This window comes from Cupressus sempervirens, chromosome 9, assembly GCF_028749045.1.
Source record: "Cupressus sempervirens isolate cs-2001-9-10 chromosome 9, ASM2874904v1, whole genome shotgun sequence".
In the NCBI taxonomy this organism is placed as follows: Eukaryota; Viridiplantae; Streptophyta; class Pinopsida; order Cupressales; family Cupressaceae; genus Cupressus; species Cupressus sempervirens.
In genome coordinates, this window is record NC_143126.1 from 692,993,098 (window position 1) to 693,137,276 (window position 144,179).

General features: G+C 37.3%; 2 protein-coding genes and 1 long non-coding RNA gene across 4 annotated transcripts; 1 reads left to right on the forward strand and 2 right to left on the reverse strand.

Moving 5' to 3' along the window:
* The first annotated feature begins 4,196 nt into the window (after positions 1 to 4,196).
* On the forward strand, positions 4,197 to 4,790 carry LOC149540608 (uncharacterized). Of its 2 annotated transcripts, none has more exons than XR_016356025.1 (3): positions 4,197 to 4,277; positions 4,432 to 4,474; positions 4,563 to 4,790. It is a non-coding gene; the product is annotated as an uncharacterized LOC149540608 (long non-coding RNA). The 2 variants fall into 2 exon arrangements; XR_016356026.1 differs by having other exon boundaries at positions 4,207 to 4,282.
* Positions 4,791 to 24,145: 19,355 nt separating this feature from the next.
* On the reverse strand, positions 24,146 to 108,737 carry LOC149540609 (N-terminal nucleophile aminohydrolases (Ntn hydrolases) superfamily protein). The gene is made up of 7 exons (XM_089801701.1): positions 108,577 to 108,737; positions 108,264 to 108,414; positions 33,223 to 33,287; positions 32,684 to 33,103; positions 32,522 to 32,580; positions 24,801 to 24,905; positions 24,146 to 24,662 (listed from the first exon to the last, which is right to left on the reverse strand). Exons 1-7 carry the CDS (start codon positions 108,673 to 108,675, stop codon positions 24,428 to 24,430), a joined length of 1,134 nt encoding a protein of 377 aa, XP_089657827.1. The 5' UTR covers positions 108,676 to 108,737; the 3' UTR covers positions 24,146 to 24,427.
* Positions 108,738 to 111,120: 2,383 nt separating this feature from the next.
* LOC149540610 (uncharacterized) lies at positions 111,121 to 111,669 on the reverse strand. Its single transcript, XM_089802719.1, has 2 exons — positions 111,455 to 111,669; positions 111,121 to 111,289 (listed from the first exon to the last, which is right to left on the reverse strand). Exons 1-2 carry the CDS (start codon positions 111,667 to 111,669, stop codon positions 111,121 to 111,123), a joined length of 384 nt encoding a protein of 127 aa, XP_089658845.1.
* Positions 111,670 to 144,179: the final 32,510 nt, after the last annotated feature.

Genomic DNA, 144,179 nt, shown 5'->3' on the forward strand with positions numbered 1-144,179 from the left:
CCATTTGCGGGCATCGCTAGTCAAAATTTTGACTTAAACCCTGCCCAATTTGGTGTCGAAATTGCGACCAACACTTTTTAATTTTCTATGCCAGTACCATACAATCGATGTCAAAGTACAGACATGTGCATCGAAATTGAGACCAATGATAGTTAGAAATTTCGACGAGCTATGCTAATTATTGTAAAAGCTTTGCTCTCATAGGAGCCTTCTAAACTGCACAAAATTTGATTCTAAAGTGTAATTGCTCGATGCATGAGAGTCAGGGTATCGTGCACATTTCTACCTCACACCATTGTTTCATTCATCACATGATTTATTTCATACAAAACAATGGGAAGGAGGAAGAAATGTGCACGATATCCTGAGTCTCCATCGAGCAATTATGCTTTACAACTCAAATTTTGTTCAGTTTAAAAGGCTCCTATGAGAGCAAAGGTTTTGCAATAATATTGGCACAACCCGTCTAAATTTTGGTTCCTACAGGAAAAATATAAAATTAAGAAAGAATTATTTATTAGGAATGAAAGCCAATAATTTCACTAACTAATCTCTATTTTTCAAATAGATAAACATGACAAAAAAATTTACAATCCCAATCACATCATCATAAGAGCGCATATATAACTATAACTATAACTATGTCTAAAACCAACATAATTTACAAATATCCACAATTCAAATATTATCCCTTGATGTTTTCTTTAATGCAAAGTTTTGAGTCAACTATGTTATCACCCTAGATCTAATACCAAACTGTCATTAGGCTAAAGACTACAATAAGATTTACAAATGCAAGGAGAACTACCCAACCAAAGTAGAAAATGACATAAAAAGTTAACAATCTATCAATTGATGCCTCTAGATGAAATATTTCTAGCAATTGAACTGTACGTTATAGAAACAAAAAATTGCCTTAAAATTGACACCTCACCAATTGTTCATTTGCATCCATAATGGCTTCACAAAAGTTGACAGCTTATGATTTGTCAAGAACACAAAAGGCACTCGTAGTTCACCTGCATCAATAAAAGTAAAGTAGTTCAGTTGCATGGTGAGGGCAAGAGACTGTCAATATTGATTGTGGAGTTGCAGATAGGTAAGTGATAAACATAAAAAGGTAGTACAAGGCACCATTTGCCATGTTCTAATATGATGAACTACCTTGGAGCTGGTTCTAAATCTTGATTGTTCAATGTTGGATTTGATCCAATGGTACCATTATCTGGAGGAGGTCCCACACCCCACTTTCCTATTGATTCTGAAGGCGCTAACAAAGCATCTTTGCTAGCTAATCTCCCTTGCGAGCTCTCAACTAAAAGAGAATTCTTGATTGAAGAATGCCGGAGATAGTCACGATGTGCCTGTTGCTAATAGGCACATCGTGACTATCTTTGACATTCTCCTATGGCTTTTGTGGTTCTAATATTATAACATGAGGCTTCATCTTCTTCTTTTGAGCATAATGTTGATGCGGCCCTATAATAAGAAATAAATGGGTTTAATTTTGATTATGTACAACACAAAGAAAACCAAAATGTAATAGCAATTTTTAACAGAAAATGAACTATATAAACTTATAAAGCTCATAATAATAAGAGGCCATAAACTTGGACAGATTTGTTGTAGATTTCTAGGATGACTAGGGTGTACTTATCATCACGATCTAAATTGTGTAAGAGATTAGCATGTGTTATTTCAGCAAAGTTAACCTCCTAAGAGAAATGAGCACATGTTGGTGATTGTTCACTTTATCTAATCTAGTGTTTTCTTGCTAGGTTTCAAATTATTAATTTATCTAATCTATTTCTTTTGCTGGCTTTGGGGCATTTGCGCATATTTCCAAACTTCACAATGCATAACTTTTTCCATTGGAATTTCAGTTACTTTCTTTAAGCTATGCCATTATTGTACATAGCTGGGACAACATTGTGGCATCTTTGGAGGAAATTGCGCATATGAATGCCTAATGAAAATTCCATTTGAACCCTTTTTGAAGCATTTAAAAGGTATTGATGAATCTCTTGAGAATACCTTTGAAAGTGTACCTATATTTTTTTTAGCATAAATATTTGTGTTGTTGGATGGGCAACATCTTGTGGTATCATTTGGGTGACATCTCATAAAAACCTTTGAAAGTGTATCTTTTGTAACATTGTCTCAATGACAAAATCTAGTGCATCCAATACTTGTTCCAGTGTTATGCTTGTATGATGAAATTAGAGATGTTTGGTCAGGGATTGTATAACTTATAATATTTTGATGCTTGCAGAACAGAATAACCATGATTAGGCTAAGCCTATGTAGATGGCTTTCATGATCAAACCACTTGTAGCAGATTTTGGTGAAGCCTAGTTTCCCGATGACTATGAGAAGCTTATTGACTATTGAACCATGTAGAATTGGCCTATTAAATCGTGGTCTTTATATTGACATTCATCTTCACCATTTTACTTCTGCTTTGATGAATCCTATCAAGCATAGAGGACTAATTTCATAATGGATATTTGCCTTCCAGAAAGGATAATGGTGTAGAGTCTGAGGTAAAGAATGAACATTTGAAGACAATCCAAGGCTTTTGGAGCACAATATTAGATATGAAGGGTGTTGTACTGATGCATTGGCCACTGATTTTAATGTTATGGTTATTTGGATTGATTTTGATGTTGTATTTATGCCTACCATTGCTAGCCATGTTCCAAATTTTGTTGATGCTACTTAGAACTGATGATAATGTTTTCCTATTGTTGAATATTCCTGACACTATTAATTGTACTTCTCATGGTAATGTCTACTATTATTGATGCATTGAGAAGGCATTTTTTTTAAATTGGTTTGGCCAATGGGTTGTACATGTGCATTACTAAGAATGTGGTAGGGTATTGTTTCCTCCCATAGAGGCCAACTTCAGGACAGCATGAAAATGGCTTGGTTAATGTGAAGTTAAACAGTCATGCCCAATATGTATATTTAAATTGATTTCTTTAGTGGTGAGCCACTACACAAGAAAAACATCTCTGAACTTGACAAACTTGTCTGGTCAATGTGGTTTTGTGAATGTGTTATTTTGAGTTGAGCAATAGTAATCCTATTGTCAATTTGGGTGATACATTTGATTTGATGCAAATGTATGTCAGTATGCATTGTGTGTGCACTGAGAAATTGAAACATGCTTATTTCATTTACTAGGGATGTGGTAGGGTATTGTCTCTTTCCATTAAGGCAAAATTTTCAGGCCAGCAAGAAAATGGCTTGATTACTGTGAGGTTGAATTGCTATATATATATATATTACTTCAATGGCAAGCCATGGCACAAGAAAAACATCTCTCAAAAACTTGACAAAATCGTATTTCATGTAGAGAAACCCTGAGATGACATTAATGGTAAAGGCCCAATAGCATCAACACTGCATTCCTATAATAGAGAACCTTTTGATGCTAATATAAAGAACTTTGATGATGCTACATGACAAAAGGAATGATTCGCACAATAATTTTTGAAGTTTTATATAGGATATACTTGACACCTCAGAATGGTGAATATTTAACAGTTGTTCAAAGTACTCAAGATGACATCACGAAAGTTAACTAAATTCAAACTAAAACTTGTTTCTGCTGATGCAAGTGTTGATGCAAGTGTTGCAAGTGTCCATTTCCAAAATGGATATATCTTACTCCCAAGATGGCTCCCTGTAACAACTATACACCGATGGAAGAGATTTCCTAAATATCACCTCCATTTGTCATAGGCATACACACGCCATCTGTAAATAGTAAAATCATTCATGTTTTTTCAATTTCCATGCTAGATATTTTAATTAGGTGTATACTGAACATGTTTTTAGAGCTAAGTTGTAAGCATTGGAGTACATCTAGCTAAAACAACGACAATTTTGGCCAAAATAAAAATAGTGCGAGCAGCGAAAGACATGGGTAGATAGGGTCTCATCAAGCACAACAAGATTGCTTCAGACGGATGTTTAATATAAGAAACACCACACAAAATTCTCTTCTCATGCTGTGTCCTACTGAAGTATCTTCTTTTGTAGCATCATGCTGGACACAATCTTAGTTTGTGCAAATTATTATTGTCTGCTTGTTACGAGGAATAGAATTGTAACCAATATACCTCGATATTTCTCTTTTGATGAAAAATGGTATTGTGATCTGTGCATCTGAAGCCATTTTTTATAATAACTCTACAGGTGCGGATCACAGTTTGCTCCAACATCACTGCCTCATCTTTTCTACGGCAGTAAAATTATACAGGCTGGAGGTAACGTACGTTTTATGTATCCTTTTCTCGTCTTGGTAAAATATGGGTGGGTTTATTAGCCACCTTGAGGAAATGTAAGGCGAGCTTAGTTTAGATTTTTAAGGTTTCTATTTCTTAGCTACACAATTATTAACTTACGACCTCACTGGTTCAGATGTTACAGCCTGCTTCCTTACGGTAGGTGTATTCGAACTGAGGTGAGAGTCTTCCATGTGCCCTACTTTACCATTACACCACCTCTCCTGGGAATTCTTCGCCTTTAACATAAGTTACTTTTGACCACAGGGGAGAGGACAATATTTTATTTCTCATACCAATGTTACAGATTTGATTCTGCTTGGTGCTCCTCTACATCTTAAATAAAGATAACTATTGGTTGAAGACTTGTATGTACATCAAATATATTCCCTTTTCCAGTCAATATACATAGGAAACGATTCAGGTTTTTTTTTAGCTTATGTATGGGTATATGTGATGATAGGATGTAACTGCAAATTAAACCATGATTGATGACATGGATATGATATATTTGATGTATATTATGGACTTCAATAACATGCTTTATGATATGTGATGTATGTAATATAGTATTTTTATTTACGCACTAGATGTTATGTGATTGATATATGAAACACTGATGAGATATAGTAACGTAATGAAACTGTGATGTAAATGAAAGATGTGCAATGAAAATGTAATGAATGCAATATATGGTTAATGCACTTAACAACTTAGTGATGTGTAAAAGGAACACGCAATTAGAAAATGTACCTATACATTTAGGGAATGTCTGTTATATTGAGTTCAGAAGTAGTACTTCTATCATCAATTTGGTTGATTCATTTGGTTTAATGCAAATTATGCATTGTGTGCAATGAGAGATTAGAACATGCTTATATTAGTGGATGTTGATTGTCATGGTGAGCTACTGCTTCCCCTGTTTTAATGGCATGCATTTAAGTAACCAACCTTTTCAACCAAACTAAGCTTTGAGAATAGGAGTTGTGACGTGCTCAGTGGAGGAAAGAGTTAATGTTTGTTGTTTCTTGTTACTCCATGAAACAATTCATACTCTGAGGCCAAAAGTAGCCACTACTATGGTTTTTACATTATCTATTGAATCTGACCAATTGGAATTGGTGAAAGTTTGAAACCAATGAACAAAAAACAATTACATAGATAATGGGCATATGCACCGAGTTGTGGTGCCAAAAAGATGACAAGTATTTTTTTTTTCTAATTTTCAATAGCGCGTACGTGCTATTCTACGACCAAAAAGTTATATGATAGGCTGCAGACCTGCGGCCCATCATTTTCATTTTGTTTTTTGGCTCTCCAATAGCGCGTATGCAGGTTTGACAGTGAAATTTCACCACCATTGGCCAAAATGCCTCCTCACCGACGAAATCCAAGACAACGAGCACACCCACGACAACGAGGTAAGTGATATAAACTTAACTTTGCATTATTTTATATGTTTTCCATATTGTTTTATTGGTTTTTGATATTCTTTTGTAGGGTTTTTACAAAATTTATTTAGATTTGTTTATTTAGTTGAATTTCAATTGATTTTTTATCAGGAAATGTCCATAATCAACCGAAAAATCCACAAAACCCTCAAGAACCTCAAAATCAAAACCCTCCTCAAGAAGAACAACAAATTTCACAACTCAAACCAATTGCAAGACCTCCGCCAAGCATACAAGAAAATATAATAAATGAAATAGAGATAGGCAAAACTGAATTAGAAAGACTCATTGCTCGGTTGAAAGAATTCAAACAAACCAATCCAATGAGGGCTCAATTGGCATCATCCCTCGAATCCATTAACACTCAGATAGCCTCAGTTAGTGGTCAGTTAGATATTTGGCAGGCTAAGAGGGATGAACAAAAAAGATTTTATGCAAATAAATTGTCATATGAAGATGTTAAAAAAAAAGAAATACCAAAAGGTAGTATATGTGCATTATTTAGAAAACCCGGTGAACAAAATATTGTTAGAGAGGGTACTAAACGATTCCTCATCCATTGGTGCATACACGATGCTATTAGAAATAATTTTTGGGATAGATGGTGGATGGTTTTTGATGGCCCTCCTTGCAACAACCACGAGATCCCCATGTATTTTTTGAAGAAATTATATTGTGAGTTTGTCCTTGGGGAGATCCCCAATTATTTTGATATGTTAGACTCCCAGGGTAGAGGTGGGGGGTCATCATTTGAGAGGCCAGGAGCACGTCATGACCCTAATGTAGTTAGGGCACCTGTGGTCCATCCACAACATGAGCATGTGATTATTCCTTCAGTTGTGGAGGAACATGTAGAGGCCAGCACTCTAGGGACCATTAATGCTTTGACACAGACCCTCATCCATTCCACGAGCCCATTAGTTGAGGGGGAGCCTTTTATGCGTCGTGGTCACATGTGCACTTCATGCGGATCCCTATGCACATTTGGCACTCATGTCGAAGATGGTGCGGATGATGGGCTTGTCACCGATCAGTTCCTGAATGAGACATTTGGCATTGACACATAGGTAAATTACTAATTTGATCACATTTCATATGTATAGTGAATGATTAATTAATTAGCATTTATTGACATTGTTCAAAATTTAGGGTCAAAGTGTTGCTGGGCCTAGTAGCAATCCTCCAGGCCCATTTTTTGTCCCTTCGATGAGTCTTGAGGTATGTATCAATTCAATCATTTTAATTAATACTTTTTTTTATTACGTAATCATATTAAGGATTGACAAAAAAAATTATGCATGTGCATCAGTTCTCAACAGGACCCTCAACCTTTACCACAGACACAAAGCAGAGACATCATACGAGCTTCACACAGGTACAGTTGTTTCATGTTAATTTAATTCATTTGATTATATTTATTCCATGTTTCATGTTAGATATAACGTGTATTGTATGACATGGAGCTCATGATGTCGGACACACCTTCTCATCTGCGACAGTCTGTTGATAGTGGAGTGGCCGCAGTTGTGGCTAGCTCACAGCCACTGACGGAGGTATGAAAGAATTTCTTCATTTTAGTTGTTGTTTATAATAGTTAATCTCAAAATTTCTAATGTTATTTATAAGTGATTATATTTATTGAATTGTTGTAGGGTCTTGTCACGCCTGATCGTCCACAAGCATTTGAGGTGGACTTATAGAGTGACTATTTGTTGGCAGTAAGAAAATAATTGATTTTGTGTATACATATATTTGATTTCAACGTATAATAAATATTAATTCATATCTACTTTCCTTGTATCAGTTGGACCTGGAGAAGAGCCTCAACAAGAGGTCAAGTGAGCGTGTCAGGAGGGCCCTGTCATCTCCACTGTCTCCCTCCACATGACGGCAGAGGACGTCGAGAGACTTGTTTCCTTCCCCTCGTGGGAAGGAAAAGATGTAGTTGAGATATTCGATATATATATATATACATATATACATATGTATATATACATATATACATATGTATATATACATAGAGAGAGAGAGAGAGAGAGAGAGAGAGAGACTTGTTTCCTTCCCCATGTATATATATAGGCATCAGAGAGACATATTCGACATACATTTGATGTACATATGACATTCTATATTTGATGTATGACATTATTGGTTAATATATGATATGTTTGTTCATATACGACATTATTGGTTATCATTTTATATTATATGTTTGTTCATGTATGACATTAAATTAGATATGTTTGTGTATGACATTAAATTAGATATGTGCATGTATGAAATTAAATTCAATAGCTAGAGAGTTTCCATTATGTCTACCAACTAGTAGATGTTCTTTTTTGCTTTATTAGTATTTCTCAAAAACTGCAAAGAAGTTGTTTCTGGTGAATAGTTGTAAACAATTGTGATCATTGACTTCATGTACTCATGGCTTTGGCTGTGAACACTCGTAACTTTGGCTATAAGCATCCATGGCTTTGGCTATGTGCACGAGTGGCTTTGGCTGTGAGCATTTATGGCTTTGGTTGTAGGCACAATATAGCCTTGGCTGTAGGTTGTCTTTCTTGCTGCATGTCAAAGTTACCTTCAAGAATATCATTAGTCTAAGATTATTACAATTAAAATACTATGACATAATACCTTGGAAATAATAGTCTTTAACCCATTACTTTATTTGTTAAAACATCATGTAGTATCTACTGTAGTGCTTCTACTCAAATATGTTTTCAAAAATACTTAGTATGGCAAAGAAATGTCTATGGAAAGCTTGTCAAATAGGATATTGAAGAACTAAATGTGGACAATCATTAGTACCCATCAATAAGAACACAGAAATCTTTCTCAAGCAAGCCATATGACATTAGCTTAATTTATAAATTTCCTTTGCAAATAACTAGAAGATGCTATGAATCTTAATACAGAGTTAATCATGAACTCATTATTCCATCCAAGAAGCATATATCACCCTAAGCCAATTAACCGACAGGATAAAAATTAATTCAATTTCAACAAAATTTTGAGTATAACAAGCATCTTAGGGGTTCTTACAAGAATTAACACGATGTTCACAAGAGCATTACAAGTTCTTGTAATGCTATTTCACATATTGTAATCATATTCAGTCTTGAATGGCCATTTGTGTTACAAGCATAAATGTTCTTTAAGGTCTTTTAATTCTAGACATGAATTTTATTCTGAATCTTTTTTATGACAACCCACTCAATGCATATATTGTTGTTCCACATTATGCTGATTTGACTTTCATTGGTTGATTTGGGTCTAGAAATGACGTTATTCACTACCTTTTTTATATATTATTTTTTTGTAGTGAGGTTCTAGTCTGAATGAATGTATTAATCATCAAAGTTGTGAACCTTGGTCGAGATCCTTACAAATATATTTTCAAATTGGACCTCAAATAGTTTTCTCAGTCACCCACTATACACAGAATATTGAAATTGTAGTTAATTACAAAATTAATACTGAATTAACACAAGTTTAATTGAGAAGTATTATGTACCTCAATAGGCTAGATTATTATTGACTGGGAAGCTTTATCTTAGAGCAGTTGGTTTCCTAAATTTTTAGCGCAATGACACTCTTATGGAATGTGGAATTAGGTATGCTAGCTAAGGAACGTTCTTTAAAAGGTAGAGGAAACTCAAGACTCACATGTTTCCAATCAATATAAATGTTTAAATCACTTCTCTAATTTTTTCTATTTATGATCTTCTTAAAACTTAACTTTCTAAATGCATTGATGGGGAAATAAAGATCTTCTAGGAACTAAAGGCTAATCATGTTTAATACTTACAATTCTCTGTTTTTATCTAATAATTTAAAAAAGATTGTACAAGTGTTTTCAAAGAGCAACACTTGTCACTAACATCATAAGAAGGAATATCCAAGGAGACTTACCACTGATCCCCCAACACCAAATTCAAGAGAAAACAAAAATCCACTACTAAAGAGATAGTAACAATGATCATCCCTAGTCTCTCCCTTATCACAAAATGATTACCATCAAAATTTGCATTTCCAATTGTGTCATGTGCGTTGAAGCGATAGTAACATTTTCACTCTCTTACCTGATGTCTCCCATTTCTGAAACTCTTGGGGAAGGGCAAGGCCATCTTCTCGGTACTTCAAAATACAACGAGTTCCATTTTTTCCCATATTGATAATCGTTGACTTAAAGCATAGTCAAAGTATTGACAGCCCATAGGAACTCAACCTTTGAACATCCCATCTATAAATGACCTCATAAAGAAAGTTCAATAAACCTGCATGAAATAGTAAAACAAAAGTTGCATACCTATGAAGATGATCAGACTGCAAGTGATCAATGTGTCTCAAATCTATATTCAGTTCTTTTACTATGCATATAAATGGTTTGTTATATAAAAGACTTATATCCACCAGATAAATAATCATTTTCTTACTATGCTATCCTTATCCTTGGCTGATCTCTGGTAGACCATTTCTTAACCATCCTCCTTCAATCTATAGGTCACTATATTAATCTGGTTCATCTTGTCTCTACTCAAATTAATAAGAATTAGCAATCTCAGGGATTGCCAAAAGAGGAATGGATCCAAGTGGAATTAAAACATAATAAATAGTGTATTACAAAAAGGAGAATGGTATGTTCTTCGCAATCTACTCCCTTATACATTCTATCAATGTTCCACATTGAACCTGATAGAGAACATCACAACACATAACTAGCAACATAGAACATACCTCCTAGCCACCTCAAGAACATAAAATTTCAAAAACCAAAGTGCAAAAGTTTAAATTCAAAGCCTCAAAGGTCAAGAGCACAACAAATAAAAATAAATAAATAAATACGAACAAAACCCACATTTGATGGAATCACAAAAAATCTGGTGGCTAGATAGTTACAAGCTGATTCAAGCTAATCCTTCATCACCATTAAGGTTGAAAATAACATACCCAATTGAAAACCAATTTACATATACAAAGTGACTAACATTACTCACAAAGAGGGAGTCAAAGCTACACACTACCTTGCATCCAAGGTGCGCTAAATAACATAACCAAACTCTTGGAGATCATATAATCCTAAATTTACATAATCTGGTAGTAACAAATTTCATTAACTTATGAAACATTTACCAAGTTCCATGATTTGTCTTTCCAAAAATGACATGCTAGATATGCTTTCCAACAATATAATTAAGATCCTTCCATCACACACTGCAAGTTTCAGCATCACCCGAGATGGTGTTGTAGAATGAAAACAGAATGTGATCTCCAAAAAGCAAGAGAGGTTATTGTAGGTCTCTGCAACACGGTCCTGTAGGAATTGGAATCTCGTCCATATCTTGCACGAGCTCCGAGATATGCCCCATCAAAGATTGCAGCCCTGTGGCATTTAGTGATCCTTAGGGACATTCCAGTTCAGCGTGCCTGAGAACGTTCGAGCACTAAAGGGGACAAGACGAGGTTGGGGATAGGGTTTACCCAACCACCCAGAGCTAATGAAGCAAACAGTTTGATCCCACGAGGAAAGATGAGAGAGATTTGGTAGGTGGCAACTTTGTACTGGCCAACACTGCAAGTTTCAACATCACCCGAGATGGCATTGTAGAATGAAAACGGAATGTGATCTCTAAAAAGTGAGAGAGGTTATTGTAGGTCTCTGCAACACGGTCCTGTAGGAATTGAAATCTCATCCATATCTTGCACGAGCTTCGAGATATGCCCTATCAAAGATTGCAGCCCTGTGGCATTTAGTGACCCTTAGGGACATTCTAGTTCAGCACGCTTGAGAACGTTCAAGCACTGAAGGAGACAAGATGAGGTTGGGGATAGGGTTTACTCGGTCACTCAGAGCTAATGGAGTAGATAGTTTGATCCCACGATGAAAGATGTGAGAGATTTGGCAGGTGGCAATTTTGTATTGGCCAACACTGCAAGTTTCAGCATCACCCGAGATGGCATTGTAGAATGAAAATAGAATGTGATCTCCAAAAAGTGAGAGAGGTTATTATAGGTCTTTGCAACACGATCCTATAGGAATTGGAATCTCATCCATATCTTGCATGAGCTCTGAGATATGCCCTGTCAAAGATTGCAGCCCTGTGGCATTTAGTGACCCTTAGGGACATTCTAGTTCAGCGTGCCTGAGAACGTTCGAGCACTGAAAGGGACAAGACGAGGTTGAGAATAGGGTTTACCCAACCACCCAAAGCTAATGGAGAAGACAATTTGATCCCACAAAAAAAGATGAGAGAGATTTGGCAGGTGGCAACTTTGTATTGGCCAATACTGCAAGTTTCAGCATCACCTGAGATGGCATTGTAGAATGAAAACGGAATGTGATCTCCAAAAAGCGAGAGAGGTTATTGTAGGTCTCTACAACACGGTCTTGTAGGAACTAGAATCTCATCCATATCTTGCACGAGCTCCGAGATATGCCCCGTCAAAGATTGCAGCCATGTGGCATTTAGTGACCCTTAGGGACATTCTGGTTCAGCATGCCTGAGAACGTTCGAGCACTGAAGGGGACAAGAAAAGGTTGAGGATAGGGTTTACCCGGCCACTCGGAGCTAATGGAGCAGACAGTTTGATCTCACGACGAAAGATGAGAGAGATTTGGCAGGTGGCAACTCTGTACTTGCCAACACTGCAAGTTTCAGCATCACCCGAGATGGCATTGTAGAATGAAAACGGAATGTGATCTCCAAAAAGTGAGAGAGGTTATTGTAGGTCTCTGCAACACGGTCTTGTAGGAACTAGAATCTCATCCATATCTTGCACAAGCTCTGAGATATGCCCCATCAAATATTGCAACCCTGTGGCATTTAGTGACCCTTAGGGACATTTCGATTCAACGTGCCTAAGAACGTTCAAGCACTGAAGGGGACAAGACAAGGTTGGGGATAGGGTTTACTCAGACACTCGAAGCTAATGGAGCAAATAGTTTGATCCCACGACGAAAGATGAGAGAGATTTGGCAGGTGGCAACTCTGTACTTGCCAACACTGCAAGTTTCAGCATCACCCAAGATGGCTTTGTAGAATGAAAATGAAATGTGATCTCCAAAAAGTGAGAGATTTTATTGTAGGTCTCTGCAACATAGTTTTGTAGGAACTAGAATCTCATCCATATCTCGCACGAGCTCTGAGATATGCCCTGTCAAAGATTGCAGCCCTGTGGCATTTAGTGACCCTTAGGGACATTTCAGTTTAGCGCGCCTAAGAATGTTTGAGCACTGAAGGGGACAAGACAAGGTTGGGGATAGGGTTTACCTAGCCACTCGAAGCTAATGGAGCAGACAGTTTGATCCCACGATGAAAGATGAGAGAGATTTGGTAGGTGGCAACTCTGTACTTGCCAACACTGCAAGTTTCAGCACCACTTGAGATGGCATTGTAGAATGAAAATGAAATGTGATCTCCAAAAAGAGAGAGAGGTTATTGTAGGTCTCTACAACATGGTCCTATAGGAACTAGAATCTCATCCATATCTAACACGAGCTTTGAGATATGCCCCGTCAAAGATTGCAGCCCTGTGGCATTTAGTGACCCTTAGGGACATTCCGGTTCAGCGCGCCTGAGAACGTTCGAGCACTGAAGGGGACAAGACAAGGTTGGGGATAGGGTTTACCTAGCCACCTAGAGCTAATGGAGTAGACAGTTTGATCCCACGATGAAAGATGAGAGAGATTTGGCAGGTGGCAACTCTGTACTTGCCAACACTGCAAGTTTTAGCATCACCCGAGATGGCGTTGTAGAATGAAAACGGAATGCAATCTCCAAAAAGAAAGAAAGGTTATTGTAGGTCTCTGCAACATGGTCTTGTAGGAACTAGAATCTCATCTATATCTTGCACGAGCTCTGAGATATGCCCCGTCAAAGATATTTGAATTCACAGTGTTTAATGAGAATATAGTTGAGGCTTGCTTTACTTTTCTATGTTAAGTTTGGCTTTCAATTTTGGTTTCCCTTCTTATCTATGTGAAAGTTCCACTTTCATAAGTAACACGGATGCAATAATACTAAATTAAGTATAGGTCCATGGTTCTAGAAGCTTCACATAGCTTCTCTTCAACCATGGATCTTGTAAGCATTAAACCATGACTATTGGTGTTGTGAGAATATACAAAGCATATATATTGTTTGACCAAATGTCTTCAATGAACATGAACTATATGGAAGAAGTGAAGACATGTTGCAAAGTCTTTGAAAATTTTCTTTAAGAAATGTAAGGAGCCATGGGTGATTCATCCAAATTATTTGGTAAAATAAGAGGAGGAATGAATCAACCTTGATGATAGAGGTAAATGCTGAATAATATTTATTTAATCACATTGTTTGAAAAAACTTTAATGACCTTTAAATACAATTGAAAGAAATGGAATTGATCTCCCTTACTCATGTAGATGAATAAAATTGGAATTTAAAAAAGAGAGGGACATCCACCATAAAACCATGCAATCATGCACTTCTTGATGGGAGTATCATAAGTTCATTTTTAGATGGATATGCCAAATGTGGAAGAATTAAAAGGAAAATATGTTGATTTATTGAATATAAAACCAAACATGTGGAATATTTAAAAATATATCATGGGGCCATTAATAAAATCAAACTAATAGAATCAAACTCCACAAACATGGGTATTCAAACTATGAACAAAAAAAACATCATTATTAAGGTTTTAGCATTTTGCGCAAGATAGGGTCTTATTGAAGCTAACAAGAAGCATCATTGTATATAGTGTTTTATAGGCATAAAATTAAAGTGGCATAAAACCATTCACATGCAAAAACATCTAGAACATGTGATAAAATCATACATTCAAACCATTCATCTAGCCATAGTCACAAATTTCAACAAAGAATTCAACCAACATAAAGGTGCTAAACTTTGTAAGCTATGGATAACTATTGATCTTTAAATATAAAAACATTTGTATGGGTCTAAGGTAATATGCATTATGAAATTTCTTGATTTTCCAAAATATTATATCTTAAAATTCACAATCATCAAATCTTAGCATCCAATCAACTAATCCAATAATACAAGCATCAAACCAATGTGATAACAAAAAATCAAAGTTGATTCCATAAGGTCTAACAATATCATTTAATTCATTTATCAATAATTTGAAACATCATAAGCATATGTCTAATAATGTCATACATGAAATATATGTAAAAAATGACATACATAGAAAAAATTATACAAAACATATGCCCAATAATGCCATATAGGTGTAAAATGTACATCATTAGATATATACTCTTTCCAACTAGGGGAACAAAATAAATCCCTAATTGTCTTTAATTGCCAACAAGTGGGAGATGGTGTATATAATGAGGTCTTCCTAACATGCTCACTAGTCCATTAGTCTAGAATCTTCTGTAACTCGACATGTTTCAATCAAAATTATATATGAATTTTATATTGAATTTTAGTACTAATGAAATTTTAATGTAAACTCTTTCATACCTTAGTCATTGGCTTAGAACTAGTGAATGCAATAAGGACTCGTTGATCAATACAATGATGAAGATGTAAAGGAATCTCTGATGTCAATAGCTGAAAATGATAATACATGAGACTCAAATGCAGTTATGAAGAATACACATTTTCTTTTCTCTCCATATCAAATAAAATATTTTGGTACCTCTGTGAATGTAGTATGACATCCTTCATTTTATAGTGTTGATCCCAAAGCTACAACACTTATTATTTATTACACATGTATGTAAATCTGTTAAGCATCAAATTCAACACCTTTGTGTGCAAAATAATGTACTATATGTTAGAGTAATAAATTCATTTTCTTAGTAATTAAATTATATTGATATAATTACTAAGTTACTTATTATATTGATATAGTTTACTTATAATTCCTTTCGATTTACAACTAATTGAAATGATTTCCCCAATTTTCCATCTAGTCACTAGAAAATTGGATTTGTTGTCTCTTTCTCTTAAAGAACCAGATCTACTACTTCCTTTGGTCTAGAAGCCTTCCATTGAGATTGGGGTTTTGAAAGGTTCAAATGGACATCTAGTCATGATCTGGGTTGGAATATTAGGGATAGGAGGCAACTGTCCTTTGAGATGGTGCAAGAATTTGATGATCTTGTTGCTCAGGATCGAGCTCCTTGTTGAGCTCTCCTTGTTGTATTCCTTTCTGTCTTAATAAATTTTTACCCCTCTTTTTGCAAAAAAAGAGAAATATTTAAAAAATGTAAAATTATCGTCTCTAACAAATATTTTATTGACTAAATAAATTATAGAAACTAGAAATAATATTGAAAGAAATACTCAACTAGTATAAAAATTAAATTAAAATAATTTAAAAACTAAAACCTAAATCAATTGTAAAAATCAAAAGTTAAATAAATAGAGATCACAACATGAGCTAACTAGAGATCATAAGTAATTATTTTTTAAATAAATAGGAAAAGAAAAATAATAGTTAAAAGTGGAGATTAAAATATAATCTTATGTAAACAAATTAGATTATTAATAATTTTCAATTTAAATAACATAATTTTTACTAAAAGATTTTAAATAGATTAATAAATAATAATTTGAGTTCAAATAAATTCAAATTATTAAATATTAAAAAAATCATTTTTAAAAATTCATCAAAAAATCTATTATGAAAAAATAATGAGGGAAATTTTTAAATAATATATATCTATGAAAAAAGAGCAACATCTCTAACAAATATTTTATTAACTAAATAGATTATAGAAACTAAAAAACAATATTTGATGAAAAAACTAAACTAATAGAAAAAATAAATTAAAATAATTTAAAAACTAAAATTTAAATCAATTTTAAGAATCAAAAGTTAAAGAAATAGAGATCACAACATGAGCTAATGTGGAGATCACAAGTAATTATTTTTTTAAACAAAGAGAAAAAGAAAAACAATAATTAAAAGTGGATATAACAACTAATAAATATCAGGGCGGGGGTCCTAGCTCGGTTGGCTAAATCTTCCCTATTGCAGGGGGTTGGTCACGGGTTCTAGTCTCCCCCGTCCTCGTGGTACCAGTGGGTGTGTCGCGCCAGCGCTACCGGTCACGTTAAAAAGTTTACCAGGCGCACTGCAGTTTATAGGGGGGCCATGTTGCACCGATTCCTGCAGTCTTTAAAAAAAAAAAAAAACAACTAATAAATATCAAAACAAGAGTTAAAAGTGGAGTGACATAAAAATTGGCTAGTAAATAATTAACAGTGAGAATTTACAATTTTCCAACCAAACTGACAACTTTTCCAACCAACTCACAACTTTTCCATAAAAAATTCAATTCTAGAAATAGAGTTCCCACAAATAGCCCATTGGCTAAAAAATACTAGAATATTAAGGGAATCTCAACAAGATGTAATACAGATGCCTAAAATATGTAAGTGATCCAAGATATGGTTAATATCTACCAAAACCAAGGTTGGTCTACATTTATATGGAAAGTGAAATAAATTATTATTGCACTGCTTTGTAACCCTAAATCTAAATGTATATTAGCAAATCCTATTACATATTGTGACTAAAAAGTGGTATTGTGTGCATGTTTCAATCCCTACTTGTAGGGCTAATGTTATAAATCATAATGTTGTTGCTTAATATTTACTATGGATACTCTCTTTTACCAAATTGTTTCTAAGTGAAAGCAAAAGAATAAGATACAAATGCATAAGAGCACCCTCTGGCTGCAAAATGATTATTTTTTATAGCAAAGGAGAGGGAGTTAAAGGCTTGTGAAAAAGCTAAAGATTTAACTTCCATAGAGACGAGATCCTCTTATACACAAAACAATCATCATATCCCTTGTTGAAACCCTTTCTCCCAAGGAATTAGTCTTAATGAAACAAAATGTTGTACCTTGTTTGAAGACTTCAAACATTTTGTAACCAAGTGACTAGAGTCCTAGAACAAATTTTATATTTAATGCCAGTCTCTTAGTAATCAAGTTGTACATTCAATTGCTCACGTTTTTTTTTTTAAATGGTATCTTTTGGACAATTCTAAGCCTACAAGAATTCTAGCTAAGGTAAAATGATCCACCATCTATCTCATATGGAATCAAAAGGTTATCCTTACTTAAATTGGAGAAAGGTGAAAGAATTCAATAAGTAGATTAAAATTAAGAAATTGTGCTTTTAGTGCTTAAACTTTTTTAATGCTAGAAATTACATGGCTCGTGCATAAATCTACGATGAAAAGTAAAGTCATAAAGAAAACAATTCCTACATGAATAAGACTAGCCTAAAACAATGGCATTGGGCTCAACTTACATTTTCAAGGGAAAACAGGGTTAATTTGTATGCAAGGAGTAAAAACAAATCAAGATGTCAAAAAACAATCCAATCACGTTAGATGGATTATATAATTAATCTTCACAAAATGGATAATAAAAGTTTACAAGAGAAACTCTAATAGGATATTATAAAAAACCTCAACAAATGATCCACAAAGTCATGTACATTATAAAAGAAAATACAATGAAACCATTTTCAATTTCATCTAAAAAAAATCCAACCATAATACAATTATGAAACATTATAAGAATGATTATCCTTAAACAAGAAAATTGGCATGTTATGTGATCTTTGGGAATCCGTAAGTGCAAGATAAAATAATGTAATATCTACTTTTATAATAATAAAAAGTAAAATATAAAAGTTATATATAATATAATATAGTTAAAATTAAAATTTAATTAAGTTCAATGGATTATTGAAAGATATGAAGTAAAGAATTGTGAATTCCTTAAATTTGAGCTATGACAAGAAGACAAACTCATTTGAAAAGGGATATACACAGACAAAGAAAGAATAGAGCATGCACAAATGAGTGAATGATTAATAGAAGAAGAAAAGAACGAGAAGAGAAAAAGATTGACTCTTTCAAAGGGCATAAATGCATCAGAAGGTGATTCATTTGAAAAATAATTTATAATTCTCAAAAGACAAATGAAATGCGGTGACTCAATTCTTATGAAAGGTGGTAACTCTTTCACAGGTAATGTATAAAGGATTATTCATTCAAAGATTCATTCTACTCTCGAAAGAGAGGTCACAAGTTCAAATCCCACTGGGGGGTAGGGTATGTATGCCTCGTTTGTAGTGCAGTTAGGTACCTCTCGCAAGGAGTATGAGGTAGTCCCATACACTATCACCATATGTTAACCCATATACCTATGGCTAGTTTCATGGACTCTAAAAGCCCCTTTCCTTTCCTTTTTTCATCAATCATCACTCGCCAATTCATCAAACCAACACTCAATTAATCATCACTCGTCAATCCATGAATTCAAATTTTCATTCATTTATCATTCACCAATTTATCAAACCATCAAATCAAAGGAAACCATTTATTCATCCACCAATCATCAATTGGCAACTAAGGAATCAAGGAAACCAATCATCCACCAACTACTCAATCAACCATTAGTTCAAATATCGATCATTCAAACATCAATCATCCATACATCAACAATTCTGGCATCAAATCATTCAATTATTAATCACTCAAGCATGCATGCATACATACAGACATATATATAATTGTTTATTTTTTCCTAAATGTCAAAGTACTCTCATTTTGTCATCTTTAAAGAGGGTGTATCTATAGCCTTCTTAGTGCGCATGCACGCACACACACGCACACGCACACACACACACACACACACACACACACACACACACACACACACACACGTATAGGTATAGATATACATATATATGTATAGGTATAGTTATACATATATATGTATATGTATATATACATATACATATATATGTATATGTATATATACATATACATATACATATGTATATATATACCTATACATATACATATGTATATATGTATATGTATATATACATATACATATACCTATACATATATATATATGTATATCTATATATATACATATATATGTATATGCATATGTATATATATACATGTGTGTGTGTGTGTGTGTAAACATAAAGGGGGCACACACACATATATATGCATATCAAAGTACCCCCATTTTGTCATCTTTAAAGGGGGCGTATATATAGCCTTCTTAATGTAGATTTCCTTATTATATCAAACATGTCAGATAGAATACACTAACACAATACAACTTGTTAGGGCCACACCAATCTCCTTTTGGAAGATTTCCTTGAATATAATGTTTTACATAGTTATCCTTATGATTGGTTGAGAACTAGAATAACACAACTTCTTTTCTTTTCTTTTTGCTTCTTGGAGGGTATCCCCGCAACCGAAGCCCAGCGGGTTCCCTTTACGGGCCCAGCTTGGGGCGAGACTAATCCCTTCGGCCACAGGATAACCAACAACTCCCCTAAGTGTCTATGACAGGGTAATGACGGACAATGAGCTAAACCCAAGACCATGGGGATCTACCCACATCCTCAAACCAACTCGCCTAACCCATGGGGACTAGAATAACACAACTTTCAAACCCATTTAAGTTGACTTATTTTTTCAAAGTTGACTTGTTTTTTCCAAACCTAATTTTCTCTTTAGTGTGTGATGTTTAAGGGTAGCTCCATTTATCAACTCCTTTCCATACATGTGTGTTCATGCATGCATGTGAGCTTGTGCATGTATGTAATTCTAATAATTTGGTCAAGAAACATTCAATAATCATAAGAAGTATTTATTGACATTTATTACATTAGATTTCCTATCATCAAATCTATTTTGAATAACAAAAAGTAGTAGAGAATTTTGTACTGCTCTTTCTCTATTAGGTAGTCTGCCCTCTTTTCTTTGTATCTCTCTGTAATTGAATAAATTTTTACTTTGTATTTCTTTCTAATTGAATAAATTTTTACTTCTCTTTTTAGTCTAGATATGAGATGCAACCTTAGTTCAAGTATGGGATGCAAACTTAGAGAATTACAAGCCCCAATTATTACTTGTACAATATTTAGGAGGGATAAGAGAGAAAATGATGTTAAACTTTAACAAAGAAATTGATGAAAAAAAAAGGAGAGACTAAACTATATATGATCACATTTATGAACTAGTCAAACCAATCTCCTGTATTCAATTTCACAACATTTCAATAAGGATATATTGGTAATACTTCTTGTATTCCATGCATTTTGATTTTTTTCAAATACTAGCACTTGCATCTTTGAGGGATGCAAGAGTTACGTCGATAGTCAAATATATATCAAATGATTAGATGGAGCTTATTATTGGATCACTCTCTATTTCTATATTGATATGTCTTTATTTGTCTCACAATTTTTCTATCTATCACCCTAACCATGTTTTTATATATTTATTAAATGCACAAATTAACATTCCTATCGCTTGACCTTCAACGCCTTTATCTATATTCAATGTTCTCTATTTCTCTTTGATCTATGTATCTATTTATCTATCTATCACCACATAATCTTTACCACTTGATCTCTCAACCCTTATCGTGTGGGAGCACCAATAGACGATTGACTAAATTATATAGAATAACATTTGAAAAAAATAAAACCTCCTTTCTATATTTTAGAATTTTACAGTGAAGATGAATCGTCATGATTTCAAAGGTTGATATTAAGAATTTCTACATAAATAGAAAAGATGAAAATTTTATTTTTTAAAAATCTTAAATTAATATAAGAAATCAAAATTAATATTTTTTAAAATTCAGTCAAATTAATTTATAAATTCTTGAGGCCTTTCTACAATAGCGACAAGTTTAATAGTTGTTATGAATTAGGAAAAATGAGATATTTTTTTCCAATCATCACAAAAATCTAAACATTGATTTGTTTAAAAAGATTTATCAATATGCTTGGCTCTTCTCTTTCATTTAGTCTATGAGATAGAATAGGATGTCATTTCTTGTTGTTTTGCTTGCTATTTGTCATTTCATATTGTTCTACCTATCATTTTTTAATTGTGCACAAGAGCACCTTCTAGGTACAAATATTTTGCATACGTCTATTAGTATTTGTCTCCATTTCTTAATCTTTCTTTATCTGTTTTTCTTTGATGGATTATTAGATTTTGTGTATAGTTGGACCATCATCAAATTACTATCCTGTTGGATATTTTGAAGAGGATTTACGCTGAAATTATATATCATCAAATAAAGTTTGACATTATTTTTGGAAATCTCTTTGCAGAATCATGAGGTGCATCATTTAGTACACTTCTATTGTAGAATGATGAAGTGTGTTGTGGAATTAGTAATTGGAAAGTATTTTACACAAAAATCCTTAGAATTTGTGTGGCATGGTGTGGGGAATTATCCTATAATATAGAATTTATTTATTTTAAGGTTGCAGTCATCACTTGTTGAAACCCACCAAAAATTATATAGCAACTCCTTTAATTAGTTACAATTATTGGAAATTTTTTCCTTGAAGAAAATATCGAATTTTTGCATCCGTATATAAAATCAAATTCCAAACTCTAACCTTAGTTTCAAAACATGTTCAAAATTTATAAAAATATTTTGAGTTTTGCACAAAATATATGGACAATAACTTTGATGAAAGATGGAAGACAACGAGACTTGGCAAACAACGAATAGGGAATGTGATACTCGTGCAAACAATGGAAGAATACAAGCATAGAGGCTCCTAAAGGTTTTCTCCCTGCCTACAATGTCCTGAAGGGCCGAATCAATGAAAGAATTGTCTTAAGATAGACCAATCTGGACACAAGGGCGTTACCGTCATGAAGAAGACTTTCTGCAAACTTTTGACATGCACGAGTGCCAAAATTCTAATTATAGCCGACTGACTATTTGCAAGTTGTGCAGTTCATCAATATTGGATAGGGATTTTGTTTGACAGGTCATAGAATAGGGAGAAGCCGATCATGGCAATAGTTGGGCGTTAACAATCAATCTCTTTAAAATGTAGTCTTCAACCGAAAATGAAGGATATAGTATTTTTCCTTTACATCTACGGTGTTTAGCTCGGTTCTTCCCGATGGCAGTGCATCTTTCAACAAAAGAATATATTTTGGTGTCTGGATAACGGCGCCTTGGACATATTTATGTTGGACTAAGGCGTTAAGAACGCATGCCTTCCTGAGGGAGCCCATAAAATTTTAGCCAATAGAGGAAAAGGCCAGGCGCGCAGAGCGCTGTAAAGCAAAATGACGACCTCCTTCCCCGTGCTCGTAAATGGTTATATCCCACTGCACCGCCCTAGGCGGATCATTGTGAATGAATAGTTAGTTAGCTCCTGTTCGGGATAGCTCCTATTATCAGAGTCAAGGGACATGATATGGTGGACGCATATTTTCTAGTACGACTTGCTCGTATATCAGCATGAAACAATCCAAATATTCCATTATGAATCCTGTGCATAACACCGTGCTTTGGCTCTGCACAGCATTTTCCTGACGTTTAATCAGCTTAACTTTTATGGCACCAATTTCTGTGTTTAACGACGTAAGACTGTTAGAAAATCCTAACAATCCGGTCAAGGATTCCCTAGGAGTGAAGCCTATCGACTTAAAAATGCCAGAACCTGACCTCGTTGAGATTTATAGAACCAATTTGCCAATATCAAACCCATATGGAAAATAGTAGTACGGTAGCGTAAATATTTCCTTCCAGACAAAATATTTTCAACTCTGTACAATTGTGGTTACAGAATGGGCGTTCCACACGTACACTTGCATAAAAAGCCTGCAGTATTCTTGTAGACTCGCAAAGAAGATGGTGTCCGAGCATAATGCCTAGCAATTGCAGAATTAACATCGGCGGAATCTAACCATGTGCGGACTCTAGCCATGTATTGGGATGTTGATCCCAAAGATGTCCCAGAGATTCATGGGGAGTAGTAGGAGGGATTGGTCATCGTACTGGATGAGCCAATAGTTCCTCTCAAGAGTCACTTATACTCGAGCTTTTATTGATATATAATTGCTCAAAGAAGATCGAACACATCAGTAAGATGTAGTTACTATGTTGTTTTTCTAAAGTATTGTCATTCTGTACTTGTAGCTTTTAATCCTTGTGTTGTTATATACGCACATTTACCATTAAACAACTAAATTTTGTTGATGTGTGTCGGTCACACATGAATTCTCAATTCAATTCTCATTTAATGAAACATAGTTACAATATGAATGCCTTACTACATGAACGATTTAGATTTCCTATTTTTAAAAAATTTTCCCTTCTGAAGTCTGGCGCAGTCCCCAAAAGTAGTACTCCCGAAACTAAGTTAATAACAGCGAAAAGTTCAAGCCAGGCCTGGTTTAATAAGTGTAGCACATTTTGTCAACAACCTCTGGTTTAATAAGAGTAGTTACCGTATTCACACAAAGAAAATGATTAATTAATAAATGGAATGCTGTTTCTAAATCCCCAATACTCTGATAACAAAATTCCCAAACAAAAAATAACACATATTTGATAAGCAAATATCCATTTATTCAGTCCTAATGAATTATCAGCACCACTATAGAAACGAGAAAATTGCCAGTCTGAAACTTCACGAGGGAAGTTGCTAAAAGATGTTGACATCTCTGGCTGCTAGGTCCAATCTGTTATTTCACCTCATTTGATATTAACTCCTCTTAACCTGGTAGAAGAAACTTTTTGGGAAAGAAGAATAAGAAGCCTATAGTTACATATGACTTGCAAACCATTTATTCTGGTTTGCACGTAAATGGAACCTCAGAGTATCCAATTCAATATTTGTTATCCTCGGGGTGAATGGTATAAACTTCAACATCTTCCATGCCTTCGCTTCTGACTGAATACTGGAAAGTCCATCCATGACAAGCTCCAGCATGAACCCCTTGAACATTCAAAGCGAACACTGCTCCAACAAAATCAGGATATTTCCTTTTGATTCGTGAAATGGCATCAACTGCCGCATCCCTTGGTGTCATGCCTTGCCTCATGCTCTCCACAACTTGATAGCTATAAACCAAAAACCAAAATTGTTGAGAAACCATCCCCCAATGAAATATTGAAAATACTCCGGCACTTGATTTATAAACTAAGAACCTCTATTTAATTATTTAAAAGTTTCTCTTCTTAGCGAGCTATACAATTTACCATGGTAGAAACCGCATCATCACGTCACCATCGCCTGTTGCACCACACGCACCTGCTTCCTGGTCAGCATATGCAGATGACCCTGCAATTGGGCCATCACCGACCCTAAAACAGAACTCAAATCAAAATCTTAACAGATGATAGCCTTGCTTAACAATGCCAAACTAAATCATGTGAGAATTATAGAATCTATATATATATATATATATACATACAATTTTGGGTGCAAAGTAATAGTTGCATCCAAATATATATATATATATATTTTTTTTGAATTTGTGTGCAAAGTAATAGTTGCAGCCATAAATATTAGGTAGTTATTATACTAATTCTGAATCTGTATAAAAATTATGATGAATAACAAATAATCAACCACCATAATTGGATGATAATGAGACATCCAGACAAAGAAATACCCTACAGCAATGAAATGACGTTAGTGAATTTGAGCATAGATTTTTAAAAAAATTGAAATCAAACTCCAAGATCTTCCAAAGTTAAAAACCAGTGTAGCTCCTGTGATGAACATCAAAGCATCGTGATGCTCTGCCAAATCACCTGAGTTAGATAATTACCTCAAAAGAATTGCTAAAACTACTGAAAAACAAAGCAGATTATATCAGATGCTCAAAACCTTTCCCCTCTTTCAAAAACAATTCAAACACAGATTGCACAGATTAGGTAGTAGAGTTATAAACCTCTCCTCTATTCAAACCCAGCTTGGAATATCTTGAAATTTCAAAATTATGCATTTGGAATATCTCCAAATTTCAGAATTTAGCAATTAGCAAACAAAACAGATCAAGTTTCTGGTAAACTAACTTCCCATTATACACAGCTCAGAATAATGCATGTCCTGTTGACCTTGACGTGAGTTGTGACATTTCAAAAGACAAGGCTAAAGGCATGTTGTCAATACGCTTGACACAATATTTGTGAAGGCTAAACCCATATAGACTTTACAGACATTTCATGTAATTTTGGTTGTTTTCACTGTTTTTCTAGTTCATTATCTTTCATTTTCAGAAAGAACAAAATATTCTATGAAATGATTACTAAAGACAATACAAGGCCAACAAAAAAGTATGCATTCTTTTATCACAATGCGCTTCAGGAAGATGATAGCTCTAAACTAATCCTCTTTTTGTGGCTGCCTACTTGCCCGGCTGGTAACCTCCACATTTCAAATCATTATAATTATTCACAACCAACATTACTGCCTGACACATCTCTGGTCCTCAATGGCATATACAAAACAGGATGTTAGAGAATGTCTCCTATCCATCCCTTATTTTTCCAAAGCCCAAAAATGTCCTTGGGAATCGTGACATCATAAAAACAGCAAAAGACGGTCATTCCTCAGATGTCCCTCGAGCAATAAAGGACATCCAAGCATCCTGGATGGGAGCAGAGGGACAAAGGGTAAATCTATTTTTATTTTATATGTGTGTGTGTGGAGAGAGATTTACAAGGGGAATAAGAAGCCAAGAAGCCCCATGAGCCTTAAAACATAAAAGGCAAGATTTTTTTGTCTTTTTCTGTCACCTAGTTAGAGTTCCGAGTGTTTTCTCCACAGCTGGAAGACAATCCAGCCACTGCAAGGTAGGGGCTACTGTCATCATGCTTCTGCACTAATCAGTTCTCAATTTTTTTAATTTTTTTGTGATTAAAGGACTTATTTGCTATTTTTTTCAGTTTACTCTTTGTTGGGAGTCGCAAGTCACAGTCCAACAACAGCCTGTCAAGCATTACTTTAATCTTCAATAAAAATGAACCGTAGTCATAAGTGTGAAATTGATGAAGTAAATATCAAACATAAACCCAACGACATAGTGATTTTGAAAGGAGTGTTAGGGTTTTTCCATGCTTATATAATTTTGAACACCAATCAAGCTGAAAAATCCATAAACCATTGAGACATTTAGGAGTTTGCACCTTAGTTAAGCACATGGTGTTGGAGAATTCCACTCTAGGTGGTGATAGCTGTCATCTCATTCCACTTCATTTGTGAGATCCACTTTTAGTACATATATCACATTATCATCCTCATAATTGCACATACTTCATTGCATAATGGAAGATGATCCACCTTTGGTGGACATGTGATTCCACCTTGTGCAGGTGTAAGCTTATCTTTGTCTCTTATCATCTTGCCTATATATGCAGGCCTATTCTGTACATTTCAATTATGTCCATCATGTCAAACAATGTCCACTATGAATAATATTATTCTTGCATCTTAATGCAACTGTCTTGCCATTCTCTAGTGCAAGTTATCTTGGTCTTTCAATTGTTCCTGAAGGTGTTGGAGAGTCACCTAAAACTCTGACAACAAAATCAAAATGACAATTATTAAGAAAATTAATTACCATATGTATTTATATATAATAATCAAATGATGCTATCATATTCATATGAAGAAGCTCAAAAATCAATCAAAGAAGACACCCATATTAAAAGCTACAATATATGCAGTTTACCATTTCTATACTTGAGATAATAGTTCAAAACGTTATCTACTGAAAATACCGGAGTCATATTGACAACATGAATAGAGATCATATATACTCGAATTGATAACTATCTATTATATAAACATTACGTACTTGATATATTAATATATATTATAATATAAATATAAATATTGTATATTATTAATACATTATGTACGTATTTGATATATATATATATATATAACCTAAACAATATTATAAATATATATACATCACATGAAGTATATCTAATATAATAGATATCCAATAATAAATATTAATAATATATTAATATATCAACGTAAGAGTAGATCAATTAATAAATATAAATGGCAAACACCTATCGCATGATAGGAATTACACTAAGCTACAGATCAAGGAATACGTGACTCAAGAAAACATAAGTCGTGACTAGCAAAGGTCATTTCCCTCACACCTAACAAAGGATAAAAACAGAAGGAAATAATACATATTCAATTGCTGGAGCGTTATTTTACAAGGAAATGGGGATGCGGTGACTTAAGGGGGGAATCCACACCAATTTACAAAATATTATATATATGAATAAATATTATTTGGAAGTTTGTATTTTCCTCTAGAGATGTCCCGGAAACATCTCGGATACTTGGGGACATCTAGGGGACTTTGACTTTGACTTCTTCAACAAATGAGACTTTGAAAGTAACACAAATTTGCCATATGAATTCTGCTGATTCTTACATTTTAAGATTCTATTATGTATAAGTACATGCTTTATCCATGTTTTCAGATAAATATTTTAAATTTCTCTATATATTTAGTTTTCCCTGTTGTTATATAGCCATTCCCATTTCCTCAAAATTGACAAAAAATTCACTGTTCCGAAAACCTGTCCCACTATCCCCTACCGTCCCCGTCCCAAAAACTTGGGGGAATGTAAATATAAACAAATTACAAAACATAAAGTTTCAAGAAACATTTAGACTTGAATGACAAAAAATGATACTACGACAACGTAAAATAAGTTAAAAATTAGAAACGTTTAAAATTAACAATTTAATAAAAAAAAAAAATTTTAATTTTTTACTTCTTGTGGACGACCAATTGTCATGAATGATCTATTGTATCAAACTTCTTCTTTCATCTATGTGTTTGTTTGCCCGCTTACACCACTCTAGATTTAGCCATCATATACAATACAGGCTCCTGCTCATTAAACATGCTCTCTAACAAAATAAAGTAACTAGCACATCTAGTAGCCCTATTGGATTAAAGAATTCCTTCTTTGAAAAATTCTTAAAGAAAGCAAATGAGATTTTAATAGTTGCAAATGAAGATCTGTCTCTAGCTTCTCCCACTACCATCTTCACCCAATCTATCGTTCAAATGTCTTTCAATCTGTTGCTTGTTACATGAACATAATATGGGGCCAAAAAATCTGTTTTACACCTTCCACCATCCAGCTAGCTAATTTACACGCAAAAGATGACTCAATTGCCAATTGTATAACATTAGAAGGATGAATCAATTGCCAATTGTATAACATTGGAAGGCCAACCTTTTTTATGGAATCTTTCAGAATATGTTATTTGGAAGTTTGCATCCATCCTCTTTCGTAAACATTGAATAGCTTTGAAGAACACAAGATAATGACATTGTTGAGTGTTGACGTCTAATATTGGTCCACAAATCTATGATAATAGAGTATCTGTTCCTTATTCAAGTCTATTGTATTTCCTCCATCAGTAGACTCAACTTAAAATACACTATCAAGGAGGATAGGCATGGCTCATGTTCTTCATGGAAAGCAAATAAGAGACCAACAACAATTGCATTTGTTTGAAAAAAGAATTAAAAAAATATGCATGGCATAGGCATCCAAAAAGTGACAGTAAAAAAGTTGACCATTTCTCATGATTGTATATTATCCTTGCAACAACTGTATCTTTTCTCTTTCCCTTAGAAGAACCTTCTCCACTTTGACTCTTTAACATCTAAAATTTGGATAGTCGTCGACATAATATGTTGTATAGTCCTTATTGGTATTCCCTGTTTTTTTGCCTCACCCCCCATCTACAACCTAACCACCTCAGCCTTATCAACTAAGGTTGTTATTTTACAACCTTATACCCCCATCCAATTATGCACCAGATATGAGAGTAAAACCTTTGTGTACTTGCCTCTATAATCTTTGTTACAAAAATGACAGAGACATACACTCTTCTCCCTCGGAATATTTTTCTTTTCTGTGTATTGTTGTTGCAAATTGTAAACATGGTTGTTCTCAATTCAATGGACCCTTTGCGTGAGTTCTAAGGATTTCAGAAGGGGATACAAATGGGTTATTAGTACTCATAATCCCTGCAAAACTCTCAATGCCAGAAGAACCCCCCAGTAGTACCACTATGGCCTCTTTGTTGCTGCTTGTTCTTGTTAAAAACTCATTATAGTTGCAAGCACAAACATGAAGCCAAAAAATAATGCAAAAGAATCTGTACAAACAAACAATGAATTGTTAACTTATTAGAAATAATGTTGTTTGATGTAATTTTTTCAAAGACTCCTCATGGTTGCAAGTGCAAATACAGCTCTCTTGCCTCCTTATTGCTGGTATATTCTCTTCTCATAACTGTTATCTTTCTGTCTTCTCCACGATAAGAAGAATGGGAAAATGTTTTTCTTTTGTTCATGATTGATACTGTGATTATTTTAGGTTAAGAGGTGTGGGGATCCTTATGGGGCCTCGATCACCCGTTTTTTTCCAAATTTTATGGTATTCTTTTATGTTGGCTGGGCTGAAGATGTCCCCTACTGTATTGAAAGAAAATTCTATGGTTCTGGAAACGTTTTCAATAAAAAATGAGAATCAGGTACAGCTAGCGAACGTTTCCAACCCATCCCAAAAATATCCAATAAAAAAACCCTGTCAAAATATACAAGAGACACCTTCCCAAGGTACATAGATATAATTCAAACTACAAAAATCACAGCCTAAAGGTCAAACTTAACAAAACACTCAGTCATGTACCATGAAGAGTCTGTGGGGCTGTCGTTTAGCATGGGCTGTAGTTTAGCAGGTGCTATAAAGTAGTGCACTTTTTGTGAAAGGGATCAAGTCTCAAAAACTAAGCAGGCATGCTCCTTGATGCCAATGTGGCTTGCGTAGCAGTGAAGTTGACACTACATGGTCTAGCAATCTGATGGAAGTGGAGGAGGCCTACACTGAGATAATTAATGAGCTCATTTAACCTTGTCAAATAAAAACCATACACCATAAAGGGAATTTAACAGCAAAGAAGCAGTGTGTCTATGTTACAGTTCATTAAAATAATACACAGCAGAGCAACATCACAATTCCCTCTCTGCTCCATAAAAACTTGTATATACACATCCTCAACTCTTCAAACAATGACATTCTCACAACACTTGAACCTACTTGAGCGTGTTTTGACAACTATAAGATAGAATGGCAAGAACATCACACGTGATATAAGTTAAAACCATGACATGATATGCTATAAGTTGGTACCCTCGCACAGGAATTGTTTGTGCCATCAAAATACTCAGCAAGATTTATGCATTGTTAGTGAAAGACAGTTTAAGTTTTGAATACAAAATATTTCGTAGTATAGCTACTGATATCCAAGTCTGTAATTATGTATTCCCAAACTTTATAAAATCCAAATCAAAATCTGTACATCAACAATTCAAGTTAATCTGAAAGTTAAGGTCTTAAAATATTGAATCTATGAATTTTCTCTATTAGGCATCACGAAAGATAAACATCTTCTACATGTGCTTACAGCTCTTGTATATACCAACTGCAATAATCTAGCAAAGGTCAGCATTCTGATCTGGACCTATTTGTCCAGTGCATGAAATGATATGTACTGGCCACATAAGTCTCTTTCTGGCTCATCCATGATGCAGCAGCAGACTCACTTCTAAACTCATTACAGGAGAGAAACTAGCAGATAGGAGAGTTGCTCAAGCTGCACCTGAAGCAGAAAATTTGTTATGAAAGGGCCTGACCTTTAGCTATAATGCCAGATTATTCTAATGAACATGGATAGATTATTTGATTTTACAATTTTATCTTGTCTTTCAAATCGAATTACAATTCTAGCTCTAAAAAGGAAATGTTTCGGAGCTTGTGTGTTCCTGCTATGCTTTAAAAAGGTATATGTTGTAGATCTTTTGTCCTCTTCAGCTGCCATTAAAGTTTATGACAATATTGTAACATTAAATGGAAAGATAGCCTTGGTGTTCTGCTCCAAGGTTTGGCCAGAAGGAAGTAGTTAAAATATTAATGGATAAGGATTGCATTAATCAGTTAAACAAGATGACACAAACAGCTTTGCCCAAAATAATAAACCTACCAAGCGCTGAAAACACAACACACATTGACAGAGGCAGGAATTGAGAGGAAAAAATATTATTATCTAATCCAAAGACATGAGAAGATCATTTTGAAAAAATCAAGTCACTAAATTTGCAAATGAATAACAAACAGTTTGCATGCCATTGAGACGGGATAACCAATGAGTCACTAAAGTTGCAAAAGAGAAGAAATAATGTTAAACCAAACAATTTACTCCAATGACAAATGCTGATACTTTATTGCTGCAACTGCTTTTGCAGCTTCAATTGCAGTACCTGTTTAAAATGTGGACTCAGGCCTAGATTACGAGGAGCCATCACAGCCAAAAAAAGGTAGCAATTCAGATAACAAGACAGACAGCAACCACTAAAAATGCACTTCTAACTTCTAAGTAATAGTGTGAATGATACTTCTGATATTGACCAATTGGTGAACATACAGTACTTTGTGAAGACTATATCAGATCAAGTGCAGCATTCATACTCATTGGATCAATAAGGTCTGAGTTGGCACCCAAACCTGCTCAGCAAAAGTTTATGACTTTGTCTAGTGTAAGGAAAAAACCTATGTCAACAATAGTAAGTTTGCTTTTAAAGGATTTCCACTACCTATTTTAAAATTTTCCAGTACCATTCTTATTATTCCAAATATATTCATTAAAACCTTTCAGGTTTTACTTTTAAAGGTCATTTTTGTTCAGATTTAAGCTGGATTTTGATCATTTTTTATACAAGTTCCAGAAGCAGTACATAAGATTTGAATAATTTCAGTTTTGCAATATATCTCTAACAAATATTTTTAATGTTCCCTTTCATAATGTAACTTGATTGAATCATAATACTAGTGATGGAAAAGTGAGTATATGTTACCTTCCAGGGATCTTGAAAGTGGCCCCGTTTGTAGAAGTTCCAACAGCGATGTGGCCCAACTATATAAAGGACAAGGAAATCAGAAATTCTTGCTTCAAATTATTCACACAATATGTACTGACAGCTAATAAAATGCAGCAGAGGTTGTTAAGGGTTGCTCACTTTATCAATTACTGCCATGGAAATAGTATCATGGTTATGACGGTTAATGTGCTCTGAGCCTGTTTTGGCATTGGCCAAGATACTGTCTCTAACAATGGTGTTTCTGTTATCACATGCATAATATTTTTTCTGCAAATCACATGCGCCTATTACAGGATTGTAAGGTCCACATCCATTGATAGGAATTACACTCTTCCGAAAATTTGGTTCACAGTTGTTTTGCTTCCATTTTGTCCACTTTTCTAATGATTCTGGTGAACTCAAATTTGTTGGTCCTGGAAGCCCCATTGAGAGAGCAAAAGTGGAAGCTCGATTGCCAACAAGCAGAGTATGCTGGGTGTATTCACTAACTAATTTTGCTGCCCTGATTGCCCCTTTGACAAACTGCATACTAGCTACAGCCCCAACCTCCATTGTCACCTGACACAACCCTTGGAATGATGAACTCCAATTTCAGTAGTTCATGTCAAAAAGAAAAATGCTAAATTTTTCATAAACTTAATTTTAAAAACCAACAGGAATTTGACCAGAAGTTTTACCCCATTCATGACCATGGCATCAAGAGTAGTTTCTCCATTTTCATCTGGACTCCCACCAGCACCAACTGTAGCCGTAACAAACAAGAAAACCAACCTTCAACAAAGTAAACATTCTAAAAGTGATACACATTGCATACAAGTTAGCAAAGGAAATTTGGATACAAATTATTTACTAAAAAATGCATTAAGGAAAAAGAAATTAAGAATGAAATGTACGAGTGGTAAATTATTAAATATGAATAAATAGTAAAATTGCGACAAGGCTAATTCTAAGAGAAAATAGAGCTGATATAATATATGGAAGATGGTCTCTACCACCATTTTCCACCTAAACATTCAATTATGCCCCTATGACCTCTAAGGAAAGACTCGCATAGTTGGAAAAATCGCCGAGTGCTTGGCGAGTTTCAAACACTCGCCGAGTTTTTATGCTCAGCGAGTTTTTTTCCATCTTACTCACGGTTTCAAAAACTCGGCTGGACCGGGCTTAAAAGGGCAAAGACTCTTTTTTTTCATTGTTTGTTGTATTTGTGTTCTCTAGAGCCTTGAGGTATGGAGAGAAGAAGGTTTGGAAGCATTCTTAGCTGATTGCAAGTGATTTAAGGCGGATTTGAGTGGATTTTGGAGGATTCTAACCGGTTTTAGAAGACAAATCTCTTTCCAAGTATGTTCATTTTATCATTGTTTGAAAACATTTTATAGTTTTAACAAATGTTCTATTGTTTTTGTTGTTGATTGTAAATGATTTAAAATCATTTAAAAGAATTTTAACTCTATGTTTGAATCATTTGAAAGCCATTCAGCTCTATGTTCCACAATTTTTTTTTAATAATATGTAAGATTTTCTAAAACCAAACCCTAATTGTTCTAACTTTGTTTATTCATTTTTCTATAAATTTATGTGTAGGGCAGCGGTCAAGCATTAAAAAAAATGACAAACCCACAAGAAGAGTGGCCGCAAACACCATGCCCATCTGGATATATAGGCACTCGACCTAAAAATGCAAGAGATAAGGCACGGCGGTATGCCTATGAAGCTCCAAATGATGTTGGGAAGGTGATATGCATTTCATGTGAGAGACTTATTTTTGGAAGCATAAACCGCTTCAAATACCACCTTGCAAGCATAAAGAAACATGATTCAAATCCTTGTCTCAAATTGAAGAAGAAAAAAGATTCATCAATGCCCTACTTGCAGCTGCTGAAGAGAAAAAATTGAATAGGGAGAGGGCGAAATTAGCTATAAGGGCAGCCATAGCTGAATCTCAAGGAGCTCCTTTTGATATGCAAGAAGAAGAAGAAGCACTTGAGAACATACCAGGATCTCTTCATAGCCCACAGATCCACAAACAAAATGCCTCTTTTGCTAGTTCCACTTCTTCTACATTTCCTAGTTCTTCATCACCATCCGCATCAAGGATAGGGAGTTATTTTGTGCCTAGGAACATAGCTGGATCACAACCATCATTAGAGAGCACTAGATGGTTCATGGAGGTGCATGAGCAAACTGATATTGCAACAGCTGATTTTTGGTTTTTCAACAATATCTCAATGTATGCGGCTAATAGTCCCTATTGGTTCAATTTGGCGAATGCAATTTCAATATTAGGCAAAGGGTACAAGCCGCCTAATCACAAGGATATGAGTGGAAGGTTACTATTTTACTATTTAGTAGTTTTAAATAATTGTGTTTCACTTCAGTTCATTGTTATATTTTAAATCTTAATTGTTATTTCCTATTTTTTACTAACACTTTATTACACCTAAATTTTGTAGGTTGCTTGACAATGCAATTGGTAGGGCAAGAGTATTGATAGAAGACCAAAAGAAAGAGTGGAAGAAGTATGGCTGCACCATTTTATCTGATGGGTGGACAGATGGAAGAAGTAAAACCATTATTAATTTATTGGTTGCTTGCAAAGATGATGTGGTGTTTTGGAAATCTATTGACGCCTCCAACAAAGTGAAAAATGCACACATTGTGAAATAACCCCAACAGGATTATTGCTTATTTTAACACCGAAATCTTAATACTTCAGGGGTTTGACGTTTCGTCAAACACTTTGCAAGCAAGGTCACTAAGAACCAGTGATAAACTGAGACAAATTCTATTCTTGTAGTCTGAGTTATACTAAGAAAGACAATGTACTATAAAATTCATGCAAAAGGGTAATATCTCAAATAATTCGCCAATATCGATATGACAATTGCAGTAGATAATAATACCAATGATGTTCAGGAAAGAATTCCTATTACAATCAAATGTTTCAATGCTTAACCATAATTCAATAATCAAACAATAGACCTGGACTGTAAGGAATAAAAACCTGAGATTGCCGCCAACTTACTACCACCCTCTGTCCAGTCTGAGCACAATTTCTCCAGATATAATTTGTAACAGGAATTCTGCCAGTCTAAACTTTCAATGAACTTAAACCTTTTTGAGTCCGCCACAGCAGAGCCCTTGCCAGTATTTTCTGTATGGATATTGGACAATGAACCGGATTTTACACTTTTACTTGATCCTGTGATGGCATAACCATCCTGAGAACCACGTACTATAATGGTACTGCGTTTAGTATGAGAAACTGATGCAGTTAACAGAGGACAATGTTGCATAGCAGTTGTAACTCTTGGATTATGAAGAGCACGCAAAACTCCACCAGGTCTCTGACTTGCACTCTTTCCTTGGTTTGGTGATTCCGACCTGAGCCGCTTGGAATGGCCAGAAAAAACGTGGATGGAATAGGAACAGTAAAAATTCACCAGCTGGTAGAGGAAAAACCGATGCCGCTAACTCACCCCCGAGTTTGATCACTTGGCGAAGGTATATTTCAGCTACGGAATTATACAATGTGATGAACCAGTATTTTTGAACTGGTACGACTTCATCCTTAGTTCGACAGCTTGCAAATTCGTTCCCTTATTTCATGCTCCACGGAAGCACTGCTATATAGGAGGCTGGCCTTAGGAAAATTGCTCGCCTAACTCCCGATTAAATTGCCCTGCAATTACTCTACGATTTTATGAATCGCAACCTATCACCTCTGCTTGCGTTGATACTGAGTCAAACCTTACATATATTCCGACCCGTGTCTATTCATTGTTTCCGCTACTCGTTGCATCCCGTCTTCAATAATTAATATGGATCGACCATAATATACACTTCAAGTGCGGCAGTCTCCGTCTAGTGATCCGACCTTAGGCCCATATCTATGCGCCGATGTGATGACTGGAGTTCGTCTTCAATACAAATGCCCACAAACTCTCCAATCCTGCGATGCCATGCTGCTCTTCAAAAGATAACGGAATTATTATGGATAACAAGTTCTTACCTGCTTGGTAGAGTAGATTGTTGTTTATAATTTCCTTAAACCCTCAGACTGATCAATGAGTTACAAGTCTTCAATTCTGCAATGCTTGTGTAGGCGGCAATTAATTCCGCACTAGCTGATCCTTCCACGACTAGTGATGCAAAAACCACAAAAATTGGCCTTAGACCCAAATTAATGCCCTGATGAAATGACTGAATGTCACCTCCAATCTGCAATAATTCAGATGATATTTCACACCCTCAAAATTGCGTACCTATTGAGAGTTATCGTTCTCAATGGCCAATTATGACAATTGTAGAAACCCTAGGTTCCACAATGCACCTATGATTGAATCACAATCTGAAATCAAAAGAGAGATAAACAACTGCCTGATTCGAATGGAGCCCCGGGGTGCCTATTTATTCTTTTTTCTCCATCTTCTCCAGAGACTTCTACAACATTTTTGATCTTATCTCTTAAGTGACTTTATTAAATATTTTTATAATCCAAGTCACTTTATTAAATTAATTAAATATAAAGTTATCTTTTAATATTCATTTATTTGATAACTTTATAAATAATTAACTTAATATCACTTATTTATTTAATTAAAATAATTAATTAGTCGTCCTTATAAAATATTCATTATTTTGGACAACCAGATTAATTAAATTAATTAAATCGAACTGTCACCAAAAATGGGGACATGACAGTCCGCCCTTCCTGAAATTGCTTGTCCCCAAGCAATGGCTGAACCATAAACCAATCAGTATGCCTGGGTCCCAAATGTAAATCTGTGTATCATCCCAATCCGCACCATACTCTCGTGGAGAAAACATTATTACCAATAACTGAAAAACTGTACTCAATTCCCAAACAACTGACAATTCTGGTGAAATCATCTGGAAACCAACTGTAGATGTCGGTAGAAGAAACCATTCTGCGGAACTCAAGCCAACTGAAACATCAACTCTATCAAGACTCAAACCCCTGTCAAAATGACACCTACACCCAACTGCACTGTAGATATGACAACAGCCATAGGTACCTGCATCACTGCCATCAAATCCAATCTCTGAAAAACTGCTCCGGGTGTGTCGATGCTACAGGCTGAGTAACTTGCTACTACCAATTTTATTTTCAAAAGATGGTGCCAATCTATCCCCTAATGGATGGTAAGAAACTGGAGCCAATCTACATCTGCGTGAAATAAAATCTTCTATCTCTGTGTCAAAAGAAAAATGATGAGCGTACCCTACCGTATAATGCCGGTAAGAACCTCCAAATTTTGTTGCTAGCTCATCATCATTGAACTGGAAATCAACATATGGCTCCAATCTCTGACTCCGAGTGACTGTAGGTCGGATAGGTCCCTGTGCACTCTGCTCAACAAACCCCTCCTCGAGATCCCTGTGAGGTAGCATAGTAGAAAGGACCCCTATAATCTTCTCAACCAATCTGCAAATAACACTAGTATCTTGGATGAGAACACCTTCTGTCACTTTATGCGAGTCCAAATGAACACATGCACTATCCAGCAAATACTCCATGAACGGTTCAGTGCAGTAAAAATTATATGAGGAAACTTTAACATACTCCCCTTTACACCACAACTGGTCCTCCTGTAAGGGTGGCATACTCAACTGTACCACACTATCAACTATCTGAGAAGAATCAATCTGGAAACTTGACTCTACCGGTATCCCGAACTCATTAGAACCAGCGACTTCCAAATCCTGAATATATGTGTCAGCCTCAACAATATGCTCCTTAGTAGCAACTGCGGAAGTGTACTTACCATCATCCACCTCAATAGTCAAATGAACTGGGTCTGGGGCTGGTTTTGACCGCAAATACTCCAACTCCACGGTCACCTCTTTTAACTGAAGTTGTGACTTTTGTAGATCTTGCTGTGTGTCCTCTAAAACCTCAGTAGTCGCTATGAGCTCCTGGGAAAGCTCGCTCACCTCTTCTTCACAATCCAAGAGTGCCTCATAAGCTGTACTTCCCCACTCAACGAAGTGATCACGGTCGGCTACCAATCGTAAATAATCCTGCTTCAAAATCCAAACAGCTTCACGCAAGGCATGAATCTCTGCCAAAGAAAAGTAACCACCGCTGGACTCATCTGTCATAGCAGTACCCCAGCCAGTAACGGCCAACAATTGACGAGCAATATCAAAATGCTCACAAGCGATAGCAATGTCTTGCTCACTAACTTTCAACTGGCTAGTCACATGATGGCTCTAGCTGAACTGTCTCCTACAAGCCTCTTCTGGTGCGTTGTCTATAGGGGTATCCTCTAGTTTATTGATTTCTAGAATATTATCATCCATATCTTGCGAATCATCTCCAAGGTCCACATCAACATCCAAGTTGTCAAAAGTTGTAGTACTGCTGTCAAGCTCTTCTATACCCAAAGAAACTGTCAAGGAAGCTGAATCTTCAAAACTGTCCACTTCATCCTCCTGGATGTCATCAAGGCCAAAACGATCCTGGAACTCATCTGTACACACTGCCAAATATGAAAAATCTTCAACACCTTTCAGCAAGAATGGTCGTCTACATATATGAACCAAGCCCAATACCGGTGTATAAAAACCAATACCAACATCGGACAAGCTACTGGCACAAGGAAAGACAACACCGTGTATTCTGCTAATCAAATCCATGATAGCACTCAAACAAACATTGCTACTATTAAGTGTTAAAGATCTCCAGTTAACTGAATCCCAAATGCTGCTGAAACATTCTCGAGTCCATATCTGTGAACAAGGGACAGCCGGTAACTCAAGCAAACTCCTTACTTGAGTAATGTGACCAACTGGCTCTACAAACCTGTCTGACCTTGTCCTTGTATCCTGGATGTGAATGCTAGATGAATGCGCAACATTATCAGCAACCACATATGACCCATCAAATGTAGAAAGCTGAGTGTTAGACGTGCCAAATGAAACTAAGCTTAGCTCCATGCCATGCTCATTCTCATGTCTCTCCCAGTCCTGTAAAGCCAAAGTTGCTCGAGTGTCCTCAAGCTCGCGAGAAACCTTGTCAATTTCCTCCTTCCTTCTCAAGGCATCTGAGTAGTCTCTGACAAGTCTAAGAAGATGGTCCCGATCTGATAGAAGATGTAGATAACTCAACTTCATTGTTCCCATTCCTTCACTAATTGCCTGTAAGTCAAAGCAAGAAGATTTTGCCTGAACTCCCTTATGCCTTCCTTGTGACTGAATCATTCGGATATGCTCTTCTATCATCTCCCACATCCTGTCATGATGAGATAAAGAAGTCACAACACTATCTTTGCTTACCTTTAGCCGACTAGTCAACTTATGTGAAGTACTACCAGTCTCAACCTCATGTGACAAAGCATCTAACTGAGCCTGGTACTCTCTGTCAGCAAAATCATGAATGCTCAATGGCTGCTCAACTCTACCAGGTATCTCACCATCAACATTCTTATCATCATCTGAACTCACTCCACTGTAATCATTGCTTGTCGGAACCAAACTACCCTGAGTACCTGAGACATAACCCTTGGGAAACCCGTATACAACTGTCTCAACTTGAGTATCGAGTTGACAGTTACTATCCATCAGCGTAATATCCTTCACCACTTCTTCCTGTGACCGAACTGAAACCTCTGACCGGTTGCACACTTGTTTCTCGAACTCCTCATTAAGGTTCCTAGTAACATCGCCCACTGTATCAGCTAGTGCTTTGCGAGAAGGTTTTCCGAATCGAAATCCAGTTGACTTATTCACCTTAGTTGGGTCGGACAGCCTGTCATTCATACAGTGGTGCTTAACCAACAGTTCAGACATGTTATGCCTTATTTTCCTGAGCTCATCCTGAATGTCTGAATAGTCCTCCTTTCCACAATTTCGACTCTGCATACTGTGTCTATTAATGGTCCAAGATTGTGTCCTTGGAGACTTTGTGTTGTACTTGTCCATCTTGGTTGAAGTAGAGTGCGGATCACTCATGTAAGTCAGTTCTCACCCCACAGGATGGCAAGAAAACCGCTCTAATACCACTGAAATAACCCCAACAGGATTATTGCTTATTTTAACACCGAAATCTTAATACTTCAGGGGTTTGACGTTTCGTCAAACACTTTGCAAGCAAGGTCGCTAAGAACCAGTGATAAACTGAGACAAATTCTATTCTTGTAGTCTGAGTTATACTAAGAAAGACAATGTACTATAAAATTTGTCATGCAAAAGGGTAATATCTCAAATAATTCGCCAATATCGATATGACAATTGCAGTAGATAACAATACCAATGATGTTCAGGAAAGAATTCCTATTACAATCAAATGTTTCAATGCTTAACCATAATTCAATAATCAAACAATAGACCTGGACTGTAAGGAATAAAAACCTGAGATTGCCGCCAACTTACTACCACCCTCTGTCCAGTCTGAGCACAATTTCTCCAGATATAATTTGTAACAGGAATTCTGCCAGTCTAAACTTTCAATGAACTTAAACCTTTTTGAGTCCGCCACAGCAAAGCCCTTGCCAGTATTTTCTGTATGGATATTGGACAATGAACCGGATTTTACACTTTTACTTGATCCTGTGATGGCATAACCATCCAAAGAACCACGTACTATAATGGTACTGCGTTTAGTATGAGAAACTGATGCAGTTAACAGAGGACAATGTTGCATAGCAGTTGTAACTCTTGGATTATGAAGAGCACGCAAAACTCCACCAGGTCTCTGACTTGCACTCTTTCCTTGGTTTGGTGATTCCGACCTGAGCCGCTTGGAATGGCCAGAAAAAACGTGGATGGAATAGGAACAGTAAAAATTCACCGGCTGGTAGAGGAAAAACCGATGCCGCTGACTCACCCCCGAGTTTGATCACTTGGCGAAGGTATATTTCAGCTACGGAATTATACAATGCGATGAACCAGTATTTTTGAACTGGTACGACTTCATCCTTAGTTCGGCGGCTTGCAAATTCGTTCCCTTATTTCATGCTCCACGGAAGCACTGCTATATAGGAGGTTGGCCTTAGGAAAATTGCTCGCCTAACTCCCGGTTAAATTGCCCTGCAATTACTCTACGATTTTATGAATCGCAACCTATCACCTCTGCTTGCGTTGATACTGAGTCAGACCTTACATATATTCCGACCCGTGTCTATTCATTGTTTCCGCTACTCGTTGCGTCGCGTCTTCAATAATTAATATGGATCGACCATAATATACACTTCAAGTGCAGCAGTCTTTGTCTAGTGATCCGACCTTAGGCCCATATCTATGCGCCGATGTGATGACTGGAGTTCGTCTTCAATACAAATGCCCACAAACTCTCCAATCCTGCGATGCCATGCTGCTCTTCAAAAGATAACGGAATTATTATGGATAACAAGTTCTTACCTGCTTGGTAGAGTAGATTGTTGTTTATAATTTCCTTAAACCCTCAGACTGATCAATGAGTTACAAGTCTTCAATTTTGCAATGCTTGTGTAGGCGGCAATTAATTCCGCACTAGCTGATCCTTTCACGACTAGTGATGCAAAAACCACAAAAATTGGCCTTAGACCCAAATTAATGGCCTGATGAAATGACTGAATGTCACCTCCAATCTGCAATAATTCAGATGATATTTCACACCCTCAAAATTGCGTACCTATTGAGAGTTATCGTTCTCAATGGCCAGTTATGACAATTGTAGAAACCCTAGGTTCCACAATGCACCCGTGATTGAATCACAATCTGAAATCAAAAGAGAGATAAACAACTGCCTGATTCGAATGGAGCCCCGGGGTGCCTATTTATTCTTTTTTCTCCATCTTCTCCAGAGACTTCTACAACATTTTTGATCTTATCTCTTAAGTGACTTTATTAAATATTTTTATAATCCAAGTCACTTTATTAAATTAATTAAATATAAAGTTATCTTTTAATATTCATTTATTTGATAACTTTATAAATAATTAACTTAATATCACTTATTTATTTAATTAAAATAATTAATTAGTCGTCCTTATAAAATATTCATTATTTTGGACAACCAGATTAATTAAATTAATTAAATCGAACTGTCACCAAAAATGGGGACATGACACATTGGCTTTAATGTTGGAGTATGTTGTCATGGAGGTGGGAGTAGAGAATGTGGTGCAAATAATCACAAATAATGCAGCAACATATGTGGCAGCAGGTAAATTTAATTTTTTATGTTCAATATGAATCATGAATGTAATGATATGGTATTATTCAATTTAGATTTGATATAAATACTAAATATGGAAAGTTTGTAACTAATTATTGATTTTTTACTAATCTTTTAGGTAGAATCCTCCAAGAGAGGCATCCCACACTTTTTTTGTCACCTTGTGCAGCACATGTCCTTCACCTTCTTTTGGAGGAAATAGGAAAACTTGATTGGGTGAGTCCAATTGTGGAAGATGCTAGGCGAGTCACCAATTATATCTATAATCACCCATGGGTTCTCAATTTGATGAGAAAGACCACTAAAGGCAAAGATTTGGTGAGACCCGCTATGACAAGGTTTGCGACGGTGTTCTTGACATTGCAAAGTATTCTCAACCACATATTGGCTCTAAAACAAATGTTTGTGTGTGCTGATTGGGTTGCTTCATCTTACTCAAAGAAGCCCAAAGGAGAAGCTGTGGCACAAATAGTCTTTGGTGATAGTCTTTTTGCAAAGGCTAAGGAGATTGTAGAGGTAACTTCAAGTATCAAAACATTATATTTTTAGTTTATTCAAGTTTCATTAATAATTCATAACTTACCCTATTATTAACTAATTTGTATTTTTCAAATTTCAAATGTAGATGTCCATGCCCCTGGTTAGAGTCTTGCACATATGTGATGGGCAACAATCCCCAATGGGAGGTCTTTATGAGGCCATGGATAGGTCCAAAGAGGCTGTTAGAAATTACTATCAGGGGACAGACTCAGATTTGACCCCATTTGGAAAATAATTGATAGGTGGAACAATATGCTCCACCAACCCATTCATGCAGCAGGCTACTTTCTCAACCACATATTCAGGTACTATGATTGTCCTTGAAGTTGAGATTTTACTAAGACTTTATTTTACTTTAGTTTTTAAGGTTGTGTGGTAAGACTTAATATCATTTTCTATTTGTTTTAGGGTTGATGATTCCTACTCAGATCCTAACGGAGAGGTCATGGAAGGTCTCTCTAAATGCATTGAGAGAATGATATCCAATGAAGAGGAGAGAGACCTTGTTGTGACCGAACAACAAGTCTATGTGGAATTGAGCAGTAATTTGTTCTCTTCTATGCTAGCAAAGAGAGCAAGATCTACTCAAGCACCAAGTAAAGCGTCAAACTTTAAAACTTTTGCAAATTGATAAATTGTGTTTCTGATTATCTTTTTTCATTGCTTTATAACTTTTTATATTTTGTTTTGCAGATTCTTGGTGGGCAAGTTGGAGTGGCAATACCCCCAATTTAAAGAATTTTGCTCTCAAAGTCCCATGCCAACCTTGTAGCTCATCCCATTGTGAGTGCAATTGGGGCATATTTGAGTCCGTCCACACAAAGAAAAGAAACAGAATGACTCAAAAGCAGCTTAATGACCTTGTTTATGTGCACTATAATCTTAAGTTGCACATAAAAAAGGCACAAAGTTCAGCACTACCTGGTCCACTTGATCTAGATGAGATAGATCTTTATTCTGATTGGATAGCACAAAAGCCAGGTCCATTGTTTACACCAGATGAGATCGCTGATTTGGAGAGGCAAGCCATGGAGGGGGATGCTAGAACTGAATTTCATTTCACAATGGATGGCATTGAGGACGAGGATGATGATGATTCAAGCTCAGAGGACGAGGCATTACCAGTGCCACATATAGGAGGAGATACATCCTCTTCCAGGACGCCGAGCCAGACAGTAGGGATTTCGAGCGAGGAGGCACAACCACAGAGTTCACAGTTACACAACGCACACCCTATCCCAGTGCAGGGCACTTCTTCGAGGACTAGACCCCTTCGCTTTCCTGCTAGTACAGCTAGAAAGAGGAAGATGTGATTGTATTGATGTATTTAGACTTTTAGTATTTACTTTTGGTTTGACAGATTGAAACCATAGTTTAAAATTTCGCAGACTTATCGCCGATAAGTCAACTTATCGTGAGAACTTTTCGACGGCGAGAAATAACAAGTTTTTATCGCCAAGTATGGACGCTAAGAAGTTGAACTTCTCGCGGCAAGAAAATGGTGAGATACTAGTGATAAATCACCAACTTCTTGTGATAATTTAATGTCTTCTCGTGAGCAGCGTCGGTATATACCTGCATTTGGAAAAAACGGCATTTCATTGTTTGTTTGTTGCATTTGGCATCTTGGGTGGGGAGGAGAAGGGTTTTGGAGCAGCACTTAGGTGTTTGGCAGCAATTTGTAACGAGTGGATTTGAAGCTCTTTCCAAGAAAATCCGGATCCACAAGTAAGTTTCTCAATTTATTTTTCTGTTGAGTTAAACTTTTTTTGTCTTCCCATACTTGCATATCTTACATCATACTTGCATCATACTCGCATATCTTGCATTTGTAATGTTCTCTAATACATTTTACGGTTTTAAAGTGAATGAGTCATGACAAAGAGTCAAAGACCTAACACCATTTTTTTGCAATTTTCCCAAAAACAATCAAATTTTTCTCAATAATTTCAAAACTTTAAAGCTAATACATTTTTTGTTTTATTCTCTGATTTTCCAGCAAATATGGCTTCCTCTGCATCTAGGGCAGCAGCATCTTCTAGTGGTCCCATAGCATATCCATCTGTATTCATAGGCACGCGCCCTAAAGGGGCTAGAGACTTTGCATGGAAATATGTCTTTGAAGGAACAGAGTATAATAGTGTCATATGCATAAAATGTGAAAGACAAATCCGTGGAGTCATAACTTGTTTGAAGTACCACCTTGCTGGTATAGAAAAGCGTGACACAAGGATTTGTGCTGTGACTACGGAAGAAATAAAAAGAGAGAAGATTGCTTTGCTTAGTGCCCAAGAAGAGAAGAAGTTGAAAAGGGAAAGGGCAAAATTGGCCATGAGGGCAGCCATTTACGAATTGCAAGGTATGTTTCTTTTTAAGTTTTAACAATCATTTATTATTTTCTAATCACGACTAATGCTTGTGCTAAAGCCTAAAACAATTATCAATTTATCATGATTCATAATGAGATGATGTGGGTTGTGTTATGTGACTAGGTATCCCAGCCACCCTTGATGAAGAAGAAGAAGCAGTTGAGGGGATAGTGGGCTCTTTTCGTGGCCCAAAGATCCGCCTACGGAACACACCTACTCATGGCAAGTCCTTGGGCTCAGCTTCCACATCTGTTGGATCTAGTAGACCGCAAAGCTCTTCTATTGATGGTTATTTTGTGCATAGAAACACACCTAGAGCACAACCATCATTGGAGGGTACTAGATGGAACTGTTATGTGCATGGGCAACTTGACATTCAATGTGCTGATTTTTGATATTTTAACAAGCTCTCCTTCAATGTTGCAACAAGTCCATATTTTTTGAATTTTGTGACTGGTTGTATGGTAGCAGTAAAGGGCTACAAACCACCTACTCCTGCAGCCTTGAGTGGGAGGTAATTCACTTGTTTCAAACTTTAATACTTTTACAGTTTTCCAATTTACATGTTTTTGTTGAAAGTAATTTTTCTTAATCAAACTTGTGTACTTAAAGTGAATTTATTTTTTATTTTGTGCTTGTAGATTGTTGAAAGATGTTTGCAGGGGTAAAGAAGTGGTTGAAGAGAAAAGGTTAGAATGGAAAGGACCATACTTTCAGATGGATGGATGGATGGAAGAAACCGTACCATCATCAACTTTTTAATTTCTTGCAAGGATCAAGTGATCTTTCTTAAGTCCTTGGATGCCTATACAAGATAAAGACGGTTGAGACTTTGGCTCGAATGCTAGAGCATATTGTGATAGAGGTTGGTGCTGAAAATGTAGTGCAAATCATAACCGACAATGCAGCGGCATATGTGGCAGCGGGTAGGATCTTACAAGAAAAGCATAACACACTCTTTTGGTCTCCTTGTGCAACGCATGTTATTGAACTTCTTTTGGAGGATATAGAGAAATTGGATTGGGTGAAACCGGTTGTAGAGAAAGCAAGGACGATAACAAAATATAGCTATAATCACCCTTGGGTCCTTCGCTTGATGAGAGACTACACCAAAGACGAGGAGTTAGTTAGACCCGCGGTCACAAGATTTGCAACGATTTTTTTAACATTGCAAAGTGTTCTTAAACATAAGAATCCTTTGAGGCAGATGTTTGTGTGTCCAAAATGGCTACAGTCAACTTATTCAAAGAAGGTCGATGGGCAAAGTGTTGCACGCATTGTGTTTGACATCCAATTTTTTGAGCGCGCTTCCGAAATTGTGGATGTGAGTTGGAAACTTCAAAATTTGATTTTTTTTGTACTTATTAATCAAGTCTTTCATTATTATTTTATAACCCTACTCTCTGATTAAGAATTGTTTTCCACTTTTCAATTGTAGGTGGTGAAGCCCTTGGTTATAGTTCTCCGCTTGGTAGATGGGGAACAAACCCCAATGGGGTCCCTTTATGAGGCCATGGATAGGGCAAAAAAGGCTGTAAGAAATAAGTACAAGGGAGAGAGCCTAAAATTTCAGCCCTTATGGGATATTATTGATAGAAGGTGGAGCAATCAGCTCCACCAACCCATTCATGCATCAGGGTATTTCCTCAACCCTTGTTACCGCTTCTCTCCATCATATGCGGATCCCAATGGAGAGGTCATGGAGCGCTTTAGTAAATGCATGCAGAGGATGGTACCCGACATTGCAGTGAGAGACCTCATTGTGGCCGAGATGGAAGTGTATCAAAATGCAACAAGCAAACCATTCTCCTCAACCTTGGCAAAGAGAGGCAGACAGACTCAGACACCAAGTACAATATTTGGAATTTCGAGTCTCTCACATGCATGTGAAGTAGATAAATAAGCTACAAAAACTTGTCCTCATCTTGCTTTCTAACTCTTTAATATTTATCTTGCAGATGCTTGGTGGCGAAATTGGGGTGGTAATGTCCCAAATCTGCAAAAGCTTACTCTTCGCATCTTATGTCAGCCTTGTAGCTCATCTAGTTGTGAGCGTAATTGGAGCTTGTTTGAATCTATTCACACAAAGAAGAGGAACAAATTGGCACAAAAATGCCTAAATGACCTTGTCTTTGTGCATTATAACCTCAAGTTGCGCATAAGAAAGGTAATGGCAGCAGCAACTAAGCCACTTGATCTGGATGACATAGATCCTTTTGGCGATTGGACAGCAGAGGAGTAGCCTTCACTGTTCACTGAGGATGAGATATATGAGTTGGAGAGGGAGGCTATGGAGGAGGGTGGTTTTGCAATGGGACTAGATGACATTCAGGAGGAGGGCAGTGAGAATGAGGAGTTTGAGGACAGTGACAGTGAGCACAGTGATAGTGAGGATGAGGATGATGAGGAGTCCTTGCCAGGGCCAACATCAGCACCACCACAAACGACTGCTATGACTAGAGCTGCTAGACCCCCTCCCTCTCCCATAGTTTTTACTAGAGCTACTAGGATGGGGAAGAGGAAGAAGTAGAAGAGTTTCATATTGAACTTGACATTTGTATTTGCTTATATTATGAGTCTTTGACAAAGACAATTCAGTATTTACTATTTGTAGCCTGTTTCAGAGTTCAAAGTCTGTAGATTGTGACTACATCGGCATTCCACATGATGCGATTTTGTTACTTATTGCATTTATATATATCTAGATCAGCTTGTTTGGTTTGTTTACTCATTTACTGACTCAATACATGCATCTACTTATTGAATTTTGTGAAAAAAATGCATTTTTAATTAAATTAAAGTCATTTTTTAAATTCCCGATATTTTCCCAAGAAGTTGCCGATTTCTCTCTGATATTTGCCGAGAAATTTTTTTTTGGCCTCACCAAGAAGTGGCCGAGAACGAGAAGTTGAACTATGGTTGAAACTATTTACTATTTTGCTTCCTGCCATGAGCACACCACATGAGAATGCAATTTTGTATGCACTATGCATTAATATATATCTAAACTCTACTTGTTTCTTTTGTGTTCTCTTTAATTAACTTATTAGATACATCTTCTCATTAAATTTTGCAAAATAAATGTATTTTTAATTAAATTTCAGCGGTTTTTTTTTAGGTTTCCAAGTTTTCCCAAGTTTTTTTTTAAAATTGCCAAGTTTTTCCCAATTAAACTTTTGGGGGGCTTGGCGAGTTTTCCAACTATGGGAAAGATTACTTGAAGGTAGTAATTTGAAAATACTACTCTGATTAAAAAATTTAACTATTAAGTTTGCTATTGCCCCTACATATTCTATCTGACACTAAGTACACAAAGCACAAATACAAAAAGGGTCTCAAATTTAGGATTTCGAGCTAGATGGTTCAAATATTTTTAAAAGTCTACTATGTTCCCCCGAGTTTCTGAGACAGGGACGTCGGGATGAGTTTCCGAGACAACAAATTTTTTTGGTGATTTTGGGGGCGGGAGGGGACGGCTATATATATAGGTAAATTTTAAAATATACATGTCATTCATATGAAACTAAGCACAAAGCATGTCATTTAAACATTATAAAACCTTAGAATACACCATTTGAATGCAACCTAGGAAATAATAACGGGTTTCAGTACTTAATTGTCAATATGCATCTCAATATATGAACAAAAATATTTAAATATAAATTTAGCAGTGAACAATATCATAAAAATCTGGACACCTAAATATGCCCAAAGGCTAGAGGGCTGTCATAAAATTTCATCATCATGTTCAAGTTTAACATCGAAAACAAAATATAGAAAAATGAAGTAGACTGCTGCTCAAGCTCTTGGAAGCAAAAAAATCACCTCTTCTTGCAAAATGAAAACCCCAATCAGCTGCAAGACACTCCAGCTTCACTAGCAAAACCAAACAAATGACAAAACGACCACAATGTGGTCTTTTTTGACCTTTTAGGGCATTTGGAGAGGCGGAGCCCATTGGATGACCAAGTAAGGACAAACACAATAAAGCTTTTTGTTTTTAAAAAACACATTAAGCTTCACATAAAATAGGGACGGCTGGTTGTCCCCAGTACGGTTAGGGGACTTCAAGATGTCCCCTTTCCGTACCACAGACGGCAAGTCGTCCTCCTTTTCTTTCTCGGAAGTCCCCGAGTTTCGAAGACATCCCCTAGTGATTTGCAAATTTTGGGGATAGCTGGGGGACGCCCCCTACCCATCCCCCTATCCCTAGGACGTCCCCATCTCAAAAACATGGGTTTTTTGGCCAAGGATGCAATACATAGAAAATTTGTGCTTAGATAATATGTGAAATATAATACAAAAGCGAGGTAAAGTTGGAGGCAGATGCAGCTGAAGGCAATGCAAAGAAGCCAAGGATGTAGTAGTAGTAAGTACACAAGATTTTTCAATACATTTATTTTAAAATATAAATACAAAATCTAAAGACAAAGAAAAATACAAGCTTTAGAGATAAACTACATGACTATTTATAGTTTCACAACCAAAAAATGCTTCTTGTTGTTCCATAAGCCATTCATGTCATAGTGGCAGTTAAATCGTGGCAGTCTTGTTGTAGCCATCAAGATTAAAAATCCTGCTAAGCTATTAGGATCGAGGCATTGTACCCTTGTTGATCAATTGTGCTAACAGGGTTGAACCTTAATGTTGAAGCTATTGGCATTCATGCTAGTGACTTCATACTCCAAAGTCTAAACCCTTACTAGGCTAGTGTGCTCATTGACTTTGCGCTCCAGTTAGGCTCTATGAGGTCATGAGTTTGGACTGCTCATGTTAACGTTTACCATACTGGTAAGGAAATCAACACATACAGACAATGGAACACGAACACGAATAGCAGAATTATATTCGCATATGCCAGAACATTCATTATGCTTCACAATATTAGTAATAGTAGATGATAGATGATTTACAATGATCCCAGGCGGGATATAAATACTACCGCCGAACCTTCCCGAAGGAGTCCGTCGGCCACAACATTACATTCGCTACAAACTATTTACCCGTCGGCTGCAAAATATAAAACATCAACGACAGCCAATCCGTCGGCTACAGAAACACCGCCGGAACCATCCAGTTGGCTGACACCATCCCCCCCAAAAAAAAGTCGTCTCCTGACGACTAACAAAATTAGAAGACAACTTACAGACAACAGAAGAAATACTAGAGAGAAGGGGGCATCCCAGAAGTGTGTTGTTGGCGACGTAACTCATACACCTGCTCTGTCCTGATGCGGAGATCTGTCTGAATCTGAGAATTAACTTCGACGGCCTCTTTTAGAAGAAGCGCCGCATCCATAGCCTGCGTCCTAGCTAACTGCATCTCGTGCTCAACCGCATCCTTATCTCGGACCGCCGCCTCTGTACCTTGCCTAGCCACGTCCCTCTCCTGCACCACTGCTGCCATATCTGCTAGTAGTGTTGCCCGCTCGGCAGCCCATGTTGCCTGCTGGTTGGCCAAGTCAGCGGCTAGCTTCTGTCTAGCCTCACTCTCAGCTGTCAATGATCTCTCTACTGCAACCCTGTCCGCCTCCGCATGCCGACGACCATAGTAAACATCCTTGTAAAATTGCACAATCTCATGTGCCAGCTACATCATAGGGGTGTCACTGGGTCCCAACTCCGGCTCAGTAGCCCAATCTGCCAACATCTCAGCTATCTCCACAGCCCCTGTCTACAAAACAAGTCTGAAATCGGCGAGGACAAATCCCACAGATATATGCTCTGATCAAATGCTACTCCCTCCGCCGAGTCAGGGCCTGAATTGCCACATTGTGTCCCTTCTTCAACGCAGACTTCATAGTCCTGAGGTAATCCCGGCACCTATCCTCATCCGACCTGTAATCCTCCTTGGTGAAGTCCTCCAATGACCATTCCACATCACTGTTCTCCTCCTCATCAGCGATAGCCATGCCCACATCCGGTGCCGCCTTCTCTATTGTTGGCGCAACCACAGCATGTGGCATTCCCTCCTCCTGAAGCTGAGGCTCTGGTACTGCCGGTGATGTTCCTAAATGCCTAGGAGACTGAATGGACGGACCCCGCTTGGCCGGAGTGAGTCGGAACTGCTGCCTCAAAAACACACTAGCTTTATCCATCACCTCCAGTTGGTCTGACTGCGTGAGCTCCTTGTTCTCCTCCGGTACTGCCTGGGCTGACTCGGCCTCTGCTAAAAAAGATGATGAAACAGTGACAACTGCATCACAATCAATGACCTCCAACCGAACCTGCGGCTCAGGCTCCGGCGGTGGCAACTATGCCCTCTGTGAGACTGCGACGGTGACATCTGCTGGTACAACTGGAATAACCTCCGATACAGCCGTCAACAATATCTCGACAACTATCCGTGGGACAACATCTGTCGCTACCTGTAGGACCACCTCCATCATTGTCCGTGGGACATCAGCCTCCACTAGAGGAGTCATAAGGACCGGGGTATGGCGCTAACCAAACGGCAGAATGATTGTCGGAAAGGTAGTCAAGTGCGCCGAAGTTGACAGTTGAGGAGGGGTAAAGAATGTGGGCCCACTACCCGCTGCCTCATCGCCAACATCCGCCGATGTGCTCTCCCCTTCTTCCACGGAATCAGCCCCGTCACTCACCGAAGTGCCCTCCCATCTGCTCTCTCTCTGGAAGCATCCAGTTTGTGGAGTACTTTCTTGTGGCCTGCTGCTGATCCTCCTGTATCCAAGTGTCGCCAATAAAATATGGGAGGCTCCCCGTCTGCCAACTTGCCCCTTGGAGGAGCCTCAAAACCATCCAGTGGAATCTGGCTAGCTGCAGCCTCCAGAAACAGCCCGATGGCATGGTGCGGCATAAAAAATGTTCGGTGCTAAAGCGTCATGAATTCTTCCATCCTATCGGCAAGCACTAAGGCCCAATCATATACCACTCCTTGCATGATACCATTCATAAACACAATCTGCGGCAACGCTATATCCGAAGCTCGAGTGGCGCTTGTCAACCTGCTCTCGATGACGTCCATGATACACCGCCAATGACCCTCCCGAATAAAGTCCCTGCGAAGCCCTCTGCACTTTGTCCCCTGAACCGCTGCCTCCCTTTCCATGAGTGTAAGATCCCGGCACACTAGATCTATCCAATGCTCCTTCCATTCTCGTGAGAGTTTATGGTTTTTGATTTCCACTTTCCTCCCGTCGGGGCTAGGGATGCCGAAAACCCTAGTGAAATCTCTAGGTTTAAAGGACACCGTCATCTGCTGCTTTTTGTACAGGAATGTACTTGTTCTGCTCCGGGCACTATATGTTTTTATCATGGTGTGCAATACTGATTCAAACAATCGAAAGGAGAAGATGGGAAGCTGAATGGCCCAATGCACCTGTGCCCGCATCAAAATCTATTTAATCTGGTCTGCCTCCGGGGTCTCCTGCCACCACCTCCGGCACTCGCTCCCACTAAGACTCTCGAACTAGGCGGTGAGATAAGTGAGTTCCTCCTTGGTCTTTTGTTTCTTGCTACTGGATCCGGAGGGGCCTGCAAATCAAATCCCTGATGCCAAAACTCTTGAATTTTGTTCCATATTTGCTGCCAACTGACTCTTCCACGGCTTCCGCTTGCCTGCCGACTCCATGCAAAATGGCTTGTTCCTCCGTATATATATATTTCCTCCGTCCATTGCAAAAAAATCTCACCCCGCGGAAGGAATCCTGCAATTTTTCAGTCCTCACAAAATTCTAAGCTCCTGCTGCTTACACGTAGGTAGATCACCCTTTGCTTCTTTTAGCAATGCGATTCAAGTTTCCATTCTGATCAAACTCTAGTTATGCTTTTGCATCCTCGAGAGAGACGCTGTAGAGCAGCCGCTGTCGCAAATCTCAGAGGCAAACCGCCTCTATATGAACAAGGTCTGCTGCATCCTTAACAATGGCAGCCCTTCCTGAATCCCTGCCAATTGGAGTTCCTAAGAAGGCCTTCCGAACTGAGGAATGGTAACTGGATTACTCTTTCTTGTCTTCCACATCCCCGCCTAATGTAAAATGCGAGTCTGTAAGATGCCAATAACACAATCATAAAGCAGGGGGATTATGGAATTGCTAGATTATGTACAGGGCGAGGTGAGATTCGAACGCCTACTTTGTCTCTTCCAATTTCCTCCGCAATGGCAGCTATCACGCACAAGAGAATTGCACATCCCTTTGGAACTGACCGCAGACTCTTACCGGCGGAGAAGTTAAGAAGGTTTGAAGTCTAGCGAAAATTGCTTGTTTGTATACCTGCGAGCCTTTCTAGCGGAGGAACTTTATAAGTTTAAAGCCCACAGACAGGCTGCCTGCGGGGCTTTTATTAACCCGCCTGTCGGGGCCTTTCCCTTTCTCGCCCACGGACAGGCTGTTGCCCGCGGGGCTTTTCTGCCCGCAGGGCCCCGTCTTTTTTTTTTTTCTTTTTTTTTCTTTTCTTTTTTCAAAATTAGATACCAAAGGTACCTTCAGTTGCCAGTGTCACTTCACAGTCCTTTACTAATGACAACGGAGGATTCATGTGAGTACTGGGCGACGACAACATCCTTCTTACGTGGTATATTTTCAATTTAGATCCGTTAACTGACTGAGCCATCTCCTGTCTGTCCAAGGTTGTCAGTTTAATTGCTCCATTGTCACCAACCTCCCGGATCTGGTATGGTCCAACCCACCGCACCTTGAAATTTTCCAGTTTGATTTCATTGCGGCCATCATACTTCAATACTAACTGTCCCGGCTGGAATCTGCTACGTTTCAGATGCTTATCATGCCAAACCTTGCATCTGTTCTATGCCACTTCCGTTGCCCACTGTGCCAACAACCGTTTCTCCTTCAGCTTATTCAAATTATTTAACCTTTCTTGTAAGCTTTGGTCGTCATCCAACTTGTTTTCCAACGCTTTTCGGAGACTCAGGATCATGAATTCTGCTGGGACTACTACTTCCTGTCTAAACATTAACTAGAATGGTGTGTGTCCTGTCGTTACTTTGTAAGCCGTGCGGTAAGCCCACAGGGCAGCAGGTAAGTTTTCCTCCCAATCAGCACCTTCAACCGCGCAGGATTTGTAGATGATGGATACTAGGATTTTATTGGTGGCTTCCGCCTGTCTGTTTGCTCTTGGATAGTACGGACTCGACAGTGAATGATAAATCTTAAACTGAGTGGTGAGCAGTCGAATAACATGATTAACAAAATGACCTCCCCTATCACTTGTTAATTGTAACGGGATTCCATACCTGGTAATGATTTGTTCATAAATAAATTTTGCAATGCTGACGGTCGAGTTATCTGGTAACGCACGTGCCTCCACCCACTTGGTCAAGTACTCCGTTGCAACAATGATGTACCGGCACCGTCAAGTCTTGCTTACCCTCAGTGATCCAATGAAATCTGATCCCCATCTCTCAAAAAGTTCTTGCGCGTGTGAGGGGTGCAGTGGCATGAAATCTCTCTTCAACGGCTTCCCGGCCCGTTGGCAAGTGTCACATCCGACGACCCATTCTCGCGCATCATTGTACACCGTTGGCCACCAGAGACCTGCGAGCAATATCTTCCGTGCAGTGGTGTCGGGCCCCATGTGTCCTCCCGCGAGACCCTCATGTGCTTCTTTTAACACCTGCGGTATCTCTTCTTCCAACACACACTGCCGAAGAATATGATCCGGCCCCATTTTATAGAGTAATCCATTGATCAATTGAAATGTGCGACTCCTGATTATCAACTTGCGCCTATCATTTGGTGACATCTCAGTGGGAAACTGTCCTGTTGACAGGTACTCGCCAATACTCCTGTACCATTCCGGCAGTACCCCAATCTGAAACAGCTGCGCGTCAGGGAAGTCGTCATTCACACCCTCCACTGGTTCCCCTGTTTTGATCCATGACAGGTGGTCGGCACTGACATGTTTCTTTCCTAGCCGGACAATGATTTTGAAAGTGAATTCCTGCAACAAGAGTAGCCATCTGTTGATCCTCCCTTGGATGACAGTTTTATTAATCATGTACAACAGGGCCTGGTGATCAACATAGAACACAAACGATGTAGCAAGCAAATAATGACGGAATTTTTGCACAGCATAGACCATTCCCAACGCTTCTCTTTCAGTCGTGATGTAGTTCTGCTCGGCCTTGGATAGCAACCGGCTGGCAAAGTATATTGGATGATCCAGTCCGTGATTACCTGTTTGTGCTAGGGTCGCGCCGATCGCATAGTTGGAGGCATCCACATGAACATGAAGCTCTTTATTCCAATCCGGATATGCCAGGATGGGTGCCGTAGCTAGTCGTACCTTTAGCCTTTCAAATGCATCATCCTGCTCTTTATCCCATCTAAATGATTCTTCCTTGCAGGTTAGCTTATCTAACGGTTGGGACACCTTGGCAAAATTTTTAATAAATCTCCTCTAATAACCTATATGCTCGAGAAAAGACTTTACCTCCGTCACATTAGTAGATGGCTACATTTCAAGAATGACTCTCACCTTGTCGGGATCCGTCTTTAACCCTTCCTTACAGACAATGTGTCCGAGCAGTCTTCCGTGCGGAACCATGAATCTGCACTTCTTGGGATTTAATGCTAGCCGGGCTCTGCGACATCTCTCCATACATTCACCAAGTGCTGCCAGGTGTCCGTCCTCTGTGCTAAATATTGACCAATCATCCAAGAAGGCTTTGAAGTTTCCCACAGACATCCTGTCGAAGATATGCAGTATAATCCGCTGGAATGTGGTCGACGCGTTACACAACCCAAATGGCATTCGATTGTACGCGTAGACCCCATCTTCGATGATAAACATTGTCTTCAACTTATCCTCCTCCGCTATAGAAATCTAATTGTATCCGAAGAACCCATCCATAAAGGAGTAAATTTCATGTCCCACAACCTCCTCCAAAATGTTGTCTGTGAATGGAATTGGAAAAGGATCCTTGATCGTCACTGCATTCAAGCATCTGCAATCGACGCATATCTGGATCTGAGTAGTATCCTTCTTCAATGAAATGACTATTGGCGACACCCATTCGCTGGTCTGCACCTTGAAGATAATGCTAGCTTCCAGCATCCGGTTGATTTCCTCTGTAACTTGTGCTGCATAGTTCTTGTTCATCCTGTAGGGTCGCTTTCGTACAGGTACAGCTCCCTCCACCAGCGGGATGCGGTGCACACAATTCCGGCGGTACTCCCTTGAGGTCCTTGTATGTCCATGCAAACACATCCTTGTAGTCCATAAATATCTTGAATGCCGCAGCCTTGAGTACTGGATCCCAATTATCTCCGACTAGTATGTTCTTCGGCTCTGCCTCGTCCCCCAAATTCATCGTTTGCAGCGTAGCTTCATTATACTTGATTGTCTCCCCTTCACTGAATGCATGGGCGGGTGTAACATCCAACGGTGCCTCCCCCTCCTTTACTTCACTAAACTCCTTCGGATATTCGTTCTCAATCGATAGAACATTGCAGCTGTGAAATAATTCATTGTCCTCCATTTGCCAGTGGTAGAGACCGTTGACGGAATCCAAGTCGTCATCCGTTGATCCCCCGTCCAATTGAAGGACGCCTTCTTGATCCGGTTCCATCCGTTGTCTACCTTCATCCTCTCCCTCAGAATCTGACGACAGGGCCTATTCCCTACCATTTGCGTATGCAGATCAATGACGAATCGGCGGCCTTTACTTTCCAGTGATAAGGTGTTCTTCCAGTCGTGGCGAGCTCTTGCTTCGATAAGCCACCCGCGGCCCAGGATGGCGTCATAGCCTTTCCTCTTCAACGGAATGACCATGAAATCCATCAGGAACGGCTGAGTGTCAATGGTTACCGGCTGTGCCATGAGAATACCCAATGGTTTAATGCCATGTTGATCGGCGGTCAGCAGCTGAAATCTCGAAGACCACAATGTCGGCTGTCCCAGTTTCCTCCAGTTTTCTTCTGGCAATACATTTACGTCGGATCCTCCGTCAACTATGGTGTCTGTGAGAACATGTCCAAGTATTCCCATCTCAACAACTGCAGGGTGCCGTCCGGATGTCTGCGCCAGCAACATCTGATCTTCTCCTCCAACAGCAATTTCCTTTTCCTTCTGTCGACTTGGTTCTCCCGGTGACTTTTCCTTCCCGAGACTTGATTCTCCTGCCATATTTGAAAGAGCAGATCGAAGTTGAGGCATGGTGAGAAGCAAATCACTTACCTTTACTTGCACCTCCGTTTGCACAATTTGTCGTACTATGTTTTGTTCTGCGGAATTCTTCGCTGAAGTGCCGACGGTGTCCGGAGGTGTTACTGCTTGGGATACTTTTCCAACCTCCGCCCATGCTTCTGCAAATTTCCTCTTTTCTTCGACGAGGTCCGAGTACTCTTTTGCTTGTTGCCGTGTAATTGCCAGGACTTCTTCCTCATCCGTCCCAACAGTGATAAGTTCACTCTGGATTTTGGACACTTTGAGTCCTCGTGATTGCCGGGTCCGCACCATCGGCACAATAGTTGAGGTGTATTCGCTATTGGACACTCCCTCGCAAAATGCCCCCACAAGTTACATGCGCGGCACTGAATAATCAGCCGTTCATTTGCATCATACTGGATCCGGCTTCTACTCGTATTGGTATTGTTATTGTTGTTATTATTCTGTCCATGCCGATTATTCCTGTATCCTCCGGATGTAGCGTCAGCCGTATTTGTGTTTCCGCTACTACTCGATGGGGAAGCCTCCTGTGTGAGAAGCACCTGTGGAAATCCTCTTGTCTTCATGTTAAAGGGGCAGTCTTTTGTCAAATGGCCCATGATCTAATAGATGTCACAAAATTGGTTCTTCGGACAGGATCCTTTAGTATGACCGTCGGTCTTACACTCCGTGCACCACAATTCACTGCCTTTTGGCTCCTTCTGCATGTTTTTAAACTCCATCATGCGAACCATATCCTTTTGTAGGGCACGAACCTTCTTGTTGCTACCTTCGTTGTCACTGCTATTATCTTCGGTAGGCTCGTCATCAGAATCAGAGGAGCTAGTTTTCTTCTTCTTTGTTTTTTGCTCACTTTCAAGGTCCAGTGCTCTGTTATACACGTCCACATATGATGATGGTGGCACAATTTTCATTTTCCTCCGCAATTTCGATCGTAGGCCGTCCACGAACTATCTTTTCTGCAATCCGTCCACCGGCTTGCTTTCCATTTTGTTTATTAAGTCTTTTAATCTCCTGGCATAGACCCGGACAATTTCGTGCTTCCCCTGTTTGGTATTGAAAATCTCTGCTACGATTTCATTATCATCCCGCAAGAGTTTAAATTCCACCAGGAACTCCTTTTTAATGTTATCCCAGGTATTCAGCTTTTGTGGATCTGTATCCGAAAACCAATCAATCGCCACACCCCGTAGGGTTGCCGAAAATTGCCTGACCCATTCGTTGGCATCTATGATTTCGTTTGCCCACCAAATCGTCTCACATGTCTTACAATGTCGGATGGGGTCGGTGGTACCATCGCCTTCAAACTTCAGCAGCTTTTCTTTGGGTCCCGCCATCACAACACTGGAGGTCTGTACTGTCACACCAGAGGTCTGCACTCCCACACCGGAGGTCTGCACTCCCACACCGGCGGTCTGCACTCCCACACCGGCGGTCTGCACTCCCACACCGGAGGTGTCGACAGCTGCGAACTTTGGTGAAGATGGATCTTCTGAAGTTGTTTCCCGCAGAAGTCTATCCCGAACGAAGAGGTCACTCCGCGCTCGTGCTCCCTTGGCACTGCGAGCCGTGCGAGTTGATGCTCTTCCGTCTGAATTTTCTTCCCTCGGCGAACACAAAGTCAAGAACTCCTCCCGTGCTTCTTCCATCAATTCCACCCGCTGCCGAGTCTCCTCCAACAATTCCTCCGCACTCCTGTTTCCGTTGGCAAGCTTCTGGAATCTCCTTTGGCGGTCTGCCTGCTGTGCCAAAATTAAATGTTGTTGTGCAGTACGGATTTCATCTTTTCCCTTCGGCTTATTTTGATCCTTGTTAAGTTGATTTGGCATTAATCTTCATTCCTCCCACCTTCCAAAACTGGTAAGGAAATCAACAAATACAGAAAATGGAACACGAACACGAACAGCAGAATTATATTCGCATATGCCAGAACATTCATTATGCTTCACAATATCAGGAATAGTAGATGATAGATGATTTACAATGATCCCAGGCGGGATATAAATACTACCGCCGAACCTTCCCGAAGGAGTCCGTCGGCCACAACATTACATCCGCTACAAACTATTTACCCGTCGGCTACAAAATACAAAACACCGACAACAGCCAATCCGTCGGCTACAAAAACACTGCCAGAACCATCCAGTCGGTTGATAGTTAATACAGTGTATCAATGCCAGTGATGAATGTAATATTCCCCTCTAATGATAAAATCTTATATTTAATATATATAATCGATTCAGATGACTAAATGATCATAGATAAAATAATGTCTTAATTAAATGGTATTAACTAACAATAAAAGTAATTGAAGATGTACATATAATGAAAATTATCTATATATAAACTCCTAATATTCTAAACCAAAATAACTAATATTAATTAATATACTAATACAAGTAATCAACAATAACATAGTAATCAGATAGATATTACTAGTAACTATAATATCAATATCCAGCCTTAATCTATTTCCATACTCTATATAAATAATCAATAGGCCTAATACATAATCTCCATGTGCCAGAATGTTCTAATGATGTCAACATATGCATATGTGATTCGCCTTGGATAGAAGATGTCCCGTCTGAGAGGAATCTTAAGGGGTGCGCTCCCAAGAAGACAATGAGGTGGCTATGAGCTAGGAGGCCTGATCTGGAGACGTCCTTAAGATTGGGGTTAAATTAGAAGGTAGAATAATATAGTTACTTTGTTATTGTTATGATTCTAACAATTATTTTGCAGGTATTACTTGTCCCAAGAGAACCCTAACAGTGGGGATATTACAATGAGGTCCCCCCATTTCTGGCCTCACCTAGCTTAGGCTAGGTAGAAAAAATCCATGTTGCTAATTGTAAAAGAAAACTCATCCCAGAGCTTGAAACTGACAAAGGATAGTGAAAATTCCTCAAAGTACACATTTTAATACTTTTTACTATTACTAGTAGAATGAAAGAAATACAACTATTATATAATCAATAACTGTTAATGTCAACCTTGGGGTGCTATCAATTCTGATTTGGTTGGTGTGTCCTCTCCATGAGAACCACATGTGAGAAAAGTCAGTTGCTATGTATCCAATTAAACTTTCAGCCCAATCCCTACCTAGGATCAATCCATAGGCACCGGCCACATCTACTACTAAAATATCTACCATGTGTTCCATCCTCGGATTAGATGCCAACTGAATGTGTATGTTGTGTAGCTCAGCTACCACCAGCACTTTTGTCTTATCAATTGGGTAACCCTTCTGTTTGATCCCAAAGGTGCAATTTCCAAATTTTTGCAAATAGTCAAAGGCATGACATTACTTGATGCTCCTAAATCTATCAAACAATTATGAAGAAACTTCCCAAATATCCTTACTGAGAGCAGGAATGGAGCTGGCTCATCTTTCCCTTGATAATATACCACTGGTATCTTATGTACTTGCTTCAGCTTCACTTCAAAATCAGTCGGTTGAACTACACTTCACGATTTCCTTATTGCTTGTCGGGTCTTGACTCCTTTGAGTCTATTGTTCCACCAGCATTGATCCTTGAGCCACATAAATTGGTTGAGGTCCTGGCTGTCTGTTGAAACTACTAATGTCACCATATGCAATCTCTTGTGTAGAGTTCTCCATCTCACCATATGAAATCTCTTGAAATGAATTCATCATATTCCCTCCTGGAATGTCTTGGATCACATGCATTGAGTTAGGAGGAGGCCTCCCTTGAGTATGCATTATTGCACTTTGAGTGTGAGATCCTTGTGATTTATTATCCTTCAAACTGTTAAGGAATGTATCTCTAATCTCCATTACCTTCAATAATTCAAACAGAGGGAGACTGAGTTTGATCTTCTTCATCTCTTCTATTACATTTTGTCCTATTCTTTTCAACTCATCATTATTCGCGGCATTGTTCACTGTTCTGCCTCTATTTGCTTCTTGTGTTGACTAGACACTCTGTGATCCTTGAACATCTTAATTGTTTTGTTGCGTACTTTGTTGAAAACTCTATTGTCCACTTCCATTGTTATGGTTGCCTTGTTTGCATTCGGGTGCATCCCTTGAAGAATTTGGTACGTTACTTGCATTGGGATGTGGAGGCGTATTGAAATTGTTCAGGAGTATGGAGGTCGTGAAAGGTCCATCATTCCTCTTATTGTTTCTCTGATAAAACCTTGCACTACTAGCCAGTTGTTGAAATGTTTGGTTCCCACCTGTTCCTTGAACTAGAACAGCGTCACCCAAAGGTGGGAAAACAAAATCGGACCCATTGCTATATACATTTTGATCTATTATCTCGCTAACTGGCCCATTGGCTGACTCGGGAGGAAATCTCCCTTAGTGTTCTTCATATGCTTCAAATTCTAGTGGAAATGAAATCTCCTCAAAAGTCAAGCATTGATCATATCCTAAGGATAGGACAATTTTATACCCCATGACCTTAATATCTTCCTAATTGATCGACTCGTCTACTATGTTCTCAAATCGGTAAGATACCTTCTTGAACTCAGCAAATCCTAACTCCAAATGTTGATCAGTCTCATGGAATCTACAATATTTAGACATGGCAAACTCAATTAGAAATGTTCTATCCACAGGCCTACTACCGACCGAGGCTTGACTATCAAGTGGCGACACCACATTTCTTGTTTGGGCCTATGTTCCATGTCCTCTTTTGGTTAGACTGATTGTTATTTTGATAGTTCCTTTGATAACCACTACCTTGGTTGTTTCTTTGATAATCTTTGTCCTGATAGTTCCTTTGGTATCCACCTTCTTGATGATTTCTCTAATACCCTCCTAGATAACTTTGAACTTGATTTTGATAAAGAGTTTATTGTTTTGATTTCTCAAATAAGTAACTTTTGTAGACAGCTTCTTGACTTGCTCGATCAATTCCTTCATTTCATCCTTTTCTTCTTGCATTCTTGTGGATGAACTTGCACTCTGCAAATAAACTGGCATTAATGGTGGTGCCTGAGACAACGGAGGTCCCAGATGTACCACCAACTGATTTGTAGGTGCCTGGCACATAAGTTGTGGAACTAGATTGTTCAGATACCTAGCAGTTGGCGTTTTCGTTCCTTGTTGGCCCAATTGCTTCCCTATTTCAATTGCTTTAGTGTAAGCTTCATTCAACATTGTGGGAGTGGGATTCGCCATCCTTGTAAACATAGTCATCAAAGTGTCTAAGGCACTGTAATATGCTTCCAAAGCACCCACCTCCTACATTGTGCAAGGGGCTTGCAATCTCGTGTAGGCCTTATGGAAATGATTGTTGAAGGAACTTATTGATTCTTTATCGGTGTCTCCTAATGTCCACAAACATCCTATGTAACTCCAGTGGTGTGGTGGGCATGCCAAATTTTGCAATAAATGCTTCTCTGAGCTGAACCCATCCTGTTATAGATGATATTGGCAAATTGATGAACCAATAATAAGGTTCTTCCCCCAATGAGTAAGGGAAAAGCCTACATGCTACATCCTCATGTTGAATCCATCTGTTGTAGAATGCATCTTCAAATACTTTGATATGCTCCTCTATTGTACGGTTGGGGTCATTAACAAAGGACTTGGAGCAAAATCCGGCTGAATTCTTCAGTAAGTCATTATATTGTTGAAACGAAATGGGCGAGGCATTGTTTTGAATCCATAGTGGCTAAGCCATCGCTGCTTGATTGACTTCAGCTTGAACTAGCTGACTTGAGGAGCTAACCAAACTTGAAGTATTAGCTACCCAATGATTTCTTTCTTTCTTATGAAATTGCAACTCAACTAAATCCTCTTCTAGGTGTGGTGTAGATCTCAATACCCTTTGCCTCCTATCTGATTGTAATTTCTCAAACCTTTCAGGGGAGAAAGACCCGACTCTTCTATCCAACTTGACTATAATTCAAAACCGATTGATTTTCCTAATTTGAGTTTTCCTCAAGAGTGGTCTGAGCTTGTCTTTGTTCTTTCCTTTCTCTTTCAAGCTTACTTTCTAGCTCTCTTTGACGTTCCAACCTTTTCTGAATTCTCCTTTCAATAGCTCATGTTTTCCTTTCCTCTTGATTCAATGCGTCAACGGTGTCCAAATACTCTCTAGTATTCTCACTTTCCTCCCAAGCAGTTGAGCACAAACTAGCTACAATATGATCTTGAAGCATTCCCCAACTTGCTCTAGGTTGATTTGATCTAGGAAGCACCATTCTTCATCATAGCTAAATACTAACAAGTCCTCAAGCAAAAACACTTTCAAGCCCTCCTAGCGCCAGATAATGTTGATGGCACGACAATGGAGGCAATAATGCTTCTAATTTCAACAATTGTTCCAATTTTCTCAAGAATGGATTTAAATTCAGCCATCCTTCTACTGCCAAATAATGTTGATGGCACAACGATGGAGGGTGCGTGTTGTAATGGCTTACACCTTCGATAGTTCTTCTTGTTCTTGATCACTTGAGAGCTCAAATTATGCCCTCCTTCTAGCGCCAAATAATGTTGATATCAGTTTTGTACCACTACATAATATATAGCGATTGAATACTTGACATGAAATATCAAACACTCAATTCCTCTCTTGAAAAGTAAATACTCATGAACATGAAAAAAACTCCAATGTTCCTTACATCTGTGGATACTAACTCAATTATATTAATGTGATTTATCACTTAATCACATAGGCGGACTTACGTTTTTTATTCAAGGATTGTCAAACTCTCGTTGTGATGGTGATGATGGCTAGCTTTGTGGAGTATATGAGCGTCAAATGATGTTGATGGTGATGATGGAGGCAATGTCTGCCAATAATGTTTCTCCTTTTCTAACTTTCTTCTTAAATGAACTCCAACTACTAACTACTTCTTGTTTTATCTCTACTCCTATGAATGGAAAGATTAGCAAATGGACAGGGATCAAACTTGATGAAATCTTACCAACAGCTCTACCTCCATAAATGCAATGATTCAAGGGAAAAAGACTAGATTACCATGCAAGGTTTCCTAACTAGCCGCTAAAATGCTAGTGGCCTAGTTTATAAATCCCTATCAAACATCCACTAATATCACCATGCAACTATCCATCTACTCTTACTCTTAACAACTTTCTTGAAATAAAATCTACTTTAACAACTTAAATGAAATTTGAATCTAACTATTGGAAGTAGAAACCATGCAAAAACACCAAGTGTTCTTAATCACCATGCAACTCACAACAATGATAAAGAGAAGCAATTTTGGTATTATCTTAAGCAACAATTTTCTTCAACCCTTTACAAATGAGAGAAAATGGCCTTATATAGAGGCCAAAATTACAACCAATGGTAGAGATTAAGAGGCAAAATTAATGATCCAGATTAGATCCTAGAAACCCTAATTAGGGTTACCACCCCATCGGCCAATGAGAAGACACCACCTCGTCGATGGACCAATGAAAAAAAGGAAAAGTGGCAACCAATGAGAAGGCACCAAAATGGTAGCCAATCAGAATCAGACACCTATCCTACCCAAAATAAAAGAAAAATTGCCACTTGGGCTTGCATCAAATGATCTTCTAATATAATTCTACCCTTTTCTTTCATCTTTTTAACCAAGGCAATGAACTTGGCTAGTCTATCGTTGACTTACTTCATAGGAGGGCAAAGCATATGCTTCATCTTGAGCTCAGCTGAATTCATTATGTTGCTTGCTGCTTGCAATGTCTTCTCATGATCCTTCTCATACTCTTTCACATATCCAATAAAAGCATTGAGGGAGGCAAGGGTGCCCAAACGCTTCTTCTTGATGGCAAACTTCCCCAACTCATCCAATCTTGCTTCAAATTCTGTCTCATTGATGTTCTCCTCTTTGATATCTTCAAAATCAAGTGCAACTCCAACATCGCTCATCATGGTTGAAATGAAAGTGTCAACACATTGGATTGCGCTGTGCAATCTCATTCCGTAACTCTTCAAGTATCCTCAATCTGATGGTCAAGGCAACAAACCAAGACTCCACCATACTCATTCCTCCATCTACCAACTTGGTTTTCTCCAAATATCTCTTCGATAGCTCAATGAATGCCTATAGCCTGGGAATGGCTAAGACCTTGACTAGAAGGAAATCCTTCCTCTCACCTTCAAATATTTTGAATTTATCTCTAATAGCCACTAATGACCTAAATGTTGAGATAAAGAAAGGCAAGAAATTTTGCCCATCTTGAATTATATCATGGATCCAATCCTTGACTTCATGCAGCTGAGCCGATATCTCTTCTATATTGCTCCCGCTATCTTGCGGAAGGGCTGCCTAGTGTAACTGTTTGATAGGCTGGCAATTTCTCCAATACTTTTTCTTAGCCTCCAACTTTACAATCCTCTCGTTTGCCTTCCTCAACCTTTCTTGAATTGAAACCATGCCTTCCTGGATCTCCTCATATTCCATGTTACCGGTTATTCTTCCCAAGTTATGCTCAACTATCTCATACTCCTGAGCTACAATCTCATCCAATGCCTTGCTAACCATCGGTATAGCAATCTAAACTTTTCGATGACCCTCCCCATCATCCCTGATTACCTTTTCCACTATTTTTGCAATTTGTTTTTGTTTCTTGCTATCACCCTTTTCCACTAACCCTTAGATATCTTCAACTATTCAAGCAGTCACCATCTTGCCTCTTGGCATAAGCATTTGCCTTAACCATAGTGGTGCAGTGCATCTCCCCAAATCTAGATTCAGTTCAACTAGCAAAGCATCATCGAAGGCCTCAGGCGCCTAGTTTATTTCTTCAATATCAATTTGTCTATCCTCTTCTTCACTAGTGATTGTCATATCATCTCCATGTTGGTTCTTTGAGAGAGGAGAATACTCAGTAATGTTATTGTAACCGTTTGATTTTGAATCAAAGCTGACCTCTATCGCAGCCCCTTGTCCACTTGTATTATCCTCTTGGCCTCTAGCCTCAATTATGCTCTCCCTTGACGGTGTTGCATTCCATCTCTTTGTCAGAGATTCCTGATTTTTTTGCTTTTCTCAATCTCCAAACCTCTTTTCTTGCTCTTAACTACTCTTTGTTGTTGGCTACTGCTCTCACCTTTCTATCTGACTGACTCCGCTAGACCTTCCTCTGATTTCATCTTCTCATAAGTAAGGCGTACCTTCTGACTTTGTAATTTCCTTAACTTCCCAATGTACCACAATTCAGTGTGTAGATCAACTATCCTTGTAATTGCCTCTAAGGAAAGATCCTAATGATCGTCCCAATCCATTGGACTCAAGTTCGTTCCATCCACTGTATCATAATCTTGTCTTAGAACATTTTCATCATCTTCTAGTTGATCAAGAGTATCAAAGCCTCTCCATTTGATAGCGCTCATCATGCCGACTGACAACCTTGAGAAAGCTAGTTTTCTCACATGAAAGTCATCCTGTGCATTGGCCAAAAAATCTTCTATAGTAGGAATATGCTTGAATGTGTCTTCATGAGATGCCTTGATACCACCACTAGGATCAAATCCTTGTCTCACTCTATACTATCCTAGATGATACCATTCTAATTCTTTCTCCACAGCTGCAAAGGCCACAGGATTGGGGCAAGTATTATTGCCTATTCCAAATGAGAAGGTAATCCCTATCTCACCTTTAAGTTTCATCATCTTGTCATAGTACCTTGGAAGTCTCTTGGGACAAGTTGTACCTCCTACTACTCTAACGTATGTAAATTGTGGAAATTAGATGAACCAACTCCCATACTTCTTAACTTTTACTTGTGCTTCTGTTGAGAGCCTTCTACCAGGTGTCCCTTGTAATATCCTTACCGTCTTTATGGCAAAGGCGTCATAAAATATCTTATAATCTTTGGTGTTGTGCAAATGAAGTTGTGGATAAAACTCATGCACCAAACATTCCCCCGGCCCATTACCAATCACTCCTAAGGCCTTAAGTCCAGGGTTTTCATATAGTCTTGCAATTAGATAGAAAAGATAGGACCCCATGTAGAATTGCTTTTGATTTTACACTGTCCTAAGTTGCAACTCTAAATTTTCACTTACAATTCTAGCCCAATCAAATTTTCTCTTTCCATTCTCAATTTCATCAATAAAGTAGTACATCTAATTCTCGAATTGCATACCTTGAGCCACGTCCATGATTTGGCTAAAAAGCACAATTAGATTGCCATACTCTGATTTGAAATCTCACTTGGTGAGCTTTGATAACCTAGTAACTCCCTTCTTGCCTTCGTGTAACCAATTCTGCTATAGATGAATGAAGCAAGCCTCCTGATTATCCTGAAATAACTTGGCCGCCTGATCCATCATTACCACTGCCATGCCTTTATACTGGGGAATATTAAATACTTCCTCGACCACTTGTCTGCCGATGTTGGCTAACACTCTCTTCCCTTCATCAAAAATGATGGACTTGGTAACAATATCAAACCGAGATGCACAATCCATTACCGATTCCGGGCAAGGCAAGATAGGAGGGAAAGCCGCCGCATGTACAATTCCGCTCTTGTAGATCTTTTTTACCATGGGGGCTTGTCCTTCCTTCAATCTATTCTTCAATTGTATCATGTTCACTATATCGATATTGGTATAACTTATTCGCCTCTAAGGAAGAAGGTGGTCTTAGGCATCATGTCTTCTTTGTCTTTTTTGGTATTCGTGCCCTTTGGGTTGTTGCTTACACTAACATCTATCATCTCAAACACTTATTTCTGCCCCTTTGTTCTAAATGATATGGACTACACTTATCAATCTTCAACCTTGTTTCGATGGAATCTAGCTTATTTTTGTTGATGTTTAGCGTCAAAAGAAGTAACTCTGAATCTTCTATGATGTTATTATTTATAAATACATTTCAGAGATATAAGCAATTTGTATTTTGATATCTGTCTTACATTTCTAAGAAGTATTCATGCACCACTGTCTAATATACATGACAAAGGCATATCTATACGTATATGTATTCATACTGATGTATGCATACATGTACATATACATATATGCCTGTTTTATATATATAGTGACAGTAAAACTGCATTATGATCGACCGACTTGAGTGGTCGAATTTCATATTATTCATGACAGACCTTGCTGTCGGGTTTCACATTATACATAACAAATATCACCGTCAGGTTTCATGTTACCCGTGACTAAGATTATCACTGAGCTTCTTGTTATCCCCGATTGATGATATTGTCGGGGTGTTAACCTGCGTTAAGTATTCCTTCTCATGTCGGATCTCCAACCCGTGTTTTGATGCGATTATTACCATCGTGATTATACCCAGTGTTATCGGGTAAACAAAGACATGAACAGTTATGTATTAAGTTAAACATGCCTCCGAAGAGGCATGTCCCTACGTGGTCCTTGGGCCACGTAGAGGCATGACTCTTCGGAGTCATGGCTGTTCATCATGTATATAATTGAGATCTTTCAATCTGCAGTGAACATATAACAACAAGCATACAAGTACTTGCAGAGTCATATTCATGTTATAATATTATTGCTATTATCATTCACAATATTTGTTTTATAGTGATCCAGTAAAAGCAATCAGTGTTGAGGAAGGAAGAATTCAAGAACCTACTTCAAATACAAAGAAGATAAGTAAAGTTATTCTGCTTATTTGATTCAAAATTTATAGACACATATTTGTAATTGTTTATCTATCAGAGATCCTTTACTTTTAACATGGTATCAGAGCTGCACTGATAAGAAAACCATTACAAAATATTAAATTCTGAGTCTAATTTAAAGAGAAAAGAAAAAGTTTTAAAAGGCATTAAAATGGTGAATCATGTAAGAATTGAAGATAGATTAGATGGAGCTTCTAATTTTTCATCTTGGAAAACTAGGTTATTAATAATTCTAAGAGAGATGGAATTAGAAAATTACATTGAAACTAATTTACCTATGCCTGAAAATGAGTCTGAGAAAGCAACATGGAAAAGGCACAATAATAAAGCAATGAAAATAATCATAGATTCAGTTAAAGATCATATACTTCCTTCTATTGCAAATCTCAAAATTGCATTTGATATGTTCTCTACAATTCAAAGTACATTTGAAATTAATAATACAAGTAGATTGCTTACTTTGAAACAAGATCTCCTTTACATAAAAATGAAAAATGGAGAATCAATTACATCTTACTTCCTTAGAATTACTGAATTAAAAGATCAACTGGCTACTATGCAAAATCAAATAGATGATAAGGAATTAAGTATGATTGCCCATAGAGGACTTCCACTATCATAGGAAACTTTCATAAGAAGTTTAAGCTCTCATCCTGAACTTCCAAAATTCGATCAGCTTAAGAATGAATGCACTCAAGAGGAGTCCAGATTAGCATCCAGAGGTTTAATTTCAAATCAAGATAGTGACATCCAAGCTTTGTATTCCAAATCAAATATGAAAAGAAAGTTCAAACACAACAAGAAGGAAAACAATAAAAATCACAAATCTCACAAACATAGAGATTGGTCCAAAGTAAAATGTTTTAAATGTGATAAGCTTGGTCATTCCTACTATGTGTGTCCGAAAAAACAGAAAATTCAAGCAGCATTGGCAAAAGTTAAAGAATAGAATAATGAGAAAACAGACAAAGAAAATTATGCATTTATAGTAGCTCTCTCAAGTGAGTTAAGCTCTAATCACAACCCCTGGATCATAGATAGTGGAGCTTCTCACCATATTTCCGGAGTTAAAGACAAGTTTGAGACTCATGAATCAGAGGAAGTTACTATTGGAGACAACTCCTCTCATCCAATTAAAGGCATTGGTACTTGTTCTATTCCACTGAATTATGATATCACTCTTCAACTAAAGAACGTCCTTTACGTGCCAGGGATCAAAAGAAATCTTGTCTGCATCTTTGGACTTGCTGATCATGGGTACCACATTGCATTTCAAGGAGATAAAGTTCTATCCTGCGCTAAGAACTCATCTATCAAGAAAGCCACAACCATAGGGGTTAGGGATGGAAGCCTTTATAAACTATGTAATTATCAAAACCCAAAGTTAAACTTAACTCTTAGTAAAGATAAGACTAACTCCATTGAAATTTGGCTTAGAAGATTAGGTCATCTTAATTTTTGAGCCTTAGCATCTATAAGTAAAATAGTAAAAGGTCTTCCAAACTTTAAATCAAATCACTCAAGTATCTGTAAAGGATGTGCCTTAGGGAAAAACACTAAACACTCATTTCCCAATAGTGTTCATAAATCTAAAAACATATTTGAGTTAATTCGTACAGATCTTTGTGGTCCTATGTCAGTTCCCTCTCTAAATGGATGTCAATTCTATGTAATTTTCATTGATGACTACTCAAGAAGAACTTGGATTTATTTTCTGAAACAAAAGGAGTCTTCTGAAGTCTTATCCAAGTTTAAAGAGTTTAAAACCCTAGTTGAAAATCAATTAAGACAAAAGATCAAAACCCTTAGGTCTAATAATGGGAGTGAATTCACTTCTGATATTTTTAAAAACTTTTGCATTTTTGTTGGGATTAAGAGGGAGTATTTTGTACCTTATAATCTTCAGCAAGATGGAAAGGTTGAAAGAAAAAATAGATCCATTGTTGAGTCAGCCAGAGCCATGTTACATGATCAAAACCTCCATTACTCCTTTTGGGCCAAAGCTTCTAATACAGCTATCTATATTCAAAATCATTGTCCTCACTCTATATTGGAAAACATCACTCCTGAAGAAGCATTTACCGGAGTTAAACCTAACTTAAGTCATCTAAGAATATTCAGATGTCCAGTCTACATTCACATCCCAAAAGAAAAGAGAACGAAATTAGAGCCTTCTGGGAAAAAGGGGATATTCATTGGTTATAATGAAACTTCAAAAGAGTACAATATCTACATTCCTGGACAAAGAACAATTGAGATCAGTAGAGATGTCATATTTGAAGAAGACATTGCCTTCAAAATTTCTAGTAATAGTGATGAATCCATCTCAGAAGAAAATCAAGCTACAGAAATTGAAAGGGAGGAAAATTCTAACATCTCTTCCATGTCAAATCATACTAAATCTGAAAACGTCAACCATACCAATAAGAAGAGACCTCTTTGGGCCAGAAAGATGTTAGCCGAAAATCAAATTGAACCAGATGATGTAATTCAGGAAAGCAAAAGAACTAGAAATCAATCCTCTTATGTTGCTCTGTTATCTGAACTCATTAAATCTGAACCTAACAATGTTAAGGAAGCACTTTTACATCAATCTTGGAAGGAAGCGATGATTGAGGAATATAATTCAATATTGAAAAATGATGTTTGGGATATATTTGTACCAAGACCTAAAAACAAATCTGTTGTTTCTTCCAAATGGTTGTTCAAGATTGAACATGCTGCAGATGGCAGTATTGAAAAATACAAGGCAAGATTCGTAGCCCGAAGTTTCTCACAAAAGGAAAGCATCGATTATGATGAGACTTTTGCCCCTGTTGCCATATATACTTCAGTCAGAACTATCCTACCTATTGCTGCATCTAAAAGATGGAAAGTACATCAAATGGATGTCAAAACAGCATTTCTCAATGGAACAATTGAAAAAGAAGTTTATGTTGAACAGCCAGAAGGGTTCAGTATTTTTTATCGCCAGACTCATGTTTGTAAATTGAAGAAGGCACTTTATGGTCTTAAACAGACTCCCAGAGCCTGGTATGGAAGAATATATAATTATTTACTAAAATTGGGGTTTGCCAAGAATGAAGCCGATCCTAATCTATACTTCAAAACTGAGGGTGATGATATGGTTATCTTCGTATTATATGTTGACGATTTACTAATCACAGGTGATGAACACCTAATAGAAAAATGTAAACAAAATCTCTCTGTTGAATTTGAAATGAAGGATCTAGGGTTACTTTGCTATTTTTTGGAATTAGAAATCTAGCAGCTAGACAACTATATTATACTAAATCAAGGAAAATATACTATTGATATATTAACCAAGTTTGGTATGATGGAATGCAAACCGGCTACTACTCCTATGGAGATAAACTTACACAAACTAAAAGAAGACATGAATGAATCTGAAGATGTGGATCCTATTTATTACAAACAAATTATTGGATTCTTAATGTACCTAGTTAATACTCTTCCTGACATTTGTTATGCAACTCATACTTTGAGTCAATTCATGTGCACACCTAAGAAGATACATTTGCAAGCAACTAAATACATAATAAGGTATCTATAAAGTACTATTGGAATGGGAATCAAATATGACAAAGTTAATCTTGAGCTATCTGGATACTCAGATTCTGATTGGGTTGAAAGTTCTATTGAGCGCAAGAGTACTTCAAGATACTGTTTCAATCTTGGATCTAATATGATCTCTTGGACTAGTCGAAAACAAACTTCTGTGGCCTTGAGCTCTACTGAAGCCGAGTACATTGCATCTTCCCTATGTGCCAAAGAAGCGGTACGGCTCCGAAAGTTCCTCTCTGATCTCTTCACAAGACCGTTGAAGCCCACCGTGATCTATTGTGATAATCAAAGTTGTATCAAGCTTTCTTCTAATCTTTTGTTTCATAATCGCTCTAAACATATTGAAATTTCATTCCATTACATCAGAGATATGGTTAATCGAAGAGTTATTCAATTGGAATATATATGTACAAATGATTAAACAGTTGATATTCTTACCAAATCTCTTGCTAAAGTGAAATTGAAATATTTCAAGGAAAGACTTGGTATGATTATTTGTAATGGAAATTTTTTGAAATAAAATAATTGATTATTTGTTTCTTTTATTTTATATGTAATGAAAAGTGACAATCTTTCATGGACATATTCAGTAATCTAGAATTATTTACAAGGTGACGATCTTGTAAATAGTTGATTTTTGGGCTTTTCTAGACACTGCTTAATTGCAACTAGAGATTATTTTTGGGCTTCTCTAGACATTGCTTAAGTGCAAGTAGAGATTATTTTGGGCTACTCTAGACATTGCTTAAGTGCAAGTAGAGGTTATTTGTGTTATCTCTAGAGATTGCTTAAGTGCAAGTAGAGGTTGTGTGTGTTATCTCTAGACATTGCTTAAGTGCAAGTAGAGATCAATTACTGTTCATGCAATATTGCATATTAAGATGACTCTGATTAATGTTTTTCTTCTCCCTAGCTAAAGAGGGAGTGTTGATGTTTAGCGTCAGGAGAAGTAAATCTGAATCTTCTATGATGTTATTATTTATAAATACATTTCAGAGATATAAGCAATTTGTATTCTGATATCTGTCTTACATTTCTAAGAAGTATTCATGCACCACTGTCTGATATACATGACAGAGGCATATCTATACGTACATGTATTCATACTAATGTATGCTTACATGTACATATACATACACCCCTATTATGTATATATATAAATTGTGACAGTAAAACTGCATTATGATTGACCGACTTGAGCGGTCGAATTTCATATTATTCATGACAAACCTTGTTGTCGGGTTTCACATTATACATAGCAAATATCACCGTTGGGTTTCATGTTATCCGTGACTAAGATTATCACTGAGCTTCTTGTTATCCCCGACTGATGATATTCTTATGCCGGGTCTCCAACTTGTGTTTTGATGCGATCATTACCATCATGATTATACCCAGTGTTATCGAGTAAACAAAGACATGAACAGTTATGTATTAAGTTAAACATGCCTCCGAAGAGGCATGTCCCTACGTGGCCCTTGGGCCATGTAGAGGCATGACTCTTCGGAGTCATGGCTGTTCATCATGTATATAATTGAGATCTTTCAATCTGCAGTGAACATATAATAACAAGCATACAAGTACCTATAGAGTCATATTCATGTTATAATATTATTGCTATTATCATTCACAATATTTGTCTTACAATGATCCAATAAAAGCAATTAGTGTTGAGGAAGGAAGAATTCAAGAACCTACTTCAAATACAAAGAAGACAAGTAAAGTTATTCTACTTATTTGATTCAGAATTTATAGACACATATTTGTAATTGTTTATCTATCAGAGATCCTTTACTTTAACAATTTCTGCCTCTCCAAGTCCTATCTCTACACTTATCAATCTCCAACCCTTTTTCCTAGGGGTGGGATTACCGCTTATTTCTGTCTCTTTATTACCTTAAGATGGACTACACTTATATCTCTCAATTTCAAACCTAAGATGGTCTAGCTTATTTTTGCCTCTCTAAGTGTCTTATTATGAAATCTACACTTATATCTCTCAACTTCAAACTATCAATGGAATGATGAAGTGGTGGATGATGAGTGCAAGAAGAAAATAAGGAAAACGAACCAAGCAAGAATAAAGAATAGAATCCGCCTTTAAACCAATCTTCACCTCTAAAAATGAATAGAATTTTACCTTAAATCTTCCTTTACCAATAACTGGGCTCTCTTCTAGTTCGGATCAAATCTTAGAAATTTCAATCCTCCTTGCAAATAATAATGTCCTAGTAAAAATCAGAATTTTGACTTCCTTGAGATTGCCCCCACTTGCCAAAATCAAACCTTGAATCATATAGCCTCTTTACCAAACAAAATTGCCTAAATCTGGAAGGAGAAATCACTACCAAAGATGGAGAAATCAGATCTAACAAAAAATCACCCAAGTTGGAAAAATCAGCTCTGCTCCAAAATTGCCCTAGGGCAGAAATTCGCCCAAGCAAGGAGAAAAATGTCGCCAAGAAAAAGAAAATTCTGTCTTTCCAAAAAATTGTCCAAGTCTGAAATTCACCTCTGGAGGAAAATCGAACATCCAAGGAGAAGGAAAAAAGAATGAGAAAATAAGAGAGGAAGCCCCTCTTATACCACACTTTTTGCCTTCCTCAAGGGGGCCAACCTGCCTGGAGGAAAAACAAAATTAAATCAGCTCCTTAATTAATGCCCAAATTTAAATGCAACGTTAAAATTCCTTAACCCATAGTGAAATTGGCTCATTTAATTGCTAGTTTCGATCAAAAATTGCAAAATAGAAACAAGGTAAGCCTAGGAGATGTCAAAATTTTCATTTAATAATGGTTTGGCAATTAAAATATCATTAAAATTGAATTTAGCAAGCTAAAATCAATTTTCATTTCTAATTTACCATTTTCCTTCACATTTTTAAAATCTTCTAAGCAATATTTCAACCAAATTAATGCGATTTTACAATTTAGTCCACTTTCAATTTTGTAATGCAATTATAAAAAAAATTTAACAAAATAAATCTTTTTCCTAGCAGTCAAAATTCAAACTCCAATTGCAATTTCACTATCAAACATTTCTTTTTCACCAAAAAAAATTCAAGATTTTTCGAAATGACTAAATCTAACAAATTCATTTTTTTGAAAATGCTTAGGTTCATACAAATTTTTCAAATTTTCAAAAAAAATCCAAGTCCAAAATTTGCAATTTTATCCTACCAAATATTGTTTTAACCATCGAAAAATGTTGTTCTTTGAATTCTTTTTGGTCTAAGGATAAAATTGCATGCTCCGAAAAAATCAAGTTCCATACTGGGGAAAAATAAACCAAATCAAATCCCTCTGAACCGAAGGCATCCAAGGTGTAAAATTTTCAAATCGAACCCTTTGAACAACTCCGAAAAGTTTGGCAAGGTAACCAAAAGAAAGGGGGTCCCAAAATTTTTGGGTCAATGATGTGAAAACCTCACAACAGTCTCCAATATAGGAATGGTCTCAGGCATAGTTGGAAAAATCGCCCAAGTACTCGACGAGTTTCAAACACTCACGAAGTTTTTATACTCGGCGAGCTTTTCTCCGTTTTACTAGAGATTTCAAAAACTCGGCTGGAAAGGAAAAATCGCCAATTAATCATTGATTACTCGGTGTGTAATCGGCGAGTTTTCGGTAAAAACTCGCAGTTTCTGTAGCCCACAGCCTGTGATGGCTTAAAAGGGCAAAAACTCATTTTTTTAATTGTTTGTTGCATTTGTGTTCTCTAGAGCCTTGAAGTGTGGAGAGGAGGAGGTTTGGAGGCATTCTTAGCTGATTGCAAGTGATTGAAAGTGGATTTGAGTGGATTTTAGAGGATTCTAACCAGTTTTAAAAGACAAATCTCTTTCCAGGTATGTTCATTTTATCATAGTTTGAAAAATTTTTATAGTTTTAACAAATGTTCTATTGTTTTTGTTGTTGTTTGTAAATGATTTAAAATCATTTAAAAGCATTTTAACTCTATGTTTGTATCATTTGAAAGCCATTCAGCTCTATGTTGCACAATTTTTTTTTGAATAATATGTCAGATTTTCTAAAAACAAACCCTAGTCGTTCTAACTTTGTTTATTCATTTTTCTATAAATTTTTGTGTAGGGCAGTGGTCAAGTATTAAAAAAACATGACAAACCCACAAGAAGAGTGGCCACAAACACCATGCCCATCTGGATATATAGGCACTCGGCCTAAAAATGCAAGAGATAAGGCATGGCAGTATGCCTATGAAGCTCCAAATGATGTTGGGAAGGTGATATGCATTCCATGTGAGAGACTTCTTTCTGAAGGCATAAACCGCTTCAAATACCACCTTGCAAGCATAAAGAAACATGATTCAAATCCTTGTCTCAAGGTAACTGAAGAAGAAAAAAGATTCATCAATGCCCTACTTGTAGCTGCTGAAGAGAAAAAATTGAATAGGGAGAGGGCAAAATTAGCTATGAGGGCAGCCATAGCTGAATCTCAAGGAGCTCCTTTTGATATGCAAAAAGAAGAAGAAGCACTTGAGAACATACTAGGATCTCTTCGTGGCCCACAGATTCGCAAACAAAATGCCTCTTTTGCTGGTTCCACTTCTTCTACATTTCCTAGTTCTTCATCACCATCCGCATCAGGGATAGGGAGTTATTTTGTGCCCAGAAACACAACTAGATCACAGCCATCATTAGAGGGCACTAGATGGTTCCAAGAGGTGCATGAGCAAACTGATATTGCAACAGCAGATTTTTTGTTTTTCAACAATATCTCAATGTATGCGGCTGATAGTCCCTATTGGTTCATTTTGGTGAATGCAATTTCAATATTAGACAAAGGGTACAAGCCGCTTAATCGCAAGGATATGAGCGGAAGGTTAGTATTTTACTATTTAGTAATTGTAAATAATTGTGATTCATTTCAGTTCATTGTTATATTTTAAATCTTAATTGTTATTTCCTATTTTTTACTAACACTTTATTACACCTAAATTTTGTAGGTTGCTTGACACTGCGGTTGGTAGGGCAAGAGTATTGATTGAAGGCCAAAAGAAAGAGTGGAAGAAGTATGGTTGCACCATTTTATATGATGGGTGGATAGATGGAAGAAGTACAACCATTATTAATTTCTTGGTTGCTTGCAAAGATGATGTGGTGTTTTGGAAATCTGTCGACGCCTCCAACAAAGTGAAAAGTGCACACGCATTGGCTTTAATGTTGGAGAATGTTGTCATGGAGGTGGGAGTAGAGAATGTAGTGCAAATAATCACAGATAATGCAGCAGCATATGTGGCAGCAGGTAAATTTAATTTTTCATGTTCAATATGAATCATGAATGTAATGCTATGGTATTATTCAATTTAGATTTGATATAAATACTAAATATGGAAAGTTTGTAACTAATTATTGATTTTTTACTAATCTTTTAGGTAGAATCCTCCAAGAGAGGCATCCCACACTTTTTTGGTCACCTTGTGCAACACGTCCTTGACCTTCTTTTGGAGGACATAGGAAAACTTGATTGGGCGAGTCACCAAATATATCTATAATCACCCATGGGTTCTCAGTTTGATGAGAAAGACCACTAAAGGCAAAAATTTGGTGAGACCTGCTATGACAAGGTTTGCAACGGTGTTCTTGACATTGCAAAGTATTCTCGACCACATATTGGCTCTGAAACAAATGTTTGTGTGTGCTGATTGGGTTGCTTCATCTTACTCAAAGAAGCCCGAAGGAGAAGCTATGGCGCGGATAGTCTTTGATGATAGTTTTTTTGCAAAGGCTAAGGAGATTGTGGAGGTAACTTCAAGAATCAAAACATTATATTTTTAGTTGATTCAAGTTTCATTAAGAATTCATAACTTACTATGTTATTAAGTAATTTGTATTTTTCAAATTTCAAATGTAGATGTCTATGCCCCTGGTTAGAGTCTTGTGCATATGTGATGGGCAGCAATCCCCAATGGGAGGTCTTTATGAGGCCATGGATAGGGCCAGAGAGGCTGTTAGAAATTACTATCATGGGGACAGACTCAGATTTGACCCCATTTGGAAATAATTGATAGGAGGTGGAACAATATGCTCCACCAACCCATTCATGCAGCAGGCTACTTTCTCAACCCCATATTCAAGTACTATGATTGTCCTTGAAGTTGAGATTTTACTAAGACTTTATTTTACTTTAGTTTAAGGTTGTGTAGTAAGACTTGATATCATTTTCTATTTGTTTTAGGGCTGATGATTCCTACTCAGATCCTAACGAAGAGGTCATGGAAGGTCTCTCTAAATGCATTGAGAGAATGATATCCGATGAAGAGGAGAGAGACCTTGTTGTGACCGAACAACAAGTCTATGTGGAATTGAGCAGTAATTTGTTCTCTTATATGCTAGCAAAGAGAGCAAGATCTACTCAAGCACCAAGTAAAGCATCAAACTTTAAAACTTTCGCAAATTGATAAGTTGTGTTTCTGATTATCTTTTTTCATTGCTTTATAACTTTTTATATTTTGTTTTGCAGATTCTTGGTGGGCAAGTTGGGGTGGCAATACCCCCAATTTAAAGAATTTTGCTCTCAGAGTCCTATGCCAACCTTGTAGCTCATCCCATTGTGAGCGCAATTGGAGCTTATTTGAGTCTGTCCACACAAAGAAAAGAAACAGAATGACTCAAAAATGGCTTAATGACCTTGTTTATGTGCACTATAATCTTAAATTGTGCATAAAAAAGGCAAAAAGTCCAGCACTACCTGGTCCACTTGACCTAGATGAGATAGATCTTTATTCTGATTGGATAGCACAGGAGCTAAGTCCATTGTTTACACTAGATGATATCGCTGATTTGGAGAGGCAGGCCATGGAGGGGGATGCTGGAACTGGTTTTCATTTCACAATGGATGACATTGAGGACGAGGACGATGATGATTCAAGCTCAAAAGACAAGGCATTACCAGTGCCACATATAGGAGGAGATACATCCTCTTCCAGGACGCCGAGCCAGTCAGTAGGGATGTCGAGCGAGGAGGGACAACCACAGAGTTCGCAGTCATGCAACGCACGCCCCATCCCAGTGCGAGGCACTTCTTCGAGGACTATAACCCCCTCGCTTTCCTGCTAGTGCAGCTGGAAAGAGGAAGATGTGATTGTATTGATGTATTTAAACTTTTAGTATTTACTTCTGTTTTGACAGATTGAAACTATTTACTATTTTGCTTCCTGCCATGAGCATTCCACATGAGAATGCAATTTTATATGCACTATGCATTTATATATATCTAAACTCTGCTTGTTTCTGTTGTGTTCTCTTTAATGAACTTATTAGATGCATCTTCTCATTAAATTTTGCAAAATAAGTGTATTTTTAATTAAATTTCAACAGTTTTTTTAGGATCTCGAGATTTCCTGAGTTTTTTTAAAAATCGCCAAGTTTTTCCTAATTAAACTTTGGGGGGCTTGGCGAGTTCTTGCCTTTGCGAGTTTTCCAACTATGGTCTCAAGTATAATTAATGCCTCAAAAATGGCTACTGGCTTGGGAATCGTCGTGGGCGCTCTCTCTGCCACTACTACAGCTGAAGTCATGTCGATAGGTCTCGTAATCTATCTAGAAGCAGGAATGTGCATACTCATAGTGGTGGTCAAATGAGTTGTCATAGAGAGAAGAGGTCATGGGAACAATAGTGGCATCACAATGGTTACCTCGACCTCCTCATCCTTCGTCTGTATGTTGTCCTCCTCATTTGCGTCATTGGCACTTACGAATGAGGTGTCATGTCTACCACTATCTGTATTCTCGCACTCAGATCCTAGGTCCACCTCTTGTCTGCGTCATTTGTGCCCCACCATGGCCTTTTTCCCTTCTAGTGTGTCCAAACAGTGCCAGTGCATAATGGGAGATTCTCCTGGAGCTTAAGGCCCTGGCTTGATCTCAAGCCTATCAACCGGGATCAACCTTGTTGTGGCATCTAGAAACAGTCCAATAGCATAGTGTGGCATATAGAATGATTTATGTTGCAACGTCATAAATTCATACATACATTCTAAAGGCAATGTCGCCCATCCATATACCCTTCTCGTCTTAATCTCATTCATCAATGCCACATGTGAGAATGAGATGTCTAAAGCACATATGGACCTTGTAAGTCTGCTCTTTACCAAGTCCATAATGCAGCACCACGGTCCCTCTCTGATGTCTAATTTATTCAGCCCTCTTCCTCTGGAAGTCCTCGTCAAAGCTTGATTTTCTACATCAGATAGGTCCCTATACACCATGTTTACAAGTAGCTCCTTTACAACCTGTTTCACTTTCTTTTATTTTAAATTAGTCTTTTTGCCTCCTTCTGCATATTTAGGTGTGCCAAATACTTTGGTAAAATCTTCTACTTTGAAGGAGATTTCTACATCATGATCTAGATAGGAAAGGTGTTCGTTTTCGAGTGCCTGTCATAGGTATCTATCATTATCCTTAAGCAACCCTCAAAATCTTTAATATAGAAAACTGACATTTTTATCACCCATTCTACCTGCACTTTCCTTATGCTACCCTTCACCAGATCATCATCTAGAGTTTCCTGCCACCACTTTCAACACTCTAAGCCATTTAACCCTTCAAACGGTATGTTCTAAGGCGTTACATAAGATGTTACAAATGTGTGTACTTTTGGTCGTACTTACTTTTTCCTTGTGTCTATCCATCCTACAACTTTCACTCCTGAAGGTAGTACTTGGGTATTCTTGGACAATGTGTTGCTCGAACTTGAACTGTTGGCATGCATTTACAATTTTGCTTTCCACAGTCGCTTTTCCATAACAATCTCTTGGTTTGTCATTTTGTGCAAAAAGAAATATTCCCCTTCATAACTAATTATTGGTTTACTATGTACTTTCAACTCATGCATGCACAATTGGAGCAAAGCAAAACTTTATCCCCTTAGTCGCATTTGTTTCTTTTTCCACATTGTGCGAATGCAATGCTTCCACTTGTGTTTGTCGTAGTGGTTTGTTTTCATGCGATATAGTATCATTGTTAGAGTTTAGGATTCACCTATATGTCAGTCGTCTTCTCCTGTTCTCCTTGTGTGACCAATACTCTCTTTGCCCATATATGTGTGGTTGCTTCCTCTTTGCTTCCAAGCGTCGTGAACCATTCTCCCATCTTTTTTTTGTGTTATGGTAGCTTCCCCAGCCTTGCTTCAAGAACTCTCTCTTTCTTTCCTTAATTATGAATGTGTTGTAGAAACCCTTCTATCTTCTAGACATATGATGGTTCTCTTCTTACACAATATAGTTTGCCTTTCTCCCTAATCAGACAAGGGCTTTGTTGTTGCTTGTTTGTCACTTTATGTCTTCACCAATTTTCTTGTCTTGTTCTATGCGGTGTGTAATACTGGACTTCCGATTGTTGGTGAATTGTGCCTTTTCTTTATTTCTCTTTAGATACCTCAAGGTCATGGCATTAGCTCTGCAATATATATGCTCCTCTCCCACTACCATATGGAGTTGTCTATTTAAGTTGGTGTTGTACAACCATTTGTGTCTCCAATTTACCGTACAGTAGTCAGTGACTTGATCTTCATTCCAAATTCATTTGTAACACACATCAATGTCTTTTGTCCGTACACTAGCCCCTCAATTTGCTTTTGAACACCATTTTATGTGCTTCGGGCGGTACACACGCTTTGTTGTCTTTTGATGGATGTTGTACGGTAGTTAGTCTTAGACCTCTCTTCCCACACCTGCCTCCAAGTTTGTTGTATGGGGTTATGCTTATATGTGGTCATACGGCCCCCATTTATTCACTTGCACTTTTTTTTAATTTTACTTCGATATATTATTTGATATGCCTTTCACTAATTTCTTCAATTTTTAAAAATAAAAATAAAAAAATCATTTTTTTGTTAATTTTGATTTCTTTTTTAATTAATTCCTAAGTTATTTCTTTGCATGCGCATGGGCCATTATCCCTTCGTCCATCATGCCTTTGATGGTAAATCTTGAGTTTCAATCCATTGACCAGGTTGGCTATCTCTTTCCATCCAAGATCCACAACTTGATTGCTCCATTATCGCCGACTTCACGTACCTTGTACAGTCCAACCCACTTCAAATTGAACTTGCCCGATGTAATCTCATTGTGCCCATTACACTTCAGCATGACTTGAGCTAGTGTGAATTTACTTAGCTTCAAGTGTTTATCAAGCCACACCTTATGCTTGAGCTGAGATACTTCGGTGACCCATTGTGCCATTAATCTTCGTTCATCGAACTTGTTCAAATTATACAACCTTTCTCCAAGACTCCTCATGTTGCGCAACTTGTTCTCGATTGCTATCCTCAGGCTCAGCACCATGAACTTGACCGGCACCACAGCCTCCTCACCGTACATCAATTGGAATGGAGTTTGTCTCATTGTAACCTTATAAGTGGTGCAGTAGGCCCATAACACAGATGATAGCTTTCCCTCCCAGTCCTCTCCTTCGACTCTGCATGACTTATAGGTCACTGATACCAATATCTTATTCATTGATTCAGCCTACACATTTACTCTTGGGTAGTATAGGCTCGAAAAGGAATGACATATTTCGAACTCTGTCATGAGCAATTGGATGACATGATTTCTGAAGTGTCCTCCCCGGTCACTTGTTAACTAGATCGGAATGCCATACCTGGTAATGATTTGTTCATAGATAAACCTTGTTGTACTTATTGTTGAGTTATCTAGTGGTGCCCGTGCCTCTACCCACTTCGTGAGATACTCTGTCGCTACGACAACGTACCGACACCTTCGAGCTTTACTTGCCTTCAAGGGTCCAACAAAGTCTAGCCCCTATTGTTCAAAAAGTTTTTGCGTGTGTGAGGGGTTAAGAGGCATAAAGTCTCTCTTTAGTGGCTTTCCCGCCCTTTGGCAAGTGTCGCAGCCCATGACCCATTCCCTAGTGTCATTATACAAGGTAGGCCACCACAACCTTGCCAAAAGTATATTCCACGCTATTGTATCGGGCCTCATGTGTCTACCTGTGGGACCTTCATGTGCTTCTCTCAATACGCTCGGCACTTCCTCTTCCATGACAAATCATAGGACTTGGTTGAATCCCATCTTATACAAGAACTCGTTAATCAACAGAAATGTTCGGCTCCTCAGCACAAGCTTACTCTCACTCGGTTACATTTCCCTTGGGAACTGCTCTATTGAAAGGTATTCTCCAATGCTTGTATACCAGGATAGGAGTACGACAATCTGAAACAAGTGTGCATCCAGAAAGTCATCATTTACCCCTTCGGGTGGTTCCCCTGACTTGTTCCTTGATAGGTGGTTTGTAACACCTTGCTCGGGAACCCAAGAGAAATAAACCTAATAGGTTACAAAGTTTACTGAACTAATTTATTTTTTTTAAGTTTAAACAACATCAAAGTAACAATATGGAAGCAATATACACATACACATCAAGTATACATAAGCAAATTACAAAACAGATTTCATTCCTTAAGGTTCCTTCATGTTGAGTCACGTTTAAGAAATTTATAATAATTTGTATAACTCTCAAGTACAAAGTCTCATGATCATAAAGAAATAACAAATACATTATCACATAAGAAAATGCATAAGTAAAACTAATAATATGAAAGCACCTTTAATGAATAACATCCACTGCACATGTCACAAGGTATGTGAAAATAGATATAAGTACATCAATATACAGTACAATATCTCGTAGGATCTCAAAACACATAAAACATAGATACATCAAACAAATAGAAGTCTCCAAGATAAGAATAGAATCATAATGGTACAACTGTATCAACGAGCATCCAATATCTGCAAATCTAAGGGGGACCCAAATGGTAAGAAGACATTACCTCCCGACTGCGTGGTCACCTAATCAGGCTTCCACTCCCACTATGCAGGAGAGAAAATGTACGGTCCACACAGATAATCAAATCATAAAATAATCCTAAGCAAAGAATCATGATAGCAATCTATCTTAAAGGGTACTAAGTACACAAGTAACTTCAAATCCTAGAGGCAACAAAGATACGTAGGAAACTTAATATACATGTGGGCAAGTGTCATCACATTAGCCAACTCTAAGGTTACCCTGGCAGCCTCTCTGGACTCCAGGCCCCTAGTGACTCTATGCAGCATAAATATCCTTTCTTACAGACAAGGCATACTAACAAGGCAAGGTCACAACCAAGCATCCTCTCTACTCCCATCCTAGCTTGTACTAGCACTCGAAGCATGGGCGAGGTAAAACACTGACTCTTATTAATTCATTTTAACCCATTTAATGAAATGTTATCACTTATTAATACAACTTACAATGGGTTACCTGAACAGCCTCTTTAGGGCTTCGATCTCCATTGCAAGCCACTTCCCAGCATACACATAGATAACCTACCCTAAGCTCATAAAAGTATATCTCATAAAATCACAATATTTACCTCAGTCCTATACAAGCAACTGTAAAACACCTATAGATAAATCACAATATTCACCTTAGTCCTATACAAGCAACTAAAAAGCACCTAATAGATAAATCACAATATTCACCTTAGTCCTATACAAGCAACTAAAAAGAACCTAATAGAGAAATCACAATAATCACCTTAGTCCTATACAAACAACTGGAAAGCATCAATAGATAAATCACAATATTCACCTCGGTCCTATACAAGCAACTGGAAAGCACCAATAGACAATTGATTGAAAACCTCATAGGTTACAACAAGAAAACCACACTACATAAGCTTACAAAAAATAACTTGATCTCATCACAGAAACACATGAATCTAGAGCATTGGTCAAGAATAAAATAATCGAGACAAAACATCACATAAAAGCATCACAAAAACAAGCACTTCCCAAGCCTCTGGTATACAGACCTATTTGGTCAAACTAGAGGTTTTCCCCAACCCACCACAAAATAAAACATGACATTTTGACATGCATTTAAAACAAGTGTAGCTATTTAGTCTCCTTTTTTTAAAAAAAATTAAATATAATTCTATAAAAGTTGATTTGCGTCCAATTCAAGTTTTCATTTCCTAATCATTTCACAGTTAGATAAAGGTTATCAATCATGCAATATTATCATGTTATTAATTTAAATAATCTTAAATCACAAATGATTTAATTAATAACATAAACCTTACTATCAATTTCATTTCTAAAATATTAATTTGACTTTTATTTAAGTCTAATATTAATATTTACTTTTCCTTTAATTCATAATGCAATTCGAGATAACTCAAACTTAAAATTATAATTATAATTATCTACAATTTCTCTCATACTATTAAATATTCATAACTAGAAGAATATGTAGTGAACTCCACAATATCTTCTCTAAATTACAATTATTTATTTATTAACTTCTCGCTTCCATTAATAAGTATAAAATCATTTATATGCAACTAATAGTTTAACTAAATTTAAAGATTCTTTAATACCAACATCCACTTATAACCAAATGAGTAGTGTTAATTTAATTTTTGAAATTAATAAATAATAATGAATTTTTTCAAATAATAATTTTTTTTTAAAAATGAATAATAAATAATTTTAAAAAGACTATATATACATATATTTTTAAATAAATAAATCCGAAGATTGAATTTTCGAAATGAATAAATAATGATTAAAAAATGATTTTTTTTAATAAATAAATAAATCCGAAAACTATATTATATTTTTATAAAATAAAAATAAATATACAATTAGAATTTTTGCATGCATTTGATCTCTCAAATCATGCAACCATATTATACTTAGTTTTTTTATCTTTAGTATATTTGTTTTCACGTGCATGCATAAGTTTAGTTACAACGTGCTTTCCTCTCAGTTAATCTTTTGTTTTTCTAATACATTTTGCAACCAAATTAATTTAGATATAAGAGAATATTTGTCATTATTTAAAAAACTCATAATAATCACATGACAAAATTAAAGTTCAAACCATAGTTGTTCAATTTGTTGTTTTCTTCCAATTTTTTATAATTGAATTAGAAAGGGTTTTAATAGAATAAAGTCATAATAATTTTCTAAATTTTTCTACAACTTTCCTCAGTCACGTTTTCTTGATTAATAAATTTTCTTTTTTGAAAATCTACAACATAATCTTTTATCCAAATATTAATACAATAAATTAATAAGCATTGTGCAAGCACCCAAGAAGGCACAAACTAGACAAATCTTTCAATAAAATTCTACAATGAGTTTTCAAACCCTACCTCAAAACAACAGTCAAAATTTGAGACAAGCTATGAATGCATGCAAATCCAAGCCCTCCAAAACTTTAAACAATTCTTTCGCTCCAATTCCAAATTTTGCTCTCCAAAATCTGTGTGTGTAGAAATGAGCTCGAATCTCCTCGTAAAGAACTTAACTTTACCTAAGGTTCCTGATTTTCAAACATGCAAAGACCTCTCTTTAAAATAAACTTTTATTATTTAATCCTTTCATGCACATTAAAAGAACTTCTTAATTAAAATACTCTTTTATATTATTTTTCCTCCACTTTATTAATTAGTCCAAGTATTATTTAAAGCGTACTTTATTATTTAAATTAATAATAATAATTAAAACTCATTATCTAAATGCAACTCTAATTTAATTATTATTAGTTAAATATTTCTAATAAAGCAATATTAAATCTTTAATCTTTTAATATTTTAATTCTAATTTTATCCAATTTCTTAATTTGGACTTTTAAATGAAATATTTTAAACTAAAGTACATATTTAATTAATTAATTAAATATCATCATTTTGTAATTTCTCTTTAACCAATTTTCTAAATTAAGACTTTTAAAGTAAAGCGCATATTTAAGTAGTTTTTTAATCAATTAAATATTCTCATACTTTAATATTTTCCTTTTTCTCAGATAATATTTATTAATTTTCAATATTATATGATTAATTTAAATATTATAATTAAATCATTTACCAAATAAATCAAATAGTCAAATCTACATAAAAGCAACATTACCAAAACTCAAAAACAACACAGACAAAGATAACTCATAGGTTTAAAAAGAGTGGAAAATCAATTACAAGTCCTCCTTGCAGGACAAGTATTTAGGCTATGGCTAGGATTGGACTTAAACATTATCTTCCCATTCTTACCATTAAGTTATTATGATAGGGCACACTCATCCTAGTAATTCAGGGAAGTCGATATCTAGCACCTACAAATCTATATAAAATATGAGCATGTACATATACATATATGTCTAAGCTAAATAAGCAATGGTAGGGAGTGGTATATCGTGTAGATCCTAACTAGCAAGTAACTACGACTCCCTCTCTTAACCACATCAGACACGTCAGATGGAAAGATACAACAAACACGCACACCATACACATGCAAGTATGGGTAAGTACTATAATAAGACTTGAGTATAAATCATCACATATTCAAACATGGAAACTCATCATTGTAAATATAAAATACTCACCATTTGATATCATCATGAAAGCAACCACATTTACTAACTAAGAACCATTAAAGCGTCAATAATGCGCTGGTAATCATAATAATCAATCAAAATGTGAAATATAATCAACTAAGTAATTCTTTATTGATATACATGTAATCCAAGTAATGAAATAATGTCATAATTATAAACCAATATCCTTGAAACTAACACATGCATGAAATAGGCATAAAAGAGTTTGGTAAATATACGAAAAAGTAAACTATGGGTAAGCATTACATGGTCTACACTCATGTGACTCTTTTCAAGACGTACAGTAATACTAAATGTAAACTCTTGAAGGAGGAGCAACCATCTACTAACTCACCCTTGAATAATCAGCTCTTTCACCAGGTGCATCAAAGCCTAGTAATCCACATAAAACACGAACACAATCGGCAGTAAGTAATGCCGAAACTTTTGTACGACGTACACCATTCTAAGGGCTTCCCTCTTCATTATACTATATTTCTTTTTGACTTTTGACAACAGTCTACTTGCAAAATAAATGGGGTGATCTAATTTATGGTCACCTATTTGTTATGGTGTTGCCCCAATTGCAAAGTGGTGCAAGAGCACCCTGACTATTCCCTTGGAATTTTGAGTCATAGTTAGTATGTTTTTGAGTCATGATAGGTTAGGGTATTAGTTATTTCAATTCTTGTAATTAGGTGTTCAATTAAGGTCATGTTGACCAAGGTTATGTTTTAAATCAATGTGGATCAAAGTGAGTCAAAGTCCCTAAAAGTGGAAAATGCCATGTAACACCATAGATGGAGTGTTAAAATGCAACTATAAGCTTTTGGACCTATTTAAGGTGCCAAGAAAGCATGTAAGAGCATAAAATGCAAAAATGTAAGAGAAAAGTGTAAAAGTTGCTATGTTGTCAAAAATGTTGCAAACAACATTTTGCAACATAACAAGTTTTGGAAGATGGAAGGTCAACCATCTTGGATGAGCTCTTAGGGGATGTGAAAGGTCATGCTAGTGCATAAAAACCATAGTTACACCGCCTTGGGGCACAGGGGGGCAAGTTTTCGGGAGTGGGGGACAGAGGGGCCTTAATTTGGGGACGGTGGGGGACGGCAGCGGGGGACAAGAGAGGGGGCATATATTTATGCATATAGTACTTAAAATGCTAGTTATGAAAATATGTATTGCAATATAAGATATAAAGATGTAAAATAGTAAATACTTGAACATTGCATTGAATTGGAACATCGAGCGTTAACCATAAATAGTCGAATATGCAAATAGTCAACATTGGGATGTTCCCCATCCCTGGTGGAGGTAGCAAAATCTGGTGGCACTGCTAGGGACGGAGGGTCGGAGTCCCTAAGTCCCCGATGCATTGAAGTCTCCAGGACATGGAGCAAAAAGGGGGGGACGCCTCCCCGTGTTACTATGATAAAAACAATGCAATCTCATGTAGAAGATAGGGGAGGAGATATGGAGTAGAAAGATAAAGAGCATGGTGTGTGATCTTGTATAATAAATTAGTTATTTTGTGAAATTATGTTGATGTACTGATATTTGATTGCAGTCCTTATATCTTCTCTCTTATCTCGTGGTTGTGATGATTCTTAAGTTTCCTATATATGGCAATGAAGTCTAGAACTGCTGTTGATGTTAAACATGTACTTAGGATCATTGAGTTATTGCAAGATATCTGATGCAAAGATAAATGCAACGGAAGCAAACACAATAGCAATAGGAACCAGCACCAGCAAGAGATAGGTTATAAAATTCTTCTATTTAATTTATCAAATGAACAGTACATACATTAGCTCTTCCTGCAAATTTCTTCTCTTCGTAACTTTGTATCCAGGAACTTTTCTCTCAAGCTTGACCTAAACCTAAACCTAAACCTAAAACTCTATTTATACTTGCTAAGATAACCTACGAAACCTTCAAGATTATTACAATATAGAAAATTCTAGATCAATATAGATTATTACAAAATAGGAAAAACAACTTATAATATAGAATAGGGAAGAATGACCCCACAATGGTCTGAACAAATCCCAAGAAAATACCTTATCGTAATGACAAAATCGAGATAATTTTCTCAAGTCAGCTCGTGCATAAATTATGTCCAAAATTCTTTATGTGGGCACCCACATAAAATATTTTGGACGTGATTTTTTGAATGAAGAATTTATCTTGATTTTGTCATTAGGATAAGATCTTTTCTTGGAATTTGTTCAGATCATTGTGGAGTCATTCTTCCCCATTCTATATCAATCTAGAGTATTCTATAGACTGTTTTTCCTATTTTGTAATAATCTAGAATTTTCTGTAGACCATCTTAGCAAGTATAAATAGAGTTTTAGGTTTAGGTTTAGGTCAAGCTTGAGAGAAAAGTTTCTGGATACAAAGTTAAGAAGAGAAGAAATCTGTAGAAAGAGCTAATGTATGTACTGTTCATTTGATAAATTAAATAGAAGAATTTTATAACCTATCTCTTGCTGGTGTTGGTTCCTATTGCTATTGTGTTTGCTTCCGTTGCATTTATCTCTGCATCATTTTTGGTATCAGAGCTTGGGGAAAGATCTTAAGGTGCTTTCGAAAAAGCTTGGGGAAAGCATTTAGCTTCTAAGGTGAATTGGATTTTGTGATAGTTTGAAGAAAGAACCTGTAAGTGTGGCCAAAAGACTAGGTTGAGTGGAGATAACCTAGATAGGAGACAACGGTCACAAGAGGAGATTTATCTCATGCTCAAAAGATATTATTCAATGCATGGGTTTCATATTGGGATTTTCAGAACAAGAAGAAGGAAGAAGCAAGGAAAAGAGTAGAAGAGAAAAGGAAGAAAAGAGAAGAGGAAGCCAGAATAGATCAAGAGATAAAAGAACGAATGGAATTCCTAATGCAGGAATTGAGAAAGCACCAAGAAAATTTAGTGCAACTAAAAGAAGAATTGCAGAAAAATATGGAAACAGAAAATACAAATCTGGAGCATCAACCAATTCAAATTACAGAAACCTATACTAAGACATCGGAAGAGAAGAGTTGTCCGTTGAAAGAACAACCTGATCACATTGATGTTGATATACCAGATGGACAGATCGATGCTAACATACCAAATGAACATAGTGAAGCAGATATACAAGGTGAGCAACAACATGTTTTTGATGAAACTTATGATACAAAAGTTCTTGAAGATAGAAAAGAAGTTGAAATGGTTAATGAGCATTGTGAGGAAATGGTTCATAAAGAGTTGGATGGTCCTTAATGCAACAAAGAAATGGCATTTGAAGTTAAGAAAGAAGGCGGTCTAGCCTATCAAAAGGATACTAGCAGCAAGGAAGAAGACTTGTAAAGAAGCTAAGAGGATAGAGGTGGTTTCAATAGTGATGAATTCATCTCCAAATATGGAGATATTGCAGCATAAAGACATCACAGCAAAAGATGCAATGGGTCCTACAATAACCCTAATTGCTGAAGTCATACTTAATGAGGTTCCATCTAATCCATTCATTGTATGTTTGCAAGAGTTCTATCTGAATATGGAAAAAGTTTACACACATATGACAGTTGATTTGGATACTTGTCAAGAGTACAAACAACAAATACCAAAGAATTGGAAGGCATGAAAGAGGAAGGCCAATTCAAGGGACTTGGATTCTATTGTCCATTGGAAGGAGAAAATGAACATATTGATGCTGATATAAAAAGTTTGCAGCAAATAGTTGTTGATGAACCTGATGATAAAAAGGTTCTTGAAGATAGGAAAGAGGTTGAAGTGGTGATTGTTGATGAGCCTTGTGATGAAAAGGTTCATAGAGATGAAAAAGAGGTGGATGTGCCGGTTCTTGATGGAACCAAGAGATGACATTTGAGGTTAAGAAAGAAAGTGGTATGGCCTATCAAAAGGATAATAGTTGCAGCAAGGAAGAAGACTAGTGATGAAGCTACAAGGATAGATAAGGATCAAATAGTGATGAATTTGTCTCCAAGCATGGAGATATTGCAGCATAAGGACACTGATAAAAAGGATGCAAAGGTTCCTAAAGTGAACCAAATTGATGAATTCATTTATGATGAGGTCCCATTTTCTTTTTCTAATCCATTTATTGTAGGTTTGCAAGAGTTCTATCTAAGTTCTTATGTGGAAGAGGTTTATGAAAATATGAAAGTTGACTTGGGTACTTGGCAAGAGTACAAACAACAAATACCATGGAATTGAAAGACAAGAAAGAGGAAGGAAAATCCAAAGGACTTGGATTCTATTGCCCCTGGAAGTATGGTGTAAGAGCACCCACACAAAAAAATTTAGACATAATTTATGCACGAGCCGACTTGAGGAAATTATCTATTTTGTCATTATGATAAAATATTTTCTTGGGATTTGTTCAGACCATTGTGGGGTCATTCTTCCCTATTCTATATTGATCTAGAGTATTCTATAAGTTGTTTTTCCTATTTTGTAATAATCTATATTGATCTAGAATTTTCTATATTGTGATAATCTGGAAGGTTTCGTAGATTATCTTAGCAAGTATAAATAGAGTTTTAGGTTTAGGTTTAGGAAAAAGCTTGAGAGAAAAGTTTTTGGATACAAAGTTACGAAGAGAAGAAATCTGCAGGAAGAGCTAATGTATGCACTGTTCATTTGATAAATTAAATAGAAGAATTTTATAACCTATCTCTTGCTGGTGCTGGTTCCTATTGCTATTGTGTTTGCTTCCGTTGCATTTATCTCTGTGGGAAGAATGACCCCACAATGGTCTGAACAAATCCCAAGAAAATATCTTATCGTAATGACAAAATCGAGATAATTTCCTCAAGTCAACTCGTGCATAAATTATGTCCAAAATTCTTTATGTGGGTGCTCCTGCACCATACTCCCAGGGACAATAGAATCCAAGTCCCTTGGATATTCCTTCCTCTTTCTTGTCTTCCAATTCCATGGTATTTGTTGTTTGTACTGTTGCCAAGTACCCAAGTCAACTTTCATATTTTCATAAACCTCTTCCACATAAGAACTTAAATAGAACTCCTGCAAACCTGCAATAAATGGATTAGAAAAAGTAAATAGGACCTCATCATATATGAATTCATCAATTTGGTTCACTTTAGGAACCTTTGCATCCTTTTTATCAATGTCCTTATGCTGCAATATCTCCATGCTTGGAGACAAATTCATCACTATCGGAGCCTCCTCTATCCTCTTAGCTTCATCACAAGTCTTCTTCTTTGCTGCTAGTATCCTTTTGATAGGCCAGACCACCTTCTTTCTTAACTTCAAATGCCATTTCTTTGTTGCATTAAGGACCATCACATCCAACTCTTTATGAACCCTTTCATCACAATGCGCATTGACCATTTCAACCTCTTTTCTATCTTCAAGAACTTCTATATCACAAATTTCATCAAAAACATGTTGTTGCTCACCTTGTATATGTGCTTCACTATGTTCATTTGGTATGTCAGCATCAATCTATCCATCTGATATATCAGCATCAATGTGATCAGGTTCTTCTTTCAATGAACAACTCTTCTCTTCCAATGTCTCAGTAAAGGGTTCTGTAATCTGAATCGGTTGATGCTCTAGATCTTTATTTTCTTTTTCCAAATTTTGCTGCAATTCCTCTTTTAGTTGCACTAAATTTTCTTCGTGTTTTCTCAATTCCTGCATTAGGAATTCCATTCGTTCTTTTATCTCTTGATCTATTTTGGCTTCCTCTTCTCTTTTCTTCCTTTTCTCTTCCGCTCTTTTCCTTGCTTCTTCCTTCTTCTTGTTTTGAAAATCCCAACATGAAACCCATGCATCGGATAGTATCTTTTGATCACGAGATAAATCTCCTCTTGTGACCATTGTCTCCTAGCTAGGTTCTCTCCACTCAACCTAGTCTTTTGGCCACACTTACAGGTTCTTTCCTCAACTTGACACAAAATCCAATTCACCTTAGAAGCTAAAAGCTTTCCCCAAGCTTTTCCCAAGCTTTTTTTCAAGCACCTTAGGATCTTTCCCCAATCTCTGATACCAAAAATGATGCAGAGATAAATGCAACGGAAGCAAACACAATAGCAATAGGACCCAGCACCAACAAGAGATAGGTTATAAAATTCTTCTATTTAATTTATCAAATGAACAGTACATACATTAGCTCTTCCTACAGATTTCTTATCTTCATAACTTTGTATCCAGAAACTTTTCTCTCAAGCTTGACCTAAACCTAAACCTAAAACTCTATTTATACTTGCTAAGATAATCTACAAAACCTTCTAGATTATTAAAATATAGAAAATTCTAGATCAATATAGATTATTACAAAATAGGAAAAACAACTTATAGAATACTCTAGATCAATATAGAATAGGGAAGAATGACCCCACAATGGTCTGAACAAATCCCAAGAAAATATCTTATCGTAATGACAAAATCGAGATAATTTCCTCAAGTCAGCTCGTGCATAAATTATGTCCAAAATTCTCTATGTGGGTGCTCCTGCACCAATATCACTACTCCCTATTTTCAACAATAAAGTTTGTACATTGTCAAAGTGAAATACCACTTTAGTTACATATTATCGCTTAATGGAGTTAGGGAAGATGTTAAGGGTCTTCTTGGTTGTCTTGATAGCTAGCATCTTCTTGGTTGTCTTGATAGCTATCTTATAGGTTTAAACCATAACCCCCGCTCCTTGTAAAGCATTGGCCAAGAATCCATAAGCCAGTTGTTGTTGCATGGAAAATATAGAGAATCAACAATTAAGAACATGGCAGAGGTTTGTGTATGGTCTACATGAATGTTTGGAAGTTTGCTTTCATTCATAGGATACTAAAGAACCCTTTGGAAGAGTAGAAAAGGCGAGATTTTGGAATTTGGAAGCCAGTCACTATATTCAGCAACCAAACCCTCATTATGGCAAGGGTTTGAAGGATCTGTCATCTCCTCAGTGACTAGGAGCCCGAAAATCGATAGTTTGAAAGTGTTTGATAAGGTAATGGTGTAGTAAAGTTTGTTTGTTCAAGTTCTTTGAGGGTTTTGAAAGTTTATAGTTTGAGTGTGTGTTTTAGGCCTATTAGCCTAGATTAGGGCTTGCAAGTTGAATGCCCTAACAAACAATTGAAACACTAAGATTTTGGAATTTAATAGAGTTCAGTATTGGGTATCTTAATCCCCTTTTAGTTTTGGTAGTCATCTTGAAAGATTTAGTTTTCTTGCTAAAACCCCAAGATAAGGCTACAAGGAAGAGTCCTCATTAGGTCAGTTTGTGAGAACTAGTGTTTGGAGCCCACTAAGGTGTATAGAACCTTGTGACTGTTGAAATCACTTTATTTGTAATGAGTTAAGCCTTTGGAAGCAATTTGGGGTGTGGAGTTTGTGAAAGATCCAGGAGGGTGTAAGGGAGTGGAGGTGTTGTGTGGTGTGAGAGATAGTTGTTTGGGGTTGTGAAGATTTAGGAAGAGATATTTGGAAGAGGTGAGTGTGGCATGAGGAAAAGGCTAACCAATTGGTCTCTAGCCTTGGAAGAGTCCTGAGGGGTTGATGGTAATATGTTTTGTAGGCTTCGAAGAAGCCTAGTTTGTAATAAGAACAACGTGAACACCTCCCTACTTGCATCACAAAGTTTGATGCATCCACGTATACATGAAACTTCTAATCCCAGTTCGGGTATGCAAGGATAGGTGCTTTTACTAGTCTCATCTTTAGTTCTCCAAATGCCTCATCTTGCTCAGTTCCCTATGTGTAGGGCTCTCTCCTTTGAATCAGCCTCTAATGAGTAGAACACTTGAGCGAAATTTTTAATAAATCTTCTATAGAACTCAATGTTTTAAAAAAATGACTTCACTTCAGTCATGTCTGTGGGAGGCTGCATCTCCACAATTACTCAGACCTTGTCTAGGTCCGTCTTCCAACCAGTTTTGCACACAATGTGTCCCAATAGTTTCCCCTAAGGCACCATGAATCTGCACTTTTTAGGGTTCGGCATCTCTCTATACACTCCCAGACAACTACCAGGTGTGTGTCCTCCATGCTAAAAATTGACCAATCATCCAAGAAAGCCTTAAAGTTCCTAACCGACATCTTGTTGAAGATGTGCAAAATGATTCTCTTTAATGTTGTTAGAGCATTGCACAATCCAAAGGGCATCCGGTTGTACGCATAGACTCCATCTTCTACCACGAAAGTCACTTTTAGCTTATCTTCTTCAGCGATAGATATCTGGTTATAACCAAAAAATCCATCCATGAATGAATAGATCTCATGTCTAGCAACTTCCTCTAGAACACTATCTTTGAACGGTACCGGGAACGGATCCTTAATGGTTACTACATTCACACAACGGAAGTCTACGCATATCTTTATCTAGTTGACCTCCTTCAATGAAATTACTATTGGAGACACCCATTCGCTTGTCTATACAAGGAATGTGATACCTGCAATAAGCATTTTTGCAATCTTGTCATTGACCCGTGCCGCATAATTGTTCATTCGGTACGGTCGCTTCCACATAGGTACAGCCCCTTGCATAAGTGGAATCCGATGGATGCACAATGCAAGTATGACCCCTTTTAGATCCTTATAAGTCTAAGCAAATACATACTTGTATACCATAAATATCTAGAATGTCGCTACTTTCAACACAGGGTTCCAATCATTGTCGACAAGAATGTTCTTCGAATTGACTTCATCCCCTAGGTTCATTGCGTTCACCAAAAGGTTCTTCATATTTGATGGGTTTTTCCTTGTCAAATGCATGTGTTGGTGTTTCGTCCATCTGTGCCTCCCCTTCTTTATATTCCCCATATTTCGTTTAGAACGAGGTCTTTTCATCCCCTTCATCTCCTTCATCCACCCCAAGCATGTTACAACTCAAAAACAGCTCATAGTCTTCCATTTGCCAATAGAAGAGTCCAATAAATGAATCTAGGTCATCTTCAAAACATCCCTCAGCTCCAAGATTCCCTCTTTATTAGGTTCCATGCTTCTCTTCCCTTCATCATCTTCTTTTTCAACTTCGGAAACAGACAAGGATATCAAATCTTCACTCACCATGTGTGTTCGTAGGTTGATAGTGAACTTGCGACCCCCTCTCTCCATCAAAAGAGTATTCCTCTTCTAATCATGATTCACTTTTGCTTGCACCGACCAACCCCTTCCGAGGATCACATCACATCACTACGAAGTCCAAGACAAATGGTTGCATTTTGATCGTCATTCTTTGTGCCGTTAGGTCTCAATAGGTTTTAAACAGTGTTGGTCAACAACTATGTTCCCCCGAGTTTCCAGGACGGGGACAACGGGACATGTTTCAAAGATGACAAAAAAAAATTGCTGATTTTGGGGATGGCAAAAGTGACATTTTGTATATTTTTTTAATTTTTTGCGTTAAAAAATTCGAGACGGATGCAAGTCCCCAATGAAGTCCCCGTAACGCTGGTTTTCTGGGGGAAACGTGTCCCCGAGGAACATCGGTCAACACCTACCAATTGAAATGTCAATGGCCACTGTGTTGGTTACCCTAATTTCCTCCATATTTCCTCTGATAATACATTAACACCAAAAACTCCATCTACAATGGTGTGTGTCAGGATGGTCCCAAGGATGCCCATCTCCACCACTGCAAGATGTCTTCCCGTATTCACCGCAAGTAACGTCAGGTCCTGCTCCGTCCTAAGAGGAATCTTCTTTCCAATGGAGTTTTCCCTTTCACTGCGAGTACTCTTCGCTAGCCCATTCGATGCCTTCAGGGATGTTGTCATGTTTAATATCATTGTTCTCGATTGTCGCATTGCAAGGTCATTTAATTTTATGGAGATTTCAGCTTGCATCACCTGCCTTATGATGTTTTGCTTCGCATGAGTCCTTACTGAGGTACTCACAGTATCATTTGTTTCCCTTCTTTCTACCATCATTTCCTTCTCTATTTCAACTTTTGCTTCTCACGTCCTTTTTTCCTCTTCAGGATTTGGGTACACGGCTTTCTTCCCTTGTGCTTGGGTGAGTGCTAACACTTCTTCACCATTCGCTTAGATGTTTAGCAAATTTACCCTTGGCTTCGAGCATTTTGACTCATCATGGTCTCTAGGACCACACCATTTGCACAGAAACTGCCGCGGTTCACTCTTCGTACGATCTCTGGCGAAGTGGCCCCATTGACTATAGACACAACATTATATTGTTGATCACCCACTTAGGTCGTACTGTATATGGCTACAACCTTCATTGTTATTGTTGTTGTTTCCACCTCTTCCTCATCGTTTGTTCCTGTATCCCCCCGACAATGCCTCATTAGTGTTTGCATTCATTGTTCCTGCAACTCTTGAGGCAGATACTTCTTGTGTCATTAAAACTTATCAGTGGTTCTTCCCTATCTTCCTTTCGTTTTTGAGGTCCATTGCTTTGTTATATGCATTAATGTATGACGTTGACGATACTATTTTCATTTTTTTGAAGTGTGGGCTTAAATCTTTAGATGAACCAGCATTTCTTCAAGCCGTCAGCTAGTGGGTTTTCCATCTTCCCCACCAATTCCTTCAGTCTCCGGCCATATCCACGAATGGTCTCATCCTTCGCCTGTTTGGTGTTGTAAATTTTCGCTACAATTTCATTATCTCTTAATAGCCAGAACTCTACCTGAAACTCCTTTGGATTCACCCATGTGGCTATCTTCGTCTGATCGATATCAAAGAACCAAATCGTCGCTACTCCCCTTAGAGTGGCTGGGAATTGTTGCACCCAATCATCCTGATCTGTCACGCCATTGGTCATCCATATAGTCTCACATGTTTTAAAGTATCACACAGAGTCTTATGTACCATCACCTACGAATTTAGGCAGTTTTTGCTTCTATCCTACCATAGTTGGTGCATGTTGCATTGTTACAATGGGTTGTATTGGTTGTTTTGTTATACCCTGTGCGAGGTCTGTGTCTGTGCCTGTGCACCTGCGTTGCACTGTGGTGTGTTAGGTTCTGAAAATAGGGTTTGGTTACCAAACTGTACTCACTCGATCAGTGTGAGGCACAAATTAAGTCTCTCAATTACCCCGCAATCGTGCTACTTTAACACCTCTAGTCACATTGGCTTCGTCTTCACTCCTGCACCGATTTTCCACCCGTGGTGTGTGAGACAAATTTATGAACTCCTCCCTCATTTCCTCAGCCCAACTTAATCATTGTTATGTTTCTTCTATTAAGTCCTCACTACTTCTCACCCACCGACGATCAGGCAAACCGTATTCCCCGTCGGCCACTACACTTCCCGTGGCACCATGGTCACCCTCCATGACACCATTGTGGTCCCTTATGGTGATTTTCCTAAGCCTTTGCCTCTGTTCAACTTGTTGCACGAGGATTAAAGCCTAATGTGTGGTGTGTATAACATCATTTTGCTCTTTTCTATTTCTATCCTTATTTAATTGGTTTGGCATCAATTCTACGAAAACATCATAGATAACAAAGAACACTTCTTATTTATTTATAATCTTCATACTTCATGAGTTGTCTATGTGACCGTTACAGAGTTTTTAATGCTCTTTTCCTTCAACACTCCCAAGGCCTAAGGCTCATGAGTAGGACCTTCGCTAGGTCCCATATTGTTCCTCTTCTTCCTGAGGGTTATGATCGACAAAGTTTCTCAGGGTTTGTTGTCAGCATTGCTCCCTCTCAGTTTCCTTCCTTCACCTTGCTTGTGCAAGGAATGTTTGCAGGAACAATTGGGGGAACTTGTGCAAGAGTCTGTTTACAATGGGACTCACATTCAAGGCATCCCAAACGGCATCCTCAGCAACTTCTGCACATATGGCTTCTCTTCATACAAACATTTCAATTGACACTCGAAATATTATTTGGAAATTTTCTATGAGATTGTGCCCGCCTTCAAACAACTCTATCACTCTGTCTTCATTAGTTATGACATTCTCCTAGAAGTTTTCTATGAGATTGTGCTCGCCTTAAAACAACTTCGTCACTCTGTCTTTATTAGTTATGATATTCTTTGGTAATGGTATTCCCATTTATTCTGTGTATGCCATTCACTGCATTGCCTTCCCAGGTCCAGTTGGCAATGATGCCAAAAGTTTATCGCCTACGATAAACTAGATTGATGCATACTACAGTAACAAGATATAAGACATAACACGGAAATACATTTAATGCTTCAGGAACCAAATATGTATTTCATTAATGCTTGAATGCTTCAAGTACATCATACGCCAATACATAAGATAGATAGCAATGCCTAATACTGAATGAATCCTCTCTCCCAATGGAGAGTGTACATAAAGATCCCAAAGGAATACGACCCAGCCATCATGTCATAACAGAACACCCTTCGGTTACTAACACCCTTAACACATGTTTTACTAATCTCGATGGCAAAACACACTTTTGCCGACAACACCAAGGTTCCTATTCTTGTTGTTTATGATGTGGTTCGCTAGTAACTCCGTGGGGACTTATGTTATTCATTCAATAGATGACATATCAACTTCTTCAAATGACAAAGATGTGACATTGATGGCTCTTCAACTACTAATAAAACAAACTGCAAAGGGTTTAGAAAATCTAATCTAACTCCAACAATGCAATAAACAATTGATGGTGAGATGAAATTAAACCAATCCTTGCTTCACCAAATCAACTACACAAAGTAGTGTGCAATCTTTTAAGGATGTGAATGATTTTCATATTGTCAATACTCATTCAAATACGCAATGATCTTCTAATCTAAATGAACGTTTCCAACTGAAGTTAAGTGCTTGCAATTAGTGCAGGCCAACCTTACACTGTTACCTACAATCAATGAGAAGCAAAAGGTAAGAACATAAGTTTTACCATAATTCACCAACAACAATATCTTCTATTTATCTACTCAACTACTTCTACTCAACATGAATAAAATCCTACTTTGAGGAAAAGTAGAAACCATGCAATACTCAAAAAATTCATAAGTATTCACCATAATAACAACAAATTAGGAATAAATATAGCAATATTATAACGTCAATCTCTCCAAGCCTCTCCTTCCCTACTTTAGCTAATCTAATTCCAATCTAACAAGTTACTACTGTTAAGGCTTTTGCCTTTTACAGTTGCCAAAAATACAATGAATAGCCAAGGTTAACTTGAGATCAATAGCCAAGATTGTTTGTAATAACCCAACCGGTTACAACTTCGACATACACCAAATTCTTTTATAATTCAATTGTTTGACATTTCGTCAAACACTTTGCAAGCAAGCTATAATACCACTGTAATAACCCCAACTAGCTATTTCCTTAACAATCATTAATTTTCCTTTGCTAATCAATAGTCTACCATTTCGTCAAACATTTGGCAATGTTTACTGTTATTGTTGCAAATTTGATAATTTGATTTTCGAAATTATACTGGAGAATGCAATTGGGCACTTACAATTTCATATCAATTTAATACTAAGAAGTTTGTATGAATGCCAACATTAATTCATTATAATGCCCTACAAACTATGCAATTATATAATTATGAAAGACAAAGGATTTTCTCTAGCTTAATTCATTACCAACAATGTTTCAAACAAACAGTAGCAACAATACTATATTAAAATGCCAAGAACCTAGAAATATAGATTGGCTTTGACTTTTAATTTGCAGTCCAACGTGAATCTACAGCAGCCCCAATAATATATATCGCAGTCCATATAAATTGAACGCAGCTCTTGAAAATTGTAGCACAGCTCCTCAGAAATGTCACACAAACCCTCCTTAGTTGAACATGACCCTACAATTGATAAACTGTTGCCCTATAGTGAAATGGCAGCCCTCTAACACTCAGATTGAACTTCCACCCAAGACATAGAAGCATTAAATTAATAATTCAGCCTTCAATCCGTTCTCCAGAATCTAGTCTTCAGCACTTGTTCAATCAACTTCTCAATAAGAATAGATACAGTAGAGAAGCAATTATTACCTCAATAGCACATTGCAAGATAAACTCAAAATCTAACCCTTATACTTCAGCAAGGGCACAAAACCACAAACTCAGAATTGTCACAAAGACAACAAGCAAAGAAATAAACAAATAATCGGATGCTTTACTCGTCAAATGGGCTCATATTTATAATCTCCAAATGGCACAAAGTTTCCCAAATGAACTTCACTTAAGAAGCTTCCCACACACAACATTAAACTATAATAAAGTGTCATTATAATCTAATTTATTAATTGTTTTTGGTTCCGAAAATGACCTTTTTTCACCATAACTTAATATTCTGACATGTAAGGCCACTAATAATTGTTCCCATGATTTAAAACTTTTCATCCCGGTTCCAAGAGCTATGATACTGAGGTGACCATCAAACAACACCAACAAAAATAGCAACCTTAGCGTTTTAAATGAATAATAATAATTCACTCATCTTGCAAAAACAGTTGAAGAAGCATCAGAATCGAAATCTAACAATAACAAAGTGATCCTAGTGATGAAAGATGATGAATGAACTTAACGAGGTGACTTACTATAAATAGATGCTCCTTCCAAGATTCTTGGAGCTAAAACTAGAAGCCCTAAATAAAAACTGAGAGCATCACCCAACTCCTCTAACTCAACCAAGCTCATCGAAACCAACAAATTGACTTACTATAACAGAGCCAAAACACACCGTAGGTTGCTAGAAAGCCTATAACCACACAACTGAGACCCTCAAATTCCACTGTTACCTTACTAGGCTCAAGATGGTGAACTAACCTGGCCAAATGCAAGAACCTACTAAAAATGGGGACATTACATTGTCACAACATAACCCTAATTCAACTACCAGCTACAAGCATTTATTGTCATCGGGTTACAATTGAGCACCAATTTATGGGCCAATAGAAAATTAGTTAGGTAGAAATAGTAAGTGGACTCTACATGTACACTTTGAATGATTTAACTTAATGAACTTGGACACGTGTGAAGCCTTTTGATTGGTCAAAAATAAATAACTTCATCAATTTCTTCTCCATCGCCATAAAGAAGTCTCTGCATCTCTACCAATGTCTCTTGATACTCGAGATTTTTCAATCTTTGATTGATTACAATGGCACATATTTCCAAATTGCTTCATCTTCATGAATCTTCCCACTGACATGATTTGAAATTGCTTGTACTTGAAATCTTGATGTCTTAAACCTTGATCTTTAGAAATGATAGTTGGATCAATCCAGAAGAACTTGGATTTCCGAAGGAAATTCAATTTTGTGATGATTTTTCTTCAATTGTTAACTTCTTCATTCTCATTGTACAACTGGTTCTTTGAACTCCACCTTGATAACTTGAATTTGAACTTGGATTTACATCTTCAGTTTGACCTTCAATCTCAAATACCATCGTCTTTGTCTTCTTGAGGAACCACCTACAACTTGTTGAGGCTTAAAGTTTCCACATTATCCTTGACATTGCTGCCCTTCTCTGTCATTGCCTTGTTTGAAATCATCAAATGAAAGCACACCTTCACTTGAACCTCCTTTGATGTTGCCATCCCATACTTGAGCATTCCCATCTCCATTTCACCTAGCAAAACAGGAAGAGACTTGGCATTAAATTCATGATAACGAATGTAAACCAAAATCAAAACCCTTTAGATATTTCTAATTTTCCAACAGACCTGCAATTTTGCACTCTCTAGATCTGATTTTCCTTCATAAATTCTGAGTTGATGTATTCTCCAAAATTAACTTCTAATGTAAAATTTTCTGGCTTATAGCCTCAACCTGCTCGATTTATGTTTGTTTGATCAGATTGTTTTTGTGGTTGAAATGACCATCTAGATCTCCCCTATATAAGTGCTTGGAGCAAAAGACATGTCCCACTAGGTCGGCCGACCTGATTTAAGATTACAATTTAATTACAATTTGTTAAGCTATTATAAAGGCGACCTTATCTTGATTTATTGAATTTCGACTTACCCCTGCCTCACTACTAACTCGATCAGCCCCCTCTTTCATTGAATTTCAATTGCAAATCATGTTTTTCAGAAATTGTCATCTACTTGGGCAACATGAAATTTGGAATTTGCCCACTTGTTGGGCTCTTAGGATTTTTGGAAATTGCAGTTCGTAGGCTCAAACAATTTCAGATTTTGCCCAATCCTTGGATTTGAAGGACTTTTGGAATTTGCCCTCTAGTAGGGCTCGACCACTTCAAGGTGCAAATCAAATTCCCATAGCTGTTGGTGCCCATGTATGTGCTGGGCAGAAAATGTCTATGTAGTGCACCTTCAAAACACCAAGGCAGAATTTGCATGATCTCTGGGCTTGAATCATCATGACTTGAGTGAAAATTGCTCAACTGTGGGGCTCCTATCAACCCTTGGGTGAAGAGTGCTTAGAAGTTGAGCTCAAGATTTCACTAAGTGTCAAAAATGCAACTTGTAGCAATCAGACTTTTAGCTTGTGCAATTCACATTTCATCTTGTCCTAAGGCTTGCCGTTAGTTTTATCTGTTACAAGCTAGAGTTGTCATTGCACCAAAAGATCAACCTATTAATGCCGATACAACCACTAGACTTATAGAACACAGGAGGTGGTTAAACCATGTCATGAATCCCAAAGGGGAATGTTGGCGGTTAGTCCAACAATACCCCCTCAGCATTACCCGAGGAGATTTGAACCTGTGACCAAGCTCTGAGACCACTTGTTAGAGTGGGGTTGCCATTGCACCAAAAGATCGACCTGTTAATGCTCGATACAACCACTTGACTTATAGAACACAGGAGACAGTTAAACCATGTCACGAATCCCAAAGGGGAACTTCGGCGGTTAGTCGAACATTATCAGCACTTGAATTGAATCCATTACTTGTTCACCCATATTGCACTCAACCATTCACATCTAAATTCTCCTTCCTTGATCAGATTTTGCCTAAGAGCTGGAATATCAACATGCTAGATCATAGTCCAATATTCACTCTCTTTATAATCCAACAACACTTAACCCAATTCAAGAATATGCCCAAGCTTAATCAACAATTTTATATCCAACTTCACCTAAGTATAGAGAGCAACTTGCACCTAACAACTCCCTGTCAACTACAAGACCTTAACATGCCTCTATGACCTTTAAATGCTGCCATGCTATCCCAAAGACTACTCACAGCCAAAGCAAAGAGAGGGGGGGCCATTTGCAATAGGGCGATGGTGTTAAAACCTCACAACAGGTAGAATCAGAGAACTATGGAGCAAGGATCTCAAAAATGATAATTTGGCTTTGTGCATGTCTTGAAACATATGTACATCAAAAATGAAAAAAAGATGTAACTAAAAATTCAAATTCAAAGTTGTTAACAACATTCAGGAATCACATGCAGCTGCTGATTGGATAGGAGCAGTGATTATACCTGCCATAAGGTGAGTTCAATGGAAATGATCAAATAATTAATTAAGGTGTACCTTCTTACAGAACTATGCCAAATTTGATTTGTGTTCAGCTGCAATCTAGTGCTAAGTTGGAGCACTTACTTGTCATAGTCCCTGCGAATATATGAGATCGCAGCCTTTGCAAAGATAAAATAGAGTTTTTTGAAAACATATATTGTAGCAATTATAGAAATTATGCTAGGGTCAACCAAAGATTGAAGGATAACAATTAAATTAAGGGCCGACTAAAACCCAAGGCATTATCCAAACTACGGCAGCACCTTGTTTTAAGAAGAACATGGATATGATGCCGGCCTTCCTTATTTTGGAGCCCCTCTTTATAATGTAGAAAACACATAACATGAAATACAAAATACATTATGTTTAATTAAGATGGTTGACTCCTGGTTATCACAAGACAGAAATTAATATATAGTAGGTAGCAATTATGATTGGAAGAGATGATGATATTAATTAGACTGGATTGCAGGCCAACCCTACCTTGAGCAGCACCTCTCATGAGAGTATTAAATAATAACTCAATGGTGGGCGACCCTTCTAGGAGAGCCACCTCTTTTGGTTAAGGGACGCAAAGGGGCATAAATAGAGGTTAAAGTGGGAGTTCAGGAATAGAATTCAACAGCAGGGATAATTAAGAATCTAATTTCTCTACATCTGCCTGGGATTGGGCAGCAGACACACAGAAAAGAGATTAATCAGATTAAATAAGAAGAGATCAATCTCAGAAACATTAATAAGAGCAGGTTAATCAGTAGCAGAAGAAAAACACAAACAGCAGAAGCAGCAGCAGAGATACAGAAAATAAGAAACAGAGATAACCATCGAACAGCAGCAGATCAACTTGTAATAATAATATCTTCAGTCATCGTGATATGAAGGAATAATTGTAATTCTTGTGTGTAATTGAATAGATGTGAATGTCTATATAATTTGCAGACTTTAATATATCTATATGCATATAATAGAAATATGCAACATAAATGTATATTTATATCCATACAATTGGCAAAACCATACACCTACAATATTCAACCATACAAGGGAAGGGAAGGAAGTGCAAGGAGGGGAAAGAGTGAGACCTCACTAGGTACACCACCTCATAAGATCAGTGAAGGACCGAATGAGGCCAAGGGGGGCAGAGGTTTTACACTTGGTCCTTGGGTCAAATTTAGGGTACACAAATGCAATCTTCCCTCCAAGCCTGTACGAGCTAGATATTGAGGTAAATAAGAAAGTAACTCTCGACCATAAGAAGAGAAAAGGATTGTGTGATGAAAAAGAACAGTCCACAGGTTCCCGAGGTATGTCACCTCATGAGCATGGTTAAGACTACAAAAGGCCAAGAGGGGCAGAGTTTCTACTCCTGGACCTAGGGCCAGGGATAATTAAGGCACCTCATCTTGTCCTCCCTATATCAACCCTCATTTTGCTTAAGCCCATGAGAATCATGTGCTATAAATGGATTTCCCTCTTAAACATATAAATGGATGTATTACATGTATTATGATTATATTATTATAATATTATCTAATTTTGTTGTGGGTTCCAAGAAAAGCTTATCTCATCTTATTCCTAAATTAAAAATGTATCTCTAACTATATTGTGTTCCTTAAATCATTTGGATATTGTGAATTTACGGCACATTACAAGACAATCCAGGAAAGGGACATACATTACTCTTGCAATAGCCAAGTCCAAACCCCAACGAGTGTATAATAATGCAAATACTCTCAGCGCTAAGTAGACCCAATTAAACGAAAAGGAAACAAATCTGACTGCTCTGTGCTGAGTAAACTCTATTAAACAAAAAGGAAACAAATTTATCTTGGATTTGGTCAAGCATGGGTGTATGATAGGTAACCCAATAGCTGTCTCAATTGGTGTAAGGCCTGATAAAGATGAACTGATGTCTCTAGCTAGCATTTAAGAGTTCCTTGTAGAAATTCATCTTCCCTTGAATGATAGCATGTTGAGGCAAAAGATGAGGAACAAAATGTTTCATTCTATAAAGGTTAAGATTAAATAGTCAGGCACCCTGTACGAGGAACAATTGAATGATCCGTAAACTCGAGAGTACGAGGATATTGCTCACATGAGTTCACTATTAACGGATCCTCTTAAAGGAACCCTGCAAAATATTCAAACACAAACTCTTCCACCAACAAATCGATAGCATAGCACTGTTTCTAAGTTAGTCAGACCTTAAGCGTGTATGGAAAGGCAATAATAGAGCTAAAACATAGATAGAATGATGCATCACATTACTGAAACAACAAGTTTGCCAGAGATACCTTAAAATGGGAATAGTACTCCAACAAGAGTGAGACAAACTCCTCATGCCTCTGATTTTAGTCACGAGTCATAAAATGCCACTAAAGGAATATAAAGAGCTCTACTGTAAACTACAACATCCCCTAACTCTCGCAATCAGCCTATGCAACTTCAAAAAAAACTTGCTCATGACAATTGCAATTGCAATTTTAAAAAAATAAAGAGTAGAGTTTCAGAATTGAAGGTTACCGGTGCCATCGCAACCAAGATCTTCACAAGCTGAACAGCCTTCTACGACTGCATCTACAGAAGACAGCCCATTCTGCACTGCATTCCAGGCTGCCCTAACTGCTTCCTTGAAGGGCCATGTGCTCACCACTATAGGATAACTGTTCTCAACCTGCCAATTTTTCACGCAACCGTCGAAGAAATGAAAATCCATCTAAGCTAATTCAAAGAATAAATTGAATTGAAAAATCTCCCCAGTCGGTAATAGCAGATTCTTATTCTAGATGGAAGTTTGAGAATTCGTTTCACATGGTAACTCTTCTGGAGAACTTGCCTGGGGAAAAGTAGTATCGGTTGCGTACGCTGTAGTGCATAGCAGAACCAGAGAGAACAATATCGTACAGATACGAGGCACTGAAGCTGCCATTAGCATTGCCACTGAAGCAACCCGTGATCTTTGTGCTTTTATGCTTTGTGAGGTCAATGAATAGAGATACACATAAATGCATATATCTTTTGTGGCCTTTTTGAATATGTTTTTTTTATGAATAGTTTTGTTCTATTAAAAAATATACTTAGAATACAATTCAAAAAAAAGGGTCGGGGATACAAGATCACCTCGCGAGAGAGTTCAAACGGCCTACGCTGGATTTAAACACATGGCAACAATCGGAAATAGCAACTATTCATTAAAAAAAAACATATAAATAGCAACCTCAAACTGTCAAGATAGTGCCAACCGAGGGGGGAGGATCATCTTTGTCATTAAAACCCCAATCATTGGTGGGATTGGGCGACAGGCTGGGCACAGACTAGCCGTCATCAGGAGCAGCAGCAGTAGGGGGATCAGTGGCAACCTCCGCATCTTTGACCTTAGGCCGCGGAGGAGAGATCACCAGCACCAGGCAGGGCCATTTGCCAGTATTATCTCGATGAGTGCTAGGAGGAGGAGTCGGGGACCAGCCAGAGCCACCAAGGGGTGGGGAGGCAGAGCAGCGCCTCTAGCTACCAACCCCACCACTGGGAGAGTGGTGGCGGGAAGCTTGCGAGCACGGAGTGTGTGATTGGTGACCTAAGGAGTGGCGCCGCTGGCGGCGACCATGAGGCGTCAAGGTGTCTGCCGAGGCATCTAGAGGTACTCGAGCCACATTGCAAAGAGCATTGCCCCAGTGGTTGAGCAGCTCCTGTAGGTGAGCAACTTCCAGTGCAACTTTATTAGCTTGCACTTGTATCTGCATAATAACATTGTTACAAATACAAGCTTTAGTGTACATTGCAATGTTAACATCCAAAAAGCTGTGAGTGAATAAAACAGCATTTCTATCTTTCCACAAAGTAAAAAAAAATTCCATCCTGAATGTATGCCAGATCTAGGAGTATTTTATGGGAATTCTGGGGGAATCACCTAGTAAGATCATGTGTCATGAAAATGGTTCGGGCCTAAAGGGCTTGAAAAAATCATGAATCCAATGCCAATAATTCTGCGCACGTTGACAAAATCAGAAAATATGAAGAAAGGACTCAGGCTGACCACAGAAGGGGCACCTAGGATCAGGAACCCCAAAATGCTTGAGCTGAGGCCCCAGGGGAAGTCCTTGAAAGGCAAGGCACCAAGCAAAGTGGGTGATCTTGGGCACAATAATAGTGCACCAGATGGTATTAAAGCATTTTCGCCATTGAGAGAGCGAAGAATGCAGATGTTGTAGGGCCCATTTGTCGTTGCACCAAAAACCATGACTGTTAGTGAACATGGAACACCACATAATTAACCACCTGTGGGCAAGGGAGCGCGTCACATCACCCAACAATCTCCCCCTCGACGCACATACCAAGTGCTTATGCGGGTCGAAAAGGCACCGGGGAGATTTGAACCCATGACCAAGCCAAAACCAGGCTCTGATACCAATTGTAGGGCCCATTTGCCGTTGCACCAAAAGCCATGATTGTTAGTGAACATGGAACACCACATAATTAACCACCTGCGGGCAGGGGAGTACGTCGCATCACCCAACAAATGCCATCTCTTGTTGAGCGTGTCTACCATCGGAATATGGGGCGAAAGCCATCGGTATCCCTTATTGGGCTTGTAGTTGGCAAATGGAGTGTCAGGATACCACTTCCAGTCATGCCACCAAGGACGACCAGACTAAATTCCCACCTTGTGCACCAAGTGTACAGGGATGGAGGAAAGCAATAGGTCAAAAGTCTGCCAATCTGAATGGACAAGGCGGTACTGCAATTGCATGTCTTCCCAAGTCCTGAAACTCACAGTGACTCTGGAAAAGAGATCTTTGGTAGTTCTAATGCCACGTTTGAAAAAACGAAGAGCACTGGCACCTTGGGTCTTGGCAAGAGGATTACCCTAAATGGCAAACAAGGGAGACCACCAAATATTCTATTGATTCAAGGAGAGGCCATTACGAAAGTCATCCCCAACCCAATGAAGCCAAGGCTTAATAGCCTCCCAAGCTTTCCAGATGCTCTTGATAACAAATGAGCCCTATATGACAACAGGTTCACGCATGATGAGAAGGATTTGAAAACCAATCCCCTTCCGTGCAGGTCTGTTGACAGGGAAGCCAGAAGAAATGCAATGGCAAACCAGAATCTTCTAAGCTTCGTCTCCAGTAATAGCTCGAATGATCCACTTGGCACAAAGAGCAAGGCCTTGTTTTTTAGTGGAAAGCAAATCGAGGCCACCAAATTCTTTTGGGAGGCAACGAAAATCTCAAGCGACTCTGTGGAATCCATGATGATCGGGACTAGAAGCCCAGAGGAAATCTCTGAGCAGGCGTTCTAGTTTAAGATAGGAAGCTTTGGAAGGAGCCCAGCGGGAAGAATAATAAACATGGGTGGCTACCAGAATCTTAGAACAAATCTAGAATTTACCAGCAAGAGAGAGCGGCTTGGTAACCCAGTAATCAAGCTTTTTTGCAATCTTAGCAAAGACAACATTCCAAAGCTCCAGAGGTGAAGCTTGAGAGGCAAAAGGGATGCCAAGAAAGCGAAAAATTTCACCGTGAGTGACCCATTTCCACTTAAACTGGCTGAGCTAGGGTGGAGCTAGTGAAAAAGACTGCCAGTAGCAGAGCGTTTTATGCCATTGAATGGCAGAGCCAGAGGCTTGACAAAAAGTTTCCAAACAAGATAGCACATTGTTGATGCTTTCCTTCTCTTCAAGAAGAGTAAGGAAGGAATCATCAGCAAAATGCCCATTGACAAGCTGAGATGTAGAATCAGGCAAGGCAATACCACGAACCAGTCCTGAGGAAATAGAATGAGCAAGCAGATACCCAAACCCTTTAGCAACAAGAAAGTAAAGCGCTGGAGCTAAAGGGCAACCTTGCCTGATGGAGCGAAAGAGCCCAAAGGCCTCAGACTGCAAATTATTAATGGTAATGCAAGCATTAGCATCACCAAAAAGCATCTCCACGGATTGGATTAAGTTGGGACCAAATCCCAGAGCCTAGAGCATAGCTAGGATGAAGGGCCATTCAATGTGGTCATAAGCTTTGGCAAAATCTATCTTTAGAAAGATAGCCTTCTGTTTGGACTTGCGAGCCCATTCCATCCCTTCCCAGATAGCAATAATGTTATCAAGAATGTATCTGAATTTGATGAAGCCAGTTTTCTCAGGCCGCACAATTAGAGGTAGCATGTGCCTGATTTTGAGAGAGAGTGCCTTGGCAATTATCTTATAAGCCACATTTAAAAGGGTGATGGGCCTCCAATTGCATATATCCTCCGGATCACCAGCCTTAGGTATAAATTTAATATTTCCTTTATTTATAATGGCTCCTAAGCTTTTAGAATGATATGCTTCAAGATAGACTTTGTGCAGATCAAGGCCAATTTGCTCCCAGAGGTTTTGTAAAACTCACAGGGGAAACCATCACACCTAGGGGATTTGTCATTTACCATAGAAAAGGCAGCCTCTTTAAGATCGCTGAGGGAAAGAAGTTGCTCATAGAAAGCTCATTGCTCCCTCGCAAGGCGGTTTGGAGTAACAAAGACGCATTTTCGGAGAGCTTCTTCTTGGGCAACCAAATTTCCCTACAAAGCAAAGACGTTCTCATTATGATGAACGAATGCTTGCAGGATGTCGTGGAGACTGGACAGAACAGTCATGCCCTATTTAAGTTTTTGAATCCCAACTTTGGTATGACAGGCACGAAGAGCATGAAAAAATTCCTTTGAGGCTTTGTCACCAACCTCCAACCAGTGGAGACGGGCCTTAAGTTGAGCTCCATGGGCAGCATAGTTGTCAGCAACTTGCTTGTCATGTTGAAGCTTGGCAAGCTGAACTTGCAGATCCGCATCAAAGGGGTTGAGAGTGAGAGCCTCATAAGCTTTCGTGAGGGCAAGGATGTTAGCTACATAAGCCCTTTTTCGGAATATGATGACTCGATGCCCATAGATGCACAAGAATCACTTAGTTCTGGCAATGGCATCATTCCACCATTGAATCCATCCCCTTTGAGAATGTGGACATGGCTCCAAATTTCAGACATGTAGGATATGTGCGATGGTGGAAGCATGCATCAGCACTGACGTGTTGAGAAAAAACTGGGACTTAGCTACCTTGGGGACAGCTGTTTGCCAAGTAATGCCAAAATAAATGGGATAGTGGTCAGATAAAGTGACATCTGACAGGGGAATGATAGGCAAATCTTGATCCTCAGAAAAGGAGAAAAAAGATTGCACAGAGATCATGGCACGATCAAGACATTTTAATATACAATCTGGGCCAACTTGAAAGTTGGACCAAGTGTGTCAGACCCCACTACTCTGGTGGCGGTTAGTGTTGGGATCAAACAGGCCCAATTTATTACACATGTAGTACCAGGCTGCTCTTTCCCCAGCTGTCAATCAAAAAGTTAGAATGCCTTCTTTGTCAGAGGTCACTTCAACCATATTGAAGTCCCCACACATGACCCAAGTAGCTGGAGGCAAATTGTCAGCTAGCCAGGCCCACAACTGGGCTCTTTCAACAGCGTCATTGGAAGCATAAACATTAATGACTCCAAAAGTGTGATTGTTAATGGAAAGTAAAAGCCAAACAATTATATGTGAAGGGTTAGAACCGTGTGAAATAATAGCAGAATGAAGGCGAGGTGACAGGAGAGTAACTACACCACCTTGGCCAGCATCATGTTGCAAGAAAAACATAATGTCATCCTACCAAATGACGTGACATGCAGCAACAAGCATGAAACTAGAGATCTTAACTTCTTGTAGACACAAAAAATCTAAATTACCAAGTATGTGACGGGTATCCTGGACATAGTACTTTCTGGTGAGGTCTATAAGACCTCGAACATTCCATGAAAGGCAGTTCATGATAACTCTTCCATGTCATCCTCGTCCTTGAGAGAGGAGTAGCTATTTTGCAAGAAGGTAGAAGCTAGGTGAAAGTCAGATGGGAAATCCTCTAAACTTACAACCTAACGCTTTATCTCTAGTACCTCTGCATGTCTAGGAGGACTACGAGAATGTCATGTTGTTGGTGGTCTAATGGAAGAGACCGCAAGAGGAGTGTGGGCCCCAACCAAGGAAGAAGCCCTAGCGGCGGCCTTGATCCCCTGTGTGCTAGCAGGGTTTGAAACCTACAAAACCCCTAGAGGAGGAACTGTCGAAGCCACATGCGTCCCCACGTTAGCTGGTGTAGACCCTCTTGTGGGAATAGGAGGAATAGCGGCAACCGTCGTGTAAGATTGTTTGGGTGGCAAAGGGGCCAAGGCAACCTTGCCCTTACATCCAACAGTAACCCAATCTTCTTTTTTCCCTTCGGCTTGTTTGACAGGCGCATCTTTAAGCGTGGGTTTTGCCCTGGGGGTAACCAAGGGGCAATCTCGAATCTTGTGTTCCACCGACTCGCATCTATAACAGGTGTTAGGAAGGTTTAGGTAAAGCACCTTCTGAGAGAAGGTCTGCGCCCCAATCTGTATTTTCACGGAATCACGAAGATCCTTGGAAAGATCAACTTCGATGCAAACGTGATGCTGAGGGCGAGCGTTAAAGAATTTCTCAGGCTCTTTGGTGACAACTTTGCCAAGGGTTTGGGCAATGGACTCAATGAAATGCCACATGGCAAGGGTAAACCTAGGAATTCAACCCACACAGGAACCCTAAGCTTTTTATCATCCGAGACAGTAAAGTCTCGGGACCATTTTTGGAAAACAAACAGAGAAGAACAGACAGACCAAGGGCCATTAGTGAAAACTGCCTCTACTTGTGACAGATTGGCAAAGCGAAATAAAAAAACCTTTGGTAAGGTTTTGCACAACATCAAGGCGGACTCCATGAGGGGTCCAACACTTGTTAACCCATTCTCTAAGGTTTTGCACAGCATCAAGGCGGACCCCATGAGGGGTCCAACACTTGTTAACCCATTCTTTGAGCATAGCTTCAGGAAGGGTCCGACCCACAAAATACCCTATCAAGGTGTGGTGCTCTAACCAGTCACATGCAGCATCAAATTCTTGCAAAGGAAAGATAATATTAGGATTACCTTGTGAAAGACCTTTGGGACAAACTTGCACAGGCATTTGTTCGAAGGCGACACCATGGCAGTCCAAAGCAGTAGCGTGCACACCAGAAACAACTTGGTCACCACTGGCCGGAGCCATAATAAAAAGGCCTAAAGACTCCCACAATAAATGTGGTATGCCAAGTGTTGCCTAGAGAAGGCAAGTTCAAACGAAGAGACGTACTCAAGAGAACAGAAAGATCGCATGAGGCAAGAAACCCTAGTAGAGCGAAAACCCAATCCTCGCTATCAGAGCCAAAACCCAAGGCAAGAATATGTTCACTATAGGAAGCCCAGTTATTTCAGGAGCATACGACAAAAGCGGTTCTTAAGAAGAGGCTTGACGGTTATGTATTTGTGTGGAATCTTACTCGAAGTAGTCTACTTGGGTCCACTATGGAGCTTCCTTAGACATTTCAATCTTTCAAATGAATGACTTTTAATGATGCCTATGAGGCCATAAGCCTAAGAGACCCACATAAAACTCCTAGCTAGACTGATGTGATTTCTCCAACTTGTCTCTTTTGTTGTGAATCTACATAAGTAAAATGGCCCCCTTAAGGAGTCTTGGTCTTTCGAAAAGGTCTTTTATGTTGTCTACTTTTAATGTCTCTTTGTGTTGGCTATGAATGTCTTCATATGTTGTACAATCCTTCAAATAGTGTCACTCTATTTCCACCACACCCTCATTGCAAAATTTACAAATTGTGTCTTCCCACTCTTCCTTAGGGACCTTCCATCTACCAGTTTCACATTTCAAATGGTGAGACCTAGATCTTAATCAAGCGATTAGGATTTTTGCATTTTCCTTAATCTCAACTCCTAAATATTCTTTGTCGTCATGTTCATATGTGGGATTAAATTCATTGACATAATAGGCTTTTTTCTACCTAACTGATTTGTCAACATGACAGATCTGATTCATTTTTTTATTTCAGAATTATTTTTTGGGCATTCTAAGTAGTCAATGTTCTACTTATTGAACCATTTATCATTTTGTTTCTTCATGTCTTCTTCCAACGAGCCAGTTCTCCATCAACCACCCTACTAGGCCAGCGATGTGCATCCATTTTACTCACCTTTTTTAGATAGCTCAACAATCTAACAATTGCCAAGGCCTCCACTGAGAACATGCCCGCCTCCGCTAAAATAATCTTGTATGGGACTATGGATTTGATTTTGAGATTAGTTGTGATGAAGTGTTTCTAAATTATTTTAATTCATCATCATTTATGGTTTGATACGCTGCTCCCCCATACCTTACTGTCATATAAAATAATTGATATCACAAACAACTCAAAGAGAGTTTTCTTAGTCTTCCAATCTCATAACTTTGTTGTCCTGCACCTGTTTTGAAGAAGATAAGATGCCTTTCATCCCCCTATATCCTTTCTTATCTGCATGTTTTCCAACTGAGATGGTAATGGAAATCTATCCTCAAATATTTGTATTCTTCTACAATTTCTAGCTTTGTGTCATTAAATATGAAAGTGCATTGTTGTTTTCTCTTCTTCAAGGAAAAGACTATGATCTTGGTCTTAGAAGTGTTGACCTTCATCCCTACTTTCGTGGAAAAGGTTTCTAAGTTCTTCAAATGTTCTCTCAGCCCCTGTGTTTTTTTAGTAATAAGAATGAGGTCATTGGCATACAAAAGCAATCTGATCACATATTCAGCTAGCTGAATTCCCTCTCCATTGACTTTGTTTAGCCATTCCTCTAACTTGTCAATATAAAGGCCAAACAAGGTAGGCAATAATAGGCATCCCTATTTGACCCATATGTCACTGCCAAAGCATTTAGACATGCCCACTTTGGTTATGATTTTCATTTTAACTTGTTTGTAAAGTTTATAAAGAATAGCTCTATACTCTGTTGGGACCTCTAATTCTTCCATCCTATTTCATAACTTATCCCTAGGGACGTTGTTGAAAGCTTTCTTAAAGTCAACAAAGCAACAAAAAGCCTCTTCCCCCTATTTATCCTATGTTTTTTCTATGAGGAACACCATAAGCCTAAAAGACCCACATAAAACCCCTAGTTAGACTAGTGTGATTTCTCCAACCTGTCTCTTTTGTTGTGAATCTACATAAGTAAAATGGCCACCTTGAGGAGTCTTGGTCTTTCGAAAAGGTCTTTTATGTTGTCTACTTTTAACGTCTCTTTGTGTTGGCTGTGAATGTCTTCGTATGTTGTACAATCCTTTAAATAGTGTCACTCTATTTCCACCACACCCTCGTTGCAAAATCTACAAATTTTGTCTTCCCACTCTTCCTTAGGGACCTTGCATCTACGAGTTTCACATCTCAAATGGTGAGAACCAGATCTTAATCAAGCAATTAGGATTTTTGCCTTTCCCTTAATCTCAGCTCCTAAATATTCTTTGTCGTCATGTTCATATGTGGGATTAATTTTTTTGACATAATAGGCTTTTTTCTACCTAACTGGTTTGTCCACATGACAGATCTGATTCATTTTTTTATTTCAGAATTATTCTTCGGGCATTCTAAGTAGTCAATGTTCGACTTATTGAACCATTTATCATTTTTTTTCTTCATGTCTTCTTCCAATGAGCCAGTTCTCCATCAACCACCCTACTAGGCTAGCGATGTGCATCCATTTTACTCAACTTTTTTAGATAGTTCAACAATCTAACAATTGCCAAGGCCTCCACCAGGAACATGCCCACCTCTGCTAAAATAATCTTGTATGGGATTGTGGATTTGATTTTGAGATTAGTTGTGATGAAGTATTTCTAAATTATTATAATTTGTCGTCATTTATGGTTTGATACATTGCTCCCTCATACCTTGCTACCATATAAAATAACTAATATCACCAACAACCCAAAGAGGGTTTTCTTAGTCTTCCAATCCCATAACTCTATTGTCCTACAACTATTTTGAAGAAGATAAGATGTCTTTCATCCCCCTTGTATCCTTTTTTATCTGTATGTTTCCCAATTGAGACGGTAATTGAAATCTATCCCCAAATATTTGTATTCTTCTATAATTTCTAGCTCTGTATCATTAAATATGAAAGTGCATTATTATTTTCTCTTCTTCAAGGAAAAGACCATGATCTTGGTCTTAGAAGTGTTGACCTCCATCCCTACTTTTGTGGAAAAGGTTTCTAAGTTCTTCAAATGTTCTCTCAGTCCCTGTGTTGTTTTAGCAATAAGAATGAGGTCATCGGCATACAAAAGCAATTTTATCACATATTCAACTGGCTGAATTCCCTCTCCATTGACTTTGTTTAGCCATTCTTCTAACTTGTCAATATAAAGGCCAATCAAGGTAGGCGATAACAGGCATCTTTGTTTGACCCCTATGTCACTGCCAAAGCATTCAGACATGCCCACTTTGGTTATGATTTTCGCTTAAACTTGTTCGTAAAGTTTATAAACAATAGCTTTATACTCTGTTGGGACCTCTAATCCTTCCATCCTATTTCATAACTTATCCCTAGAGATGGTGTCAAAAGCTTTCTTAAAGTCAACAAAGCAATAAAAAGCCTCTTCCCCTTGTTTATCCCACATTTTTTCTATGAGGAACCTTAAGGTAATGCAGTGATCACTGGTGGAATGTTTTGGTTTGAAACTCGCCTATCTGATATGTTGATTCTCTGCTCTACCATACTCCCATAGAGTTTACTTAATAGGTGGTTCACCATGATAGTGCAGTATTTGGAAGGGTTGTTAACATCTCCACTCTTATGGAGAGGAATAACTACACTAGTGGTCCACTCAATGGGAAAGTGGCCTTGCATGACCATATTAAAAATGTTCCTAATGTGTGGAGTCAACAAATTTGTCCCCTACTTTAAAAATTCAGCCTTTAGCCCATCAATATCCTGAGCTTTTCCATTCACTAATCTCCTTATCCCTAGAGTAATGTCTTCATTAGAAAATAGCTCATATGAATTGTTGGTTGTAGGGAGTGAAACTTCATCCTCTGGTCTCTCATAATAGTCTTTGCATACTCTAACCATTGAGAATCCAAAATTTTATTTTCAACCTGTTTCCTAGCTTCTTGTAACTTCCTCCAAAAATATTTAGGATTGTGCTTTCCTAACATGATTAGCTCCTTCCTCCGGTTAATCACATATTCTTCTTTCTTGGATTTGATCAGCTATTTGTATTCTCGTATGATTGTTTTGTTTTCCTTTCTCCCTTTAAATTTTCTTTTTGTGGCCTTGCATTCTTCGTCATACCATGGGTTAACTAGAAAGGTGTTTGAGATGCTCTTCTTTATCTTTGTTCTCTTGCAACCCTTTAATGCTTCCTTAATTAGTGGGATTAGAAAACTGCTATTGATGTGACTTTTCTTATCACTATTTTCCTTGATATTCATGATGTCATGATGCATTTGGAGTTGTTGTTCAAGAGCGATGCAAAATATCTTTTTATTATCATTGCTTATAAGAGTCTTGCCCTCTTTATGTCCTTTTGTGCTTTCATCTAGGACCTAATCATTTTCTATCTTTTGACCTTTATAGTGTATTTAATACATGGAGGCATATGGTCTGAATTTAGCTCTATGGGATATTGTTTAATTTTGAAATCAACTACTTTGGTGATGATTGATTGTGAACATATTAGATAGTCTACCACACTTTGTTTGTTATATGTTTTGCAAGTAAATTTGTTTGATTTAGGCCACATCTTCATACCATTACACACAACTAACATGTGGAGGCTGCATAGCCTTAACAGTTAAGCTCCAAAGTGAGACACACCACATTTTTCATCCTGAGAAGTCTATTTGCTGATATTGTCATCATCTTCTTTTAGCCACAAGGGATTACTATCCTCTATTAGACCATTGCCTAGGTAAATAGCCTGGTTACTCATTGTCCTAGCATTAAAATCTCCTAGAAGGATTGTGTTACCAATTTGATTAAAGGAAAGAACATCTTTCTTTAAAGCTGCAAATGGATCTTCATTGTATAGATGTATCTTTTTGTAGAATTTAGAGCTTTTTGGTACGAAATAGCACATTGCTAGCCATGTGATCTCATCATCCTCGAGAATTTTTAGTAGGGGGAAGATAACCACTAGCATTAGGGAGTTTAATGGTCATGATAAGGTATATGCCATATTTACTTTTTAATAGCTGAACACACATACTAATATTCGATCATTTTTTAACTTTTTAAATTGTTGATTGACCTATTTGTGCACCACTATTGGGTCATTTCATAATGACTATTTTGACATTTTACCATAAGTACTAGTGTTTTTGGTGTTTTTGGTGTTTTTGGGTGTGTAACTATCAAGGGGTAAAAATAGCGGGTATCGGGTTAGTGTTTTAAAATGGCATTTTTTTACCACTTTGCACTCCATAACCTCTATAGAGAAATTTGTAAATGCCCAAACATTGAAACCTTAGCTTTAAGCTCTTGAGTCCCCTACATAGGTACACCTAAAATTTTGGCATAATTCAACTTAAGGTTTAAGAGATCTAGGTACACGATGTTAGCCTAGGCAGCTATAAGGTCTCTTCCCCTAGTGCCATAAGGAAGTGTTATAGTTACATATATGTTAAATAAATTATCAATTGCAGTTAGTGTGCATTGAGTACATCGAAAATGGTAGAGAATTCAATGGGTACATTGTAAAGGACAAAGAATTCTATTGGGATAATATTCAATGTACTTCTTTCATATATTTATGCACTACATGAGGTGAATTGATAGGTCTTAATGAGTATGTTATTTATGTAAGAAATATTTTGGGGAAGTGATTATTCAAATTAACCAAAGAGGCTAGGCAAAAAAAGTTGAACCTCCTTAAAAAAAATTTAACTTTGCATCCACTTAGAAGAATCTAACTATGAATGAGATAAACCTTCTAAAGAAGGAAGATAATTAGTCTACATGATAGAACAATAGAGGATGATGAATTGTCATATTCTTGATCAAAAAACATTCTACTAGACTATAACTTCTATAGGGAAGTTATATCCTTGAATGGTTGGTAAAAAATATCTAATCAAAATGGACACACACACTCTCTCTCTATTAATCTAATTTTATAAATTGATTATCATATAAATTTAAACAAAATATTAAAATATAATTATTCTATAAGAATTAATATTTTAAAAAAGACAAGCAATAATATATTATTTTGATATTAAAGTAGCCAAAACAAGGGGGTTGGTCCTTAATAAAATAATAGTTAAACCATTCACAACAGATAACCATCAACTAAATTACCTGCACATTTGTAGCGCCATCGCTTAATATCAAAAACCTAGTCCCTCAAAACTTGCACAATCAAAACAATTTCTAATAAAACATAGTAGCAAACTCACTAGCAACCAGCACATTATTCTTACAACTAATAGAAATATAAACATAACATCTACACCTACTTAAAGCATACCACCTACAACTATTTAAAAAGTTATTAAAGTCCATTAAGGCCATAACCGACTAGTCCAAAAAGTTACCACTTAGAACATCCCAGTAGAACCAGAGCATAGTAAATAAAACATAAAACAACAAAGGCTTAAACTTTATCCTTTTCCTTTTATTTTCTTGCCCACAAGACCTTTGCCCAATCATTTTCCAGGAAGGCATATAATTTCTTGGAATCCTCCATGCTAACACACTCATCCTCCTTCTCTTCATGCAACAATTCAAGCATAATTACATCTACATGAGTTACCTTCATCGAGAACCTGGGCAACATCTTGAAGCTCTCATCTGGAGTAGTAAATTGGTCCATGAGAGCTTCATTCTCCCATTTAGTAGCTCCCACATTATGGAATTCTTTAGAATGACTGGGGGGTGAATCAATTATCTAAGGTCTAGTTGTATAAATAAAACTTTTCACAACTTAGTGAACTCATAAAATATTTATAATCATGCATGCATCCATAAGATTATGCAATAACTTAAAAATAATAGGTTACTATCAAATTAATTTGTAGAAATGTAAGCATGAAACATAATAGATTCAACAACACACTTGACACAGTGATTTACATGGAAACCCAATTTGGAAAAAATCACCAATAACATGCTATTCTTTCTCACTCTTCTGAAGTGATGCCCTATGAAAGGCCAACCTTATTAAGGTTACAATGCAAACTATTAAATGTGGCCCTGTTAAAAGATTTTAATCACCCTATTAGGAGTGAGCCTTGTTAGAGGACTTTAGACCATTCACTTGGAATGTCACCTAGTTAAAGGATTACAAATGATTGTTAGGTCAACCTTAATCCAAAGGATTTACCCTAGACTAATACAATTATTAGAGAGTAATTGTAAGGCTTGATTTGATAGCAACTTACAACTCCATTTGCAGATTACAGATCTTTGTTTCACTCCTCCATTTTTCTTGGCTTTCACACATTTCAACTCTAATAGCTTGTTCATAATTCAAGCATTCATACCCTTAAGCCTTCTTACTTGATTTGCCAATGCAGACTCTTCACTTAGGTCACTTGATGAAGCAATACCCTAGACTCATTGTCTTCTTTAGGTTCTCGTACATGACAACCCTTGCTTTTGACCAGCTATCCCTATAAATAGAGAATTAAGATATTTTGTCGTTCATTCTCCATCATCCAATTTAGGGTTGGGATAGATTACATAGGATTCAATGAATTTATCCCTCATTCCATTTCATTTCTAGAAACATCTCAATCAATCCTCTTTGAATTCACCTCAAAAATGGTTTACCATGAATTCTGTGCCACCAACTCATCAATCTTATCTTCCACCTGGTTCACATTATCCAAGAAAACAAACTTGTCAGTTCAGATCCATCAAATTCATGATCTTTCTAATAATGTTGACACTCAGCATTAACTTGCTTCTGATGCTTGACACAACTGCGTTGCTCGGCATCCTCTGAAAATTCACTCAGCACAAACTAAAGTTTATCGTTGCTTGGCATCAACTAAATTTTACTTGGCATACACTAAAAAAGACTTCTACTCGGCTCCAACTGATTTTCTGCTCGACTTGCACTAACTTTGCTCAGCACCTACTGTCCATTCAGTCAAGCTTGGCAAACAAATATTGTTTAACTTGTTTTTTTGAACTTGCTTAGTGTAACCAACCTTTGCAACCTTAATTAGATTATCAATGTACTATGATATCACTGAACCTTTCCTCTAGGTGCTATTGTTACATCATTTTGATCAAATCCTCTTCATCAATCAAATAAATGATAGTACTTAAATTATATAAGCAATTATCTTACTAGCAAAATAGCAGGTTTGACATCAGTGACAAAACAATGATTGAAACACATTTATCCTACTTGTATCAATTTGCTTTCAATAATCTCTCTCTTTCAACAAGTTCCCTCTTTGGCATTAATGGCAAACCAAACTAATCAACCAAACTAACTTGGTTAAAACAGTAGGACCAACATGTAGGACCATAAAATGGGCTAATGTCTAACACACTATGAGCAAATCATAAACTCAATAATAATACATTGACACCCTCTAGTCTACCATGAAAGCCAAATAAACAAAAAGGAAGCAACACAAAGTTAAAAAATTGCTCTTTCATTTGTAGCTCCCATGTCCTTCTTTATTTTCCATGTGATGTAGCTCCAAATTGCATATAGTGCACACAATTTGAAAGCAAAAGCCTATGATAGTGATAACGCTATGAGAATACTAGAAGATGTGATTTAAGCTCGAGAAAGTGAAAAACTAAAAAACTAGAGACTCAAGGACCTAGAACTTAAAGGAATCAAGGACTAGAAATGAGAGAAAGAATGCTCATTTCATAATCAACACACAAGGTGAGAGCATTGGATTTGTCACCCTTGGATATGTGACTTAGCAAGAGATTCCTTTGAGAATCTATGACACATATAACACAAGATGCCAAATGTAAGATTGTATGATGCTTGGAAGTCAGACATGGCTAAATATGGAAGAGGATCTATGATGTGTCATGTGACACCTCAAACCCACTTAAAGGCAAGAATCTATGACAAGGAAGCCTAATATGGGCATACATAAGGAATAAGGATATTAGATTATGACATATCTTAGCCAAGTGTCAATGGAGAATCGACAAGGTGTCATACCCATGTTTCATGATGATGCCAATATTGTGTGGAATATTCAAATTAAAAAATCCATTATTCTACACAAATAGGAATTAGTAAAAATGGAATTAATGGTGGAAAATATAACTTAGGAAATTGTGAATTTCCATAGTTTGCGAATGATAAACCAATTAATTACTAAAATTAATTAACTAAGGATGATAATTAGGAAGAATAATTAGTAAGAATAACATAGGATTAAATTATGGGCTATTTAACCTTATAGAGAAAATTAGTAGATGATTGGCCAATTCGATTAAATAAGTGCAATAGTATCCTTTGATGGAAATGTGATGATCATAAAGATTGGCTAGGATGATGATAGGTAGACCAAAGCCATGGTCAAATTAATTGATTTATTAACATGCCAAGGACACACGACATGAGTTAAAGACATGTAACACTTAACTGATATCATAAATGCTACAGGATTGGGATTGATTGATATGGTTGATCATAATAATATCGGCAAACATTGTTAATATTATTAAAATGGATGATGAGGTCATGATCTAACACTGAGGGACTTGAAAATGTCAAAGATTGAATGATAAAAATTATGGTTTGACCTGGCACTAAGAGCCACGACAGTACTAAGGTTAGATTGATAGGTTTGATAGATTATTAGGTTTTTGAGGCACTGAAAACCACAATAATACCTAAAATTGGACAAATGATGATAGATTTAGGATGTTTTGACACGTTCTGGGTTGATTAGGACTAATTCTGGGTGATTCTAAGTTGATTTGGGGTGATTTTGAGTTGATTTGATATGATTCCGAGTCAATTTGATATGATTTTTGATGATGTTGAAATGGTTTCAAAATGGCATGCAATTGATGTGAAAGAGGATATGAATGATGAGATATGATCAAATTGACCAAAAGATCAGAGTTAGTGGAATGAGAAAATGGGGTGAATTAGTATGAAAGTGTGATGAAATTGTAGATGCGAACCATTTTTTAGCGTCTACATTTTCCCCCTCTTTGATATAATGTGATTTAGAGCATTGTGTAAAAGAATAACTAATGAGAAAGGCACAACATGCCCCAATAGGGATTATATATATGGGTTCCCCATTGAAAAATTGACTTATATAAGCGTATGATAAGTTAATTTGTCGATAATGAGAAGATAAAACCATAGAAATTGACGGATCACAAATCAAAGCTAAAATGTTTAAGTTATGAGGTCCAAAGTGCAGAACGGGGTCAATCAGGAGCACAAGAGTAATTTCAAGGGTTACTAGTCAATATGGCAAAAAGATAATGAAAAATGATAGCTAATTTTGTTCACAATGAAGATATGAATCCAACGCAATTAACGGATTGCAAATCAAAGTTGAAATGCAAAAGTTATGGCCTCCAGAGTGCAGTATAGGGGCTCCAAGAGTAGTTTTGGGCATCTTACTACCCCACATGCACCCAAAATGCACCCAAGTGCACCCAATGCACACTTGGTAAGACCAAATGTGCTATGATAGTACCAAGTGCACTTTGAAAGTGCAGGCTGCACTCTAGAAGGCTCTAGGGGCCAAAATCAACCTGACTGGACACAAATTGACTTGAAACTTTGCACAGATGCCTGAAATGATGGAAAGATGTCATAACATGAGTGAAATATGTCAAAAATGGTCATATTTGGTCAAAATTGGTCAAAGAAAGGTCATAATGAGGTGAGATTAGGTGGAAAGCCACAGAAGGTTGATAGACAGTATATGAATGCAGGAATGCAAAATGAAGATGATTTGGTGTATTAGAATACATGTCCATGGTGATGAAGAATGAGATGAATGATAGAAGACCAAGGAGATGAGATGAGGACCAATTATAATGAGGTGAAGACTTTTTTCTTTTAGAAAGTGCACTATATATGTCAAATGGAACTTTATTTTGATATGGCAAATAGAATGCAACGCATCATGGCATAAAGGGCCAGAGCGCAAATGCAAAACTTTTGTGCAAACAAGCATGATGCAGACAGAAAATGACCTTGTCCCTCTCGAGGCATATGTACATGCCCTAGACTCTCAAAGGTACATTTTAACAAATAGAAAATAAAAGATGACCATGAACCATCGCGACCAATCTCATAGATCAGTTTATATCATTGAGTGGCATAGGAACATTATCAAAGGCAAAACAAAGCAAAAATAAATCACTCACTAAACAACGTGAGCCAACAACTATTCTTGTCCATTATTACTTGCCTTTTATTGTTTTAGGTCTTTAGATAGTGTTTGACAGGTTGATGTGATAGCTCTACTTGTGAATGTAGTTGGTAGGTTTGCAGTGACATGTTGGATTGATTGTTGGTTCACATTGATCAAATAGTGTGATTGTCATGGAAGTGCAATGCTTGGAGTTTCAATCTGCAAAGGGCAAGTGTTCACACAAAAGGGATGATTATTCATAGTAACTATTTACAAGATTTATTACACATTTTCGGTGGGTTTTTATTTTTATTTTTAGGGTTTTTGGGGATATTTGATGTTTTTGTAATACTCATTTCTTTAGGACATTTTTATGATTTTTAGGTTTTACTTCAGGACGTTTTATGATTTTTAGTGATTTTTTCAAGACATTTTACAATTTTTAGTAATTTTTGTAGGATCATATTTGAATTTTCTAAGATTTTTTCAAGATCGTATGTGAATTTTTAGGATTTTTCAAGATCGTATTTGAATTTCTAGGATTTTTTCAGGATTGTATTTGAATTTTTAGGATTTTTTCAGGATCGTAAAGGAGTTTAACTGTTAGCACCAATCTAATATGCAATAAATCTAATGGATAAGATGTACCTAGGGACATACCCCAAATTCAAGCTCAAACTCATGTGCTGTGTAGGTGATATGCCCCTAGACAAGATGCAAACTATGTACAGAGGCCAATGATAGAGTATATACAGACAGGTGATGCTTGGGTAAGATAACAATGGACATTAACTAGTTTGTGAGCCATAATAAGGGATGAGGGATGTCTTGCAATATGAAGGATATTATTAGGGAATGACAAAGGGGGAAAAAACTAGATGGAATCTCGATAGATGGAGAAGCAATAACTGATTACACATGGTGCCTATTTGCCAGGTTTTCACCATGGTACTTGCCCAAAGTGCCTATTTGCCAAGTTTTCACTTTCGAATGAATTTTTTCTCTTGACTCAAATTTTCATGCCAAGATGTCTGATTTCTAGGTTTACATCAAGGCATCCATTTTTTTCATGACTTTTTTCACTTTTCTCTTTTCTTTTTTTCCTGACTTTTTTCTATATATTTTTCGGACTTTTTGCCATTTTTTGATATTTTTTCAGGACTTTTAGATAGAATCATGAACATCACTGACGAATGTTGAGAAGAAATCTATTTTTGATATTGCTAGTTGATAATCTCTTGATCCACAACTGACCTTAACTACACAAGATTTTTTTCGAGTTTGTAGCTAAAATCAAAACATTAGAAAGGCCTTGAGATATATCATTGTGTATAGTATGTAAGACAATGTCTACCTCTTGTGAATCAAGGCATTTGAGGATAAATGGCTCAAAGGATTCTTTGTATGGGATGACACTGATGATGACATACTTAAAGGATCACTGGATGGGGGTCTGATTGTGGGTGTTGGACAAGTTAGGTAGTTGGATTTGGGGGTAAGCAACTAGATATGAGGAAGGATTGGGAGGATTGAGGTCAACATCTTCCCACATGAGGGTTGATTGAGAGTACTCAAAAAGACTTCGTGACATGTTGAACACTAGAACACTGATATTCATGGCATCATCTTTTTCATCTTGTATCCTTGGGAGTTGCTTAGATCTTGATTTTTCATGGTCTATTGGTGCCTTTCGGTTTTCACCAAGAGAACTATTCTTGTCATTTTTTTCTCTTTTTTCTTTGCAACTAGAAGGTGGAGTTGGCTCCCAAAAATATGACAATGTATTCACTTTAGGAGAAATTGCTTCTTTATGATCACCAATTTTAATGCCTTCATATATTTTGAAGTCTATTGCAAGAGCGTCATCATTGTCAAATTGTTCAAAGATCGGTGGTCCATATTGGTCCCAATACAATAGTTTAGGACAACTTGAGGGGAAGTCATCATCAGTGTTGAATGGGTTTTGGTTGAAGGTATATATATATGGATGTCTGATTTAGTAGTATAATTGGGGTCATACTTAGAAGCTAGAGGACTATTGCTTTTAGGTTTGGTATCCTCAGATGTCTTTTCATTGTTCAAAACATCCATAGTCTTACACATAGGTATTGTAGTACTCAAAGGACCTATTCATAATGGTTTGAATCCAAGCCCCAAACTAGGAGGTCATCCTTTTGTAGTGATAGTTTCAATGATTCCTTGTTTCTGATATCCAAGACCATTATGTCCATCATAGCCTTGTTTTTGCATGATAATAAACCCAGGTCCATACTTGCTAGGAGATATCAAAGTGGGTTCTTGTTCTGCTTTTCCTTTCTCAATACAGACAGATGTATTCTTAGAGACATGCTCTTTAGGTAGACCACCTCTACTAATAAAATTGATATAAGTGGCATTCTTTGTACTGATGTCATAATGTTGTGCTTGCTATAGGTGTGATTTACCATAAGATTAGGGAGAAGGTGGTGACTCCATAATGTGGAATACTCGAGACATAAAGTACTCTCCACACCCATTGTCTTCAATTTGTGTCTTTTCCTTGGCCTTACAGAGGAGTATATCAACATCCACATACTTAAAGGAATCTATGGATTGTGCTTCATTATTTGTTGGGACTTGGTATGTAGTAGCATCTCTTAGATTAGCACAAAACTTGAAAGGGTTTGGATCACCAAGGATGGTAACCTCTACATTGTTTTAGGAGAGCTTTAGAAATTGACGTTATGTAGAGGGTACTTCTCTCATAGCATGAAGCCAAGGGCATCATAGTATCACGTTGCAATTCATTTCTATATCTAGGACATGGAATAATATATTCTTAGTAGTTGGACCAACTTTGATAGGTAATATGATGACGCCCTTGGAGAAGCATTCACCATCATCATAGGCCTTTATTGTGATTTTTCAAGAGGGATCTACATATTCTTCAGAGTAACCCAAACCCTTGACAATGTGAAGGGTAGAGATGTTCAGTCCTACTTTGTCATTTATCAAGACACATTTGACCTTGGCTTTATGTATAAAGACTTCAAGATAAAGTGGATCATTGTGGTTGGGTTTTTCTTTAGGAATATCTCGGGGAGAAAAGGTGATATGCTATGATGTGGATAGGTTGCCAACCATGGCCTAGAATTGGGAAACATCAATGTTATCTGGGACTATTGACTCTTTAAGGGCTTGATCCAAGATATTTTGATGTTGGGGAGATGCACGTAGTAGGTACAAGATGGATATTTGTGTAGGTTTCTTGCCGAGCTATTCAATAAGACTATTATTAGGAGTAGGAGGATTAGGTTTACTAGGGGGTACATGCTTAGTAGAGATACTAGGTCTAGATGGAGCTCCAAGTAGGGTGATCTTGGTATGACATGTAGTGACATTACAACGAGGGTCTTCAGCCTTTAAGGTGAATGTGGATATGTGGGAATCAGAATCATTGAAGCAATTTATGCTATAGTCATATCCAATGTGTGTGTACTTCACATTAGATTGTGAGTTTGAGTTTGAACTAGAGGCCTTATCCTTGTCATGATTACCCAAAGGATCTTTAAAAATAGTGTGATCAGAGTTGGACACTAATAGTGATGGATTGACTGTGATCACACCATCATCAATAAGGTCTTGTATTGCATGTTTTGGTTGGAAAAATGATGAGGTCTTATGTCCTTCAGTGTGGTGGTATTCATAGAATTTTTTTTTGTCCCACCAAGAAGGTTTGGTTAGTGGGTTATCTTTGATCAGGGGTAACAGTAGGAAATTATTATTGAGTAACTGTTGAAGTGTAGTCTCAAGAGGTATCTCTAAGGGTGTGAATTTCATATCTTTAGTTCTAGGATGTCTTTGGGGTCCATCCTATGTGGAAGTCTAAATATTTTGTTGTGGAGATGATGTTTGACTGGGAGTTTGTGAATTCATGGGGTTTGCACCTTTCAAAGTTAGTCGAGGTTGTGTTGTGCTAATTGTTTGTGCATCCACAATAACATCATCAATCACATTTTTTTTTTTGAAGAAAAAAAATGGCTTATCATTAGACGAGTTGGTGTTTGTGTTTTCCCCATTTGTCTTGAGGATTCCATTACGGATAAGAGCATCTTCAATACTGGCCCCTTTTTTCATCAATTTTGAGATGGTGCTTGGACTTTTGATCTTAAGTTCATACATTAAGTCGGGGACTAGGTTCTCAATGCATAGGTTAACTTGTTGTTCTTCAAGAATTTCTAGTGAGCATTGAGTGATTCTCCAACATAGTAAGAATGTGATAAATGGTTCTCTTGCTTTTTTTTAGTTGAGCACAAATCGAAGAGTGTCACCTTGTTTGATATGTTAAAGGTGAAATGGGAGATAAATTTTTCTACCAGCTTTGACCAAGATTTGATAGTACTAGGAAGTTTAGAATACCATTCAAGTGTGGTCCCACCTAGAGATCAAGGGAACAATCTCATGAGGTAGGTGGGCTCATCACTACGTTTGGTACATGAGGCACAAAATTCTCTGATGTGATCAACAGGGTTGCCTTTTCTGTCGTATTTTTCAAATCTTGGAGCCTCAAAGTGTTTTCAGAATGGAGGCATATAAAAACTATTATCAAATGGATTAGGACACAAGTCCCTCTCTGTATATAGAACCTATTTCTTTTGGAATCCCAATGCCTCAACTTGTTTGGAAAGTTGTATGATTTGTTGTAGCAACTCTTCATTAGGGATTTGCATGATAGTCTTCCTTACAAGTCTTTTATGTCTATGAGTAGATCATTTGCTATAGTGAGAGCTATGTCTACTCGTTTCTGACATTTCTATGTCTGATGAGTCTGGTGATGTGTCACTAGTTGGTGGGGATATGTTAGTACCTCAAAGACAAAAGGGTTGTTTTTGTGATAGATGTTGAGGTACTTGTTGTGGTATTTGATGTGGCACTTGTTGCAGTATCGACTGCGATTGATATACCATGTGTTTTTGTTGTGCCATTTTTTGTGGTTGTTGTTGGGATACCTATGTTGGTTGCATATGAGACCATGTATGTGACTAGTTTTGTAGACATATCTGTTGTGGTTGTTGTGGCACATGTTGTTGTTGTAACAAGTGTTGCTAGTATGCAATTTGTTTCTCAAGGTGCCTTTGGTATTCCAACTGTTGTTTGTGTTGTTCTTATTGTTTAGCAAACATGGCTTGTTGTTGTTGGAATTGCTCTTGATATATTGCATGTAAGTCAAGTGGGTTTACATTGGAGTGCATGTTAGGGATGTTGGATGCTTGCACCACTTGATGTTGTTGTTGTTGTGGTTGATATTGTTGTTGATATGTCAAATGTGTGTTGAGTGGATTTAAAATTGATTGTGGATTGGAAACATTAAGTCCTTGTACCACTATAGGTTGATGTTTTCGTGGTGGTTGGTTATGTCCTTCAGAGTTGAACATCATGTTTGTGTTATTGTTTTGGTATATTTGTGCATTAGATGTTTCTCCTTGGGACACCATATTGACTTGATAATGAGACATGTTCCTTTTGGGAATGGATGTAATGTCAATAAGACTTTTCCATTGTATGTCCATGGGGATTGTGGTAGTTGATGTTTCACATGTTGTACTCATGAGAGGCTCCATAACATTTGATGTCATAACATTTGGAAGAGTTAGGAGCAAAGGTGTGCTTTGTTGATTTTGCTCCAAAGGAGGTATGTTTGGCATCCCTAGAGTACAAGTCCCTTTAGGTGCATCTTGTTGTTGCATCATGTGATTAAGATCAAGTCTTAACATCCTCTTGGGATATTTAGGAAGAGTCTTGTTCCCCTTTATTGGTGGTGGTTCATCAAACAAGGGATTAATGTTGATGTGTTTAAATGTACCTTGGAGGATTTCGATTGTTAATTCTTGACAAGACCTTATAGGTGTCATTATCGTGTTTGAAAACTCCAAAGGTTTTTTGCCCTTATCTAAGTCTAAATTGATCATGGGTTATATGTTTTTGAGTATTGAATTGGTTTGATGTTTGGACTTAGGCCCCACCAAGTTTGGGTTGAATTTGACAATTTCTTGGGCCACTAAAAGTTTAAAGTTCTTTCGGAAGGTTTTATCTTGATATGCCCTAGCCATTTCTTCATTGGTAATGTTGTAATCATTCTCAAATTCATCACTTAAGTGTACAATACATTTTTGAATGTTTGATGTGTTAGGATTGAAGGTACTTGTGTTGGGTTTGTTAAATTCAAAAGGGTGTGTTTGTTCATCTTCAGGTGTGGTTGGCACACTTCCACCTCCAGGTGGTATCGGTACAGATATAGGTTCAAAGTTAGGACCCCATTGAACCATCCCATGTGTGGAGGAAGTATTGGAAGGAAACCTCATAGTAGGTGCATTATTTTGTGTTTGTTGTGTCATCTCTTGCACATTGTGATCTTGTGGACACATGTTTAACGGGTCCACAAGTAAAGGTTATGATGCCTTGCCTTGGTCTTCGTCAAATGTTTGTTGGGTTTTCTTGCTCTTCTTTTGTCATGGATGAGGTTTTGGTTGTGTTGGCACCTCAAAAAATCATGGTTGATAAAGTTCTTCAGGTCTCTGAGGTGATTGGGTCTGAGTGAGTGCTGGCATGATACCTAGGGATGCAGATCCAATGGAGGAAAACCTAAGTGGACTCCCTACCTCCCAAGTGCACACCTAAAATTCCAACTATGCTTAGACAGTACCAAGTGCAACCTTGGTGCACTTGGGGCCCTAAAGGTAAGTAGTTGGTAAGCAAAAGGTATGCAATTGGTAAACAGAGGTGTTAGGGTGACTAAAATGCAAAATGTGAATGATTTGAGTATTTTTGAGTGTTTTCCAAGGTTTAGGGATGCAATGAAAGTTGTGGAAGTGCAAATTAGGGTTTTGGAACCTAGAATGAGATCCCTAATGACCAAGTGCACTCTGAAACTATAAACTACGCACTAAAACTACCAACAGTGCACCTGAAGTGTGCAGTTGGTAAAATAGGGGTGAAGTTGGTAAAATAGGGCACAACTTGGAAATCTGGAAGTGGATATGCAAGATATGAGTATTTTTTGGATTTTTAAGTGTTTAGGGATGTTATGTAACTTAAGGAGATGCCAAATGAGCTAGGGTTTTTATATGAAAAGTGAAAATGTCCTAGGGATGCTATGCAAATGCAAATGCAAAGTGATGTTTTGGAGGTATGCAAAATGAAGATTAGGGTATGTAAAATTAAGGTCAGGGTTGGACCTTGGACTTGGTAATGATGTTAGAGGTTGATTTATACAAGGTTGACTATGAAAAGGATAGTATTCTAGGGTTGATAATGACATTTGGGATATGCAAAATGAGGATAAGTGATCAAGAGGACAATTTGGTTGATAGACTAGTTGATAGGGTTTGATACTGAAAATGATACTAGGGTTTTGATCAATGCAAGATGAGGGGAATATGCCACTAGTGTAAGTCAAAATGAAATTTAGGGACACTAGGAATATGGAAATTCTATGGTAAGGGTATATGAAAGGTTTTGATCTTAGGTGAAATCTTTGGAAAGTATTTTGTCTAAGAGTTTAACCTTGTGAAGATGGACTTCGGATCTTGACCAAAAAGCGATAAAAGTCAAAAATATCAAGTTGATAAAGATGAAAAGGTCAAATCCATCAAGACATAGATAGAGTTTGACAAAAGAAAAATGATAAAAATGACAAAAGAACTGGTCAAGATCCATCATCCATCAACACTAAGAGATACTCTGGGACTAATATTTTATTCAAAATTTTGACTAAATTAAAAGGTTTTGGGTTCAAAATGACATTTAGATTGCTAAAAATGGTGGTTATGCTAATCAGATATGCAATATGGACATGTCCTAAGTTGCAAAATGAGGTTTTGGTTCATATGCAGACTGAGGACCTACAGTAGCTTCTAAATGCAATTTTAGGGTCCCAAAATGCAGTTTGGAGGCCCAAAATGGTCATACAGGTGCCCAACTATGCTCTGAAGCCCCAAGTGTGCTCTAATAGTACCAACTATGCCTATGGTGTAGTTGGGACCAGTTTGGGCATAGTTGGTAGTTTCATGGCATAGTTGGGGAACTGATTGAATGGTTGCTGATTCTAAGCTATGTAAATGTCAAATTGTTCTACCAGAGAGCTAGGATGGTAGGATTGATGTTATGACTAGATAGGACATGAAAAATGGAGGCTATGACCTAAGGAATGATGTCTTCAGTCAAGAAAATTAAGGTTAGGAGATGTAGAATGAAAATCAGGACATGTTGAGACAAGAGGACCTAGCTAGGTACCTAAGGAAACCTCTGAAGTCTCCAAATGTTGTCTAGAAGCCCAAACTGGGTTTTCAGAACATAAAGTGTGCTCATATAGTACCAATTGTACCTATGGTGTAGTTGGGGCTAGTTGGGCACAATTGGTAGTTTCAAGGCACAATTGGTAAATTGGGCTAAAACTAGGGCAATTTTAAGTGTCAGGGTTTCCAGATTGATGTCACAGTGAGCTAAACAGTAGAAGACAATGTTAAGACTAGAATGGTGGTTTAGAATGATGTTTAGGACACATAAATGATGGTTAAAGTGTGCAAGATGAAGTTTGGGTATGCAAACATGCAAGATGGAAGATGCAATGTGCAAATTTTGAGGTTGAAATGGAAAGACTAAGGGATGCAAACTAAACCCTAATGAATGTAATATGAAAGATAAGGGATACTAAGTGAGGACTAAAAGATGCAAGATGAAGCCTATGTGATACAACTATGAGGCTCAAACTAAGGTGAATGCAAGTGAGTTCTATGTAAGGATGAAATACATGTTATGCCAAGCACGTTTAGGATCACAAGTGGCCATGTTTTCTAAGTGTTGAATGTATTGGACCAAAATTTGCAAAATTTTGACAAAGGTTGTAATGTTTTGACAATGTGTAACATTTTGACAAAGTTCCAAGTGTAAATTTGAAAGTTGATTTTTATCTTGATTAATGTTTTACACACACACAAGACACAATAAGACAAGAATAATTATTGTTAAAAGTGAACAGTCGCACCACAATCTAGGCTTTAGGATTGTATCCACTAAATTCCTACTTGAACCAAAGTTTGACCATGCATATCCAGAGTAGACAACTTAGGACCTTGGCACTATAGGCTCCCCCTTACAACAAACTCACTTCTCGGGGCTACCAAGATTCACTTCCCAAGGGGCATGACTTCCAAATGGACTATTGTCTCTACTAAGGATTGCAAGAATGTAGGATGTCTTCACGAGCATGGGTGACCCCTTGAGCCAGTGGATAGAAAGGTTTTTGGCCATTAAAACAAGGTTTTTAGTAAGGGCATTCTATTTGGCAAGCGAATAATAAACTTTCGCAGAAGGTCTCCCAGCCCCGAGAACTAGGGTTTGACACACCATAAGGGTATTGGAGGAGAGCTATCATGCAACAATACTGTTGACACAACTTTCACCATAATTAAGTGTTATATAGCAGTTGGAACATTGACCTGGCTTTGGCCTGTTGCTGCTCTGAAGTCATCCCCTACTATATCCAATATTGGGTATCTTGGTCCAAGGCAAGCTTCCTATAGAAGTCACACAAATTTCTCTTGCACCCAAGATCCATGAATGATGAGGGGAGAGGATATATCCATGTAACCCCTAGGGTTTTAAGCACTATAGAGACGCCAAGTAGAAAAGAAAAAGTTCATTTTATGCACCAAACAAAGTGTTATTTAATCTAAGAAATCCATACACATAGTTTTGACAAACACATAGGGTCTTCGCCAACGTCCTGCAAACAAGCATTAGTAGTTTTTAAGGATTATTTCTTCATCCAATGATTACCACATGTTGTAAATAGACTATTAGTAACACAAAAACATCTACCCTATGTCCTAGAAAGAAATAGAAATCCTAGATGCAGATTTTCAGTTATGTATGTGCTTTCTATGAGCCAAGTGCGCTCTGACAGAGCAGACTATGCCCCAGGAGGCTAGAATGACCTAGGATTCCCCCAAGTGTGCTCAAATAGTGGTAACTATATCCATGGTATACCTGGGGCCCAAAACAGCATAGTTTTTAGTTTCTGGGTGCAATTGGGAGGTCAGTTGTAGAGTGTGGGGAAATGGCACCCAAACAAGACCCAAAAAGTAAAATTTTGAAATCTACCCTCCCAATTGTGCCCAAAAAATGTAGATTGTGCCCATGGTATAGTTGGGGCCTAGAAGGGTGTAGTTGGTAAGTTCTAACCATAGTTGGTAAGTTGGGAACAATAGATAGGGGTTGTGGTGGCTCCTAGGCTTCTAAAACTACCTCCTAGGGGTCTCAAGTGCACCTTGACAGAGCAGAGTGCACCCTAGGAGAGCAAGTTAATAGAATGTCTAAATGAGAGCATAAAATCATATTATTGGCCCCCCTAATTAGACTAGGTGTGATAAAGGAGAGAGAATAAGTATTATACCCCTCCAAGTGAGCTCCTTCCTTGCACATACAAGCACAAACACAAGAAACCCAAGTTAGATAAGCATGTTCATGTTGGGTTCACCAATTGTAGGACCAAAAAATGGGCTAATGTCTAACATACGATGAGCAAATCACAAACTGAATAACAATACATTGACACCCTCTAGTCTACCATGAAAGCCAAATAAACAAAAAAGAAGCAACACAGAGTTAGAAACCCCCTCTTTCATTTGTAGCTCCCATTTCCTTCTTTCTTCTCCATGTGATGTAGCTCCAAATTGCCTATAGTGCACATAATTTGGAAGCAAAAGCCTATGATAGTGATAATGCTATGAGAATGCTAGAAGATGTGATTTAAGCTTGAGAGAGTGAAAGACTAAAAGCCTAGAGACTCAAGGACCTAGAACTTGAAGAACTCAAGGACCTAGGACTTGAAGAACTCAAGGACTTGGAACTTGAAGGACTCAAGGAATGGAAATGAGAGGAAGAATGCTCATTTTATAATCAACACACAAGGTGAGAGCATTGGATCTATAAACCTCGGATGTGAAACTTGGCAAGAGATTCCTTTGAGAATCTATGACACATATGACACAAGATGCCAAATGTAAGATTGTATGATGCTTGAAAGTCAAACATGGCTAAATATGGAAGAGGATCTATGACGCATCATGCGACACCTCAAACCTACTTAAAGCTAAGAATCTATGGCAAAGAAGCCAAATATGGGCATGCATAAGGAATAAGGATATTGGATTATGACATATCTTAACCATGTGTTAATGGAGAATTAACAAGGTGTCATAACCATATTTCATGATGATGTCAATATTGTGTAGAATATTCAAATTAAAAATCCATTATTCCACACAAATATGAATTAGTAAAAATGGAATTAATGGTGGAAAATATGACTTAGGAAATTGTGAATTTCCATGGTTTGTGAATGATGAACCAATTAATTAATAAAATTAATAAATTGAGGATGATAATTAGGATGAATAATTAGTAAGAATGACATAGGATTAAATTATGGGTTATTTAATCCTATAAAGAAAATTAGTAGATGATTGGCCAATTCAATTAAATAAGTGATAGTATCCTTTAATGGAAATGCGATGATCACAGAGATCTGCTAGGATGATGACAGGTAGACCAAATCCATGGTCAAACTGATTGATTGATTAACATGTCAAGGACACATGACATGAGTTAAAGACATGTAACACTTAACCGATATCGTAAATGCTACAGGACCAAGATTGATTTATATAGTTGATCATAATAATATCAACGAATGTTGTCAATATTATTAAAATGGTTGATGATGTCATGATCTAACACTGAGGGACTCAAAAATGTCAAAGATTGAATGACAAAATTGATGGTTTGACCTAGCACTAAGAGCCATAATAGTACTAAGGTCAGATTGATAGGTTTCTGAGGCAGTAAAAGCCACAACAATGCCTAGAATTAGACAAATGATGATAGATTTGAGATGTTTTGACATGTTTTAGCTTGATTAGGATTGATTCTAGGTGATTTTGAGTTGATTTGGGGTGATTCCAAGTTGATTTGATATGATTTTGAATCAATTTTATATGATTTTTGATAATTTTGAAATGGTTTCAAAATGACATGCAATTGATGTGAAAGAGGATATGAATGATGAGATATGATCGAATTGACCTAAAGATCAGAGTTAGTGGAATCAGAAAATGGGGTGAATTAGTATGAAAGTGTGATGAAACCGTAGATGCAAACCATTTTTGAGCATCTACGCAACACAATACCAAAAAGAAAATAATTCCTTGTATTGAAATCTCTCCCTCTATTGAAATCTATCCTCTTTCACCAACTTTCATCTTCTGAATAGGTTACAAAACTCTATTGTGTCATCCTTATGACTCCCTTTGAATTACTTGCTATATGTCCCTCTACATTATCTTCCTCTTACTAGGTAGATGTAATCAACAAATATACTCACTTTCTCAACAGTCAGAATTTATCTCTCATGTCGTGTGTTAGGATTTCTCCCTCTTTGTTTAGTTCCTTTATTTCTATCTTCAATATCTCTTCTGATCAGTACTTATTTCCCTTATCTTGTATATCTCTTGTGATCAATACTTATTTCCCTTATCCTGCATATATATTCTGATCAGTTATCCTTATGACTCTCACTTTGACAACAATGCCAAAGACTTGTCATTTTAATATGTAGATATGAACTTCTTCAATTTCTCTTTCAGTCACCTAACTTGTGATTGATTTGTAGTTTTAGTACTTTGATTACTTTAGGCAACCCCTAAAGTAATTTCCACTACATTAATATGTAACATATATCAATCAGATTGCTTGATGCAAGGCTCTCCTCTTGTTTCTTAGATAGCCATTCATAGGGGTATCACCCTAGTTTACCTCTTAGTTACTCATTCACATCCTTAAGTAATGCTTTTGTGAAGATATCAACCATTTTCTCTTTTATGTTAACATGTTCCATCTTCACCTCTTTATCTTGAACTAATTCTCTCAAGTAATGATGCTTGATTGCAATGTGCTTAGTCTTTGTGTGCATCAGGATTCTTTGATATATTTATAGCCTTGTATTATCACAATAAAGTATCACTAATTTTGTAATCCCATCCTTTATACCTTTGAGTAGTTGTTTGATCCATACAATGTTTATACAATTTACAATAGCAACAACATATTCAGCTTTAGCAATAGATTGTTAGGTGCAATTTTGTTTCTTGCTAGTCCATGTAACCAAACTCTTGCCTAAGAAAAATGCTCCTGCACTGGTGCTCTTTCTGTCATCAATATTTTCAGCCCAATCAACATCAAAATAGGCTCTTAATTCAAATTTCCCATTTTTCTTGTAGTATAGACCATGTTCCTCTATTCCTTTCAAATATCTAATTATTCTCTTTACAACCATCAAATGATTCTCCCTAGGATTAGCAGAGAATCTTGCAACTATCCCTATAGATAATGCAATATCAGGTCTTCTATGTACTACATATTGTAATTTGTCAATCATAAACATGTATAATGTTTAATTCACCTCAATTGAATCATCATTATTTGAAAATTTGTGTCTTGTTACCATAGGTGTACTCATTGCTTTGGAATCCTCCAATCCAAAAGTTTTCAATATCTACTTGACATACTTTGACTGAGTGATGTATATACCATATTTCATTTGGTGTACTTGCAAACCCACAAAGAACTTGATCTCTCCAAACATAGACATCTCAAATTCTTGCTTGATTTCATTTGCAAAAGTCCTACATAAAACATATTGACCTCTAAATATGATATCATCAACAAAAATTTCAGATAAAAAAATACCTTTTCCTTTCTCTGTCTTCAAGTATAGATTGTTGTTATCATCGGTCCTTTCAAATCCAATCTTCACAAGATAATTATGAAGTCTCTCAAACCATGCTCTTGGTGCTTGTTTCAAACCATATAAAGCTTTGTGTAGTATACATACCATGTTCTTATTATTAACATCAACAAATCCTTGTAGTTGTTCTATATAGACTTCTTCCTCTAATATATTATTCAAAAATGAAGATTTAACATCCATGTGATAAATTTTGAAAATTTTGTATGCAAAACAAGCAAGCAAAATTTGTACTCCTTCCAATCTAGTAATAGGAGCAAATGTCTCTCCATAGTCAATTCCTTCTTCTTGTGCATATCCTTTACAGACTAATCTTGTCTTGTTCCTTGTGACTTCAGTATTTTCATTCAACTTGTTTATGTATACCCACTTCGTGCCAATCACATTTTTGTCTTTTGGTCTAGGAATTAGACTCCATGTCTTGTTTTTCTCAATTTGTTCAATCTCTTGTTCCATGGCTTTACTCTAGTCCAAATATTCTAAGGCATCATTCACTATTTTGGGTTCTTTCATGCTTAGCAAAAACGTATCATTTCTCAATTTATTCCTTGTCATTGGTCTAGCATCTTTATCTCCAATAATTTGTGCAACAGGATGATGTCTTTTGACATATTTAGACAATCTTGGTTTAGCTCTGGTTTCTTCATTTTGTCTCTCAACTTCAGAGTCATCATGTACATCTCTATCAAGTATTTTAGCATCTCTCTCATGTACACTAACCTTAGAATCTAAATGTGCCTCAACTTCATTTTGTAACTTAGTACTTGAATGCAGCTCAATTCCTAAAAGCAACTCGACATTCATAGTATGTGACTCGAGAGTCACTGAAACTTGCTATTGATTAGTAACTTGATTTGTAGCATTTGTTTTAGTAGTCACACCTTCATAAAAGTATACAAATGATTTGTATTCTTCTAGTTCCTTCATAGGTTCAACCTCATATACTTTTGTATATTCATCAAATTTCACATTTGCACTTTCCACAACTTTGTTAGTGTTAGTATTTAAACACTTATAAGCTTTCCTTCTTATGGAGTAACCTAGAAATATACCTTCTTCACTTTTTGCATCTAGTTTACCATTCCTGAAATCTTTGAGAATAAAGCATTTTCTTCTAAATACCTTAAAATAGTTTGCATTGGGTGAGTATCCATACCATAGTTCAAAAGGTGTTGAATGAGTACCTTTCTTGACTTGTACATAGTTCAAGGTATAGATAGTTGTACTTACAACTTCTCTCCAGTATTGTAGAGCAACATTTTTCTCCATCATGATTGTCCTAGCATAGTCCATTACAAACTTGTTCCCCTTTTTAGCTATTCCATTTTGTGGAGGGGTTCTAGGAGTAGATGTATGTCTTTTGATTCCTCTATCATTACAAAACATCTCAAACTCATTTGATGTAAATTATCCTCCTTTGTTAGATCTCAAACATTTCAGACTTTTACCTATTTCATTCTCAACTCTTGCTAAGTACCAATTAAAGATTTGGAAAGCATCAAATTTTTGTTTCAAAAACATAACTGTCATTATTCTAGAATAGTCATCAACAAGCAGCATAATATACTTATATCCTTTGTAGCTTTTCACTTCAATTGGTTCACACAAGTTAGTATGAACAATCTCCACTATTCCTTTAGAGGTATGAGTTTTACTCTTAAAACTTGATTTTTTCATTTTGCCTAATTAACATTGTTTGCACATTATATTGTCAGGCTTCTTCAACTTAGGGAAACTCTAACTTTTCTCATGTTGCTAATACTGACCAGGTTATGAAAATTAACATGACATAACCTCTTGTGTCATAGTCATACATTATGAAAATTTACAACTAGACAAGTAGCATCCTCTATATCAAGGTAGAATAAATTACTCCTAGTTTGATCACCCTTTCTAGTTAGTTTTCCTTCAGTATCATATATCTTAGCAACCTTGTTTTCAAACTTAACTTTACATCTTGAATTATTTAGTTGTGACACACTCAATAGATTATAGTTAATTCCTTCAACATAGTAAGCATTGTCACACCAAATATTTTTTGTGAGTTTGATAGAACCTTTTCCTTTTATCAAACATGGTGCATCATTACCAAATCTTACAGTATTTTCATCATAAAAATTTAAGGTAATGAACTTACTTTTATCTCTAGTCATGTGATGTGAACATTCATGGCCAATGATCTATTTGTCATTCTTGTTCATGCAAGACACAAGTGGAGTTGCCTCATCTTCATTAGATTTATCCTTCATTGCAACATACACCACTTCATCATCATGTTCATTAGATTCATCTCTTGTTTCCTCTTCAATAATGTAGGAAGATTTCTTTCCTTTGTCTTTGTAATCTTTATTGTCTTCATCTCTTCTAATTTTGTAGTTGTCAACAACACACTTGACACAATGATTTATGTGAAAACCAAATTTGGGAAAAACCACCAGTAACATGCTACTCTTTTTCACTCTTCTAAAGTGATGCCCTATGAAAGGCCAACCCTGTAAAAGGTTACAATGCACACTATTAAATGTGACCCTGTTAAAGGATTTCAATCACCTTGTTAGGAGTGAGCCTTGTTAGAGGACTTTAGACCATTCACTTGGAACGTCACCTAGTTAAAGGATTTATAAATGACTGCTAGATCAACTTTAATCCAAAGGATTTACCCTACACTAATACAATTAATAGAGAGTAACAATAAGCATTGATTTGATAACAACTTACAACTCCATTTGCAGATTACAGATTTCTATTTTAGTCCTCCATTCCACTTGGCTTTCACACATTTAAGCTCTGATAGCTTGTTCACCTTTCAAGCATTCATACCCTTAAGTCTTATTGCTTAACTTGCTAATGTAGACTCTTCACTTAGGTCACTTGATGAAGCAATACCCTAGACTCCTTGTCTTCCTAAGGTTCTCGCACATGACAATCATTACTTCTGACCAGTAATCCTTATAAATAAAGAATAATATATTTTGTCATTTGTTCTCCATCACTCAATTTAGGGTTAGGAAAGATTAGGTAGGATTCAATGAATCTACCCCTCATTCCATTTCATTTCTAGAAACTTCTCCTTTAATGCTCTTTGAATTTACCTCAAAATGGTTTACCATGAATTCTGTACCACCAACTCATCAATCTTATCTTCCACTTGGTTCACATAATCCAAGAAAACAAACTTGTCAACTCAGATCCATCAAATTCACGATCTTTCTAATAATGTTGACACTTGACATTAACTTTCTTCTGATGCTTATCACAAACTATGTTGCTCAACATCCTCTGAAAAATCACTCAGCATGAACTAAAGTTTATTGGTGCTCAACACCAACTAAAGTTTAATCAACATACATTAAAATAAACTTTTACTTAGCTCCAACTAATTTTTTTCTTGGCTTGTACTAACTTTTCTTGGCACCTACTATCCATTTAGTCAAGCTTTGTAGGGAAATATTGTTTAACTTGATCTTTTGAACATTCTTAGTGTAACCAAGCTTTGCAACCTTAAGTAAATTATCAATGCACTATGATATCACTATCTTAGCAAATTCTTGTACTTCTTTTTCATATCATAACTCAACCTTTCCTCTAGGTACTATTGTTACATCATTTTGATCAAATCCTTTTCATTAATCAAATAATTGATAGTACTTAAATCATATAAGTAGTTGTCTTACTAGAAAAATAGCAGGTTTGACATGAGTGATAAAACAATGATTGAAACACAGTTATCATGCTTGTATCAATCTATTTTCAACAATCTCCCTCTTTCAACACCACATTACCATTTAGCTCCTAGCAACCATCACATTTTCCTTTAGGTATCACCATATCATGAACCTGCAACACATTGGGGTTACCTGAAACCATTTCTTTTTCTTTTTTCTCAATCCTCATCAAGGAGGTAGTAGTCACCGGTGAAGTGTCATTAGTGGTTTGGTTAGGAGGATGGGTAGTGAGGGTGAAGTCAAAGGTGTTCATAGTGAAACTAGGAGACACATGTGTAGAGTCACAATTGACCTCCTTAATCTTTTTATCTTTCCCCAATTCCAAGTTTGAGGTCTCCTCCTCTATCTCTTCATCATTGTCCTCTTACTCCTTACCAACATAATTTTATCCAACCACCATCTCCTTTCTTCTCGGCTTCCTCTTCCCACTAGCTCCTAACCTCAACTCTTCCTCTCTAGTATCCATCTGTCCATTAGGCATCTATTTCTTCCTTGCATGGTTCTTGGCCATTCTACTTGACCTCTTATTACTACCATCACTCTTCTCTTCTAAATCAACCAAATCAATTTCAATAGAGCATTCTACCTTAGGCTTTTGGGAACCGA

Excerpts from the sequence above, each read along its gene's own strand:
- LOC149540609 (XM_089801701.1), bottom strand. The coding sequence starts at position 108,675 with ATGCTAATGGCAGCTTCAGTGCCTCGTATCTGTACGATATTGTTCTCT. Across the intron at positions 33,288-108,263 it reads TCTTGGTTGCGATGGCACCG|TTGGTGCTGGTGGGAGTCCA; the intron begins GTAACCTTCAAT and ends TTACGGCTACAG. Across the intron at positions 33,104-33,222 it reads ATGCCATGGTCATGAATGGG|GTGACAATGGAGGTTGGGGC; the intron begins GTAAAACTTCTG and ends GGGTTGTGTCAG.
- LOC149540610 (XM_089802719.1), bottom strand. The coding sequence starts at position 111,669 with ATGCTTTTTGGTGATGCTAATGCTTGCATTACCATTAATAATTTGCAG. Across the intron at positions 111,290-111,454 it reads ACATCTCAGCTTGTCAATGG|CCAGTTTAAGTGGAAATGGG; the intron begins GCATTTTGCTGA and ends ACCCTAGCTCAG.